The 144,179-nt window shown below is 36.1% G+C and overlaps 1 pseudogene; it reads left to right on the forward strand.

Moving 5' to 3' along the window:
* Window positions 1-37,789: 37,789 nt before the first annotated feature.
* LOC102133061 (YTH domain-containing family protein 1 pseudogene) lies at window positions 37,790-70,309 on the forward strand (annotated as a pseudogene).
* The last annotated feature ends 73,870 nt before the right edge of the window (window positions 70,310-144,179 follow it).

Here is a 144,179-nt window from a genome sequence, read left to right on the forward strand (position 1 = left end):
ATAGCAACAAAAGCAAAAATTGACAAATGGGATGTGATTAAACCAAAAAGCTTCAGCACAGCAAAATAAGCTATCATTAGAGTGAACAGACAGCCAACAGCATGAGAGAAAATTTTTGCAGTCTAGCCATCTGACATAGGTCTAATATCCAGAGTCTACAAGGAACTTAAACAGGTTTACGAGAAAAAAAAAAAAAAAACCCAAACAACTCCCATTAAAAAGTGGGCAAAGGATATGAACAGACACCTTTCAAAATAAGACATACACGGGGCCAAAAGCATATGAAAAAATGCTCAACATCACTGATAATTAGAGAAACGCAAATCAAAACTATGATAGATGTCATTTGACACCAGTCAGAATGACTGTTATTAAAATGTCAAAAAGCAACAAATGCTGGCAAGATTGAGAAGAAAAAAAACATTTCTACACTGTTGGTGGGAGTGTAAATTAGTTCAACCATTGTGGAAGAAAGTATGGTGGTTCCTAAAGGACCTAGAGGCAGAAATACCACTTGACCCAGCAATCCCATTACTGAGTATGTACCATATGTTTCTCATATTTCATTACCTGACAGTCTTTTAAAAGAGTAGTCTGTACTCCATTACTTTTTTTTTTTTTTTTTTTTTTTTTTACTTTTTATTCCTTACCCATTACAATCTTCCTTTTGTCCTCATAATTTTACTGAAATTATTTACTCAGCATATGCATTACATCCTTTTTGCTATATTCAGTGCCTTTGTCTTTTGTATTTGTCTTCTTTCCTTTTGCTTATTCTACTACCATCTTATACTTAGCATGTCTGAAACTAAATATTCTAATATTTTCTTCTCAACAATTTTCCACCCATGAACATCTTTCTGCCAATTGTAAAACTAATCACAGAATCTAAAATCCTCAAAGTTATTTTCTGTCTTCTTATATGTTGAACTATTAAGTTTCTTCTTTTGTAACATATTTTTCTATTTTGCTTTGTTTGTACAGTTACAATGCTAGTTCACAATTTTTTCATTTCACTCATTCAACTTTGCAATAAACTTCTAACTGTTTATTAGAAATGTAATGTAAACAACATATATTACTTTAAATTGTCTAGTAGACATTTAAAAACAAAAAGGAAAACTTAATTTTAATTATTTATTTATACCAATTTATCAAAAGTATTAGCATTTAAAAATACTTTAAAAAATGAAAGTATTAAGATATTTTACTTTTTTTGGTTCTAATGTTTGAAATCTAGTTTGTATTTAACACTTAACAGCACATCTCAAGTGAGAATAACTGCATTTCCAGTCCTCAGTAGCTATATGTGATTAGAGGCTAGTCTATAGGACAGCATAGAGCATAGTTGACTTCTTCAACTCCAACTTTTTACTTTTTCCAATGGCATCTGCATTCCATCATCAGAGCAATTGTTTTTCAACGCTAATTTCATCACAAACATGATCTGAAAATATGAGGTTATTTTGAAAGAGAGAGAGAGGGAGAGATCATATTCACATGACTTATTACAGCATATTGTTAAAATTGTTCTATTTTATTATTTTTGTTAATCTCTTACTGTGCCTAATTTATAAGTTACAGTTATTTATGTATAGGGAAAAACATAGTATATGTAGGGTGTGGTATTATCTGTGGTTTCAGGCATCCACTGAGGGGCTTGAAATGTATCCCCTGCAGATAAGTGGGTACTACTGTACTTACCCAACATTATGTAGCCCCCTTCTCATTGACAACTTAGATACGAATGCAGATGCTTTGCTTAAGATATTGTGCATGTATTATGATACCTAACCTCAACTAGAATCTCCTTCTAAACTTTTTCTGAGATTGGTACAAAAAAGGTATACATTTCCAAAACTTGACCTTTTATTACTTTTACAACATTTATTAATACATTTGTTAAGCAATTTAGAAATATAAATACATATTTCATAAGTCAATATGCTTGTACCATAGAAAACTTAAAAAACTGAGTGAAAAAAATTAAATGACTTGATCTAATATATTTTTTTGTTCCCCTTTTAACTCTTCTCTCTCTTTGTGACCAAACTCAGCCTATGAGTTAAGTATAAATTACGATGTATATGGGTGCAATTATTTGAGTAAATTGCATCCAATTTATGAAATATGTGGAGAAGAAAGAAATTTATTTTAGTGTGAGATAAATGGTCTGATATATTTTGTACCTGAATGTAACACTCTCATAAATAAATATTTGAAAATTGGATATTATTTATCACCTATACCATTTATGTCATAAAAATTTGTAAAATGTTCTTACTTGTAAATGGGTTGTAGTCTTCAAATTGATGACACAGAAAACTTCTGTACTCTTTACAAGTGGGAATTTATTACTAAACTTTTTCATCCTCCCACTATTTCTCATAAATGCATCCACTGTATTTATGTAGCTTCATGCATGGCAAGTTTTCTAAACAAGTCTTAGTCCTGGTCACCTTATTCATCTAAAGTGTTTGTTGAAGATAATCACTGAGATTTGTTGAATATAATCGCTGAGATTTATTCCTCACTAAACTTAAACCATTTGAGGTTTCAGTTTTTAGGTCTTGAGCCATTTGGTCTTCCTTATCTCATGCATCAGATCATTCTCCAAGTAAACACTAGAAGTGGCATTCTAATTAATACTGGACTGATTGGAATAATGACCTTACTTTATGCAGAGTACTCCCTTTAATTGTTAATAGCTTCATGTTGTTTTTACATATCTCATTTATTACCATAACAACCAAATTCTTGCCATAATATTGACCACAATTCATTTATCTTTTGCAAACTTTAGTTTTTATTACATTTCAGATAAAGTTTAATTTGTTCTTTGGTGTTATTATAATTTTTTTATTTATTAAAAGGGGTATTTATATGTTTGAAAATTCTTTGTTTTAAAATATGTATAGATTCTGTATCTTAAATCATCTTTGACTTTAACTAGGACTGCATTAAAATGGTAAATTTAGAAGAGGTTAAGATCTTTTATTCTTCACATTGCTTTAATTTCCTCCAATTTTTGTATCCTTTAAGATGTTTGCTATTTCTACACTAATGGAAGTAAAATATATACGTCAAATCATTGGAGAATCTGGCATTAACTGTGTGTGCAGAGTGGATTAACTGCAATATTAGCTTAAATCTTAATTAAAATCTCACACAAAAGTCCTTAATAATATAGATGACTATTTTGTAACTTGTTTGAGATTGCTTTATTTAAAAAAAGAGATAGAAATTTTGGAAAAAGTGATCTCATTTTGTAAATTAAGAGAATGCCTCTGTCTGGTTATTACACAATGTTTCTAAAATTATTTAAACTCTAAAGAAATTCGGCAGTGAAATGAAATGGGTTTATTATTAATATTGTAGAAAGAAGCCTGCATATAAGCCTTATGACTGTTTATGAGGAAACTTTTTTAACAAAAGGATGTTAAAAAATAGATGAGGAGAGGAGAAACATGAGAATTTGGGCAGCCTTTTCTCCTAACTTTAGGATTACATTATCATCAATGATATCTTAGTTTTTAAAGTATTTCAATTATCCCACTTTTTAGTGCAGAATTGTAGCGATAATTATACCTGAAGTGGAGGTAAAATCCAATCTAATTTGCCCAGCTCCAGCTGGACCCCATTTTTCTGAGAAATGTATAGTTCTGAGAAGTTTTTTTTTTTTTTTTTTTTTTTTTTAAGATAGTTTTTTACAGTGAAGCTTCGTATACATGCTTGTTAAAAATGTAAGGCTTTTTTTAAATTTTTATTTTCATTTTTTTTTTTAATTTTTTGAGATGGAGTCTCACACTGTCACCCAGGCTGGAGTGCAGTGGTGCAATCTTGGCTCACTATAATCTCCACCTCCTGGGTTCAAGCAATTCTCCTGCCTCAGCCTCCGAGTAGCTGGGACTACAGATGCGTCCCACTATGCCCGACTGATTTTTGTATTTTGTATTTTTAGTAGAGATGGCATTTCACCATATTGGTCAAGTTGGTCTTGAATGCCTGACTTTGCGATCCGCCCACCCCGGCCTCCCAAAGTGCTGGGATTACAGGAGTGTGCCAGTGCGCCCGGCCAAAAATGTAAGTTTTATATGTCTAACTTAATGGAGATAATTATTTATCAAGTCCCCCTAAGCTCCTATTTCTAAAACATATTACATTGTGGTTACATAGTTTTAAAAATTTGTATAAATTTATGGGGTGCCAGTGCAATGTTGTTACATGCATAGATTATGCAGTGGTCAAGTCAGAGCTTTCAGGTATCTATTCACCAAATTTCATTAATTATACTCATTAAGTAATTTCTCATCATTCACCCCTCCCAAACCCCCGCGCCCATCTGAGTCTTCTCCATTATCTATCATTATCCATCATTCTACCCTCTATGTCTATGTGCTCATGGTTTTTTAGTACCCACTTATGAGTGACAATATGTGATATTTAACTTTCTGTGTCTGACTTGTTTCGCTTAAGATAATGACCTTCAGTGTTATCCATGTTGCTGCTAAAAATACGATTTCATTTTTTTCTATGACTGACTAATATTCCATTGTGTATATATACTACATTTTCTTTACCCAGTTTTCCATTGATGGACACTTAGGTTAATTCTATAACTTTGCTATTGTGAATAATGCTGTGACAACATATGAGTGCAGGCATCTTTTTAATAAATTGATATCAAGCAGTGGGATTGCTGGATCAAACGATGATTCTACTTTTAGTTCTTTGAGAAATGTCCATACTGTTTTCCATAGAGGTTGTAATAATTTACATTTCCACCAACAGTGTATAAGACTTCCTTTTTCTCTACAACCTTGCCAACATCTGCTATTTTCTCTTTTTAATAATAGCCATCTTTACTGGGGTAAGATGATATCTTGTAGTTTTAATTTGCATTTCTCTGATGATTAGTGATGTTGAGCATTTTTTCTTATACCTGTTAGCCATTTGTATGTCTTGTTTTGAGAAATGTCTATTCATGTCCTTTGTTCACTTTTTAAAAATATATACTTCTAACTTTTAGGTTCAGGGGTACATGCGAAGGTTTGCTGTGTAGGTAAATTCCTTTCCTGGGGGTTTGTTGTACAGATTATTTCATCACACAGGTATTAAGCACAGTAGCCAATAGTTATCTATTCTGCTCCTCTTCCTCCTCCCAACCTCCACCCTCCACCCTCACGTAGACTCTAGTGTCTGTTGTTTCCTTCTTTTTGTTCATAAGTTCTTATCATTTAGCTCCCACTTATAAGTAAGAACATGTGGTATTTGGTTTTGTGTTCCTGCATTAGTTTGCTAAGGACAATAGCCTCCAGCTCTATCTGTGTTCTTGCAAAAGACAAAATCTCATTTCTTTTTATGACTGCATAGTATTCCAGGGTTTATGTGTACCACATTGTCTTTATCCAATCTCACTGATAGGTGTTTAGGTTGATTCCATGTCTTTGCTATTGTGAATAGCACTGCAATGAACATCCATGTGCATGTGTCTTTATGGTAGAATAATTTATATTCCTCTGGATATACACCCAGTAATGGGATTGCTGGGTTGAATGATAGTTCTGCTATCAGCTCTTTGAGGAATTGCCATACCTCAAAGTTCAATCATACAATGATTGAACTGGTTTACACTCCAACAAACAGTGTAGAAGTGTTCCCTTCTCTCCACAACCTTGCCAGCATCTGCTATTTTTGGACTTCTTAATAGCCATTCTTACTGGTGTGAGATGGTATCTTATTGTGTATTTGATTTGCATTTCTCTAATGGTCAGTGATATTGAGCCTTTTTTCATATGCTTGTTGGCTGCATGTATGTCTTCTTTTGCATAGTGTCTGTTCATGTCCTTTGCCCACTTTCTAATGGTGTCATTTGTTTTTGTAAATTTGTTTAAGTTTCTTACATATGCTGGTTATTAGACCTTTGTCAGATGCATAGTTTGAAATATTTTTCCCAATCTATAGATTGTCTGTTTATTCTGTTGATAGTTTCTGTTATGCAGAAGCTCATATGTTTAATTAACTCCCACTTTTCAATTTTACTATTGCTTTTGGTCTCTTTGTCGTGAAATCTTTGCCTCTTCCTATGTCCAGGATAGAATTGCCTAGGTTGTCTTCCAGAGTTTTTATGGTTTTAGATTTTACATTTAAGTCTTTAATCCATCTCGAGTTGATTTATTTATTTGATGTAAGGAAGGAGTCCAGCTTCAATCTTCTGCATATGGCTAGCCAGTTATCCCAGCATCACTTATTGAATAGGAAGTCTTTTCCCCATTGCATTTTTTTGTCAACTTTGTTGAAGATCAGATGTTCATACATGTGTGGCCTTTGGCCTTATTTCTGGGCTCTCTATTCTGTTCCATTGACCTGCATGCCTTTTTTGTACCAGTACCATGCTGTTTTGATTACTGTAGCCCTGTAGTATGATTTGAAGTCAGGTAATGTGATGCCTCCAGCTTTGTTCTTTTTCCTTACTATTGCCTTGGCTATTCAGGCTCTTTTTTAGTTCCATATGAATTTTAAATAGTTTTTTTCTAGTTCTATGAAGAATGTCAATGGCAGTTTGAAAAGAATAGCATTGAATCTGTAAATTGATTTGAGCAGTATAGCTATTTTAATGATATTGATTCTTCCTATCCATGAGCATGGAGTGTTTTTCCATTTCTTTGTGTCTTCCCTGATTTCTTTGAGCAGTGTTTTGTAATTCTCATTGTAGAGTTCTTTCACCTGCCTGGATAGCTGTATGCCTAGGTATTTTATCTTATTTTTAATGACAATTGTGAATAGGATTGCCTTTCTGATTTGGCTCCTAGTTTGATTGTTGGTGGTGTAAAGGGAATATTTTATACATTGATTTTTGCATCCTGAAATTTTTACTGAGGTTGTTTATCAGCTGAAGGAGTTTTGGAGGTTATGATACTATGGGATTTCCTAGATATAGAATTATGTTATCTGCAAACAGGGATAGTTTGAATTCCTCTTTTCCTATTTGGATGCCTTTTATTTCTTTCTCTTGCCTGATTGCTCTGGCTAGTACTTCCAATACTATGTTGGATAGAAGTGGTGAGAGAGGGCATCCTTGTTTGTACTGGTTTTCAAGGTAAATGTTTCCAGCTCTTGCCCATTCAATGTAATGTTGGCTGTGGGTTTGTTATAGATGGCTCTTATTATTACAGGTGTGCTCCTTCAATATCTAGTTAATTGTGAGTTTAAAACATGAAGTGGTGTTGAATTTCATAGAAAATCATTTCTGTGTCTATTGAGATAATCATGTGGCTTTTGTCTTCAGTTTTGCTATGTGATGAGTCACATTTATTGATTTGTTTATGTTGAACCAACTTTGCATTCTGGGGATGAAGCTTACTTTATTGTCATGAATAAACTTTTCGTTGTGCTGCTGGATTCAGTTTGCCATATTTTGTTGAGGATTTTTACATTGATGTTTATTAAGGATATTGGTCTAAAGTTTTCTTTTTTTGTTGTGTCTCTGCCAGGTTTTGGTATCAAGATGATGCTGGCCTCATAGAATGAGTTGCAGAGGAGTCCCTCCTTCTCCTTTTTTGGGAATAGTTTCAGCAGGAATGGTACCAGCTCTTCTTTGTACGTCTGATAGAATTTGACTGTAAATCCATCAGGTCCAGGGCTTTCTTTGGTTGGTAGACTTTTTATTACTGATTCTATTTCAGAGCCTGTTATTGGCCTGTTCAGGGAATCTATTTCTTCCTGGCTCATTTTTGTAACAGTGTATGTGTCCACGAATTTATTTATCTCTTCTAAGTTTTGTAGTTTGTGTGCATAGAGGTGTTCATAGTAGTTTTTGTTGGTTGTTTTTATTTCTATGAAGTCAGGAGTAGCATTCCCATCATCATTTCTATTTATGTTTGTTTGGATTTTGTCACTTTTCTCCTTTGTTAGTCTAGCTAACAGCCTATCTTATTATTTTTTTCAGAAAACCAACTCCTGGATTTGTTGATCTTTTGAATTTTTTTTTGTGTCTCGATTTCCTTCAGTTCAGCTCTGATTTTTTTTTTTTTTTACTCTTCTAACTTTGGGGTTGATATATATGTTCTTGCTTCTCTAATTCTTTCAGTTGTGATGTTTGGTTGTTAAATTGAGATATTTCTAACTTTTTAATGTGGACATTTATTACTATAAATTTTCTTCTTAACACTGCTTTACCTGTGTCCCAGAGATTCTGGTATGTTGTATCTTTGTTCTCATTACTTTCAAAGAACTTTTTGATATCTGCTTTAATTTTATTTTTTCCCCCAATGTCATTCAAGAGCATCTTGTTTAATCTTTATGTAGTTGTGTGGTTTTTATAGTCTTGAGTTCTATTTTTATTGTGTTGAAAGTGTTAAGTATGATTTTATGATTTTGTTTCTTTTGCACTTGTTGAGGATTATGTCCAATTATGTGGTCAATTTTAGAGTGTGTGCCATGTGGCAATCAGTGAAATGTATATTCTGTTGTTTTTGGGGTTGAGAGTTCTGTAAAGGTCAATCAGATTGATTTGATCCAATGTTGAATTCAGGTCCTGAATATCTTGGTTAATTTTCTCCACTGATGATTTATTACTGTCAGTGTAGTGTTGAAGTCTTCCACTATAATAGTATGGGAGTATATGTGTGTTTTTAGTTCTCTATGAACTTTCTGTGTGAATCTGGGTGGTCCTATGTTGAGTGCATATATATTTAGGATAGTTCTTTTTGTTGAATTGAACCCTTTATGATTATGTAATGCTATTCTCTGTCTTTTGTGATATTTGTTGGTTTGAAATCTGTTTTTTCCTGAAATTAGAATTGAAGCCCATACTTTTTTCTCTTTTCCATTTGCTTAATAGGTTTGCCTCCATTCCTTTATTTTGAGCCTATGAGTGTCATTACATGTGAGATGGGTCTATTAAAGACAGCATACCATTGTTGCCCTCTTTCTTTTTTTTTGTTTTTGAGATGGAGTCTCCCTCTGTCGCCCAGGCTGCAGTGCAGTGGCATGATCTCGGCTCACTGCAAACTCCCCTCCCGGGCTCACGCCATTCTCCTGTCTCAGCCTCCCAAGTAGCTGGGACTACAGGAGCCCACTACCATGTCTGGCTAATTTTGTTGCCCTGTTTTTAATGGGATTATTTGTTAAGTTGTTTGAGTTTTTGTGTATTTTGGTATTAGTCCCCTGCTAAATCAATAGTTTGTAAATATTTTCTCCCATTTTACAAGTTGTCTGTTCACTCTGTTGATTATTTCTTGGGCTGTGCAGCAACTTCTTAGTTTAATTAATTCCCATTTGCCTACTTTTTAAATTGCCTATGCTTTTGATGTTTTAGTGATAAATTCTTTGCCCCAACGAATGCTTATAAGAGTTATCCTTAGATCTTTTCTTAGTGTTTATTTAAACAGTTTTGGGTTGTACATTTAAGCCTTTAATCCATCTTGAGTTAACTTTTGTATATGATGAGAGATGCGGTACAGTTTTATTCTTTCACATCTGGCAATCCAGTTTTTGCAGCACCATTTATTGGTTTTTAACTCAAGTGACTTCATTTAATATAAGCTTTATCAAGTATACATTTTACTTAATAGATTTGTCATAAATGTTTTGTTGTTTTTGGCAATATGCAGAGATGAACTTAAAAGTCTGGTTTTATCTAAAGAAAAATGAAAGCTTACTTGATAATCTTAAAATTTATTCTTTTTCTAATTGAATTGCTTGGAATATATTATTTTGTACTTACCATCTTAACTCCCAAAGTACATATTATGCTCTTAATGGAATCCCTTGATTTTACAGAAAGAAATTCTTACTTGATTAGTGTCTTTGTTTGTGTGGTTATAACAAAATGCCATAGACTGGGTGATTTGTAAAGAACAGAAATTGATTTCTTACAGTTCTAGAGGCTGGGAAGTTCAAGATGAAGATGGCAGCATTTGGTTTGTTGAAGACTTTCTTGCTATATCCTCACATGACAGAAGGCACAATAGGGGTCAAAGTCAGCTCCCTCCGGCCCTTTTTATTCGACACTAATTCATTCATGAGAATGAAGCCCTCATGACTTAGTCACTTTCCAAAAGGCTGTACTGCTTAGCAGCACCATAATGGGGGTTAAGTTTCAACACATACATTTTGGGAATCATTTAGGCCATAACATCTAGAAAAGTCCAACTTATAAACCTTGCCTGATCTGAAGGAATAAAATGTTGACATATACCAGAGCCTACAAAATGAACTGCAGAGAAATTGTCAGGTATGTCTTTATTTGGCACATTTATAATTTGGCATGCTCTATTTTTCATAAGCTTCTACTAGATAACAAAAATAAGTTATGATCCTTCAAAAAATCTGAACATGTTTTAACATATAAGGTTTTTCTGATAATCATATATAAGACTCATATTTCATTTTAATTTGTGTTTGAATTTTAATGTAAATTCATAGTAGACAATATAAAAACAGTTAATCTTAGAGTTACAGTTTTATGAATGTTTGAATAAAAAATGACATATCACAGATTGATAAATAAGATACCATCAAGCATGAAACGTTTTATTTTTGAAATAAGTAAAAATTTGTTTCAAAAGAATAGAGAAATATAATGATGCTTAAAGCTTCTATATTTGATCAAATTTAATTTGCTGTTGATTCTGTGTTTCACTATTGATTTATATACCTCAAAGTAAGACAAAACATTGCCAATAACCACCACACACCATAGATTGAAAGAATCGTCTTAATTTCAAGTTATTAAAATGTCAAAAAGAGCCATTGTAAAATTGATTAAATAGAGTATTTTTGTGTAATTTTCTAATCTATCCATTGAGATTTGTTCCATTAAATGTTTTAACTTTTTGATTAAAGCTTAACAGTAGTGAATAAATGTGAAATAAAAAAATATGTTTAATTTTTTAAACCTAAATTTTGATTTGCCTGATTTTAAAGTAAGAGAAAGATAATGACTGTCTAGATTTGTTAAAATAAATAATTTTGAAAAACAAAACACACTAAGTTTAGGTATCTATTTGCTGTAAACTCTCATGTCAATAATTTACTTATCTCTCTTCCACTAGGAATTGACATAGAGGTTTCAATAAGAAAAAAAAAAAAAAAAAAGGAAGCCAAACCAGTAAGACCTTGTCATGGGGTAGCACATTTTTTTCTTGTAGGATCAATAGAACTTGTATCTTATAGGGAGTGTATAAGTTGTAGATAAAATAAAGTAAAAGAATAAATAAAATAAAAACTTTAAAGTAGAATTTCTTTGCCTTTCTATAGAATTTTAGAATTCCTTTAGTATCTTAATATGACTCACCATGCTAAATTCCTGTAAAGGAGCCTGTGAAGTTGATAACTTTCAGCAATTCACTTAGAATATCTGAACTCAGTTTTCGCATCTCTAAAATGGATAAAATATCTATTTCATAAAATTCTTGTGAAGATTTAATAAAATATGTGTAGGTATTTATGCATGTCTAACCCATAGCATGCACTCAGCAATAGGTATCTATTATACATATCTATTAATGCTTATTGACATATCACTGCAGAAGATGAAAATTTAGAGTGTATTTTATTTGTCTAGGTCATACAGGTTGTTAAGTAATAGAGTTGAGTCTAGCGATTAAAGTCCCTGACCCCTGTTGTTACCTCCCCAGATCTTTCACATGATCATACTCCCTCTGTGATCCATGGACACATTTTTGAAATGCTTCATTTTGAAGAAAAGATATGTTATTTTGAAAAGCATGGGTTTAGCAACCACACAAACCTAACTTTAAATCCAAGTTTTAACATCTACGGGTATGTGACCCTGGAAAAGTTACTTAGTATCTTATTTTTTACATTCATGAAAGAACCTCAAATTTCTCTTTTATTAAAGAAAGAGAAGAATCTACCTTATGGTTGTTGAATATATAAATGTGCATATAAATATAGATAGCTAGATATTGGAGTAAATATTTATACAGAAATGGCCTAGTAGAGTGAATGCCTAACACATATGATTAGACATTTTAAAAAATTGTGGGTGCATAATAGCTGTACAAATTTATGGGGTACATTTGATGCTTTGATACAGGCATACAGTGTGCAATAATCGAGTCCGGGTAGTTAGGGTACCCATAACCTCAGGCATTTATGATTTCTTTGTGTTAGGAACACTCCAGTTTCACTCCTTTAGTTATTTAAAATATATAATACATTATTTTTAACTATATTTTCCCTATTGTACTACTGAACACTAGATCTTGTTCGTTCTATCTAACTGTATTTTTGAATGCATTAACCAACTACTCCTTATTTACCCTCCTGCACTTCTCTTCCCAATATCTGGTAGCCATCATTCTACTCTCTATTTCCATGAGTTCATTTTTTGTTGTTGTTGTTGTTGCTTTTGCATGCAATATTGGTGTTTCTGTAGCTGGCTTATTTCAGCTACAGAATAGCTGGAATGGATATAAGATAATATCTTCCACTTTCATCTATGTTGTTGCAAATGAAATGATTTCATTCTTTTTTATGACTGAATAATATTCCATTGTGTATTTGTACCATATTTTCTTTATCCATTCCTCTATTGATGGACACTTAGGTTGATTCCATATCTTGGCTATTGTGAGTAGTGCTGCAATAAACATGGGAGGGCAGATCTCTGTTATGCTAATTTCTTTCTCTTGAATATACCCAGAAGAGAGATTGTTGGATCATATGGTAGTTCTATTTTTAGGTTTTTGAAGAACCTTCATAGTGTTCTTCATAGTGATTGTACTATGTACACTCTGGCCAACAGTATGTGAGAGTTCCCTTTTCTCCACATCTTCACCAGCATTTCTTATTGTCTGACTTTTGAATATGAGCCATTTTAACTGGAATGAAATGATATTTCATTGTAGTTTTGGTTTGTATTTCTTTGATGATTAGTGATGTTTTGTATGTCTTTTTGTATGTCTTTGATGATTTGTATGTCTTCCTTTGAGAAATGTCTACTCAGACCTTTTGCCCATTTTTAATCAGATCATTATTATTATTATTATTTGCTAGTGAGTGGACTGAGCTTCTTAGCTTTCTGGTTATTAGTCCCCTGTCAGATCGGTGTTTTGCAAATATTTTCTCCCATTCTGTGGGTTGTCTGTTCACTTCGTTGATTGTTTCCTTTGCTGTGCAGAGGTTTTTTAACTTGATGTGATCCCATTTGTCCATTTTTGGTTTGGTTGCCTGTACTTTTGAGGTGTTACTCAGGAAATCTTTGCCCAGACCAATGCCTTGGAGTGTTTCCCCAATGTTTTCTTATAGCAGCTTCATAATTTGAGGTCTTAAATTTAAGTCTTTAATCCATTTGGATTTTAGTTTTGTATATGTTGAGAGATAGGGGTCTAGTTCCATTCTTCTGCATATGGATATACAGTTTTCCCAGCACAATTTATTGAAGATACTTTCTTTTCCCCAATATATGTTCTTGGTACATTCATCAAATATGAGTTGAATTTAGATGCAAGGATTTATTTTTGGGTTCTCTATTCTGTTTCACTAGTTTATGCATCTGTTTTTATGCCAGTACCATGATGATTTGATTACTATAGTTCTGTAGCATAATATAAAGTCAGGTAATGTAATGCTTCCAGCTTTGTTCATTTTGCTCAGAATAGCTTTGGCTGTTTTGGGTCTTTTGTGGTTCCATATAAATTTTAGAATTGTTTTTCTATTTCTTTGAATAATGTATTCATTTCGATAGGGATTAAATGGAATCTGTAGATTACTTTGAGTAGTATAGACATTTTAATAATACTGATTCTTCCAGTTCATGAGCATAAAATATCTTTTCATTTTTTGGTGTGTCCTCTTCAGTTTCTTTCATCAATGCTTTATGATTTTCATTGTAGAGATCTTTCATTTATTTGGTCAAGTTAATTCCTAGGTATATTATTTTAATTGTAGCTACTGTAAATGATATTAGTTTCTTCATTTCTTTTCAGATTGTTTAGTATTGGCATATAGAAATATACTGATTTGTGTATGTTGGTTTTGTATCCTGCAACTTTACTGAATTTGTTTATCAGTTATAATAGTTTTTATTTTTTTGGTGGAATCTTTAGATTGTCCCAAATATAAGATCTTACTACCTGCAGACAAAAATAAGTTGACTTCTTCCTTTCTAATTTGTATGCCCTTTCTTTCTTTCTTTCTTTCTTTCTTTCTTTCTTTCTTTCTTTCTTTCTTTCTTTCTTTCTTTCTTTCTTTCTTTCGTTTAATTGCTCTAGCTAGGACTTTAGTACTATGCTGAATAAAAATGGTGGAAGTAGGCATTCTTATCTTGTTTTAGAACTTAGAGAAGGCTTTTAGATTTTCCGTGTTCTGTATGACACTAGCTGTGGGTTTGTAATATACGGGTTTTATCATGTTGAAGTATGTTCTGTCTACCCAATTTTTTGAAAGTGTCTACCATAAAGTGATATGAATTTTTCTTATGCAAATGGATGCCTTGTGAAAAATGTTTCTCTTATCTTCCTTTCTTTTATAGAGATAGGATTTTGCTATGTTGCCCAGGTTGGTCTCAAACTCCTGGCCTCAAAGGATCCTTCTGCCTCAACCTCCCAAAATGTTGGAATTATAAGCATGAGCTACTACTGTGCCAGGTCTGATGCTGGAGTTTATCAGTTGATTTTTCTTGGCATCTACTAAAATGATCAAGTGGTTTTTGTCCTTCATTCTGTTGATGTGATGTATCACGTTTTAAAATTTGCATATGTTGAACCAATCTCACATTTTTGGGATGAATCCTACTTGGTCATGATAAATGATCTTTTTAATGTGTTGCTGAATTTGGTTTATTAGTATTTGTTGAGAATTTTTGCATTTGTGTTCATCAGGAATATTGGCTTGTAGGGTTTTTTTGTTGTTGTTGTAATTGTAGATTTGTCTGGTTTCAGTATTAGTGTAATGCTGGCCTTGTGAATGAGTTTGGAAGTATTCCCTCCTCCTCAAATTTTTGATGTAGTTTGAGTATGATTGATATGTTTTCTTCTTTAAATGTTTGGTAGAATTTAGCAGTGAAGTCATTGGGTCCTAGGCTTGTCTTTGATGGGAGACATTTTATTACTGTTCTATCTCTTTACTTATTACTGGTCTATTCAGGTTTTGGATTTCTTCATGGTTCAAACTTTGCAAGTTATAATGTGCCTAGGGATTTATCTGTTTCTACTAGTTTTTCTAATTTATTGGCATATAGTTGTTCACCATAGTTTTTAATGATCCTTTGGATTTCTGTGGTATCAGTTGTAATGTCTCCTTTTTCATCTCTGGTTTTATTTATTTAGTATTTTTCTGTTTTTTTTTTTCCTTAGTTAATATGGCTACGGGTTTGTCAATTTTGTCTATCTTTTCACAAAAGATTTTGTTTATCTTTTTGTTTCATTGATCATTTATTGTTTTTAGCCTAAATTTTATTTATTTTGCTCTGATCTTTATTACTTATTTTCTTCTACTAATTTGAGTTTTCATTGCTTTTGTTTTTCTAGTTCTTTAAGACGCATTGTTATATTGCTTATTTGAAGTTTATCTGTTTTTTTGGTATATGTTTGTTGCTTTAAAGTTCCCTCTTATCATTAGTTTTGCTGCATCCCAAGAATTTGGTACGTGTGTTTCCATTTTTACTTGTTTCAAGAAACTTTAAAAATTTCTTTCTCAATTCCTTCACTGACAGAAAGATGACAGAAAGGAAGAAAGAAAAACACTTTTTGTGTAAAAGTAATTTTCTCTGATAGTATGTTTTAATTTCTTGTTTTAAAAATATCTGTGTATTTATTACAGGTTTTTTTATGTTTACCATGAGGTTTGCAAATAACATCTTATAACCAAATATTTTAAACTGATGACAAGTTAACTTTGATACAAGGAAGTGAAATAAAACAAATAAGCAAAGAGACTACTAAAAAACTCTACACTTTAACTCCATCCTCCTGCTTTTTGACTTTTTGTCATCTCAATTTATATATTTTTATATTGTCAATCTCTTAAAAAGCTGTAGTTATTAATTTTTGGTAGGTTTGTCTTTTAGTCTTCCTACTAAAGATCTGAGTATTTTACACACTGCAATTATAGTTTTAAAGTATTCCATATTTGTCTGTGTACTTATTATTATCAGTGATTTAGTTTTATACCTTTAGAGGATTTCTTATTGTTCATTCACATCTTTTTCTTTCAGATTGAAGAATTCCCTTTAGTATTTCTTGTAAGACACATCTGGTATTTGATAAAATCTCTCAGCTTTTGTTTTCTGTGAAAGTATTTATTTCTCCTTCATGTTTGAAGGATAATTTTGCTGGATAAAATATTCTAGGTTGAGTTTGTTTTCCTTCAGCACTTTGAATATGTCATTTCACACTGTCCTAGCTGGTAAGGCTTCTGCTGAGAAGTCTGCTGCCAGACATATCAGAGTTCCTTCATATGTTATTTGCTTCTTTTCTCTTGTGGCTTTTAGGATTATTTTATTCTTGCCCTTTGAGAGTCTGACTATTATATACCTTGAGATCTTCTTTTTGGGGTTGAATCTTATTGATATTCTGTGACCTTCTTGTACCTGGGTATTCATATCTTTCTCTGTGTTTGAAAAGTTCCCTGTTATTATTTCTTTGAATAAACTTCTCTCTCTCTCTCTGTCTCTCTCTCCCCTTCCTCTTTAAGGCCAACAACTCTTAGATTTGACCCTTTGAGGCTGTTTTTTAGATCTTGTAGGTGTGCTTTCTTCTTCTTTATTCTCTTTTCTGTCTTCTCCTCTGACTGTATTTTCATAGAGCCTATCTTCAGGTTTACAAATTCTTTCTTCTGCTTGATCAATTCTGCTTGCTAAAGACTTTGCATTTATTTTTCAAGTTGTCAATTTAATTTTTAGGCTCCCAAATTTCTGCTTGATATTTTAAAAAATTAATTACTCTTTGTTAAATTTCTCTGGTAGAATTCTGAATTCCTTGTCTGTGTTATCTTGGAGTTTGTTTAGCTTCCTCAAGACAGCTATTTTGAAGTCCCTGTCTGAAAATTCATATATCTCTGTCACTCTGACATTGGCTATTGATTTATTGTTTAGTCTGTTTGGTGAGGTCATGTTTTCTTGGATGCTCTTGATGTTTGTGGACATTAATTGATGTCTAGGCATTGAAGAGCTAGGTATTTATTCCAATCTTTACAGTTTGGACTTGTTTGCACCCATCCATATTAGGAAGGCTTTTCAAGTATTCAAAGGGAATTGAGTGTTGTGATCTAAGATTTTGGTCAATGCAGCCATATCTACATTAGGGGGCACCCCAAGCCCAGTAATGCTGTGACTCTACAAGAGTCACAGAGACTCCTAGTGGTACCACTTTGGTGGTGGTTTGGATAAGATCTGAGAGAATTGCCTGGATTACCAGGCAGAGACTCTTGTTCTCTTCCCTTACTTTCCCCCAAATAAATGGAGTCTCTTTGCTGAACTGTCTGGAGTTGGCACACCTATGGCCATCATGACTGGGACCCTGTTGTGTCTGACCTATAACCAGCACAGGACTGGGTCTTGCTCAAGGTCTGTGGTGACTATTGCCTGGCTAAAGCTGATGTTTATCAAGGGCCAAGGGCACTTTGGTCAGGAGGTGGTGAGTCTAGCCAGGCTTTTGTCTTTCCCTTCAGGTAGGCAAGTTCTCTTCTGGCCCAGGGTGGGTCTAGAAATGCTGTTCAGGAGCTAGGGCCTAGAGTCAGGGGCTTTAGGGCTCTTCTTGGTGTTTATTTTACTGTGGCTAAGCTGGTACCCAACTTGTAAGACAAAGTCCACTGTATTCTTCCCTCTCTTTTCCCCAAGCAGAACTCTTCCCCCAAGCTGCACTGCCGAGAGTTCTGGGAGGGGTGACATGAGTAATCTCTTAGCTGCCACGGCTGGTGTTACACTGGGTCACATGCACCCCTAGTCCCATTGCCTCTGAGACTAGTGCAGCACCAGGCCTTGCCCAAGGACTGTAGTCCTTTTGGCCAGACGGCCACTCAGTTTTATTCCAGGCCCTAGGTCACTTTAGTCAGCCAGTGTTGGAAACAGCTGTGATTTGGGTTCCTCCTGCTGGCACTGAGAGTTTCCCTCTGGCCCAGGGCTGGTCTAAATGTTTCCTCTGTGGATACCAGCAGAACTGTCTGCCTTTCATTGTGTTTTGCTATGACAGGTAGCACTGAGTTCCAATGCAAAGTCCAACACTCACTTCATGCTGTGTCCCCAAAGCATACTAATTCTCTGCACTGTGCTGCCACGAAATGACGGAAGGGTGGGATAGGCAATGCAAGACTGTCTTTCCTACCCTCCTTAATGCCTCTTTCCTTGATATTTTGTTAAAAGCAGGTACAATAATCACTCACCTTTTTTTTTTTTTTTTTTTTTTGGTTCTTAAGAGGGTGCTTTCTTATGTGGATAGTTGTTCAATTTGGTGTTCTGCAGGGGGGTGATCACTAGCAAATTCTATTTGGCCATGTTGTTGTGCCTCTTTTGTCTCTCTAATACATAAGCTTTTTATTTTTATTTTTTATTTTTTTAGACAGAGTCTTGCTCTGTCGCCCACGCTGGAGTGCAGTGGCATGATCTCGGTTCACTACAACCTCTGCCTCCTGGGTTCAAGCAATTCTCCTGCCTCAGCCGCCCAAGTAGCTGGGATTACAGGTGCATACCACCACGCTCCGGTTATTTTTGTATTTTTAGTAGAGTGGGGTTTCACTATGTTGGCCAGGGTGGTCTCGAACTCCTGACCTCCTGATCCGCCCTCCTCGGCCTCCCAAAGTGCTGGGATTACAGGCGTGAGCTACCATGCCTGGCTATGGTATTTAATACTGAAGCAAACAGGCAACCAAGCAACCGGGTATACCATAGGGTATATACCTGGGGGTTTTTTGTTGCCTGCTGAGAAAGAATTCAGGACACGGACACATGTGGGTGGGTTAAGGAGTGGAAATAATAGACACAAGAAAGGAGAGAGGAGGGCAGTGGACTGCAGCAAATTTTATAGGCAGGCTGGAGAAGCTGGTGTCTGAGGTATGTAGGGCTCACAGATTGGTTCTATCAGAGATGATGTTTACATAGTGCACAGGGAAGGCTGGTGGCCCCACCCTAATCTTGTAATGCAAACGGACTTTCCAGTTGATTGGTGCCATCTTGTCTGCTCTTTACTGTCCTCTTGGCTGACAAAGAAAAGGGAAGAGGAAGCCGCCATTTTGAACATATCTACTCCCTAGTTCCTGCTGGCATTGACCCATGCAAGCTGCCAACTTGCTTGTCTATGTCTGCAGCCTGATTTTACAGGCTGCTCTTTGTTAGAAAATGATTTAGGGCTGCTTTTCATTAAAAAGAAAAGAAAAAAGAAAAGCCTTACCGAGGGATCCCATGCCCTTGCTATTAGCCTAAGTAATTCCTTCTTAACTCCTATATCGATACTATTAGATTTAAAATTGTATTTTCATTTCAAATTTTAAATTTTAAAAAATAATAAAATTAAGAAAATATTAATTTTAATGAAAATTTAAACAATTATGTTTATATCATAAAGCTGGGCTGGGTATTCAATACTTTGTTTATTTCCAAAATATATAATTATTGAGAAAATGTAAAATTTTTAGGCTTTCGAAATGGAGAGTTTCATATGAATGAATATTTGAGAGTTTTCTCAAACTATTTAGAAATTTCTCCAAACCCAGATTTTTGGCTAGGAAGACTTATGCTTAGATGCTGGTATGTTACCATTGTGTCACTGAAGAACCATAGATATCATTTGAAAAAATTACAGTAACATTCAATAAGGAACCTGTTAATATATATAAAGCACATTTCTTTTCAAGCATTTTCTTCTTAATGTAATTTTTTAAGAAGTGGGTATTTATTTTGGAGAACTTTTGTCTTAGAGTGGATTATCTGAAATTAGATGCCAAGATAGAGGTTGCATGTAGAAGATGTATTGGTGAGTGCTCTTGGGAAAGAGAGCTGTAAAGAAGTGAGGGATGTCAAATTGGACAGGAGAATGTGGTTGCAACTGAGACCTGATTGTATCCAATGAAGCTGAGGCTGGGATATCCTTGAACTGCGTGGCTCTTTAGAGTTATTGTAAACTAGGGCAAGAGACTTAGCGTTTATATCTTAAGATTAGTGGGTGAGGCAGTTCTCTGTGACCAAGGGCTGTATCAGCAGAGGGGCATTCATAGCTGGGCTGGGAATGGCTGGACCTGACCCTGAAGAAAGATCAGGGTGGACTATCACAATATCCACTGTAGTTTGTGTCCAGCTGTTGCTTATTTCTTAGTTGAAACAAAACTTTTATGTCATGTCTTAAAACCTTGCTCCTGAGTTAACAGGCATGGATACAAATAGCCTCACAAAGACAAAAATGTGAATTTGAGGGGTGGGAAAATGGCTGTGGGAATGTATGTGGGGACAACAAAGGCATTATCATACTCACAAGATATGTGTATCTTACAAAATGTGTTTAATATTTAAAATGGAGAGCTGGTCTTGAACTCCTAGGCTCAAGTGAGCCTCCCACCTCAGCCTCCCAAGGTGTTGGGGTTACAGGCGTGACTGTATAAACCGCGCCCAGACTATATGAACAATTTGAATGTACAATGTTAAAATGATTATTCTTATATATGATTCCTTGTGAACCTCGGTAACAGCTTTCCTAGTTTTTATAACTAGAATTAGCATTTATGGGTTGCAGATGGTGGGTATTTATGACTTCTAGATAATACCAACTTTCTCTCCAAAGTGGTTTTAACGATTGACACTCCTTGGAGCAGACTGGAAGTTCCTTTTGCTTCGCATCCTTACCAGCACTTGATATTGAGAGATACTTAAAACAATTTTTTGTTGTTGCTAATCTGATGGTTATTTTATTTCCTATTTCTCTGACTATTAGTGAGTATGAGCATCTTTTCTTTTATTGGTCATTCATGTTTCTTCTGATAATTGCCTGTTTACATCTTTTCCCCATTTTTCCATAGGATTGTTTATTATGTTGATTTGTGGGAGTACTTTAAATATGCTGCATGCCAATGACTTGAATGTTTTGTATACTGTAAATGTTTTCTCTTGGCAGGTGGACTTGTCTTTTTCCCTTTTTGTAATGTCTGTTGTGCACAAGTTTGTAATTTTAAGGAAGTCAAATGTATCAAGCATCTCCCTTTGTTGTCTGCTTGTTTAGCATCTTATGTAAGAAATTCTTTCCTACCTCAAGATAATAAACATTTGACCCTTTCAGATATTTTTCCCCATGTAGATCAGTCTATTTCCCCCAGATCTATTTATTGAATAGTGAATCCTTCCACTGTTGATTTTTATATAACTTCAGTCATTTATTAAATATACACGAGTCTATTTCTGTAGTTTCTATTTTTTTTCAGTTGGCTTAGTTTTGTGTCCCTGATCAAAGCAATATTGTCTTTGCAACAATATTTTTTTCATTAAAGTCTTTGTATTTGTCTGTTCTTGCATTGCTATAAAGAGATACCTAAGACTGGGTAATTTATAAGGAAAAGAGGTTTAATTGGCTCATAGTTCTGCAGGCTGTACAGAAAGCATGATGCTGGCATCTGCTCGGCTTCTGGGGAGGCCTCAAGAAACTTTCAATCATGGTAGAAGGTGAACGGGAAAGATGGGGGAGTTGCCACACTTTTAAACACCAAACGAGAACTCACTATTGTGATGACAACACCAACGGGATTGTGTTAAGTCATGAAAAACTGCTCTCATGATCCAGTCACCTCCTACTGTGTCCCACTCCAACATTGAGGATTAAAATGGAGCATGACATTTGGGTAACGACACAGATCTAAACCATATCAGTCTTGATTTTTTGAACTGGAACCCCTCCTCTTCTTCAAAAATTGTTTTCTTTATTCTCAGCACTTCAAATCTTTCAATGAATTTTAAAGTCTCCTCTCCCCTTCCAAGTTGTTGTATTTTGACTGAAATTGTATTTAATTTATATTTAATGTATAGACCAATCAACATCTTTATGATACCGTTTCAATCTATGAACACGCCATATTTATCCATTATTTTGGTGTTATATTTGTTCAGTTCATTGTTAGGTACTTCATAGTTTTTGTTTCTATGGTGAATTAGATATTTTCTTTTTTCTAATATTACTGCAAATTTTTTTTTTTTTTTTAACTAGAATATAAGCTTAGAGAAGACAGGCATTTTAGTCTGTTTGTTCACTGCTATATCCCTTGTACCTAGAATAGGATCTGATGCATAGTGGGCTCTCAAAATGTGTTGAATAAACTAATATTACATTTTCTGATGCATTATTTCTGCTTTACAGTAAAATCATTATTTCTGCTTTTCTAATGATTGTTGTACCAAACTTAACTTGCATTACAGCTATATCACTTTATCTGCTAATTCTCTTGAATTTTATGTGCATGTAGGAAGTGAAAACATCTGAAGAAAAACAGCCTTAACTCTGTTTTTATAATTCTTGAAATTCATTTCTATTTTTTATATTATTGCATTGGCTAGGAACTCCATGCATGGGTGCTAATATGTATTCCCACTCTAAGGGGAATTCTTCCAAAAGCCTATTAGGTATACTATGAACACTAAGTTTTTGATTAATTCTGTTTTTTATGTTGAAAAATTGCTTTCTATCATTATTTTTAAAAATTTCTATCAAACAACTATTTACTTACCTATTATATAAAAAAATCAGTTGAAATGATCATGTCTTTTTTATTTCAGTTAGTATTCCAAATTATGTAATTGAATTTCTTATTTTGAACATTGCATTCTGGGGATAAATTGGTAGATAAATTACCAATGATATAAATATGAAATTAGATGATTTATAGCTATTTGTGCCTATATCAATGGGCTAAATGAATGTGAACCCCTAACGTTATTTCGCTTTTTATGGTCTTGTCTATAGTTTTCTTCTTTCCCTATTTCGTGTTGTCTGTTGCCTTCTGCTTCTTGGGATTAGTTGTTCAAATAAATCAACTGCATCCAAGTCCTTGACTCAGACTTTGCTTTTGGAGTAACTTATACTAACAAATGTTCTGTGTGTGTGTGGTTTTATTATTTAGAAAAGTTTATTTAATTTTTTATATTATTAAAATTTATTTAAAAGTTACTCATAGCTATAATATATAGCTGTATATACTTATAATGAAACTTAAAATGTTCATATGTAACATAAATTCACTTTCAGAATGAGACAATAATGTATTTTAAACAATTCTTAAATGCTATGAAAGTTTTTGTTTAAACGAAAAATTTAATTTCTAACTTTAAAGCTCTAACCTTATTGAAATGAAATGCCTAAATAAAATGAGCATAGCTAGGGATAATCTATTATAGCACATTAACTCTGTCCTCTTGTGTATCATAAACATTTCAATTGATTTTATAGCAAACCTAGTATAAAATTCCTTTTCCTTGTTATTTTTACCCTACTTTCTGGCCACTCATAGGAACAAAATTTTAAAATTAGCCATTTTCATCTTTTTTGTTTCTTCTAATCTATTTTTTCTTTTGCTTTATGGTACCTCCATTATCTGCTTTTACATACTTTACTTTGATCCTACTGCTTCCAGCCGAACTTAGCCACTGGAAGTCCAGTCCCTACTTTTTGATCTGCCAGACCTTTACTGGACATGGCACATTTCTCCAGGCCACAGGTTCTGTCATGAAGTCTTCTCTGACAGATACACTTTGCTCTGGGTCCCAGGAACTAAATCTATATCTTTATATTTCAGGCCTAGAATTAGGAAAGGCTTTCTACTCTTATTACTCTTACTTAGGATGCTTTTCCATCTTTTATTAATTTAAACCCTTTCCATCATTTTAAATTGTCTCTTCATTAAACTTTCTTCATTGAACTCTTCTTAATGTGCTATCTGTTTCTTGAATGATCTGGACTAATAAAAGGATAGTAAGTATTAAATTCACAGTGTGTTTATCATGGGGCAAATGTGAAATATGTGATTGGTTCTGGATCCACAGGGATTTGATTGTGTCTGTAATGTTGTGATGTTCGGAAAAAAAAAGATTCATGGCAAACATAGCATTACATTAAGATTACTCTTGTTTGTATTTTACTGTATTTTTAAAATATTTCATCATTTTTTTTTTTAAAAATGGAATTCTCCAGAGTAGAAGACAAAAATGACAAATATGGTCTTAAGAGTAGAAGCAGTTGTACACACTGCATCTGAGCAGTGTTCCATCCAGCCTAGAAATGACATCCCAACTATAGTAGGATTCTGTTTGGAAATGACAGAAGTTCTCTGAACTGATCTCAACTTAATGGACTAATCAGATTAATCAGGATTCTACATTCCTTCCGAGAACTTGATGTCCATGGCATGATAAATGCCCATAACTATTAGGCTTTACTACAGTGTGCCTGCTTAACTTCTCCCTTTGGCTGAGTTGTGTGTTTACCAAGAGAGTCTATAATATCTGTTCCTGAACCTCTTTATGCTTGCTACTATAATTATATGCTGTGTAAAACAACTGAATAGGTGTAAAAATATGTGTTTCCATGAAAATTAGGTAAAAACTGTAACAATATACCATTTCACACCCACCAGATTGACACAAACGAAAATGTTTGGCAACATTAAGTCTTGACAATAATATGGAGCCAGAGAACCACCCCTGCATTGCAGGTGGGGTATGAACTGGTAAAAGCACTGGAAAAACAATTTGACACTGTCTGGTAAAGTTGGCGATGTTCACACATACCTTCATAGCCAGCAATTCTAGTTGTAGGCTTCAAACTTCCTGGTAATGTTATTTTTTTGTGCTTGATGGCTTATATTAGGCATTTAAAAATCATTCATCTTTAAATTGAATATATCTCTCATATAATTGGATGTGTAAAACATTACTGATTAAGGAAAATAAAAAATATACATTAAAGCATTGGAAAAATGATTAATGCAAGTCAGTAAAAACTATCATTAAGGTAGGTGTGTATGAAAAACATCAATGACTAAAAAGAACACTGTAAAAGTCTAGGAGTCATTTCTCAGACTATTTTGTAATTTATTGTGTTTTAGCTCCCTTTTAAAGAAAGACTAAGTAGAATTTGAATCTCAAGACTTGTACTCAAAGGTCCAAACCCTGTATTGAATGACCACTTAAGTAAAAATATAAACTTTCAGTGAAAAGTTGAAACTTAAAGTATTTCTGCATCAGTTAGGATGCTTTCATAGTCAAGGAATAGAATTTCCTAATAAAAATTGCTCAAGCAATAAATGTATTTAATTACTTCACATAAGAATTTCATGCTTAGACCATTTCAGGTTTGATGAATTAACATGTAAAGGATGATCGTGTCTCCTGGACTGCTTCTCTGAGATTTTCTGTGTAGCAATGTGGCTCTCATGGAACCAAATTTATATCTTAGGTGGCATCATCCCAGGCAGATGGAAGGTGGCACAGCTTCTCTTCACATCTTACTCTCCAATCATCATGGAGAAGGGCCTTATATAACTCCTTAGCAGATTTCCTCTTGTCTCAGGGTACAGTATTGCATCACTTGCCCATCCTTAAATGATGGTAATATTCAACTGGTTTGCTAAAATGATGCAGACGGATCCAGGTTTATATCTTGAGGCTTCAGGTAAAGCATTGCCACCCAAACAAAATTGTCATGGGTCAGCTGAGGAAGAAGTGACACGTGGCTTTTAGGTCAGGATCAACATTGTGTGCCACAGGATTTAACTTTTTTTTTTTTTTTTAATGATTCCTGTTTTTTATTTTAACCAACTTTCTGATTAAACTGTTATCCTAATTGTGTCAGATATGAGAGCTGTATCTATACTTGATGATATCATATAACAATTAGGATTTTTATTTCAAATTTTGCTAAAATTTCTTAATCCAACTTGTTAGAATTTTAAAATATATTTACCTCTGTCAATCTTGAGCTATTTGTTTTTGTTAGAATTGTCTCTTAAAATAATGGGTGTTAAATGTTTGTTACTGCTTTACTTTTGAGAGTTACTTGATGTTATCCTATTTAAATATGAATTTAGGATTAAGTTTAGATAATAGTTATACTGTACTATTGTCTCTTGTGAAAGTTAAGTTGAAGATTTTAAAGGAGTACATAACGGGGATTTACCGTTGGGGTAGACTTTTTTTTTTTTTTTTTGCGACAGAGTCTCCCTCTGACATCCAGGCTGGAGTGCAATAGCACAGTCTTGACTCACTGCACCTCCGCCTCCCGGATTCAAACAATTCTCCTGCCTCAGCCTCCCGAGTGGCTAGGATTACAGGCATGCGCCACTATGCCCATCTAATTTTTGTATTTTTAGTGGAAACGGAATTTCACCGTGTTCGCCAGGATGGTCTCAAACTCCTGACCTCAAGTGATCCGCCCACCTCGGTCTCCCAAAGTGCTAGGATTACAGGAGTGAGCCACCGCTCCCAGCTGAAAATGATATTTAAGATCAAAAATGTATTACTTTGAATGCCACCGCAATTATTATCCTACATTGAGATATTTTTCTTACTTCCATAATTTATGAGGTCAAATACTACTACAAGGGTGTAATGAAAAGCAGTGTTCCCCTACCTCACTGTCCCCACTCTGGTCTTCTGATCCTAAGTCCCCTGTTTCACAACTCTGGGGACACCACTCCAATCTGAATGATGCCCCTGGAGTTGTGGAACACAGGTCCTGCTTGGTCCTTAGGGATCTTTTGCAGTTTCTTCTGGCCTTCACCTCCTACATTTAAAGCATGTGAGTGTACCTCTGTTTCTTGATTTTTCAGTCTTACATATTATCCGGTCCTCTTATGGAGGATGAAGAATTAATTGTCATATAAAATTCCTCCTGATTTAATTATATCACACATTTAAGTTTATTTAGTATTCAGGGATCATATAGTTATGATTAACACATTTTTATTTATTTAATATTCAGTGATTATATTACTTTCATTAGTAACTATTGTTCAGAGTTGAGTCACATAGAAACTGATTACATTCTTTTTCTTATGCAAATTTTAATTTATCCTGGATGCAACAGTAGCCTCATTATTTTGGGGGAGGAAATTTTCTAGGTGTCTATCTCTAATGTTATTCCAAAATCTTTGGAAAAAAACTGTGAAATTTCCTCTCAATAGATCGAGACACTTGGAAATTTGTTAGCATGCTCTTTCTTTTGCTCCCAGCCAATGTCCATTTCCTGCTTTTTAGGTTGTTGGTTTTCCCCCGGCTTACTGCATAGTTGTCTTCCAGGAAATTCCTTTCAGCATGTTCCTGGGAATTCCCTTTTCCTCCTCTGGATTTTAAATTTTCTGTTTTCAGAATCCTCCATTTTCCTTTTTCATGGTGAACTTCCTTGTTTCAATGAAAGTTCTGTAAAGGAAACAGTGTACTACTCTGGAGGAACTGGGGAAGAGTTCATAGAGGAAATGAAAATTAAGTTGGGATTGGAGAATGTATAGGAATTTTCTAGAAAAGAGTAATCCATTCCGGAAAAATAGCGTGTATAACCACTCATGAGCATTAAACTAATAAGTGAGAAATCCATAGGTTATTAGGTTTGGAGGTTTGGGGAAGTCGAAGTTGATGCTGTAAAGTGTAGTCAAATTTTGAAGAGCAATACATGACATGTTAAAGATTTTTACACTTGGGTGTGTGCAGTGGCTCTTGGGCCTGAGTGAGGCAGGAGGCTGAGGTGGGAGGATCTCTTGAGTGCAGGAGTTGGAGACCAGTCGAGGCAACATAATGAGACCTCTTCTCTACAAAAAAGAAACAAAATTAGCTTGGCATGATTGCATGTGCCTGTAGCCCCAGCTACCCGGGAGGCTGAGGTTGAGCCTGGGAGGTTGAGGCTGCAGTGAGATGAGATTGTGCCACTGTGCTCCAGTCTGGGCAACAGAGCGAGACCTTGTCTCAAAGCAAAAAAAAAAAAAAAAAAAAAAAAAGATTTTGAAACTTTCTTTTAAAGACCATAGTGAGCTGAAAGAAGCCTTTAATAAGAGAAGAGATATTATTATATAATAAGTACTTTTTAATAAATGTAATTCTGGGAGCACTTTAGAGAGTGGACTAAATTGAAAGCAAGTGGGGACAGCAGTTAGGAGACTGTTGCATTAGTCTTGTTGCAAGATGATAAAGCAATTTTAGTAACAAGGAGGCAAGAAGCTCAGTCAGATTTGAGAGAAATTTTAGAGAGAGCACTGAAAGATCATGCTGATTCATAGAGGGTTGAGAAGAAAGGAGTCTCTGAGAAAGACTGAAATTTATAGTTTAGGAGAATGATGTTGGATATGCTATTAATTGTGATAGAGATTATCTGAGAGAAAATAGATTCAAGTTGGGGAAGGAAGATAACAAGTTTAGCTATGGATATGGTAAGATTTGGAGCCTATGACAGGACCCTGAGATGGAAATACCTGGTACCCAAATAAAATAGGAAAACAGTATTATCAATACTGTACTGTGGCTATATAGCATTATGAGATTATTCCAGTCAGGGAAAGTTATCAGCATTACTTGGAAACTAGTTTCAAAATATCCCTTCTTTTTCTTCTTCTGGAGAATTTGATGTATTTTCTATAGATTACATTTAAGTATAAAGAATTCTAATTTTTGTGATTTAATTTTAACTCTTCTTAGTAACAGAGAATAATTTTCTATGTGTGTTTATAATGACATTCAAATTATTATATGATCTTTGTATATTTATCTTTCTCTTGCAAAGGTAAAATGTGGACACGGCGGCAGTGATTCCAAAAAAGAGATATGCTTTTCAAATTCAAAATTGCTATTTTTGGGACCAAAATTATCACCCTCTGATTTGAACTATAGATTATCTATGTGGAATGGATTTGACCTAAAGCAATTAGATACTTTTGAAAAAACAAATAAACTTGATTCTTTTCATTTATCTACACCTAAATAAAATCACCATTTACCTTTTAAATTGAATTCAATTACTTGATAATGTATTCTTGTAGTTATATTATGTATACTTACATTGTCATATTCTGAGATTGCTAAACCTTGATGCCACCTTGATAGAAGCAAATGTTAACCTATCACATATGTAGAAAATGGCAACCTATATTTCAAGTTAATTTTCCAAATGGATAAATGACAGAGTTTGAAGTAAAACATTAAATTTTAACATCTACCTTTTTTCCTGGAAAACATCTTTCTAAGCAAATAGCATTCTCCCCAGATACCTAAAATCTGTCTGTATTTTCCATGGATAACATAGAGATAGTGAATGAAAGCAATCTTTTTCATTAGTCTTTTTATTTTATTTTATTTTTCAGAGTGATGTCTTGTTTGAGAAGCAATTTTCAAGACTAATTATTAAACCATATCACATTTCCTGTAAGAATTTAATGTATATGTATACATCATCAGATAAGGACAAGTTTCCACAATACAAAAAATGTGATATTAAATGACTTGATTTGGTGAGAGAGGGAAGTGAGCCAAGGTGTTCTCATATAGAATTTTGTAAAGCTGTTTTGATGCTTCTGCTTATATCACAAAACATATCAGAGTTAAATACTATTGGACTCTCTAAGATTATTCAGTATTTTGAAGAGTGTATGTTAAGACCCGTTGCTTGACTGATTTTATAACTCTCATGTTTAAGCAGAGTTATTCCATTAAAAAAATAATACGTTTATTGATCATTTGCAAAATGCCATTACATTATTTCTCTGGTTCATTCATTAATTTAACAAATATTTACTGAGCACTTACTCTGTACGAGGCAGTGCTGTAGGTAAATAATTGTTTTGTTAGGATAACATGAAAGTACCTGTTGTGTTGATAACTTAGGATAATCAAGTTACTGATTTGGGGATGTCTGTAAAACTTTACTATTCTGAGGTTAAAGCAATGACAATTTTTGAATGCATAATAATTATTTTGATTTTTAGTTTCTGGGTTGAATAATATGGGAGCCTATCTGGAGCATATCAAACCAAATGTGTGTGTGTGTGTGTGTGTGTGTGTGTGTGTGTGTGTGTATATTGCATATATATGCACTTAATATCTGGTTTCTGGCTTTGGTGAAAGCCTATAATTATTAAATAGTAAAAATTGATTAGTTCTAGCTTAGTCTTACCTGAAGATATGTACATATTTTGTTCTATTATTCCTACCTGTCCCCACCTTCTCCTTCCTTGTTAACAGGAGAACACAATAAAAATAACGTTTCAATAAGTAGCAAACTATTATTTATTCTTTCAACATGCTTGTGGTGTCTTTATCAAGAGTATTTGCTTTACAAATATTCCTTTGCTAGAAATTCATTATAATAACATTAATCATAATAACAACAGTGCTCATTTATTAAATACTTAATATACACTCACATTATGTAGAAACTTTGCATATATTATTTAAAGGAAATAAGCAAATCAACTAAAGCCTAAGGTGGCTTCCTTCTTTTCAGGTATGCTCATCTATGGATCCTTATTTTCTCTTAGCAATCCAATTACTGGTTATTGTTTCAGATTACATTTCAGGGCCTCCTTAGATTTTTTTTCCTTTTGCTCTATGTTAAGTGGGAAATTAAAAAGCAAACTAATAGATACATAAAATAAAATAAAATCCCTTCATATTGTCCTTTATTATCTCTTAGATGACAATTGCATGCAAATTAAGAGAGAATCTTCATGCATGCAAATTAAGTTAGTGTTTTCCACTTTGACAATGTAGGCCAGACCGTGATGATCCCGGTCCTCACCTGGCAGCACAGTGACGGCACTGCTGTGCCTCTCCCGCTTCTCACTTTGCCTTTTAAGAGATCTGGCTGGTTTTAGGAGCACTGTTACTAAATTCAACATTGCATCTAGACTCAAGAGTTCTTTGTTCACATCTGGTTTGAGAAAGATGTTTGAATAGCTTCTGTCTGTCCTGTTTGCGTGGAACGAGAAACAGGACTAATTGTTTTATGGAAACCTCAATGTGCAGTTTGAATGAATTTTATGATAAATGAGTGTGACAAGACTAGTATGGATATTGCCTTCTAGTTTTGGGACCTAATAAAAATTTTAATCCTTCTCAGAAAATATGGAATTGTCATGTCAATAAATCTTGTCTGATACCTAAACAAGAAGTCAATATTTATTAAATAGACATGAGAGTAGGACTTGGTCTTCTATAAGTTTACTATACAAACTAATATGCTGATAGTGCTCAGCCAGCGTAAATGTTATTATTAAATATTCTTAAATAGACATAATAGATTATCCAAGAACAGTATTAACAATTAAATATGAATTGAATCCATTTTGGATTATCATTTAATTCTATATCCTTTAAGAAGATTTGTCTTCTTTCTTCAATTTATTTCTTTCACTTATTTATTTATTTTTACATCAGGGAACTTTCAGTACCAAGGTTGTATAAAAAGTCAACATTTTCCAATAATTTCTCTTAACTCAAACGAATTGTAGTCATCTCTGGATGATATAAACAAAAGATAGTTTCATTCATAGTTATTTTTCTGTGTGTGTGTGTGCGTGTGTGTGTGTCAGAGAGAGAGAGAGAGAGAGAGAGAGAGAGAGAGAGAGAGAGAGCGCAAGCGAGAGAAGATATTTAAATTGAAGGATATTAAAATGAGTTTCAATTAGGTATCCAGATATAGTAGATGTGAAATTAGACAGTGAGATGAAACCATATATAATATTAAAATGTCTCATGATTCTTGAACTACTTCAATGAAAATCACCTGTGAGTGTGTAGAGAAGAAAGAATTGGTAAAGATTTTTTTTTTTTTTTAATTATACTTGAAGTTCTGGGATACATGTGCAGAACGTGCATTTTTGTTACATAGATATACACATGGCATGGTGGTTTGCTGCACCCATCAACCCGTCATCTACATTAGGTATTTGCCTAATCTTATCCCTCCCCTAGCCCCTCACCCTCTGACAGGCCCCAGTGTGTGATGTTCCCCTCCCTGTGTCCATGTGTTCTCATTATTCACCTCCCACCTATGTGTGAGAACATGCGGTGTTTGGTTTTCTCTTCTTGTGATACTTTGCTCAGAACGATGGTTTCCAGTTTCATCCCCATCCCTGCAAACGACATGAACTCATCCATTTTTATGGCTGCATAGTATTCCATGGTATATATGTGCCACATTTTCTTTATCCATCCTATCATTGATGGGCATTTGGGTTGGTTCCGAGACTTTGCTATTGTGAACAGTGCTGCAGTAAACATATGTGTGCGTGTGTCTTTATAGTAGTATGATTTATAATCCTTTGGATATATACCCAGTAATGGGATCTCTGGGTCAAATGGTATTTCTAGTTCTAGATCCCTTGAGGAGTCACCACACTGTCTTCCACAATGGTTGAACTAACTTACACTCCCACCAATAGTGTAAAAGCATTCCTATTTCTCCACATCCTCTCCAGCATCTGTTGTTTCCTGACTTTTTAATGATTGGCATTCTAACTACCATGAGATGGTATCTCATTTTGGTTTTGATTTTCATCTCTGTAATGACCAGTGGTGATGAGCATTTTTTCATAAGCTTGTTGGCCACATAAATGTGTTCTTTTGAGAAGTATCTGTTCATATCCTTTGCCCACTTTTTGATGGGCTTTTTCTTGTAAATTTGTTCAAGTCCTTTGTAGATTCTGAATATTAGCCCTTTGTCAGATGGGTAGATTGCAAAAATTTTCTCCCATTCTTTGGTTGCCTGTTCACTCTGATGATAGTTTCTTTTGCTGTGCAGAAGCCCTTTAGTTTAATTAGATTCCATTTGTCTATTTTGGCTTTTGTTGCCATTGCTTTTGGTGTTTTAGTTATGAAGTCTTTGTCCATTCCTGTGTCCTGAATGATACTGCCTAGGTTTTTTTCTAGGGTTTTTATGGGTTTAGGTTTTACATTGAAGTCTTTAATCCATCTTGAGTTAATTTTTGTATAAAGTTTAAGGAAGGGATCCAGTTTCAGTTTTCTGCACATGGCTAGCCAGTTTTCCCAGCATCATTTATTAAATAGGGGATCCTTTCCCCATTGCTTGTTTTTGTCAGGTTTGTCAAAGATCAGATGGTTGTAGATGTGTGGTGTTACGTCTGAGGCCTCTGTTCTCTTCCCTTGGTCTATGTATCTGTTTTGGTACCAGTACCATGCTATTTTGGTTACTGTAGCCTTGTAGTATACTCTGAAGTCAGGTAGCATGTGGCCTCCAGTTTTGTTCTTTTTGTTTAGGATTGTCTTGGCAATGCGGGCTCTTTTTTGGTTCCATATGAACTTTACAGTAGTTTTTTTCTAATTCTGTGAAGAAAGTCATTGGTAGCTTGATGGGGATAGCATTGAATCTATAAATTACCATGAGCAGTATGGCCATTTTCATGATATTGATTCTTCCTATCCATGAGCGTGGAATGTTCTTCCATTTGTTTGTGTCCTCTCTTATTTCCTTGAGCAGTGGTTTGTAGTTCTCCTTGAAGAGGTCCTTCACATCCCTTGTAAGGTGGATTCCTAGGTATCTTATTCTCTTAGTAGCAATTGTGAATGGGAGTTCACTCACGATTTGACTCTCTGTTTGTCTATTATTGGTGTGTAGGAATGCTTGTGATTTTTGCACATTGATTTTGTATCTTGAGACTTTGCTGAAGTTGCTTACCAGCTTAAGGAGATTTTGGGCTGAGATGATGGGGTTTTCTAAATATATAGTCATGCCATCTGCAAAAGGAGATAACTTGACTTCCTCTTTTCCTAATGAATACCCTTTATTTCTTTCTCTTGCCTGATTGCCCCGGCCAGAACTTCCAATACTATGTTGAATAGGAGTGGTGAGAGAGGGCATCCTTGTCTTGTGGCAGTTTTCACAGGGAATGCTTCCAGTTTTTGCCTATTCAAATTGGCTGTGGGTTTGTCCTTAATAGCTCTTATTAATTTGACATATATTTCATCAATACCTAGTTTATTAAGAATTTTTAGCATGAAGGGCTGTTGAATTTTGTCAAAGGTCTTTTATACATCTATTGAGATGATGTGGTTTTTGTCATGGGTTCTATTTGTGTGATGGATTACATTTATTGATTTGTGTAATGTGTACCAGCCTTCTATCTCAGGGATTAAGCCAACTTGAATGTGGTGGATTAGCTTTTCGATGTGCTGCTGGATTCAGTTTGCCAGGATTTCATTTAGGATTTTCACTTTGATGTTCATCAGGGATATTGGCCTGAAATTTTCTTTTTTTTTGTTGTGTCTGTGTGGTTTTCGTATCAGGATGATGCTGGCCTTATAAGATGTGTTAGGGAGCATTCCCTCTTTTTCTATTGTTTGGAATGGTTCAGACAGAATGGTACCAGCTCCTCTTTGTACTTCTGGTAGAATTCTACTGTGAATCCATCTGGTCCTAGACTTTTCTCGGTTGGTAAGCTATTAATTACTGCCTCAATTTCAGAACTTTTTTTTGGTCTATTCGGGGATTCGACTTCTTCCCGGTTTTGACTTCTAGATTTTCTAGTTTATTTGGGTAGAGGTGTTTATAATATTCTCTGATGGTAGTTTATATTTCTGTGGGACCTATGGTGATATCCACTGTATCATTTGTTATTGCGTCTGTTTGATTCTTCTCTCTCATTAGTCTGGCTAGCAGTCTATCTATTTTGTTGATGTTTTCAAAATACCAGCTCCTGGATTCACTGATTTTTTTGAAGGGTTTTTCTTGTCTCTATATCCTTCAGTTCTGCTCTGATTTTAGTTATTTCTTGTCTTCTGCTAGTTTTTGAATACGTTTGCTCTTGCTTCTCTAGTTCTTTTAATTGTGATGCTACAGTGTCGATTTTAAATCTTTCCTGCTTTCTTTTGTGGGCATTTAATGCCATAAATTTCCTCTAAACACTGATTTAAATGTGTCCCAGAGATTCTGGTACATTTTGTCTTTGTTCTCATTGGTTTCAAAGAACTTATTTATTTCTGCCTTAATTTCATTATTTACACAGTAGTCATTCAGGAGCAGGTTGTTCAGTTTCCATGTAGTTGTGCGGTTTTTAGTGAGTTTCTTAATTCTTGGTTCTAATTCGATTACACTGTGGTCTGAGTGACAGTTTGTTATGATTTTCATTCTTTTGCATTTGTTGAGGAGTGTTTTACTTCCAATTATGTGATCAATTTTAGAATAAGTGCTATGTGGTGCTGAGAAGAATGTATACTCTGTTGATTTGGAGTGTAGAGTTCTGTAGATGTCTATTAGGTCCACTTGGTCTAGAGCTGAGTTTTAAGTCCTGAATATCCTTGTTAATTTTCTGTCTCATTGATCTCTCTAATATTGACAGTGAGGTGTCAAAGTCTCCCACTATTATTGTGTGAGAGTCAAGGTCTCTTTGTAGGTCTCTAAGAACTTGCTTTCTTTTATTGGGTGCATATATATTTAGGATAGTTAGCTCTTCTTGTTGCATTTATCCCTTTACCATTATGTAATGCCCTTCTTTGTCTCTTTTGATCTTTGTTGGTTGAAAGTCTGTTTTATCAGAGACTAGGATTTCAATCTCTGCTTTTTTTGCTTTCCATTTGATTGGCAAATATTCCTCCATCCCAGGCGGAGCTTTCAGTGAGCTGAGATCGCACCACTGTACTCCAGCCTGGGAAACACAGCGAGATTCCATCTCAAAAAAAAATTCCTCCATCCTTTTATTTTGAGCCTATGTGTGTCTTTGCACATAAGATGCGTCTCCTGAATATAGCACACTGATGGGTCTTGACTCTTTATCCAATTTGCCAGTCTCTTGTCTTTTAATTGGAACATTTAGCCTATTTACATTTAAGGTTTATATTGTTATATGTGAATTTGATCCTGTCATTATGATGCTAGCTGGTTATTTTGCCCATTAATTGATGCAGTTTCTTCATAGTGTTGATGGTCTTTACACTTTGGTATGCTTTTGCTGTAGCTGGTACTGTCTTTTCCTTTCCATATTAATGCTCTCTTCAGGAGCTCTTGTAACACAGGCCTGGTAGTGACAAAAGCGCTCAGCATTTGCTTGTGTGTAAAGGGTTTTATTTTTCCTTCACTTACGAAGCTTAGTTTGGCTGGATATGAAATTCTGGGTTGAAAATTCTTCTCTTTAAGAATGTTGAATGTTGGCCCCCACTCTCTTCTGTTTTGTAGGGTTTCTGAAGAGAGATCTGCTGTTAGTCTGATGGGCTTCCCTTTGTGGGTAACTCGACCTTTCTCTCTGGCTGCTCTTAACATTTTTTCCTTCATTTCAACCTTGGTGAATGTAACAACTATGTGTCTTGGGGTTGCACTTCTCAAGCATTATCTTTATGGTGTTCTTTGTATTTTTTGAAATTGAATGTTGGCCTCTCTTGCTAGGTTGGGGAAGTTCTCCTGGATGATATCCTGAAGAGTGTTTTCCAACTTGGTTCCATTCTCCCCGTCACTTTCATGTACACCAGTCAAACGTAGGTGTGGTCTTTTCACATAGTCCCATATTTCTTGGAGGATTTATTCATTCATTTTCATTCTTTTTTCTCTAATCTTGCCTTCATGCTTTATTTCATTAAGTTGATCTTCAGTCTCTGATAACCTTTCTTTGGCTTGGTTGATTCAGGTATTGATATTTGTGTATACTTCACGAAGTTCTTGTACTGTTTTCCAGCTTCATTGGGTCATTTATATTCTTCTCTAAACTGGTTATTCTAGTTAGCAATTCCTCTAACCTTTTTTTTCAAGGTTCTTAGCTTCCTTGCATTGGGTTAGAACATACTCCTTCAGCTTGGAGGAGTTTATTACCCACCTTCTGACGCCTATTTCTGTCAATTTGTCAAACTCATTCTCCATCCCGTTTTGCTCCCTGCTGGTGAGGAGTTGTAATCCTTTGGAGGAGAAGAGGCATTCTGGTTTTTGGAATTTTCGGCCTTTTTGCGCTGTTTATTCCTCATCTTCATGGATTCATCTACCTTTGGTCTTTGATTTATCTACCTTTGGATGGGGTTTCTGAGTGGATGTCCTTTTTGTTGATGTTAATGCTATTCCTTCCTGTTTGTTAGTTTTCATTTTACAGTCAGGCCTCTCTGCTTCAGGTCTGCTGGAGTTTGCTGGAAGTTCACTCCAGACCCTGTTTGACTGGGTATCACCAGCGTTGGCTGCAGAACAGCAAAGATTGCTGTATATTCCTTCCTCTGGAAGTTTTGTCCCAGAGGGGCACCCACCAGATACCAGCAGGAGCACTCCTGTATGTGGTGTCTGTCAACCCCTGCTGGGAGGTGTCTCCCAGTCAGAAGGCACGGGGGTCAGGGACCCACTTGAGGAGGCAATCTGTCCCTCAGCAGAGCTCAAACATCGTGCGGGGCTGCTCTCTTCAAAGCCAGCAGGCAGGGATGTTTAAGTCTGCTGAAGCTGCGCCACAGCCTCCCCTTTCCTCAGGTGCTCTGTCCCAGGGAGATGGGGGTTTTATCTATAAGCCCCTGACTGGGGCTGCTGACTTTTTTTAGAGATACCCTGCCCAAAGAAGAGGAATCTAAAGAGGCAGTCTGGCTCTAGCTGCTTTGTTGAGCTGCGGTGGGCTCTGCCCAGTTCTAACTTCCAGGTAGCTTTGTTTACACTGTGAGGGGAAAACCACCTACTCAAGCCTCAGTAATGGCAAACGCCTTTCCCCTCACCAAGCTCAAGCATCCTAGGTCAACTTCAGACTGCTGGGCTGGCAGTGAGAACTTCAAGCCAGTGGACCTTAGCTTGCTGGGCTCTGTGGGGGTGGGATCTGCTGAGTTAGACCACTTGGCTCCCTGGCATCAGCCCCCTTTCCAGGGGAGTGAATGTTTTTGTCTCACTGGTGTTCCAGGTGCCACTTGGGTATGAAAGAAAAACTTCAGCTAGCTCAGTATCTGCCCAAACGGCTGCCCAGTTTTGGGCTTGGAACCCAGTGCCCTGATGGCATAGGCACCCGAAGGAATCTCCTGGCCTGTGAGTTGTGAAGACTGTGGGAAAAGCATAGTATCTGGGCTAGAGTGCACTGTTCCTCAAGGCACAGTCTTTCACAGCTCCCCTTGGGTAGAGGGGGGAGTTTCTCAACCCCTTGTGTTTCCCAGGTGAGGTGATGCCCCACCCTTCTTCCTCTTACCCTCCATGGGCTGCACCCAGTGTCTAACCAGTCACAATGTGGTGAGCCGGGTACGTCAGTTGGAAATACAGAAATCACCCGCCTTCTGCATTGGTGTGGCTGGGAGCCGCAGACCGGACCTGTTCCTATTCAGCCATCTTGCCAGCCGCTCACCCCAGTTTTCATAAATTGTTCTTGTAGGCCCAATTATCATCCCTGTCCATCTTGTTAAGTGTCATGTCTTCTAGATCCCAGCTAACTGTGCCATCTGCTACTCCTTTCTACCCTTCTTTGAGTTCTTCCAACAGTTGGAAATTGCGAGGGACTTTTACTCCTGAGCGCGTGATGGCTGCCGTCTCAGGTGGCTGTTGCTTGAAGGCTGGCCCCTTCTTTCTGTTTTAAATTTTTAAGAAAATATTTTTAGAAGGTAAAACAGTAATAGGAACAAAAAGGCTGCATTTTGATTTTACCTGTTGTGTTTGTTTGATATGTAGGTTTGATTACATACATTTACATTTTCATAGATAATTAATCTCATTTTAAAGTTAAAGTTGAAATATAATCAAATAAGTTTCTAGCTCTTGACTACGAAATTTTAAAAAAGGAGACATGAGAGTTGCATTTTCATTAGAATCACCAGGCTTTCTCTTATCAAAGTTCTGGTTGGACACAATTTCTTTTACAGCCCATGAACCATTTTTAGTCCACATAATTAATTCATTAAACCACACGCCTTTATTGAGAGTCTATTTTATGAAAAACGCTATTAGTTACTTTTATCACAAATCAAATTATACATATATAATATATATTATATATAACATATAATAATATAATCATATATATTATATATAATAATATATATTTATTATTATATATTATATAATATATTTATAATTATATTATTAATATATAATTGTATTACATATGATATATAATTATATATATTTTATAGGCATATAAAATATATAAATTATATAAAACATATATATAATTTATATATACTATTATATAAAAATATATTTAATATATTTATAATATATTTTATATATATTATAATATATATTTATAATATAATTTATATATAATTATATACTATTATATATATTTATAATATAATTTATACATACTATTATATACTATTATATATTTATAATATAATTTATATATACTATTATATATAAATATATTAAATATATTAAATAAATATATTATATATAATAAATATATATTATATAATATATAATAGTATATAATTTATATATATTATTATATATAGTAATATTATATAGTATATATATTAAATATATAATATTATATAGTAATAATAATATATAAATTATATAAATAATATATAAATTATATTATATATTATATAAATTATATAAATATATTATAAATTATATAAATTATATTATAAATTATATAAATAATATATAAATTATATAAATAATAATATTATATAGTAAATATATTAAATATATTTATATATATACTATATAATATTACTATATATAATAATATATATAAATTATATACTATTATATATTATATAATATATATTTATTATATATAATATATTTATTTAATATATTTAATATATTTATATATAAAAATATATTATATTATATATATAATATAAATATATATTATATATATTTATTTAATATATTTATATATATAAATATATTTATATATTTAATATATTTATATATAATAGTATATATAAATTTATATATAATTTATATATAATAGTATATATAAATTATAAATTTATATATATAATTATAAATAAATATATAAAATATATTTAATATATGTAAAAATATATTTAATATAATTATATATTATATACATAAAATTATATATATTTATATATAATATATGAAAATTATATATTATACATAAATTTTTATATAAATTATATGATATATAAATATATAAACAAATATATAAAACATATATTATATATAAATATATAAATAAATATAAGTTAAAAAAATGGTTTGGTAATTTAGAAGAAGGAAAGACTAATACAGATTGAGCTTCAGAAAGGTGAGCATTGAGTTTGGCTGTGAAAGATGGATAGATTCTCTAAAGGCTTAAATATGCTTAGATGTATGACATTACAGGTTAAATCAACCAGCAAATTATATAAATGAAGCCACTTGCACGATTGGGAGATAAAAATAGGCATGCTTACATTTGGGAAATGATACATTTGGCCTGATTAGAGTTCAGAGATTTAATGACAGTATGGCTGGAAGTCAAGTGTGAATGAATTTGCAACAGATTTCCATGCCTTGGTCTGAAATTTAGATTTTTATTGTAAAGGCACTGAGGAACATAGAAGTTGGTTTGAACACAGTGTTGACATGTTCAATGCAGGGCATTCTAGAACTTTAATTAAAACTCAGTGGTCAAATTTATTAAAAAGGAAAGAAAAAAATAGAAATTCTAATAAAATGAAAAAAAAAAGGAAAGAAATATCATGAAGGGAGTTGAGTGGTTATTACAATATTTCCATTGAGAAGTATTAAATGTAGGTGCTTTAAGAGTTGATGGAAAAGATACGTGAAAGCAAAACAAGAATCACACTACCTTTGCATTTGGTGGGTGGGAGTAATTATTGGAATCGATATTACTTAGTGAGAACTAGCTCATTTTAAAACAGTGCTTTGCTTTTTGGGTGGAATAGTTTCTACTTAGCTTGATTGTTAAAATATATATAATGCTACAATATCATTACAAAAATTAATTCTAAGAGTAACAAATTGAAATTTTCTGTTATACCACATGAACATTTTATATTTTTTACAACATTTTATTTGAACTAACTTTGTGATCTAGAAGGCAGGAAAAATACTCATTAAATTATTTTATTTCATTTAGAAGCATGGATAAAATGAAATTGGTGATCTAGTCTATTTTCTTGAATGAAAATTAGTATTAAAGTAATTAGGAGAGGGGCAGAGCAAGATGGCCAAATAGAAGGCTTCACTGATTATCTCTTCTACAGGAACACCACATTTAACAACTATCTACATATAGAAAACAGTTTCATAAGAACCAAAAATCAGGTGAGCATACACAGTATCTGGTTGTAACTTCATATTACTGAAAGGGGCACTGAATAGGTTCGGAAAGACAGTGCTGAATTGCCAACAGCATCCCTCCCCCGTCCCTTGGCAGCAGCTGCATGGTGCTGAGAGAAAATCTATGCCTTTGGGAGAGGGAGAGAGGAGAGCAGTTTTGAGATATTACATTGAACTCAGTGCTGCCCTGTCACAGCAGAAAACAAAACTGGGCTGAACTCAGCTGATGCCTGCCTACAGAGGGAACATATAAAGTAGCCTTAGCAGAAGGTGAGTTACCCATCCCAGTGGTTGGAGCTTGAGTTCTAGCAAACCTTGCCATTGTGGACTAAAGTACTTGGGGCCCTAAATAAACTTGAAAGACCTTCTAGGCCACAAAGACTGCAACTCCTAGGTGAGTCAGAGTGGTGAGCTGGACTTAGAACCAGTGGACTTGGAAGGTACACGACCTACTGAGACAATAGCCTTGGTGGCTAAACGAGTACTTGCACCACTCTTCCGTCAACCCCAGGCTGCAACACTTATGGCTCCAAAAGAGTTTTCTTCCTTTTGCTTGAAGAGAGGAGAGGGAAGAGTAAAGAGGACTTTGTCTTACATTTTGGATACCAGCTCAGCCACTGCAGACAGCAATGTGAGATCTCCCTTCCAGGTCCTAGTTCCCGGACAATATTTCTAGGCAAACACTGGGCCAGAAAGGAACTTGCTGTCTTGAAGGGAAGGGCCTAGTCCTGGCGGGACCCAACACCTGCTGACTAAAGATCCCTTGGGCCTTGAATAACTAGCAGAAATAATTATGGGCCTTGGGGGAAAAGCTGAGACTTTCTGGCTTTAGATGAGACCCAGCACATTCCTAACTGTGGTGGTTGTGGTAAGAGACTCCATCTGCTTGAGAAAAGCACAGAGAAAAGTAAAAGGGTTTTGTCTTGCATCTCAGGTACCAGCTTGGCCACAGGGGTATAGAGCACTAAGTGGACTCTTGGGGTTCTCATTTCAAGGCATTTGGCTCTTGGATGGCATTTCTGGATGCGCTCTGAACCAGAAGGGAGCCCACTTCCCTGAAGTGTGATTTTTAGGCCTGGCATTCACCACAAGCTAAATTAAGAGACCTTGGGCCTTAAATGAACATTAACAGTAGTCTTCAGTACTCATCATGAGCCTGTGGTGGTGGTGGTTACAGGGTGAAACTCCTCTGCCTGTGGAAAGGGAAGGAAATAGTGGAAGGGGCTACATCTCATGGTTTGAGTTCCAGCTCAGCTGCAGTAGAATAGGATACCAGGTAGATGTCTAAGGTTTTTGACTCTAGTCCCTGGCCCCAAGATGGCATCTCTTGATCCACCCAGGGCCCAGGAGAACTCACTGCCCTGAAGAGAAGGACATAAGCCTGATTAACTTCACCAACTGTTGATTATAGAGCACTGGGGCCTTTAGCACACATAGGTGGTAGCCAGGTAGTAGTAACAGTGGGCTTGGGAAAGACCCTGTGCTGTGCTGGCTTCAGGTCTGACCCAGTGCAGTCCCAGTGATGGTGGCCACAGGAGTGCTTGTGTCACTCCATCCACAGCTCTGGTTGGCTCAGCACTGAGAGAGGGACTCCATTTGTTAGGGAGAAAGCAAGAGGAGAGGACAAGAGTCTCTGCCTGGTAATCCAGGGAATTCTTGCAATTATGTTAAGCATCTTCTTTGACCACAATGGAATGAAACTACTAATTAATAATAAGAGGAATTTTGGAAACATACAAACACATCAAAATTAAAAACAATATGCTCCTGAATGACTAGTGGGCCAATAAAGAAATTATGAAAACAATGGAAAAATTTCTTGAAACAAGTGATAATGGGAACAGAACACATCAAAACCTATGGGATACAGTAAAACAGTAGTAAGAGGAAAATTTATGGCTATAAGTGGCTACATTGGAAAAAGGAAAAAAGAGAAAAACTTCACATAAGCAACCTAATTGATGCATATTAAAGAATTACAAAAGCAAGAACAAAACAAGCCCCCAAATTAGTAGAATAAAAGAAATATTATAGATCAGAGAAGACATAAATGAAATTAAAATGAAGAAAACAAGACAAAAGATCAATGAAACAAAAAGTTTGTTTTTTGAAAAGTTAAACAAAACAGACAAACTTTTAGCCAGACCAAGAAAAAATAGTGGACCCAAATGAATAAAATTAGAGGTGGAAAAGGAGAAATTCAAAGGATCATTAGTAGATACTACTAGCAACTACATGCCAATAAATTGGAAAATTTAGAGGAAATGGATGAATACCTAGACACATACAACCTACCAAGATTGAACAATGAAGAAATCCAAAAACTGATCACACTAATGACAATTAATGTGATTTAAGCTATAGTAAAAAGCCATCTTGCAAGGAAAAGCCCAGGACCCAATTGCTTCACTGCTGAATTCTACCAAATGTTTAAAGAACTAATACCAATTCTACTTAAACTATTTCAAAAATTACAGGAGGAGGGAATACTTCCAGTCTCATTTTATGAGGCCAATATTACTCTGATACCAAAACTAGACAAAGACAAATCAAAAAGAAAACTACACTAATACAAGAACACACTAAAGACATTCAGCATGACTAAGTGCGATTTATCCAGGAATGCAAAGATGGTTTAGCATATACAAATCAATCAATTGGAATACATCTACAGAATAGAGGATAAAACCCATATGATCATTTTATTTGATGCTGAAAAAGCATTTGACAGCATTCAGCATAGCTTAATGATAGAAATCATCAAAACACTGGGTATAGAAGGAACATACCTCAAAGTGATAAAAGCCATATATGACAGACTCATAGTTAATATTGCACTGAATGGGGAAAAACTGAAAGCCTTTCCTCCAAGATCTAGAACACATCAAGGATACTCACTTTTACCACTGGTATTCAACACAGTACTGGAATTCCTAGCTAGAACAATTAGACGAGAGAAAAAAAATAAAGGGCATCCAAATTGGAATGGAAGAAGTCATATTATCCTTGTTTGAAGACAATAAGATTTTATATTGGGAAAAACCTAAGACTCCACCAAAAAACACTTAGAACTGATAAACATTTAGTAATGTTGCAGAATACAAATAAACATACAAACATCAATAGTTTTTGTGTATGACAACTACAATCTTAAAAAGAAATCAAGAAAATAATTTTAACAATAGCTACAAATAAAATTAGATACCTAGGAATTAACCAAAGAAATGAAAGATCTCTACAATGAAAACCATAAAACACTGATGGAAGAAGTTGTAAGGCATGAACAAATGGAAAAATATTCCAAGTCCATGGGTTGGAAGAATCAATATTGTTAAAATGCTCATATTACCCAAAGCAAACTACAGATTCAATGTAATCCCTATCAAAATATCAAGAACATTCTTCACAGAAATTTAAAAAATAATTCTAAAATTTACATGGAACCACAAAATACCCAGAATCGTCTAAGTTATCCTGAGCAAAAATAACAAAACTAGAAGAATCACATTACCTGAGTTCAAATTACCCTGCTGAGCAATGGTAACCAAAACAGCATGGTACTGGCAAAAAACAGACACATGGACCAATAGAACATAAGAGAGAACCCAGAAACAAATTGATACACTTACAGTGGACTCATTTTTGACACAGGTTCCAAGAACATAAGCTGGGGAAGAGATAGTCTCTTCAATAAATGGTGCTGGGAAAACCGAATATCCATATGCAGAAGAATGAAACTAGACCCCTACCTTTTGTCATATGCAAAAATCAAATCAAAATGGATTGCAGACTTAAATCAAAGAAATTCAAACTATGAAACTGCTACAAGAAAACGTTGGAGAAAATCTCCAGGTCATTGCTCTGGGCAAAAACTTCTTGAGTAATAATCCACAGGCACAGACAACCAAACCAAAAATGAACAAATGGGACCACATAAAGTTAAAAAGCATCTGCACAGCAAGGAAAACAATGAAGTGAAAAGACAACTCACACAATGGAAGAAAATATTTGCAAACTGCCCATCTGACAAAGGATTAATAACCAGAAGATATAAAGTGCTCAAACAACTCTATAGGAAAAAAATGTAATAATCTGTTTTAAAAATAGGCAAAAGATTTTAATAGACATTTCTCAAAAGAGGATGTATAAATGCCAGACATATGAAAAACTCCTTAATATCATTCTCATAAGAGAAATGTTAGTCAAAACTACAATGAGATACCAGTCAAATAGAAAATATAATATTTTGAAATAATAACAATGGATACAATTACATGTTTATGCAGTGGCAATTCTATTAAGCTATATTGATATTAATAGAGATTTTTAGGCTATTTTCAGATAAAATATATTTCTTTAGAAAAATCTCATTATAGATCTCAGATGACTCAGTCTTTTAGTTGGAGACAAACCTAGTAAGGATTTATTAATCTGGGAATGCTTGTTATTGATGCTTTGTTTCTGGGGTACAGATCATATATTTTGTGGGATGCATATTAATAGCAATTGATGGCCTAGAAAATACTAATTTAAAAGTTTGCATTTTTGAAACATATATATATATATTAAGATCTTTTAGGGCTTCTTATTTTTTTTATTTCAATAATTTTTTGGGATCAGGTGGTTTTTGGTTACATGGATTAGTTCTTTAGTGGTGATTGCTGAGGTTTTTGGTGCATGCAAAACCTGAGCAGTGTGTGAGTTAATTTTCTGCTAGTCTTATGGCCATGATGATGTGATTCTCATTTCCCCTCATCTTCAGGCATTCCAATTTGAAAGTCATTCAGAAAGAAGTTCAATGAATGTGGAATCAATGCGAACTAAGTTTTAATAAGTTATCCTGAGCAAAAATAACAAAACTGGAAGAATCACATTACCTGAGTTATCCTGAGCAAGATCTTGATTAATATTAGTGAATTGTTTTAGAAAAACAATGAGAAATATGAATTTGGGAGGATAAGGGGTCGAAGTTAAGGAGCTATAATCTCTGATGTGGAAATGTGCTTCCTAAAGTTTCCCATCTTTTGAAAGTGTATATTACTTTTGCCAGAAAAAATGTTGTAAAATGTGTCTGAAAACAAACACACACAAAAAAACAAAACTACAAAAATCAGCACAAGAGAAAGTGCTAAGTTGTTCATAAGATTTTAGATCACCTCCCTTCTAAGTTCTGTAAATTTAAATAGGACCCCCTTATTGTATGAAGAAATTCTAAGTGCATGAATTTAAAAAATACAAAAGAATAACTTGGTTGCTTTCATTTAGCATAAAACTGGCTTAATTTTTAAAATGATATAAGCACCTATATTTGTGTAAATTGTAGCAGAAAATACTTTTCTAGTATGTAAGATTTATATAATGATCATTATTTTTTCATAAAAGACTAATCTTAATCACATGACAATATTCGGAACTCATCTTAAATTGTCTCTATTGAAATTGAGCCTCTTCTGTCATGCTTGTTTTGTTGCAGGCTCTCGTCAGCCATTCCTTTCAGGTGGTTTGCCTGTTCTGCGCAGGTAAATTAGGCATATGTGTATCTGACAGCTAAATAATATAGCTGCACAGGGAATGTTTTATTATTCTCCTTGTGTTTGCAGCTTGAAAGTTACTTGCATATCTAAAGATCATGCAGGGGTTTTATTTTCCAGCTGCCTGTGTCCCTGGGGTTGTTTCTACCTTTGTTTCCTCTTTGTTTCCTCTTGCTGTTGGTTTTGAGTAAAGGTCAGTGAAGTGAATGAGGAAAAATACAGAATAGCATGTGAAGCCCTTCTCCTCCTTCCTTCTCTCCAGAAATCTTTTGATACTGAATCATAAAAGAATTCCTTCTGTACATAGTATTTCCTACTTCTATTTTATAATTAGCAACTATGAAAAAATGATATTGATCACTGTGTTAGAATAATTTAAAATGTTAAAATACATGTTCAAACCTGCAATCTGAGTAAAAAAAGAAGGAACTAAAAAAAGCATTAATTGACTTTTTAATATTTTGTTTTTGTATTTAAAGACTAGTTTTTCCATATTAGAATTTATGTTTTTTGGTGTTTATGACTGACTTCTAAAATAGCTTTAAGGTGAGTGACATATAAACATGCAATATACCTCCAATATGAATATAAGAAAATATTTTGCGTTTCAGAGAGTAACATGTACCCCATTTTTAATGGTATTGGTCTATAGTTTGTTTGCTTTCTGGAGAGAAATATACAGAAGAGGGTGTATTCACATGTTCATTAACCATGAGCAATGACCTAATATAAGTATTAATGTTGTACTATTATAATTATTGCTAAACATGGTTCACAATTTGGCATAATACGAAATACCAATAAAAGCAACTTGTCATATTTGTTGTGCTATGTCTGTTGACAATATATTCTCCAAATGGTTTTTTAGTTTTATGTATGTAATTCTGATGCTGATTTAATAGTGGTTTCTGGGCTTCATCTTCCTGCTCCTGTTTCAGGCTTCTTAGAAATTTTATCTCTATAAATAAATGAGGGCAGTGTTTTTAAAATTTGGATCAGCTCATGTCATTGCCATTACTTCCTTCAATGATTTCCCATCACATATAGAATAAAAACTCAACCTCCTTGTCCTTTTAGTTTGTAGATGGGAATAATGCAGTTAATAAAAAAACCTGATTTTTTGTTGTTGTTGTTGTTGTGTCTCTGCCAGGCTTTGGTATCAGGATGATGCTGGCCTCATAAAATGAGTTAGGGAGGATTCTCTGTTTTTCCATTTATTGGAATACTTTCAGAAGGAATGCTACCAACTCCTCTTTCTACCTCTAGTAGAATTCGGCTGTGAATCCGTCTGGTCCTGGACTTTTTTTGGATGGTAGGCTATTAATTATTGTGTCAATTTCAGAGCCTGTTACTAGTCTATTCAGAGATTCAACTTCTTCCTGGTTTAGTGTTGGGAGGGTGTATGTGTCCAGGAATTCATTCATTTCTTCTAGATTTTCTAGTTTGTTTGCGCAGAGGTGTTTATAGTATTCTCTGATGGTAGTTTGTATTTCTGTGGGATCAGTGGTGATATCCCCTTTATCATTTTTTATTGAATCTATTTGATTCTTATCTCTTTTCTTCTTTATTAGTCTTGCTAGTGGTCTGTCAATTTTGTTGATCTTCTCAAAACACTAGCTCCCGATTCATTGATTTTTTGAAGGGTTTTTTTGTGTCTCTATCTCCTTCAGTGCTGCTCTCATCATAGTTATTTCTTGCCTTCTGTTAGCTTTTGAATTTGTTTGCTGTTGCTTTTCTAGTTCTTTTAATTGTGATGTTAGCATGTTGATTTTAGATCTTTCCTGCTTTCTCCTGTGGGCATTTGGTGTTATAAATTTCCCACTACACACTACCTTAAATGTATTCCAGAGATTCTGGAACATTGTGTCTTTGTTCTCATTGGTTTCAAAGAACATCTTTATTACTGCTTTAATTTTTTTATGTACCCAGTAGTCATTCAGGAGCAGGTTTTTCAGTTTCCATGTAGTTGTGTGGTTTTGAGTGAGTTTCTTAATCCTGAGTTCTAGTTTGATAGCACTGTGGTCTGAGAGACAGTTTGTTGTGGTTTCTGTTCTTTTACATTTGCTGAGGAGTGCTTTCCTTCCAACTATGTGGTCAATTTTGGAATAAGGGCTATGTGGTGCTGAGAAGAAAGTATATTCTGTTGATTTGGGGTGGAGAGTTCTGTAGATGTCTATTAGGTCTGCTTTTAGACCAATATCCCTCATGAACATTGACGCGAAAATCCTCAATAAAATACTGGCAAACCGAATCCAGCAGCACATCAAAAAGCTAATCCACCACGATCAAGTTGGCTTCATCCCTGGGATGCAAGGCTTGTTCAACATATGCAAATCAATAAATGTAATCCATCACATAAACAGAGCCAATGACAAAACCCACATGATTATCTTAATAGATGCAGAAAAGGCCTTTGACAAAATTTAAAAGCCCTTCATGCTAAAAAATCTTAATAAACTAGGTATTGATGGAATATATCTCAAAATAATAAGAACTATCTATGACAAACCCACAGCCAATATCTTACTGACTGGGCCAAAACTGGAAGCATTCCCTTTGAAAATCAGCACAAGACAGGGATGCCCTCTCTCACCACTCCTATTCAACATAGTGTTGGAATCTCTGTCCAGAGCAATCGCGCAAGAGAGATAAATAAAGGATATTCAATTAGGAAAAGAGAAAGTCAAATTGTCCCTGTTTACAGATGACATGATTGTATATTTAGAAAACCCCATTGTCTCAGCCCCAAATCTGCTTAAGCTGATAAGCAACTTCAGCAAAGTCTCAAGATACAAAATCAATGTGCAAAAATCACAAGCATTTCTAAACACCAATAACAGAAAAACAGAGAGCCAAATCATGAGTGAACTCCCATTCACAATTGCTACTAAGGGAATAAAATACCTAGGAATCCAACTTTCAAGGGATGTGAAGGACCTCTTCAAGGAGAACTACAAACCACTGCTCAGTGAAATAAAAGAGGACACAAACAAATGGAAGAATATTCCATGCTCATGGATAGGAAGTATCAATATCATGAAAATGACCATACTGCCCAAGGTAATTTATAGATTCATTGCTATCCCCATCAAGCTACCAATGACTTTCTTTACATAATTGGAAAAAAATACTCTAAAGTTCATATAGAACAAAAAAAGAGCTTACATTGCCAAGACAATCCTAAGCCAAAAGAACAAGTTGCAGGCATCACGCTACCTGACTTCAAACTATACTACAAGGCTACAGTAATCAAAACAGCATAGTACTGGTACCAAAACAGATACATAGACCAATGGAACAGAACAGAGGCCTCAGAAGTAACATCACACATCTACAACCATCTCATCTTTGACAAACCTGACAAAAACAAGCAATGGGGAAAGGATCCCCTATTTAATAAATGGTGTTGGGAAAACTGGCTAGCCATATGTAGAAAGCTGAAACTGGATCCCTTCCTCACACCTTATACAAAAATTAATTCAAGATGGATTAAAGACTTAAGTGTTAGACCTGGAACCATAAAATTCCTAGAAGAAAACCTAGGCAATACCATTCAGGACATAGGCATGGGCAAGGACTTCATGACTAAAACATCAAAAGCAATGGCAACAAAAGCCAAAATTGACAAATGGGATCTAACTAAACTAAAGAGCTTCTGCACAGCAAAAGAAACTACCATCAGTGAACAGGTAACCTACAAAATGGGAAAACATTTTTGCAATCTACCCATCTGACAAAAGGCTAATATCCAGAATCCACAAAGAACCTTAACAAATTTGCAAGAAAAAAAGCAAACAACCCCATCAAAAAGTGGGCAAAGGGTATGAACAGACAGTTCTCAAAAGAACACATTTATGCAGCCAACAGACAATGAAAAAATGTTCATCATCACTGGTCACCAGAGAAATGCAAATCAAAACCACAATGAGATACCATCTAACACCAGTTAGAATGGCGATCATTAAAAAGTCAGGAAACTACAGATGCTGGAGAGGATGTGGAGAAATAGGAACACTTTTACTCTGTTGGTGGGAGTGTAAATTAGTTCAACCATTGTGGAAGACAGTGTGGTCATTCCTCCAAGATCTAGAACTAGAAATACTGTTTGACCTAGCTATCCCATTACTGGATATATACCCAAAGGATTGTAAATCAAGCTACTGTAAAGACACATGTATACATATGTTTATTGCGACACTATTCACAATAGCAAAGACTTGGAATCAACCCAAATGTACATCAATGAGAGACTGGTTTAAGAAAATGTGGTACATATATACCATGGAATACTATGCAGCCTTTAGAAAGGATGAGTTCGTGTCCTTTGCAGGGACATGGATGAAGCTGGAAACCATCATTCTCAGCAAACTATCACAAGAAAACCAAACACCACATTTTCTCACTCATAGGTGGGAATTGCACAATGAGAACACTTGGACACAGGGAGGGGAACATCACACACGGGGGCCTGTCATGGGGTGGGGATAGCATTAGGAGAAATACTCAATGTAAATGATGAGTTAATGGGTGCAGCAAACTAACATGGCACTTGTATACCTATGTAACAAGCCTGCATATTGTGCACATGCACCCTAGAACTTAAAGTTAAAAAAAAAAAAAAAAAAAAAAAGCAACCTGATCTTGTGGGAGAGCAAGGGGATAATTTATTAATGAATGCATTCATTCACCAAATAATTATAGAGTGCCTTTTATGTGTCATGCACTGTTCTAGGTGCTTTGATGAACAAATGACATAAAAATACCTGCCTGCATGGAGCTTAGATTCCAGTAATGTAAGGCAGATGATCAACAAAATCATATATAGTTGATGGTATTGCCTATGTTGTCTTGCAGGGTTTTTATAGTTTTGGGCTTTACACTTAAGTCTTTAATTCATCTTGAGTTAATTTTTGTATATGGTGTAAGGAAGGGGTCTAGTTTCAATCTTCTGCATATAGCTATCCAGTTATTCCAGCACCATTTATTGAATAGGGAGCCCTTTGCCAATTGTTTGTTTTTGTCAGGTTTGTTGAAGATCAGATATTTGTAGGATGTGCAGTCTTACTTCTGGGTTTTCTATTTTCTTCCATTGGTCTATGTGTCTCTTGTACTAGTATAACACTCTTTTTCTTACTGTAGCCCTGTAGTATGGTTTGAAGTTGGGTAGTGGGATGCCTCTGGCTTTGTTCTTTTTGCTTAGGATTGCCTTGGTTATTCAGACTCTTTGTGGTTCCATATGAATTTTAAAATAGTTTTTTTTCTTTTTCTAATTCTGTGAAGAATGTCAGTGGTAGTTTAATGGGGATAGCATTGAATCTGTGAATTGCTTTGGACAGTATGGTCATTTTCACAATATTTATCTTCCTATCTATGAGCATGAAATCATTTTTCATTTGTATATGTCATCTCTGATTTCTTTGAGCAGTGGTTTGCACTTCTTGTAGATAGCTTTCATTTCCCTAGTTAGCTATACTCCTATGTATTTTATTATTTTTGTGGCAATTATGAATGGGAGTTCATTCATGATTTGACTCTTGGCTTCACTGCTGTTGGTGCTTAGGAATGCTAGCAACTTTTGCACATTGATTCTGTATTCTGAAACTTCGCTGGAATTGCTTATCAGCTTAAGAAGCTTTTGGGCTGAGATAATGGGGTTTTCTAGATATAGGATTATGTCATCTGAAACAGGGATAGTTTGACTTCCTGTCTTCCTATTTGATGCCCTTTATTCCTTTCTCTTGCCTAATTGTTCTGGCCAGAACTTCAAATATTATGTTGAAAAGGAGTGGTGAGAGAGGGCATTCTTGTCTTGTGTTGATTTTCAAGGCGAATGCTTCCAGCTTTTGCCCAGTCAGTATAATGGAGGCTGTGGGTTTGTCATAGATGGCTCTTATCACTTTGAGTTATGTTTCTTCCTTCAATATCTACTTTATTGAGAGTTTTTAACCTGAAGTGATGTTGAATTTTATCGAAGGCCTTTTCTGCATCTATTGAGGTAATCATGCATCTTTTTTCTTTAGTTCTGCTTATGTGATGAATCACATTTATTGATTTGTGTAGGTTGAAGCAACCGTGCATCCCGGGGATGAAGCCTACTTGATTGTATGGATATGCTTTTGATGTGTTGCTGGATTCTGTTTGCCAGTACTTTTTGAGGATTTTTGCATCAATGTTCATCAAGAATATTTGCCTAAAGTTTTCTGTTTTTGTTGTATCTCTGCCAGGTTTTGGTACAAGGTTGATGCAGGCCTCATAGAGTGAGATAGAGAAGAGTCCCTCCTTTTCAGTTTTTTGGAACAGTTTCAGCAGAAATGGTACCAGCTCTTTTTTGCACATCTGGTAGAATCCAGCTGTAAATCCATCTTGTTCTGGGCTTTTAAAAAATTTTTGTTGTTGTTATTTTTGGTAAGCTATTTACACTGCTTCAATTTCACAACTCATTATTGGTCCACTCAGGGTTTTAATTTATTCCTGGTTCAGTCTTTGGATGGTGAATGTGTCCAGGAATTTATTCATCTCTTCTAGATTTTCTAGTTTATTTGCATAGTGGTGTTTATAATATTCTCCAATGTTTATTTGTATTTTTGTGTGGTCAATGGTAATATCTGTCTTCTAATTTCTGATTTTTTTTTTGTATTTGAATATTCTCTTCTTTCTTCTTTATTAGTCTAGTTAGCAGTCTGTCAATTTTTTAGTTTTTTTTTTTTTTTTTTTTTTTTTTTACCCCAGCCCCTGGACTTGCTCATTTTTTGAATTTGTGTGTGTGTGTGTGTGTGTGTGTGTGTGTGTGTGTGTGTCTATCTCCTTCATTTCAACCTGATTTTGGTCACTTCTTGTCTTCTGTTAGTTTTTGAATTTGTTTTCTCTTGGTTCTCTAGTTCTTTTAGTTGTGATTTTAGGTTATTAACTTGAGATCTTTCCAACTTTTTGATGTGGGCACTTAGTGCTATAAATTTTCCTCTTAACACTGCTTTAGCTGTGTCACAGAATTTCTTGTATGTTGCATTTTTGTTCTCATTGGTTCCAAAGAACTTCTTAATTTTTGTCTTAATTTTATTATTTACCCAAAAGTCATTGAGGAGCAGATTATTCAAGTTCCATGCAATTGTATGGTTTTGAGTGAATTTCTTAGTCTTGAGTTCTAATTTGATCATACTGTGGTCCGAGGAACTGTTATGATTTCAGTTGTTTTGCATTTGCTGAGGAGTGTTTTACTTCTGATTATGTGATTGATTTTAGAGCAGTACCAAGTGCTGAGGAGAAGAATGTTGTTTTGGGGTAGAGAGTTCATAGGTATCTATCATGTCCATTTGACCCAGAACTGAATTCAGGTTCTGAATATCTTTGTTACTTTTCTGTCTCAATAATCTGTCTAATATTGTCATTGAAGTGTTAAAGTCTCCCACTATTATTGTATGGGAATCTAAGTCTCTTTGAAGTTGTCTAAGAAATTGTTTTATGAATCTGGGTACTCCTGGTTAGGTCTTCTTGTTGAATTGCCATTATGTAATGAATGCCCTTCTTTGTCTCTTTTGATCTTTGTGGTTTAACATCTGTTTTGTCAGAAACTAGGATTGCAACCCCTGCATTTTTTGGTTTTCAATTTTCTTGGTAGATTTTCTTCCGTCCCTTTATTTTGAGCCTACATGTGTTACTGCATGTGAGATGAGTCTCTTGAAGACAGCATACCAATGGGTCTTGGTTCTTTAACCAGCTTGCCACTCCATGTCTTTTAATTGGGGTATTTAGCCTATTTACATTTAAGGTTAGTATTGATATGCATAGATTTGATCCTGGCATGATGTTAGCTTGTTATTTTTCAGACTTGTTTATGTGGTTGCTTTATAGTGTCACTGGTCTGTGTACTTCAGCATGGTTTTGTAGTGGCTGATAATGATCTTTCCTTTCCATATTTAGTTCTTCCTTTAGGAACTCTTGTAAGGCAGGTCTGGTGGTAACGACTTCCCTCAGCATTTGCTTGTTTGAAAAAGCTCTCATATCTTTTTTGTTTATGAAGCTTGGTTTGGCCAGATATGAAATTCTGGATTGGAATTTCTTTTCTTTAAGAAATTTGAATATTGGTCCCCAGTCTCTTCTGGCTTGTAGGGTTTCCACTGAGAGGACTGTTGGCAGTCTGATGGGCCTCCCTTTGTAGGTGTTCTGGCCTCTCACTCTAACTGCCCTTACATTTTTTTTTTGTTTTTCATTTTGACACTGGAGTTTCTGATGATGATGTGTCTTGGAAATGATCTTCTTGTGGAGTAACTTAACTGGGGTTCTGTGCATTTCCTGAATTTGAATGTTGGCCTGCCTGGCTAAGTTGGGGAATTTCTCATGGATGATATCCTGAAATATATTTTCCACCTTTCATTCTCCTAATCTCTTTAAGGTACACTAATCAGTCATAGATTCAGTCTCTTTACATAATCCCATATTTCTCAGAGGTTTTGACCATTTCTGTTCATTCATTTTTCTCTATTCTTGTCTGCCTGTCTTCTTCAGAAAGACAGTCTTCAAGCTCTAAGATTCTTTCCTCCACTTGGTCTATTCTGCTATTAATACTTGTGATTGCATTATTAAATTCTTTTATTGTATTTTTTTAGCCCTACCAGCTCAGTTACATTCTTCTCTATACTGTATTTTGTTTGTCAGCTCATATAATGTCTTATCATGATTTTTAGCTTCATTGCATTGGGTTACAAGGTGCTTCTTAAGGTCAGTGAAGTTTGTTTTTATCCATTTTCTGAGTTCTACTTCTGTCATTTCAGCCATCTCACCCTCAGCCCAGTTTTGAATCCTTGCTGGAGAGATGATGCAGTAATTTGGAGGAAAGAGGGAACTCTGTTTGAGTTTTCAGTGTTTTTGCACTGATTCTTTCTCATCTTTTTGGGCTTATCTACTTTAAATCTCTGAGGCTGCTGACCTTTCGATTTTTTTTTTTCTTTTTCTTTTAATAGTCTGGCTACTTTTCCATAGGGCTGCTATGGTTTGCTGGGGGTCTGCTCCAGTCCCTAGTTGCCTTGTATTTTTTCACCACCTGGAGGTATCACCAGTGAAGCCTGCAAAACAGGAAAGATGGCAGCCTGCTCCTTCCTCTGGGACCTCCAGCCCAGAGAGGTATGGAGGTGCTGCTGGCTGAAAGCACCTGTATGAAGTAGATGGAGACCCCTGCTGGGAAGTCTTATCTAGTCAGGAGAAACAGGATTGGGGACCCATTCAAAGAAGTAGTCTGGCCACATTTTGGTAGAGCAGCTGTGCTGTGTTGGGGGATCTCCTCTGACCCTGGTTTGTTTGTATTCTCCAAAGCCCACAGACTGAAATGGCTCAGTCACACAAACAGCAAAGCTGTCATCCTACCCCTATTCCTGAGAACTCCATCCCTGGGAGAATTCAAATATCTGTCAGACAGAGAACACCAGCAGGGGTGGCTGGAGGACCTGGTTGGGAGATTCTGCCCAGTGAGGAGATACAGAATTGGGAAGGCACTTAAAGAAGCAGTCTGGCCATGCCTTTCATAGAGCAGCTCTGCTGTGCTGGGGTACCGCTTCTGCCCCAGTCAGCTTGAGATTTCCAAAGCCCACAGACTCAAACATCTCAGTCGCCCAACCAGCAAAGATAGTGGCTTACCCTTCCCTTTGGGAACTTCCTCTCAGGGTGTATTCAAATCTCTATGGCCTGAGAACACTGGTGAGGGTGTCTTGGGGCCTTGGTTGGAAAGTCCCACCCAGTGAGGAGGTAAAGATTGAAGACCCACGTGAAGAAGCAGTCTGGCCATGTTTTGGTAGAGTAGCTGTGCTATGCTGTGTGATCCTCCCTTCTGCCCTTGGCCAGTTTGGACTCTCCAAAGCCCTGAGACTGGAACAGCTGAGTTTCCCAAACAGAAAAGATGGCGGCTCATTCTTCCCAATAGGAACTCTGTCCCAGGTAGATGCATTGCTATTTCTGGTGGCTGGCTGGAATTCCAGGCCAGTGGGTCTTATCCTATGTGGTGCTGTGGAAGTGGGGCCCAGGGACAGTCACTGTTTGGCTCCCTGGATTCAGACCCCTTCAAAGGGGTATGTACAGAGGTCCAACCTCCTACCTTGCTGGAGTTGCTGTCACTTTCACTGGGAAGCCTGGAGTCAGTGTATGTAAAATAAAAACTCTACACCTTTACTTTGCCCTCCATCCCCCCAACTTTTAAACTTTGTGTTGATTTTATCTGCATCTTATTATACTTTCTATGTCTTGAAAAGTTGTTGTAGTTATTATTTTTGATTGGTTCATCTTTTAGTCTTTCTATCTAAGAGTAGTTTACACATCACAGTTCAAGTGTTACACTATGCTGCGTTTTTCTGTGTACTTACTTCTACCAGCGAGTTTTGTACATTCAGGTGATTACTTATTACTGATTAACATTCTTATTTTTCTCTGATTGAATTACTCCTTTTACCATTTCTTGTAGGACAGATCTTGTGTTGATGAAATTCCTCAACTTTTGTTTGTCTACTTCACGTTTGTAGGATATTTTCACCAGATATTTATTCTAGGGTAAAGTTTTGCTTTTTTTCCCCCTCAGCACTTTAAATATGTCTTGCCACTCTCTTCTGACTTTCCATTGAAAAGTCTGGTGTCAGACATATTGGAGCTCCATTGTATGTTGTTTCTTCTCTCTTGCTGCTTTTAGAATCCTTTCTTTGATTTTGGGGAGTTTGTTTATTAAATGCCTTGAGGTCATCTTCCTTGGATTAAGTCTGCTTGGTGTTCATATAACCTTCTTATATTCGGATACTGCCATCTTTCAGTAGGATTGGGAAGTTTTCTGTTTGTATTCCTTTGAATAAACTTTCTACTTCTTTTTCTCTCTTTCTTCTTTAAGGTCAGTAACTCAAATTTGCCCCTTTGAGGCTATTTTTATAGAGGCTATTTTCTGTATCTTTTAGGCGTGCTTCTTCTTCTTTTTTTTTTTATTCTTTTTTCTTTTGTCTCTTCTGTGTATTTTCAAATAGCTTGCCTTGAAGCTCACTAATTATTTCTTCTCCTTGATCAACTCTACTAATAAAAGACTCTGGTGCATTCTGCAGTGTGACAATTGCATTTTTCTGCTTCAGAGTTTCTGCTTGATTCTTTTTGATTATTTTCATCTCTGTTAAATTTATCTGATAGAATTTGGAATTCCTTCTCTGTTTAGTCTTGAATTCCTTTGCGTTAAGACAGTCATTTTGAATTCTCTGTCTGAAAGTCCACACATCTCTTTTTCCAGGATTGGTTCCTGGTGCCTTATTTCGTTCATCTGGTCAGGTCATGTTCCCCTGGATGGTGTTAATGCTAGCACATTTTCTTCAGTGTCTTAACATCGAAGAGTTTGGTATTTATTGTAGTCTTCACTATCTGGGCTTGTCTATACCTGTTCTTCTTGGGAATGCTTTCTAGATATTTTCAAAGACTTGGGTTTTGTGATCTAAACTGCATTTGCTTCAGGGAGCACCCCAAGCCCAATAATGCTGTGGTTATTGTAGACTCACTGATGTACCACCTTGATGGTCTTGGGCAAGATCTGGGAGAATTCTCTCATTACCCCTTGCAGACTCTTGTTCTCTTCCCTTACTTTCTTGTAAACAAACAGAGTCTCTCTCTGTTCTTAGCCACCTACAGCTAGGGGTGGAGTGACACAAGTACCACTGTGACTGCCCCGGATCAGACCTGAAGCCATTACAGCACTGGGTTTCATCTAAGGCCTGCTGCAACCACTCCCTGGTTACTGCCTATGTTTGCTCAAGGCCCTGGGGCTCTACAATCAGCAGGTGGCAAAGCCAGCCAAGCCTGTGTCCTTCCCTTCAGGGTGGCAAGTTCTCTCAGGCCCCAGTGAATCCACAGTTTCTGTCTGGGAGTCAGGGACTAGAGTCACAAACTTTAGAAATCTACATGGTGTACTCTTGTACTGTGGCTGAGCTGACACTCAACCACAAGATACAGTCCTTTCCACTCTTTTCTCCCCTTTCTGAAGTCTGAGAAGCTTCACCTCATAGTCACAGCCACCACAGGCCATGAGGAATTCTGCCTGACTACTGCTGACATTCCCATAAGGCCCAATGATTCTTAAATAAGCATGTGATGAATGCTGCCTGACCTGGGGCTCAGCTTTTAGGGCAGTAGGCTCCCTGCTGGGCCAGGGCAAGTCCTGAGATACTTGAAAAGAGCAAAGACCTGGAATCAGGGACCCCAAGAGCCCACTTGGTATTCTCTATCCTTCTGTGGCCATGCTGTTACGTAAAAGTGCAAGGCAAATTCCCCTGTATTTTTTCTTCTGCTTTTCTCAAGTGGAAGGAGGTTGGGGTGCCTGCGGCAATTTCTTAAGACAACAATAAAGTTTGCTGTATCACTTGACCCTTACTTTCATGAGAGATTTCTCTGTAGCCACCACAGCCAGTAACATGCTGGATCTCACCTGAAGCCAATGAATCTCAGAAGCTCACTCAAGGCCCTCGATGTAGTTTCTGGGTATTGCTGCTGGTTGTTCAGGGCCCAAGGGCTCTTCAGTTAGCAGGTGATAAATGGTGCCAAGAATAGTTTATTCTTTTCAAGGTAATAGTTTCCATTCTGGGCCAGGTTGTGTCTAGAAAAGTTGTCTGGGAGCTAGGGCCTAGGAAGGGGGTCCTCATGACTGAGCAGTGCCCTATTCTACTGTGGCAGAGCTGGTATTCAAGATGCAAGACAAGGTCCTCCCCTGTCTTTCCTCTTCTTTCTTCAAGCGTAAGGAAGGGGTCTCTTTGGAGCCAGGTGCTATACAGCCTGTGGTTAGGGGAAAGGTGGCGCCAGTATTTCCTTAGCTGCCCCAAATGTCTCAGTAGGTTGTGTGCTCCACTGTCTCTTAGCCTGGTTCAGCACTAGGACTTGCCTAAGAGTTGCAGTCCTTATGTCCTAGATTGCCTTTCATGTTTACTTAGAGACTCAGAGCACTTTGGCCCTTGGTGGTGAGGTTTGTGGGAATTCAAGTTTGGACCTTTGGAATTGGTAATTCCCCTCTGGCTAGGGCTGGTTTAAATGCTCCCTCTGTAGTTGGGCATCAGCTGAAGTTGGCCTGGTTTTGCTTTCTGCTCTACCAGGACAGCACTGAGTTCAGTGGCTCAGAATTGCTGTGTTCTCCCTCCACCAGCACCCAGAGATGCTCTCTTCAATATGCTGGCAGTGCTGGGGTGATGGGGGTGGGGTGGCACTGGCAAATCAAGCCTTTTTTCTATCTCTTCAGTACCTCTTTCAGTGACGTGTAGTTAAAACCAGGTACTATGAGGGCTCACCTGGTTTTTAGCTCTTATGAAGGTTTTTAAATTTTTTTTCTTTTTAGATAGTGGTTAGGTTGATGTACTTGCGGGGGATATGATCAGTGGAGTTGTCTATCCTGCCATCTTACTCTGCCTCCCAGATAATTACATCACAAAGCATTTATTAATAATTAGATGGGTAGCAACATATTGTACAGATGTACCCAATGAAAAATTGTTTTTTATTAGAGAAGTGAAATATGCTTATTTAAGTGGTTCAGATTGCGCACCAAGTGTACAAATTTGAATCTGTTGTCTACCACTATTAACTGCTTAGATGGTATCCTTTTAGGCTTCATTTATACTGGCTTTGAAGATAGTTCAAGTTTGGTTTCAGACCACCACAATTAAATGAATGTTGCAATAAAGAAAGTCACAGAAATTGTTTTGTTTTCCAGTGTATTTAAAAGTTATGTTTAACCATACTGTAGTATATTAACTGTGCAATAGCATTATATCTAAGAAAACGATATATATACCTTAATTAAAGCACATTGTATTGCTAATAAAAACACTGACAATCATCTGAACATTCAGTAAGTTATGGTCTTGTTGCTTGTGGAGGGTCTTGCCTCAATATTGTTGGCTGTTGGCTGGGTTGGGGTGCCTGTGGCAATTTCTTAAGATAACAATAAAGTTTGCTGTATCACTTGAGTCTTGCTTTCATGACAGATTTCTCTGTAGCTTACTATGTTGTTTGATAGCATTTTACCCACAGTAGAACTTCTTTCAAGATTGGAGTCAGTCCTCTCAAACCCTGCCACTCTTTTATCAGCTAAGTTTACATAGTATTCTAAATCCTTTGTTTTAATTTCTATAATGTTTAGAGCATCTTCACCAGAAGAAGTTTCCATCTCAAGAAACTACTTTTCTTGCTCATCTGTAAGAAGTAACTCTTCATAGATTAGTGTTATCTTAAGCTTGCAGCAATCCAGTCACATCTTCGGGCTCCATTTTAAATTCTAGTTCTCATTCTATCTCCACCACCTGTACAATTACTCTTTCCACTGAAACCTTAAACTCCTCAAAGTCATCCATGAACATTAGAATCAACTTCTTCCAAACTTCTGTTAATGTTGATATTTGACCTCCTCTCAGGAATCACAAATTTATTATTGTTTTCTAGAATGGTGAATCCTTTCCAGAAGGTTTTCAAGTTACATTGCCAAGATCCATCAGAGGACTCACTGTGTATGGCACCCATAGCCTTGCAAGACGTATTTCTTAAATAATAAGATGTGAAAGTCAAAATCACTTCTTGATCCATGGGCTACAAAGTGGAGGTTGTGTTAGTGGACATTAAAACATTAATCTCACAACCTACAGAATGGGAGAAAATTTTTGCAATCTACCCATCTGACAAAGGGCTAATATCCAGAATCTACAAAGAATTTAAACAAATGTACAAGAAAAAGCCCATCAAAAAGTGGGCAAAGGATATGAACAGATACTTCTCAAAAGAACACATTTATGCAGCCAACAAGCTTATGAAAAAATGCTCATCACCACTGGTCATTAGAGAGATGAAAATCAAAACCAAAATGAGATACCATCTCATGGCAGTTAGAATGCCAATCATTAAAAAGTCAGGAAACAACAGATGCTGGAGAGGATGTGGAGAAATAGGAATGCTTTTACACTATTGGTGGGAGTGTAAGTTAGTTCAACCATTGTGGAAGACAGTGTGGTGACTCCTCAAGGATCTAGAACTAGAAATACCATTTGACCCAGAGATCCCATTACTGGGTATAGACCCAAAGGATTATAAATCATGCTACTATAAAAACACATGCACACATATGTTTACTGCAGCACTGTTTACAATAGCGAAGTCTTGGAACCAACCCTAATGCCCATCAATGATAGGATAGATAAAGAAGATGTGGCACATATATACCATGGAATATTATGCAGCCATAAAAATGGATGAGTTCATGTCGTATGCAGGGATGTGGATGAAACTGGAAACTGGAAACGAAATCGTTCTGAGCAAAGTGACACAAGAAGAGAAAACCAAACACTGCATGTTCTCACTCATAGGTGGGAGCTGAACAATGAGAACACATAGACACAGGGAGGGGAACATTACACACTGGGGCCTGTTGAGGGGAGAGGGGTTGGGGGAGGAATAGCATTAGGAGAAATACCCAGTGTAAATGATGAGCTGATGGGTGCAGCAAACAAACATGGCACATGTATACCTATGTAACAAACCTGAATGTTGTGCACATGTACCACAGAACTTAAAGTTTAATAATAAAAAAAATTGAAAAAAATACAAAAAATATTAATCTCCTTCTACATCTCTACCAGCTCTTGTGTGATCATGCATGCTTTGTCGATAAACAGTAACATTTTGAAGAGTTTTTTTTTTTTTTTTTTTTTTTTTTTTTTTTGGTCTGAGCAATAGGTCTTAAAAGTGGGCTTAAAATATTCAGTAAATAATTATGTAAATAGACATACTGTCTCCCAGGCTTTCTTGTTTCATTTATAGAGCAGGCAGAGTAGATTTAGCATAATTCTTAGGGGCCCTAGGATTTTTGAAATGGTAAATGATCGTGGGATTCAACTTCAGGTCACTAGCTACATTAGCCCCTAACAAGAAAGTCAGACTGTTCTTTGAATCTTTGGAGCCAGGCTGACTTCTCCAGCTATAAAAGTCCTAGATGGCATCTTCTTCCAATATAAAGCTGTTTCATCCATATTAATCATCTGTTGTTTAATGTAGTCACCTTTATCAATTATCTTAGCTAGATCTCCTGGATAGCTTGCTGCAGCTTTTACGTGAGCACTTGCTGCCTCACCCTGCACTATTTTGTTGTTGTTTTGAGATGGAGTCTTGCTCTGCTGCCAGGCTGGAGTGCAGTGGCGTGATCTTGGCTCCCTGCAACCTCCGCCTCCTGGGTTCAAGCAATTCTCCTGCCTCAACCTCCTGAGTAGCTGGGATTACAGACACACACCATCACGTCCAGCTACATTTTGGAATTTTAGTAGAGACGGAGTTTCACTATGTTGGCCAGGATGGTCTCAATCTCTTGACCTCGTGATCCACCTGCCTCGGCCTCCCAAAGTGCTGGGATTACAGGCATGAGCCACCGTGCCTAGCCTGTACTTTTGTATTATGGAGACAGTTCCTTTCCTTAAACCTCATGAATAAACCTCTACTAGCTTCAAACTCTTCTTCTGCAGCTTTCTCACCTCTCTCAGCCTTCTTAGAACTGAAGAGAGTTAGGCCCTCACTGTGGATTAGACTTTGGGTTAAGGGAATATTATAGCTGCTTTGATCTTCTATACAGGCTATTCAAACTTTTAAAATATCAGTAATAAGGCTGTTTTGCTTTCTTATTCATGTGTTCACTGGAGTAGCACTTTTAATTTTCTTCAAGAGCTTTTCCTTTTCATTCAAATCTTGGCTATTTTGCAAAAGAGGCCTAGCTTTTGGCTTCTCTCAATAAGCATAATCATTTCTAGCTTTTAATTTAAAGTGACAACTGTTCTTCCTGTTAAAAACTGTCAATAAACTAGGTATTAAAGGAACATACCTCAAAATGATAAGGATCATCTGTGACAAACTCACAGCCAACATTATACTGAATGGACGAAAGCTGGAAATATTCCTCTTGAAAAGTGCCACAAGACAGGGATGCCCTCTCTGACCACTTCTATTCAACATAGTACTGAAATCTTAGCCAGAGAAATCAGGCAAGAGAAGGAAATAAAGGGCATCTAAATAGGAAGAGAAGAAGCCAAACTATTTCTGTTTGTAGATGACAAGATACTGTATCTAGATAACTCCATAGTTTCAACCCAAAAGCCCCTTAAGCTGATGAACAACTGCAGCAAAGTTTCAGGATACAAAATCAATGTACAAAAATTACTAGCATCACTTGCCTTGTTTATTGTTGCACTCCCAATATGTTTCTGGTGAATGGTAGGCAATTACTAGATACTTGTTATTTAAGTGAAAGGTATAGAAAAACTGGAAAATTTTCATATGTCATTCCTAAATATTTAGTACACACTGAAACAAGGATTCTCTAGGCAAGTGAGGTCTAAGCTTTTCTTAGGAAGGCATACAGTGCATTAAAAATTAATAAATACTTGAGAATTTAATCAACAATAATACTGTGCTCTTAATATGCATTACTGCTTAGTAATACTTCCTCTTTAGTGGTTTTGCTTCCAATATGAACTTTGAAACTAGCTAGGATTCACGCCAAATTTAGCCAGTAATCTCACCATATCTTCTGTTCACCTGCACTTTGGGGCTGCTTATTTTGCCCAAGGAGAACAATGCTCATTGAGTTACATATGAATGGACCAGGTAGTGCTTGCGCTCTTTGATTGCTACAATGATTACATTTCTTACATCACCATTCAATGCTGATGGCTATGGTTATCTCAGCCATGACAGCAGGAGCCATAGTTCCTTTATGCACCACTTGTTTAGATGCTTCTGCCGAAAATTGATAGGTGAAAATGTAGCTCATGTACCATCACTTTGTTTCTAAAAGAGAGCAACAAACAAATGAATAACAACTCTCTTATCCTCCAGAAGTATGGAGAAGTTAGAATTCCCTGTGTTTGTTCTCTTTTTACTTCTTCCCATCCAGGCACTCAAAATAGTGTTAAAAATTCTTTTTCATTTATTTAACTTATTCTAAAGCTGTCAGTCATGTTTACTGCTATAGCAATGAATTTAAACTTCTAAAGCAGATGTTAGGTGGATAGAGCATTGCAACACATTTTTAAAACAAATGTAGGTTATTTGTTGCTTTACATCTCTATGGCTATGAAGATTGTGTCTGAAGGCCATTTGAGAAATTTGCTTCAAAATATATTGATCATTTTCGTATAATTTAAAGACATTTTATAAAATTTTGGAATTGGAGTATTCAAATGCAATAATACATTCTCGTACCTTCACCTACATTATTGAACAATACAAAGTACATTAGTTCTGCTGGTTCTTTGATGTTATAAGAATTTTACACTTCTAGATTTTGAGTTGTTATTTGCACCTTGGTAGTATTCAGTAAAGAAAATGAAAAGTAGTTTCATGTACTGATATAAAATAACAGAGCACTCAAGCATAAAATTTTACTGGATGCTAAAATCATTTGTTTTTTGCTCCTGTAAATCATAGGTTAATTTTAGTGTTCAAACCACATATGTCTCCCAAAATATGTTTAAAACCTTTACACAGTCTAGAGTCTCTTCACCAGTTAAGAAGCAGATTGTATATTTGTAGCCTTTAGGGTCTCAGGAAATGATTCAAACTGTTCTTAGAAGTGATGCAGTGAGCAAGAAAATTCCAATAACAATTTTGGCATTAGATTTCTGACAGATTTTGGTTCACAGAATAGAATCACAGATGTGATTAAACAATTCTGAACGTTTTCACAACACATATGGATGCCTTTCAGATCCAGGCATCATGTTCCCAAACATCTTCAGATCAAAGGAGAAAACAAAACTATCTGACATTCTTTAGAGTTTGGGATAGCCACTCATTTTTTCGTTAACAAACATTTCTTGAGCAACTATGATGTGCCAAGCACTATTCCAGAGGCATGGGATACAGCTACAAATAAAATTGATGAAAGATTCTGATTTCATAAAGTATTAACTTTACTTGCCTTTATTTGCATAAAATAAGTAAATTGTATAGTATGTTAGAAGTTAATAAGTGCTATGGGAGGAAAGGGAAAGTGGAGCAGGACAAAGGGGAGTGGCAATTGCTGAAGAGGGCATTGCAATTGGAGCGTGTGATCAGACTTATTAAGAAGGTGACATTTGAGTCAAGACTTGAAGGGAGTGACAGAGGTAGTCATGCAGGTATTAGGCAAGAGCATTCTAATACTAGGACAATTCATGCAAAGGCATAGAAGTGGGAATTTTCCTGGTGTGTTGAAGGAAGAGCAAAAAGGCCTATGTCGCTAGAGTGAAGTGAGTGAGAGGAAAGTAGCTAAAACTATGTTCAGAGTGGGAACAGGGGTCAGATCAACAGACTGCTGTAAGGACTTCAGATTTTTTACTATGAATGGGGAGCCAGCAGGGTTTTGAGTGTCCCTGGGGCTGATATTCTGAGATTAGGTGGTAGGGGGTAGAATGGCAGCAGTTAAGAGCAGATGAAGACAGGGAAAGAGCTGTTGGTGGCCTGGTCCAGGGTGGTAGCAGTGAGAAGTGTGGGAAACAGTTGAATTCTGGATATATTTTGAAAGTAACAGCAGCCAAATTTTTTTGATAGGTGACAAAAGGGGCATGAGATAAAGAGAAGCATGATTGCAAAGTATTTTGCCTGAGCATCCAGAGATTGGAGATGTTATTAAATAAGATTGTGGAGTGGGTGAGAGGAGCCGTCGGGGCAACACAACGATAAACTATAAAACATATTTCTAGTGTAGGACGTATTTCATATTATTGTTATTTTCCAGTGTGTTATTACTTACGTTATTTCAGTGTTTAAATAAGAACCATCTGGAAATTTCCACTGTGGCCTAATTCAAGCTACTGACATGATGTCCCTGAAAGTGGAATTGGGAAGATATGAGTACAATAGGCTGTTGAAAGACAGGGCAAGCTGCTTGGAGCACACTGTGACTGAGCTCTGTGGCTTAGAACTCATCTTTCCAGTATCAACTGGACATTGTTGGGGCCTCCTGAGCCTTAGGGCAGGCTAGTTTGTTACATACACACTAGACTTTATATGTCTATATATGTGTCGACCTTAGACCATAATTCAGCTGTTACATTTTGTAGGGCTAAGACTTTATTTAAAATAAGCATTCTTTTGGGAGAAAATTGGCTATAGGCTATTCTAGGAATCAGAGTCTTTTTTTCCATTTTATTTTCTTGTTTGGATGTTTGGAATTAATTCATAATTTACACATATTTCTTTAAGTTGAGTACTTACAGACTGCTGACAACTATTGATAACTTTGATTTTTGGTTCTAAGACATTTTGGTGTAAACCAATGATACTTGAAAATCTATATATTCTCTTTAAATGTAATTCATTGAAATATTAATTTAGCAAACTCATTTTATAGTCCAATGAACAGTGACTTGTAAAATGAAGTCTATTTGATTGCATGACTTCATGAAAAATGCTGATATGTTTAACTTGGCTAATATAGAAAGTGTTCTATTGTTTGTAGTAGTGGTGGTGTTTTTCACCAAGTGTGCTGTGTTAAAGCCCATCTTGAATATTAAGCATTTGTTCCATGTATTGCTGCAAAATACCCTGGTTCTATAATCCTTTAAAGACAAATTGAGTGAAACAAATCTGACCAGTCCTGGGGGTATTAGTTATATTTTGAAACGAACTCAAGCCCAGATACACATTTCTAAATTGTGATTTTCATGGGAAGTGATTATTCAGGACTGGTAGTAATATGAAATGTTGTAGTTTGGTAGATGTGTTATATTATGAAAATTGACAAAAGTAAGAGTTTTTTGTTTTGTTTTGTTTTTTGTGTTTCATGAGACATAATGCCTTACTGTCATCAAACTTCAAAACCTTATACATAATATAAACTTATTTGTGCTAACTTCTTATTTTTAAAATTTGAGATGAAATTGACACATATGTATTATCTAATATAGTAGCTCTTGCAATATATGGTTTTTGAGCATTTAAAGTGTGGCTGGTCTGACTGAGGAACTACATTTTAAATTTTATTTAATTTTAAATAATTTAAATTTAAATTCATATGGCCATATGTGGCTAGTGGCTACAATATGGAACAGTGCAGCCTCAGACAGTACCTCTCAACTGGGGATCTAGAAGGGAGTTAAATCGTCATGCCCAAAGGCACGCACTGTTTCTAATTAATCAGTTTACCTCTTGTGCATCAAGAATACTATGTATCATTATTAGACTAATTAAGAAAATAGTGTCTCAAATTATTTTCTGTGAGGCCTAATTCTCTCACAGCATCTAATTGAGAACGGCTGTTTTAGAAAGTTCCCTCATTTCCTTTTCCATTCATACCACTCCCAAAGATCCCCCAAATGAAAATCACTATTCTTTTGTTTGTATCCATTGATGATTTTTTGTCTGTTCTTTGACTTCATACAGATAGAAATATACAGTGTGTTTTATGTTGGGGATGACTTCTGTCACTTTACAAAATGTTTTTGAGATCCATATTGTATCTAGTAATAGTTCATTTATTTATATTGCTATGCAGTATTTCATTGTATCAACATATCAAAATTTGTTTACCTATTTCTAAATTTGTCCATTTCATTTAAGTTGACAAATTTATTAACATAAAATTTTTAGAACATCTTCTATTATCTCATCAATTTCTATAGTATCTATAATAATGTCCCCTATCTCATATTTGATGTCAGTAATTTACTTATGCCATCTTGCTAGGAGTTTATCAATTTTATAAAAAATTTTTAAAAATGACTTTGACCTTGTTGATTTTCTCTATGGTTTTATATTTTATTTATCCTTTCATCACCATTAGCCCTTTCTTTCACTTATTTTATAAGGTAAAACTAGTTAAAACTAAATCTAGTTTTTCTCATAGGCTTTTATTTATTATATAAATTTCCAGTTATGTATGAAATACCCATTCTTTCCATTTATTTACTGATTCTGCAGACTTCATTGAGCACCTGTCTACCCCATGGAAGGTGCTGGGATAAGCATTAGTAAACAAGATCACCACAGTTCTTGCCCTTTTGTCTTCACAATTTTGTTCAGTAGGTAGATACTGGGAAAGAAATGGCAAGATAGCCAGGCCTGGTGGCACATGCTTATAATCCCAGCTACTTGGGAGGCTGAGGCAGGAGGATTGCTTGAGCCCAGGAGTTTGAGACCAGCCTGGACAATGTAGTGAGCCCTTAGTCTCACTACAGCTATTACCCACCATCCACTGGAGTTCCTTAATCCCTCAATGAGGCTCTGTGGTCCACTGCAAGGACCCTTTGATTCTATACCTCACCACCTATGAACAGCTCAGTAACAGAGATCATAATTTTATGCACAATTCTGTTTTGGGGTAGCCTTGGAGTCTGGAGAGCAAAATCTATCAGCACAGGTTTAATTTTTACCCCCAAACCCTGTATTCTTGGCAGGGAGGACAAGTGGGTCTCAAGGGTAGCAGATTCAGAGCTCTACATATGGGAGCAGCTACACCTACCCCCAAGCTCCCTGGGCTGCACAGTGGTTGATGGGCAGATGGGCTTTCACAGTGACACCTTTAGCAAGGCTTCTGGGGTGAACAGCCTGTAGCAGGACATGGTCAGCCTGAAGATTGGGATGTCAGCTCCTCTGCAGTCAAGGGCAGTAGGCTCTGTCGTCAGCAGTGTGGCACTGATTGGCATCCTTTCTGGCAATGATGGGACATATGTGAACATGGCGGTTTCAAAGCTGACCTCATGGGCTGCCATTGCCAGCAAGCCTGCAAAACCATGGCCTAAAATGGAAACAAGGAGTGGGCCTGTCATAGGGGGTGCACTGCCTACTCCATCTATAAAGCATAACATGGATATTGACACCAGGGAAAACAAGGGGCCTGTGCCGAAGACCCCAGACCCCCAGGAGACACTATCCTCACAACTCCAGAAGGTGCCTCATCTTCTCCCAATGAAGCTTCCTGCTTTGGCTCAACCACAGTATCAGAACCCTCATCAGTCACTCCAGACCTACTGGATCATTCCTCACATGGAAATATGGCATTTGGGCAGAGAAGAGGGGCCAACAGTGATAGTAACTCTCCTGGAAATACCAAGACTAATTCTGCCCCAAGTGTAAAAAAAACTGAAAGCTGCCCATAATTATAATCCTAAAGAACTTGACTGGAATCTCAAAACTGGACATGTGTGCATTATAAAGAGCTATTCTGAGGATGACATTCACTACTCCATTAAGTACTCCATTTTGTGTAGTACAGAACATGCACTATGTACTTGAACAGTGCATTCAGCTCCATAAGCAGCAAAGGGCCTGCCTACCTGCTCTTCAGCATCAGTGGGAGTGGGTATTTCTGTGGGGTGGCCGAGATGAAGTGCTCTGTGGACAGCAGCACCAGTGCTGGAGTCTGGTCTCAAGACAAATGGAAGGGAAATTTTGATATCGAGTGAATTTTTGTCAGTGATGTGCCCAATAACCAGCTCAGGCACATCAGACTGGAGAATCATGACAGCAAGCCAGTCATAAACCATAAAACACAGGAGGTGCCTTTAGAAAAAGAAAAACAAGTGCTGAAAATTATCAGCTTCCTACAAGCACACAGCGTCCATCTTTGATGACTTTTCTCACTATGCGAAATGCCAGGACGAGGAGGAGGTGATGTGCAAGGAATGACACAATCAAAATAAACAATAAGAACAAACCAGTTTCTTGTGTGTTCTAACAATTGATTTTGAAAAAGCATTTATAAAGCATGTGCTTGGTCAGCTCCAGTGTGTTGTCTTGTGCAGGGGTTGAGTATTCCATCTTTGTCTTTTTGTAGTTTCCCCCCCCCACAGATGGATCCACATTCACTTGTACTTTTTAAAATGATACTGAAGAACTCATTCTCATGCCTGTAATCCCACCACATTGGGAGGTGGGTGGATCATGAGGTTAGGAGTTCGAGACCAGCCTAGCCAAGATGGTGAAACCCCGTCTCTACTAAAAATACAAAAATTAGCCAGGCATGGTGGTGAGTGCCTGTAATCTCAGCTACTTGGGAGGCTGAGGCAGGAGAATTGCTTGAGCCCAGGAGATGGAGGTTGCAGTGAGCCGAGATGGCATCATTGCATTCTAGCCTGGGCAACAGAGTGAGACTCTGTCTCAAAAAAAAAAAAAAAAAAATGTTTTTTTGGATCACCTTATCAATGAGACCAATGTGAAATATAAGTATCCTTTAAAACAAACAAAGCAAAACAAACAAATCTAGTACATCCAAATTAATTTTTTCTATTTTGTCAGAAATTATGGTCTTTTTCTTAAATTCACAGTCTTTTAATATCTCCATTTGAGATTTCATATTTCTCACCCCTTTATTGCTTTATAGCAAAGATAACAAACCATGAGTTTTTTTTTCTCATTTAAAAGTATTCTGTTAAAATCCCCTGAAAATATCTACCAAGTGGCTTCTCTCTTCCTCACTGCCCTGTTGTCTGATCTGGCTGGATAGTAATGGGATGCAATGTGCAGAGGAATTAGAAGATGTTTTAGGTCTGATATAATGTTTAGTTATTCTTAGTTGTTTGCAGATCATTTTTAATTTCCTCCTTTTCCTTCACTGGAGAATCCTCATGGTGTCTTTAAGTTTTATACCAATAATGCTGAGCTTTAAGTGTAGAATCTCATGGTATAGACAGAGTGAAGGATGGTGTCACCGACTGTAAATTTCACCATGTCTAATTTTTTTTTTTCTGTTGAATGGGTAAAAACAAAAAATAAACCCTTTTAAAACATGACGTAGGCCAGGGATGGTGGCTTACGCCTGTAATCCCAGCATTTTGGGAGGCCAAGGCAGGCGGATCACCTGAGGTCGGGAGTTCGAGACCAGACTCACCAACATGGAGAACCCTGTCTCTACTGAAAATACAAAATTAGCCAGGCATGGTGGCACATACCTGTAATCCCAGCTACTCCGGAGGCTGAGGCAGGAGAATCGCTTGAACCCAGGAGGCGGAGATTACAGAGAGCCGAGATCGTGCCATTGCGCTCCAGCCTGGGCAATAAGAGCAAAAATTCCATCTCAAGAAAAAAAAAAAAGATTTAAAAAGAGTTAGCTTTCATGTTTTGTGAAATAAGGGACTCATGAAATAATTGGACTCACCACCACCTGGAATTTTAGTTGAAGATGAACATAGTGACTCCACCAAAGATTCTACTAGCACTCCAGGAATGGTTCCTTAACTGAAATGGAAATTCACAAATGACAGATAAAGAATTCAAAGTAGGAATTGCAAGGAAGCTCAATGAAATCCAAGACAAGGTTGAAAATTAACACAAAGAAACTTTTAAACAATCTAGGAAATGAAGGAAGAGATAAACATCTTAAAAATAAATCAGAGTTTCTGGAATTAAAAATCTTAAGGAATTTCAAAATATAATCGAAAACCTTGTCACTGCACTGGATGAAGCAGGGGATTGAATTTCAGAGCTTGAAGACTGGTCTTTTGAACTAATCTAGGCTGACAAAAATAAAGAAAAAAGAATTTTATAAAATGAGCAAAGTCTTTGAGAAATATGAGATTATGTAAAGTGACCAAACCTATGAATTATTGGCATTCTAAGAGAGTAGAAAAAGTAAACAACCTGGAAAGTATATTGAGGGAGTAATTCAAGAAAAATTCCCTAATATTACTAGAGAGGTAAATATCCAGATACAAGAAATCTGGAGAACACTTGCAAGATACTATACAAAACAAACATCACCAAGGCATATAGTCACCAGAATGTTCAAGGTCAATGCTAAATTAAAAAACAAAAATCTGAAAGGCAGCTAGAGAAAAAGGGTAAATCACTTTCAGGGGGAACCATGTCAGGTTAACAGCAGACTTCTTGGCATAAACCTTACAAACCAGGAGAGAACGAGGACCTTTTTTTTTTTTTTTTTTTTGAGACAGAGTCTTGCTGTCATCCAGGTTGGAGTGCAGTGGCATGATCTTGACTCACTGCAACCTCTGCTTCCCAGGTTCAAGCAATTCTCCTGCCTCAGTCTTCCAAGTATCTGGGATTACAGGCATGTGCCACCATGCCCAACTAATTTTCATACTTTTAGTAGAGACGGGGTTTCACCATGTTGCTCAGGCTGGTCTTGAACTCCTGACCTCAAGTAATCTACCTGCCTTGGCCTCCCAAAGTGCTGAGATTACATGTATGAGCCACCACGCCTGGCCTGAGGACCTATTTTCAGCATTCTCAAAAAAAAAAAAAAAAAAGAAAAAGAAAGAAATTCCAAACAAGAATTTTGAATTCTGTCAAACTAAGCTTCGTAAGTGAAGGAGAAATACAGTCTTTTTTAGACAAGCAAGTGCTAAAGGAATTTGCTACCACTAGACCAACCTTACAAGAGACCTAAGGAAAGTCTAAACATGAAAACAAAAGAGTGATACCTGCTACTACACAAACATACTTAAGTACGTGGCCTGTAGACCCTCTAAAGCAAAAACATAATAGAATTACAAAGCAAACAGCTAACAATTTTACAATAGGTTTGAAACCTCACATATCAATATTAACTTTGAACATAAATGATCTAAATACCCCACTTAAAAGCACGGAATGGCAAATTGGATAAAAAAAAGACTCATTAATCTGCTGTCTTCGAGACCAATCTCACACATAATGACACTCATAGGCTCAAAATAAAGGGTCAGAGAAAGATCTGCCATGCAAATGGAAAAGAAAAAAGAGAAGGAATTACTATTCTTATATCAGAACAAAACAGACTTTAAACCAACAACAGGAAAAAAGAACAAAGAAGGGCAATACATAATGATAAAGTGTTCAATTCAAGAAGACTTAACTATCCTAAATATTTAAGCTCCCAATACTGGAGTATCCAGATTCATAAGACAAGTACTTCTAGACTTGTTATAAGATTTAGACATTCACACAATAGTGGGGACCTTCAACACAACAATGACTGCTTCAGACAGATCATCAAGTCAGAAAACTAACAAAAAAATTCTGGGCTTAAACTTGACACTTGACAAATTGGACCTAGTAGACATCTACAGAATACCCCACCTATCAACCACAGAATATACATTTTTTGTCTGCACATGTAACATAGTCCAAGAGTGACCACATAATCCCCCATAAAGCAAGTCTCAATATATTAAAAAAAAAATCAAAATCCTACCAACTGTACTCTCAGACCACAGTGAAATAAAAATAAATAGCAAGAAAATCTCCCCAAACCATACAATTTCATGGAAATTAAACAATGTCCTCCTGAATGACTTTGGGGTATATGATGAAATCAAGCCAGAAATAAAAAAAAATTTCAACTAAATAAAAAAAGACACAGACTACCCTAATCTATGAGATTTAGCAAAAGCAGTGTTAAGAGGAAAGTTTATAGTGCTAAATGCCTACTTCAAAAAGTTAGGAAGATCTCAAATTAATGATCTAATGTTGCACCTCAAGGAACTAGAAAAACAAGGATGAACTAACCCTAAAGCTAGCAAAATAAAAGAAATAACTAAAATTAGAGTGGAACTGAATGAAATTGACACCCAAAAATTCATATAAGGAATTTATGAAACCAACAGTTGATGTTTGAAAGAATATACAAGACTGATAGACCATTAGCCAGATTTACAAAGAGAAAAGATCGAAATAAGCACTGTCAGAAATGACAAAAGTGACATTACAACTGATCCCACAGAAATAAAAAAAAATGCTCCGGGACTATTATGAACATCTCTATGCAAACAAACTGGGAAATCTAGAGGAAATGGATACATTCTTTCATGAAGAAATTGAAACCCCGAACAGACCAATATTGAGTTCTGAAATTGAATCAGTAATAAAAAAAACCTAACAATCAAAAAAGCCCTGGACCAGAAGGATTCACAGTGAAATCCTATCAGATGTACAAAGAAGACCTGGTACTTGTTCTACTGAAACTATTTCAAAAATTTGAGGAGGAGGATCTCCCTCTTAACTCATTTTTGAAGCTAGCAACACCCTGACAAAGACACAACCACTAAAGAAAACTACTGGCCAATATTCCTGATGAACATAGATACAAAAAACCTCAACGAAATACAAACTGAATTCAGCAGCACATCAATAAGTTAATTGACCATAATCAAGTAGGCTTAATTCCCAGGATGCAAGGTTGGTTCAACATATGCAAATCAGTAAATGTGATTCATCATATAAACAGAATTATGTTACAAAAACTATATGATCATCTCAATAGATGCAAAAAGAGCTTTAGATAAAATCCAACATTCTTTCATGGTAAAAACCCTCAAGAAACTAGGCAACCTACCTCAAAATGATGAAAGCCACTTATGACAAACCCACAGCCAACAACATACTGAACAGGCAAAAACTGGAAGCATTCTCCTAGATAACTGGAATAAGACAAAAATGCCTACTCTTCCCCCTCCTATTCAACATAGCATTGGAAATACTAGTCAGAGCAATCAGGCCAGAGAGAGGCATCCAAATAGGAAAATAAGTCAAACTATCTCTTCTTGCTGATGATATAATTCTATTCCTTGAATACCCTGAAGACTCCATCAAAAGGCTCCAGGAATCAATAAACAACTTCAGCAAATCTTTAGGATACAAAATCAGTGTACAAAAACCAGCTGTATTTCTATATACCAATACTGTTCAAGCTGAGAGCTAAATCAAGAATACAGGGAGTGGGGTAGAGGGAAGGAGAGTATTACCAAAAATAGCTAATGCATGCTGGGCTTAATACCTAGGTGGTGGTTTGATAGGTGCAGCAAACCATCATGGCACATATTTACCTATGTAACCAACCTGTACATCCTGCACATGTACCCCAGAACTTAAAAATTAAAAAATTTCTGCATATCACTAATTATTAGATAAATGCAAATCAAAAACACAATAATGTAACTCCAGCATTTCGGGAGGCCTAGGCAGGCGGAACACTAGAGGTCACGACTTTGAGACCAGTCTGGCCAACATGGTGAAACCCCATCTCTACTAAAATTACAAAAATTAGCAGGGCCTAGTGGCATGTGCCTGCGATTTCAGCTACTCGAGAGCTTGAGGCAAGTGAATAGCTTGAGCTCGGGGCAGGGTGGTGGAGGTTGCATTGAGCTGAGATCAGCCTGGGCCACAGAGTGAGACTCCATCTCAAAAAACAACAGCAACAACAAGCAAAACACCACAGTGAGATGAGATGGCATCTCACACCAGTCACAACAGCTATTACTGAAAAGTCAAGAAACAACAGATATTGGTGAGGCTGCAGAGAAATGGGAACACTTCTACACTCTTAGTAGAAATATAAATTATTTCAGCCACTGTAGAAAGCAGATTGGAGGTTTCTCAAAGAACTTAAAAAACAGAACTACCATTTGACCCAGCATTCCATTACTGGGTATATGCCCAAAAGAGAACAAATTGTTCTACTGAAAGCACATGCATTCTCATGTTTAGTGCAGCACTATTCACAATAACAAAGACACAGAATCAACTAGGCGCCCATCAACAGTGGACTGCATAAAGAAAATGTGGCTCATCTACACCGTGGAATACTATGAAGCCATACAAAAGAATGAAATCATGTGTTTGCAGCAATATAGATGCAGCTGGAGGCCATTATCCTAAGCAAATTAATGTAGAAACAGAAAACCAAATTCTGTGTGTTCTCATTTATAAGTGAAAGTTAACCATTGGGTACTTATGAACATATAGATGGCAACAATAGACACTCGGGACTATTAGAGTGGACAGGGAGGGAGGGGAGCAGATGTGGAAAAACTGTTGGCACTATGCCCAGTACCCGGGTGATGGGATCGTTTATACCCAAGCCTCAGCATCATGCAATGTACCCAGGTAACAAACCTGCACATATACTCCCTGAATTTAAAAGTTGAAAAATTTAAAAAAAAAAAAATTGCAAATTGATAACATTACATAAAAATAAACATTCTGTTTAATAAAGAACTCATTGAATAAAATTAACTGATAATAAGTGGGAAAACATTTTCAAAATCTAACAACAACTAGTGTTTAATAGATAAACTACACAAGTACCTCCTAAAAATCAACTAGAAACAGGCACCTCAGGGAACAGACAAAAATAGATGAACATGAAATTACAGAAGAGTAAATTTAGAAAACTAAGAGGCGTGTGATAAGATGGTCAGAATGGTGAGTAATTTAAGAAATTCAAGTTCAAGCATCATTCAGCTGTAACTGTAAATGATTATAGACTGGCAAGCATTTGAAATTTAGGTAATAGCAACTGAGATATGAAGGCCTAAGAACTCTATTGCACTTCTAGTGGTAGTGGTAGTGGTAGTGGATCTGACATGATTTATTCAGATTAAGTATAAGTGTATCCTACAACCCTACCTTTCTACTTCTGAGTACATATCTCAGGGAGCTTGAGGAGACATGTGAGGATTTAGGATTTTCTTTGCAGAAATGTTTATCAAGGCAAGAGTTGAAGGCAGCCTGGATGTCTGCGACCTGGACAGAGATGGATAAGCTGGGCCTATAGGTAGGTAATCCTAGATTCCCATCACTGGGACAGTGGGAAAGTAAGCCTGGAAATCCATCACTGGGACAATGGGAAAGTAAAACTGGAAATCCATCGCTGGGACACTGGGTAGTTAAAATGTGGAACATGTAGATGTTTGAATACCAACCATCCTAAAAGAGTACTGTGAAATTTAAAATAGTTTGTACTTTTCTGATTTTATATGTGAAGTCACTTGGAGTGCTGACTTAAAATGTTCATTGGCCACTTAACAAAATGAGAGTGCCCTTTATTAATTTTTTTAAGTCTGAAAGCTAATGGATAAGGGCATAGTAAAGGACTACTGGAATCCATTCCTTATCTTCAAATACTTTCTAAATTAAAAAAATACATGCGGAACATTTAATAAAGTCTAATAGTGTTAAAAGGATTACAATTAAAAATTCATTCTCCTGCTTCATGTCTTTTTATTTTCTTTTTTTTTTTTTTTTTTTGAGATGGAGTCTCGCTCTGTGGCCCAGGCTGGAGTGCAGTGGCCAGATCTCAGCTCACTGCAAGCTCCACCTCCCGGGTTCACGCCATTCTCCTGCCTCAGCCTCCCAAGTAGCTGGGACTACAGGCGCCCACCACCTTGCCCGGCTAGTTTTTTGTACTTTTTAGTAGAGACGGGGTTTCACCGTATTAACCAGGATGGTCTCGATCTCCTGACCTCGTGATCCGCCCGTCTCGGCCTCCCAAAGTGCTGGGATTACAGGCTTGAGCCACCGCGCCCGGCCATGTCTTTTTATTTTCAAACCACAGCTTCCTTTGGCAGCCACTTTCACTCTTTTGTAATAGTTACTTTATATTTTTAAGTTATATACTTACACTGCTCTCTCTCAATTCATTAGTTTAAGGCATTTATTTAAGCTTGAATATCATAGATCAGGATTTATGCTGTCTTGCACCTCCCCTGTGATGATTAATGTTATGTGTCACATTGACTGGACCAAGGGGTATCCAGGTTAAACATTTTGAGTGTATCTCTGGGGGTTTCTGGATGAGATTAGTATTTGAATCAGTGGACTGAGTAAAGTAGATGCTCTTTTGCATGTGAGTGGGCATCATTTAATCTGTTCAGGGTTGATGGCCTGAATAGAACAAAAGGTAGAGGAAGGAGGAATTTGCCCTTTTTTTTCTTTTTTTTTTTCCCTGCCTCACTGTATGAGTTGGAACTTCTCATTGCATCTTCTCCTGCCTTGGCCTGGAATATACTTACTTACGTGTAGATGGTAGATCATGGGACTTCTTATCCTCCAAAATCATGTGAACCAATTTCTCACAATCTCTCTCTCCGCATCAATCTACTATGCATGTATGTATGTATGTATGTATCTATCTATCTATCTATCTATCATCTATTATATCTATCTCCTATTGGTTTTGTTTCTCTGGAGAACTCAAATACATCCCCACATTTCCAATACATACTATTTTTGGTAATATAGTTTTTTGTTAATATTTAGAGTTTTTATTTATGATGTTTTAAATATCTTCTGAGTCAAATAGTATACTATAATAATGAAATAGTACTGCATTGGCTAATTATAGAAGACTTGGCTACACTGTGCCTTATAAATAAAGGAGTTCAATGCTGCCCACATAGTTAGAAGTCCAGAGATAGGCAGCTCAGTGATGATGAATAGGCTTTACTATGCCAAGTTCGATACTGACTTTCCAGTTCTTCTCATGTGACTATTTATATCATGCACGTCACTTCTAGGTTGCAAGATTAATGCTTTATTTTCAGCATTCATCTATATTTCAGACAGGAAGAAAGAAAGAAAACAGGCAGAAAACTTGAGCCCTCTGAGTCTTTTTTCTTTTAAAATATTTTCCGAGAAGCTCTACCTAATAATGACTTACATTTACATCTTATTAGCTAGAGCAATGTCACATGGTCTCCCTTTTAGCTGAATATTGGCCTTCCTCAACTGGTCTTTTAATTTTCTTTTCTCTCCTACTCTCTTAACTCTTTTCTTTTTATTCATTTTTTTGGGAAATTTTCTAATTTCTAAATTTATTTTTTGAATATGCTATTAACTTTTTCTAATTCTATCTGTTACATTTTTAATTTAAAAGAACTTGTTTGGGTTTTTTTGTTATCTTCATAGCGGTCTATATCTTGTTTCTTGATATAACTTGTTCTCTTATCTCTCTTAGAAAATTGAGGATGATTACTTTGAAGCTTGCTGTTATATTCTATGCTGGTTGTGTTTCCTTTGAATCTCTTGCTTTAATTGTTCTTTTGAGTTTTCTCAAATAGCTTAAGATCTTTAGGTATGAGATATGAGATAAGAGCCATAGTCTTCTTGGGCCTTCATGACAAAACACAGTAGGCAGTGTGACTTGAACAGCAGAATTTATTTTCTGATAGTTCTTGAGTCAAGTTCAAGATCAAATTGTGGGCAGAGTTGGTTTCTTCTGAAGGCTTTGCCTCTTGGCTTGGAAATCACTATCTTTTTCTGTGTCTTTACGTAATCTTCCCTCTGTATGTTTGTGTCCTTATTTCCTCTTTGAAGCACACCAGTCATATAAGGCCCACCTAGGACTTCATTTGAGCTTAATTACCTATCTCTATAAAGATCTATCTCCAAATACAGTTACATTCTGTGGCACTGGGTTGGGGGGTGGGCATTTAAGACTTTAACATGTGGATTTAGGGGGACAAAGTTCAGTCCTCAAACAATCTTCATGGATATGTGGGGCAAATGGATTTTGTTATTCTCTCCCGAGTGCTTTGAAGTCTAATCAGCCAATATTTTGCTAAATGCATTGGTTTTTATTTTCCTTCTTTCTATATTATACTTTGAGTTCGAATATATCTCTTGGTTTTAATGAATATGGAATTTCTATTTCTTTATCTACTTGTGAGTTCTGGGAAGTATCTTAGAGGACAAAATCAATCAAAAGAGTAGAATGCTTTCTGTTCTTCATCTTAAAAATCAGAAATCTCTATCAATGCTTCTTGTCATAGGTTGGCTTCCCAAAAAAGGACTCTGAGATGGATATTAGTGTGCAGAAAGCTTATTAGGAAGCAGTGTTGGGATCAACTCCTGTGGAGGTCAAGGAAGTAAATGAAAGAGAGTTTGGCAGTAGAAGTTGGGATGTGACGTAGTCTCAACGAAGGCTTCAGCTGAACTGGGAGCTCTGAAGCTGGGATGGCTGTCAGAGTTGCTCTGCATTGCAGTGAGTGCCTTTGTACTTCTGCATCAGTCAATAGTTAAATGTGGGCCGGCCCATGATGGGAGAGTGACCTTGATTCAGCTGGCTTTTTAAATTTTTTTTATTTTTTTTTAATTATACTTTAAGTTCTAGGGTACATGTGCACAACGTTTGTTACATATGTATACTTGTGCCATGTTGGTGTGCTGCACCCATCAACTCGTCAGCACCCATCAACTCATCATTTACATCAGGTATAACTCCCAATGCAATCCCTCCCTCTTCCCCCCTCCCCATAATAGGACCCAGTGTGTGATGTTCCCCTTCCCGAGTCCAAGTGATCTCATTGTTCTTGTTCAGTTCCCACCTATGAGTGAGAACATGTGGTGTTTGGTTTTCTGTCCTTGCGATAGTTTGCTGAGAATGATGGTTTCCAGCTGCATCCATGTCCCTACAAAGGACACAAACTCATTCTTTTTTATGGCTGCATAGTATTCCATGGTGTCATGTGCCACATTTTCTTAATCCAGTCTGTCACAGATGGACTTTTGGGTTGATTCCAAGTCTTTGCTATGGTGAATAGTGCCACAATGAACATACGTGTGCATGTGTCTTTATAGCAGCATGATTTATAATCCTTTGGGTATATACTTAGTAATGGCTTTTTTTAGGCATAGTATATTTCTGGAGAGGGCTGACATCTAAGGACTGTAAGTTGGTAGAATTTCCAGAGGCTGGAATGTAGGTCCTTCATTCCTGAGGGCGATCCGGGTAGCTCATTACAGCATCATCCGCCCTTCTGCACATATACCTTATGATGTATTCAAACTGGTTGACTGTGAATCTTCATCTCTCCTTTCCTCATCTTATTTATCTTCTTAGGTCATGAATCTCTACTTCTAATTTTGACCTGTCAGAGTTTTATTGTTTTTCAAGAACCAGTTAAAGAGTCACGCTTCTTATGAAGTCTTCACCAATCATCATAGTAAAAAATAAAAGGTATCTTTATTCTCTGAAACCCTTTTGACCCTGGATTTTATCTCTAGAATGGCACATAGCATATTCTGCCTTAATTGTGGTTCATTATATAATTAGAACTCCTACAGGATTGTTAATTTCTTACATGTGAGAAACTACAATATTGTTGAAATGTCTGCATACTAGAAATTCAGTAAATTTTCTTCAAATTTAGTATTCATTGAAATACATCCACTGCAGATCTAGACAACCAGAGATGGCCAAATGCCTTGTCTTGTAAAATGTCAAAGTAATGCACAAACAACTGACAGTAACAGCTAAGTCCCTTATCTCTTCTTAACCTAGAGCAGTATTTTCAATGTTTTAAAATAGCTTGTGCTTGATGCAGTATTTGAACGGAAAGGATAATAAACATCAATAAATCAAGGTACAGTTTTTGGAAGAATAGCATAACTTTTGCCTTGTCAAAGGCTTTTGGTATGAATGGAACTGGATCTTAATCCTTTTAAGGACACTTTCTGCATGTCTATATGACTAGTGATTTATTTTTTGTTTGTTAGGGGTCATATTTTCATAAATTATAGATTTTCTCAATAGTTTACAGGTCTTAAATATTTGAATTATTATTAACTGAAACTAATTAAGAAAAGAAAAGCCTATCAAAGACATGAAAGTAATTCAAAATATTTGGTCATCTTTACACATGATTGAGCTATATTAGTTTATTAAGTTAATAGCCTATGAATAAAAAATAATAAACATATGATATTTCTTAGTAGTCTAGTGTCTGCTCTTTTCTGATTGACCCTACTTCATGTAAGTCCCAGAATTTTCTCTAAGTAATCGTTGTGTTTAGTTCTTTTGTAATTGGTATGTGATATCTTCTCCTTAAAATTCTCTCATTTTTCTGATTTCACTGCTTTATTTCATTCTTTATTTGCATAGAAGTTTTTAACTACATGTGACCCAATGCACACATCTATAGTACGTATTTCTGAAATAAAAGTTTCATGAAACAATACTTAGGGAGTAGGTACACTCAGGTGTTTTATTTTCTTTTTCTTCGAATGCAGTAAGATATTGGTTGTGATCCATTAAACCCATTTGACAAACCCTAATGTACCAAAATCTGCAGTTTAAAGATCCTTCATTCTTAGTCTCAATTATCACTCTTTTAATCATGTGACACCCAGAACTGATTTCTCATCTAATCTTTTCTTTGTTTTCTACCTTAATCCTGACTGTCTCCAGGCCCTCATCATTTTATACCTCGATTCACATGGTATCTTGCTATCTGGTCTCCCTACCTATATTCTCTTTCCTCCAACTTACTGCCTTTTAATTTGCTTTCAGGATACCAATTCTTTACTTCTCTTACACAAAGTATCTAGCATATTGCTTAGAAGATCAGTTTTCAATGAATGCTTTTTGAATTGATTGAACACTTAAATTTTCCAGGGATTTTATCAACAAGATAGCTATCTAAGATAGTACTCAGAGTTTCTCAACTTTGGTGCTAGTCTACTTCACCAGACTTCTCACCTGCTAAAGGAGATAATGCCTGATGAATACTATGTGTTTGGTATGTAATAGCCATCATATCTGGCATCACCATCAATATTATTATCTTTACGAACTCTCCATTTAAACTGTGTTTACTCTGCCCATGTAAGTCTGCCTTTCTTTCTGTTTGTCTAAGTTTTTATCTCTGCATCAAGTTTCTTTTGTAAGGCCTCTTAGGTCATGCTGTTTCTCATGTATCTCTTCCACATTTGAACTTTTATATTACTGATTGTTTAACTCTCTCATGCTTGCTATGAATGCCAGCTAACTGTGTTATAAAGTGCTTCCTAGAAAAAATATTATGTGGAATAATTTTCTTTGGCTATAGGGGCTTAAATACTGCATAAAAATGAACAAAGAAAGAAAGGAAGAAAAAGGAATAAAAGACAGTAAAAGCAATGAAAGGGAAAAGAGTAAAATAATATTCTATGTAAAAATAAATTTGAAAAATTATGGGTTAAGTGAAGTTAAAGCTACATTTTAAAATATTTGACTACAAGATGTATCAGAGTCTTAACACTATAAATCTCCAAAGGGTAAAAATTATATATAGTCATTCCCAAGAGCCAATCTGTAAAACTATAGATTCATTTGTGGTCACAACAATCTTCCAGGACTTGAATTCCTCAGAACATACTTCGAGTAAATGCTAGCATAGGGTGTAATTATTTCATACATACTCTTTAGTTTGCCTTCACAACATCTGGGTTTATCAAATACTGTTATATTCCCAGTTTAACAGATGAAGCAATTGAGACTTAAAGAGGCTTAAGCATTTGCCTAAGATCACAAAGCCTTTAGAGGCAGCACTAGCATTTGAACTTCTAGCTCCCGAGTCCGGGCTTAGCCTCACCTGTTGGGAAGATGACGTCTTGATAACCTCTCTGATCTGTAAAAATGGAGCTGCTGGGCAGATTCAGTGAGACGTGGGATGTAAACTACATGACTTTCTTTTTTTTTTTTTTTTTTTTTTTTTTTTTTGAGACGGAGTCTCGTTCTGTTGCCCAGGCTGGAGTGCAGTGGCCGGATCTCAGCTCACTGCAAGCTCCGCCTCCCGGGTTTACGCCATTCTCCTGCCTCAGCCTCCCGAGTAGCTGGGACTACAGGCGCCCGCCACCTCGCCCAGCTATTTTTTTGTATTTTTTAGTAGAGACGGGGTTTCACCATGTTAGCCACGATGGTCTCGATCTCCTGACCTCGTGATCCGCCCGTCTCGGCCTCCCAAAGTGCTGGGATTACAGGCTTGAGCCACTGCGCCCGGCCAACTACATGACTTTCAAAAAAGGTTAGCTCCCTTTATTTTTTACTTTATTGTTGCCATTTAACATGTTATTTTATTTTATTATTTTAAAAAATGATGTATCTGGATTCTTTATGTAGATAACCTTGATTGAAGAGAAGCTTATATGCCTGTTTTCAAGTCTTTATAAAGCCAAGTCCAGTGCTACTTAGATAAATACAAATTTCAGAGGTTCATAATTCCTTGTAATAAGAAAAGAATATCTGAAGATTATCTTTCGATTTTGAACATGTCACTTTTAATGTGGATTATTATCTGGGTATTATATATATGTTTTAAAACAGCAGTTATGTGTACTTCTTTTATATGGTATATTTTCATTGATTATCATTTGAGAGGGTAACGAACAGTTTAGAGTAAACATTGTGCAAATTCTGAGATTAACTAAATTTTGCAAAACTTTAATTTAGAAATATTAACAAAAATAATATTTACTATAATTCAAAGTAAAAGAATAAAAAAGCACACTTGACTGGCCTTTGACTTTGGGTGTGGGGAGTCGTCATTGTCCCATAAAAATATCCTGTTATGATTTATTACTATAAACAGACTTCCAGCTCTGTATTACATGCTGAGTTTCTAACTTCATTTTATTCAATTTCAAACTTTCAGCACAGCATCTTGACCCATTAGCATATGGTTCAGCCTAACTTTCAAATTATATTTTCACATTTTTCCTTACTTATTCTTAATTTCTGACTCATTAGTCTCCAAACATGTCCTCTGCTTTCTTTCCCAGCTTGCTCATGTTGACCCTTCTGTCTGTTGAAATCATAGGCACCATCTCATGCCTTTCTCAAAATTTCATCTTCTCGATGAAGACCTTCTTAGCCCTTTCACCTGAACTTGAATTCTGATACCAGTTGAATTGATACAACAGTTTTTTTTTTATCAATATACCAATATTATTCTATCTCTCATATTATTCTGTTAGATGTATTCTGTTTTTTCTCCCACTTCCCCATTCTCCACCTCCCCTCCCACCCTATGCTCCCAGACTCTTGAAAGAGGATTTGAGAATATTAAATTAGTCATATTGATCTTTGTATTACAATGACAACAATAACAATAATAAAAACAATAGCTTCTAAATCTTGTTGAGTGTTCACTAGTTGAAGACGGTGTAGTACTGTTGCATTATAATATATCATGAGTTTATACAACTTCACAATGACACAGCTAATATTTTTACTTCATATTATAGATGGGAAAACTCAGGCTTAGAGAAGTCACCAAGGTCAGTTAGGGAGTGAGAGGGCCATGATTTGACCCCTGGCACTAGGATTCCAGAGCTCATATTTTGGACTACTGCATAGGAGTGTAATCTCCAAAGGTGCATCACCTATAGTAGAAGTTCAAAATAGGTGAAAATTGAATTTGCATTTTCAAAGAAACATGCTTTTATATATTAAATTTTGGTGCATTATGGTTAGTCTATGTTACATTTGTGTTTCCTTCACAAACATGCATTGCTTCCTTCAAAAACATGCTCATAGCAGTACCTTACTTTTTATAAAATATTATTTTTATGAGAATTAACATAAGCACTCTATGGAGTATAAAAGATTAGGTTGACTATGACTTGAAAAACAAGGGATTTAAATCATTGACTACTTATCACACCAGTCAAGGAAACATGATTTTTCAAACTCAAGTTAATAATTTTTCCATTATGAAGCATCATTCGTTGGAAATTTTAATGATACTTGTTTCAACTGCTTATTACCAGGTATTTTTAGCTTATCTATTTTCAAATAATTCAAGGTTATCCTTCTACCTATTTACTGCAGGCCAGGGAGGGCAAATAGACACAGTCTCAAGGATCATCCGTGTTTGTTCCATTAGTAGTAGCTGCCTGGATCCCTGAGTTGAGATTCTGAATCTTTGCCCATGTCCTCAGGAAAGAGTTCTATCATTAGTTAAGAGAATCTGACATATTTGGTGCAAATAACACAGTGTCTGCCACACATCTGTCATTTCTACTGTAGGCTGCTGTCTTTCAGTATTGTGTAGACATATGTTAATGTATAAGTGAATTTTGGTATTAAGACATAACTTACCAACCAAATGCCTAGACTACAAAGAGTGAATCATTCCAACCTGGAGATTTTGGAATAGATCCTTCTTTATATTACTTTATAATGTGTGAATGTGCAGATATTTTAGCATTATTTCAATTAGTATCTCTGTTATGACATGATTTACACATTCCTATCCTATGTTATGTATCTCAACACTCTTTTCTTATTGTTTCTGTTATTGAAGAACTTTCAACAACTCTGGGTAATGCCAAGAATACATTGGCTATAACATTAATTTTATTTTTGGACCATTGCCTGGTTAGATGGAAAACATATACAATATGTGGTAAGTTTATTATATTATTATCTAGCCATTTCCTCTGTATTTCCTTTTGTACCTACTGAATAAGGGTAGTCAATAAAAGTATTGCATTAGAATGATGACATTCCATTTGTCAATGCCTTACTTGCTATTTTCTAGCTAGCTTTAAGGAATACTTATGCATCTTCATTAATCTTTACTACATTAAATCTAGTAGTAATTACACTTAAAGTCACTTCACACTTGCAGACTTTGCCTTTTGCTAAGGGTATTGTCTATGTTTGAATCTTTCGTCTTTTTCCTTAAGTTATATGATCGTTTCAGTGAAGTAAAAGGACAGGTGATTACCATTATTTCTTGGTGGTATCATGTACATTGTTTATGCTCATTAAAGGTGAAATCATATTTGCTTTTCAAATTCTAAAGCTAATTTGGGTTTTACTGGAAATATTACAAACCTAAATTTTGCCACATTTTTTTTTCATCTCTGCATAGAGATTTTCACCTATATCATCACATATTCTTACCTACTATAATCTCATTGATAGAGATCTGCATATGGATCTCTAATTCAAGATAAACACTTTTAGAAAAAGTTGTCTTAGTGTCTACATGACATGAATAAACTAAGCTGCAACATTACTTCTAATAATGTGGATTTATTTATTTTTATTTATTTATTTTTTGAGATGGAGTCTCACTCTGTTGCCCAGGCTGGAGGGCAGTGGCGCAATCTTGGCTCACTGCAACCTCCGCCTCCTGGGTTCACACTATTCTCCTGCCTCAGCCTCCCGAGTAGCCAGGATTACAGGCGCCCACCACCACGCCTGGCTAATTTTTTGTATTTTTAGTACAGATGGGGTTTCACTGTGTTAGCCAGGATGGTCTCAAACTCGTGACCTCATGATCCACCCACCTTGGCCTCCCAAAGTGCTGGGATTATAGGCATGAGCCACCGCACCCAGCCATATTTATTTCTAAATAAAATTTCAATAAAAATTTTCTTACAGATAACTTTCATCCTCATCTTATATTCTACTATACATGTATTTTTTAGCTATGGGCATTTGTAACCACTCTGACTAGTTTAAACAGAAAAGGATTTATTCAAGATTATTAGCAATTTACACAATAATTAAGAGAACTGAAGGAACAGACTTGAAATCATTAAACTGCTACAGGAACCTGCTGGGATATTCTATAGTTCAAATGCACTGAGTTATTTAAAAGATATATTATAAGAAGAAAGGGGTGAGGGAGGAACCTATAAATTAAAAGAGACTTAAAAGACACATCAGATTCTTAAAGAGGGTGCAAGATTAAATTATAGTGTCTAAGGATGCATACTTAGGTGATAATATGATAATGAAACAGAAGGAAGTGAATGTTACAAATGTCAGAACAGTGATTAAATTTAGGAGAATAAGGGACTTATTACTGTGATGAGTTACATGGAGGAGTTTCTGGGTAGCTTGCAAAATTCTACTTTATGATCTGCGTGGTAGTTAGAGTTCATCTTAAAGTAACTCATCAAGTTATTCATTTTTCAGTTTTTTTATCATTTTATTTTCAAAGAAAATAGTTGAAAACAATTTAAAACAATGCATCAACAACACTTCAGTAGTATTACCTTCTTACAGGAGCTAGATTACTTTTATAAATGTGTTGTGTTTGCATATACCATGCTTTTTATTGGAAGAGTTATATTAGAGAACTTTTACAGTTGAGTCATATCTAAAAACTATTTAAACATCTACTACAACAGCAGTGAACTCAGACTAAGATAAGGTAAATCTTTACTCAGATTAAAAAGCAAATGCATATAATTCTTCTTCTAGTGATGGTGTGTAGCATTAAATACCAACAAATTGAAAGTTTAAATACATAATAGATACGAATGACTTTGAAGATTATTAGTTTTTGAAAGCAGAGAAATCTTGGCCGAGGTAAACTTGCTTGAACTGAAATGTTGGTATCTTCGTACATTTTAGATGTAGCTGGATAACTCACATAATAATTGATTTCGATTTACTATTAAGACAGCATAACAAAACTGTTTTAACCTGTCCAGCTTTTTCTTTCCTCCTCTGGTAAGATCCCCTCCCCACCTGCTCTACCCTATTCCTTGCCTTTCCTTAGGGGACTGGCCCTCTTCTACTCCAGTTCTGGTGTGTTTGTGATGACAGTACCCTTCTTCTTAATTAAAAAATCAGCCCAACGAACATGTGATCCAGGCTGGACCAATCAGAGGCCTTCTCTGAAATTTTTATATACTAACTCAAAAAAGGAGATCTTCCTGTGTGTTCTGTGGTCATTTGATATGTGCCTAAAGAGGAGAATTTTCTGACACTCTCATAAAAGTGGTTCTGAGAGCTGGAGAGAAAGGGAAGCAGAAACGCTTGACAATATCGTTTGAGGTCTCATTTGCGTCTGACTCCAGCTCTGCCTTACATTTCTCAGTTTCATGAACAAGTAAATTCCTTATTCCATTTTTGCTTATACTAGTTTAAAGTGTGCTTCTGTCATTTGTGAATGAAAGTTTCAACTATTTTAGGGAGCATAATACATTTTCTCTTTTTTACTTCTTTGATATCAGTTGACAAATGTCACAAATGTCATTTTGACACACTAAAATAGGACAGGGAAGAATTAGGATTAATCAAGTATCTGAGTCTTGATCTGCCACCTAACTTCAGAAATTGTTGTCAGTCTTCTAGATTCTCATTAACATTTAATAAAGACGTTTGTCAAGATTAATCAATATACCTGGCAATTGTTAATTAAGCTCTCCTAAAATATCTCCTCTTTAGCACTTAAATATTTGCTTTGGAATATCTATGATGGATCGTGTACAATTTGCTAATGACAAGAAGGATGCATTTACCTTGAAGTTAATAATATTTTTAAATTTTAGATTTGGAAATTAAGCATCTTTAATTTTTAAGAAGGAAAATAAATAGTTACTATACCCGAGGAGCCCCGTCTGTATACAATCTGATTTGGAGGGTGTCATATTCTAGCCTTTGAGCTGATGGTGTGATGGGATGAGAATTGTGGGGACTCTGGGAGGGGATAAGTGTGATTTGTATGTGGAAGGATGTGAGTCAGTGCGGAGTCACAAGGCAAACTGTGGTAGGCAGATTCTAAATGGCTCTCAGTGATCCCTGCCTCCTGGTATTCATGCTAGACGTAATCCCCTCCTCTTGAGTGTAAACTAGGACCAATGACTCTCTTATAAGGAATAGAATATGGCAAAAGTGATGGGATGTCACTTTCTAAACTAGGTTATAAAAGACTGTTTTCTGTCTTGCTCACTCTCTCCTTTCAAAATTATTTTCAACTTTCCCTTATTGTACTAGTTTATTGAATATCAGTATCTTGCTGATATTTAGCCAAAGATGAAGTTTACCACTCGCTTTGGGCTACATTCTCAAGCAGCTTGACTCTAGGAAGACTGGTCTCTCTTGTCCACTGTGCTGGCAGCCACTACAGGTCTCATACTGCATGCGCCTTCGATTATCTTTTTCACCCAGCCTAACTGAAAACACACAGGAAAGGGAATTCTCAAGTACATAATTCATCTCAGCCACATTGCCATATTACAAAGCTACCAAAATTACTCAGGGTCCAATTTATTTAGGAATGACAGGATAAATGCATGATTATTTTCCTTAATTTACTAGTTTTCAAGAAGACGAATTGTTTCTTTATCATCCCCAGAAGTTGGCAAATTGTTTTCTTAAAATTAACTTTTAATGTTAGAATGGGTTTAGATTCAGAAAAGGCCTATGGAGATATTACATAGATTCCCCATATACTGCACACCATTTCCCTCATTATTATTTTACATTAATATAGTATGATTTTTATAATTAATGAATCAATATTGATACATTATTAGTAAATAAAATTCACACTTCATTCATATTTTCTTATGTCCTTTTTTTTCTATTCATGGTATCATTACATTTAATGGATACCATACTACATTTAGTGTCATGTTTGTTTAGGTTCCTCTTGGCCGTGACAGTTTCTAATACTTTCCTTGTTTTGGATAACCTTGGCAGTTTTGAAAGGCACTGCTCAGGCATTTTCTGGAATGTCCCTAAATTGGAATTTGTGGGATGTATTTCTTATGATTAGACTTGGGTTAAATGTTTTTGGGAGGAGAACCATAGAGGCAATGCTCCATTTTCATTCTATCATATTCAGGGTGCATGCTTTCAATGTGACTTATCACTGTTGATGTGGACTTTCATCTGCTGGCTGGGTTTCTTCATCTTTACCTAAATATCATCAGCTTGTCAGGTTTCTCCACTGTATAGTTACTCTTTCCATGCTTCCCTTACATACTATACTCTTTGGAAGGTCACTATGTACAGCCTACACTTAAGAGAGTGGGGAGCTATGCTTTACCTCCTTGGGGACAGAATAGCAACATAAATTATTTGGAATTCTTCTGCATGGGCAATTTGTCCATTTTTCCCCACTTTTTTTTTTTTTTTGAGATGCAGTCTCGCCCTGTCACCCATTGCACTCACATGGAGTGCAATGATGTGATCTCTGCTCACTGCAACCTTTGCCTCCCAGTTCAAGCGATTCTCCTTCGTTAGCCTCCTGAGTAGCTGGGATTACAGGTGCCTGCCACCATGCCCCGCTAATTTTTTGTATTCTTAGTAGAGATGGGGTTTCAGCATGTTGGCTGGGCTGGTCTCGAAACCCTGACCCCATGATCCGCCTGCCTTGGCCTCCCAAAGTGCTGGGATTACAGGCGTGAGCTACCGCACAACTGCTTAATGTCTTATATTCAACATGACAATGTCATATAGCATAATTTCACCTATTCAACTCTCCTCACCCACCTGACCTGCTAGCAACCACTGATATGTTTATTATCCCTATCATGTTGTCTTTTCCATGATGTCATGTAAATGGAGCCACATATTACATGGCCTTTTCGAATTGGCTTCTTTCACATAGAATATACACTTAAGATTTATTTATGCCATTTTGTGGCTTAATAACTCATTTCTTTTTATCACTCAGTGACATTGCACTGTGTGTATTAACATATACTAGAGTGTATTTATGAATTCAGATATAGAAAACATCTTGGTTGTTTCTAGTTTTTGATAGCTATGAATTAAACTGTTATAAACATTTATATGCATATTTTCTTGGGACTTGTTTTCAAATTAGCTTCGTAAATATCTAGGAGTGCAGTTGCTGGATTTTCTAGTAATGTTACATAATGTTTAGCTTTGTAAGAAACTGCCAAACTGAGGTAGGAGGTGGGACTCAACTCTGGACCAGATTGAAGACTGGTTGAAACAGGAAGAGGCACTGAAAGCACTTTTCCATAAGACACACCTACTGGCACCATGACAGTTTACCATTGCTATGGCAATACCCAAAACTTACTGCCCCTTCCTTCCTTTCCAAGGAAGTTACTACCCCTTTTCTAGAAATTTCTGAATAACTCTTCCCTTAATTTGCATGTAATTAAAAGTGGGTATAAATATGACTGTAGAACTGCCCCTGAGTTGCTGCTCTCAACACACTGCCTATGGAGTAGTGCTGCTTTGCAGGAGAAGTCACAGAGCTGTAACTCTGCTGCCTCAATATAGCTGTTTTCTTCTACTACCAGCTTGGTCTTGAATTCTTCACTGAGCAAAGCCAAGAAACTTCCAAGGCTAAGCCCCAATTTTAGGGCTTGCTCACCCTACATCAAGTGGTACCCGAAGTGGGGCTGAAGAGAGAAGATGACGATGAGAGAAGCAGTGGTTAGTAGTTGGCAAGGTTGTGGCAAGAGACAGCCACCAGTGAGATGATGAGCAAAGAGAAGAAGAGAGATGATAAAGGGGTCAGTGACTGAGGTTGCAAGAGTTGTAACACTGAGGCTGTAACACTGAAGAGCTGCTGACCCTGCAAGAGTTACAGCACGAAGCAAAGGCTCTTTTCAGAGCCCTCATTTTTCCAGACAGGCGGTGGAGGTGAGTGGACAGGCAAGCGATCATAGTACTGCTGTCTTGTACAATACCTGCCACTCTGACCAGTAACCAGCAGGCTAGCGGGTTACTGGTCCCTGTACTGGCCACTCCCACTGTAACAGCTGAGCCCACCCAACCTGGGGAACCTGAAGAAAGCTCACTGGGTCCCACGTGGGAGATTCATCAGCGCCATTTTGGCTCCTGTGGATTGATGAGTGTCCTCACTTCCCCACTTCCCATAGTATTGGGTGAGCTAGGGAATAAAAGCCTCTGGCTAAATGGTCAGTTTAAAGTCCCCTGTCCTTTGAATGCCCTGAAACACACCCTCGTTACCCCTTCCCCGGTCCTTTTTCTTTTGGCTCCGTTTTATTGCCCCACCAGTCATTTTATTTTCAGTCCTAAAATTAATGTTTTGTTTGCAGGACTCTGAAATGCCAGAGTCACATTGTTCTGTGACCCCAACCAGGCCTTTGGGGTTCTGTTGGCTGCTCCCAGGATGCTCTGGGGTTTTCAGCATTGGTTGTCTCCCAGATACTCTGGGTCTTCTGGCATTAGTTGTAGAGACCCTCACTGGCCAATATTCAAGTACTGCGGGTTTTAGACATTTGGTGTTTTTAGTAGCTTCCTGGATTCTCGAGGGTTTTTGGCACTGACATTTCTTTTAGGATTGTAGGTTGGAGGCCCACCCTGGGGGAATCTTGGTCTTGCCTTCTCTTGTTTTGGGCTCTAAAGTTATCATTTTTCAAAACGACATTTTTTTTTTCTTGTCACTTTATTTACACTTTTCCTTCTACACTTAGTTAAAAAAATACTTCCTTTGTCGTATTTTGTTCACTGGAAAACACTTATAATCCACTCTCATAACTTGCTAACTATACTTATACCTTCTTTGCAGGAAGTGAAAAACTAAAAGGGGAAAAATAGCAAGGGCCTAGTTGCTTTCTCTCTTACTAGATTTAGAAAGTCTTCTGTGTCGTGTAGAAATCCTTGTTAGACGTGGGGACAATGATGAGCATCCCAGAGGACTCTCCACTAGGGTGTCTTTTAGGCTACTAGAGCAAATTCAAATTTGACTTAAAGGAAAAGAAACTCATTTTCGATTCCAACACTTTTTGGGTCCATTACACAGTAGAAAACCAACACATCTGGCCTAGGCATGGTTCTTTATGTTGTAATGTTATTTTACAAATAGATTCATGCTGTAAATAAGGACAATGTGAGGAGATACCTTATGTACAGGCTTTTATGGTCCTTTACTGGTTTATGTTACTTCCACCACCAGGAAGCTACCCCTAAGCTATCCTTAAGGGATCTCCAAGCTTCTCTCCCTAGAAGCCCTAATGCTCCCTGGATCTTCCTCAGTCCCTCAATTCTGGTCAGGGGGAATCCTACTCATTCTCTAATGAAGGATTCCACCCCAAGGCCATCAGGTACCCCTTCCCCTTATCCACTAGCCCTAGCTTATAGCTCTTACTGCCTGAGAAATTAAGCTCAAACAGTACCACCAGGAGTGGGGTCCCACATCAGTCTCTAAAGTCGAACCTGTGTCAATTGCAGGATGTAGCTGGTGGAAATAAAGTAACACTTGGAGTATATGTCCAATTTTCTAAGTGTGATTTGGCTTTTTCCAGTCAAAATATGAGCAATTTTCAGAGGATCGAAAAAAGTTCATAGAGATATTTGTTAAGGTGACCATGTTCTTTAATTTGTCAAGACTTGCAAGTATTGTCATGTGCTTACTGTGTTGTGGGAAAAAAAGTTAAGCCAGTTAATTATGCCAAGGTTGGAGAAATCAGTCAGGGATAAAACAAAAATCCTGCTCTGTTTTAGGGTCATTTGGTTGAGGCACTCAGGAAATATACTAATACAGACCCAGACTACCCCTAAGGGAAAACTCTCCTTAGTATGTAGTTTATTATTCACTCTACCCCAGTATTAGAAGGAAGCTTTAGAAAGCAGCAATGGAACCCCAAACCTCTATTAGTCAACTCTTAATCATCACCTCTAAAGTTTACAATAGGGATAGGGCAAAAGAGGTTAAAAAAAAGAAAGAAAATAGCCAAAAAATGCTATTATTAACAGTTTCATTAAGCTCCCTACCCACTCAGGGTTACCTGTCCCAAGAAAGTGTCACAAGATTGGCATCTGAAATGCCCAAAGAAGAGTTCCTGACTCGCCGGCCCCTGGGCTAGAATCAGGGTGTATACTATAAGCAAAAGGGCCATTGACAATGAGAATGTCTTAACCACACCCTGTGAGAGAGAAAAAAACTCCCCATCAATACTAGAGCCAACCTTCTTCCACTAGCCCCAGCAAGCTACCTTGCTCAAGTAAGTTTACTAGGGGTCTTAGACACTTGACTCTATGAATGGCTTTGTGCAGTGGCAGACAGGTGGCCACTCAAACGTTTTTCTTCAGTGTTTCCACTGCCTGGCAAGCCCTCCAGTGGTTGAGGGACTCCAGGATCTCCCTTTGAGTAATACACTTTCCCCCCTCCCTTCCTTACTTAATGCTATGGGATCCCCTTCCCTGACTCTTCCTGTTTTCTATACCTATTGAGGCAAACTAAATTTGGCCAGGTAGACAGGTCCCAATTTTGAAATAACTTGGATCCAGTTGTATTGTATAGGTCGCTTTGTTTGATATGCTTGTATATGTGTACATACAGGTATTGTGATGGGTGTTATGTCTAGGATGCTATCAAATTGGTTTATAAACCAAATTTGACAAATTGGTTTATAAACTCACTCATAAATTAAACAAATAAGGCCAGTTTAAATGTTTTAGTTTGAAAATAATGTTGTGGCTTCTAAACTGTAACTTTACAATAAACTGATGTCCATAGGCTTTAGAATGGTTAAAATGACTTTAAATAGTGAGCTTTGTGTAGTTAAAATCTTAAATTGTAAAATGATTCTCATCTATAAAATGTCAATGTCTGGTGGGCAAGTCAGGATTTCTTGCTTTCTAGGTTCATAGAAAACATAGAAAATATACCAAAAATTGTACTCCTTATTGGGAAAAGAAATATATATATATATAATATGTATTTTATGTATATATTATATATATATGTCAGCTTGCAAATTATTAAAAGAGAGTTTCAAAATATGAGAAAACCAATTAGTAGAAAAGAGAGGTGAAGAATGTTATGGATAGAAAGTGCATTTTTTTTTTTTTTGGCTAGGAAGAATGTAAAGAAAGGGTAATTTTATATGAGAAAGGATTTTGAATAATAAATCCTTTTCCTAGGTAAAATGGTTGGTTATTTAAGAAAAAGGTAGAAAAGGTAGGACAAGTCAGAAAGTCCAAGCATAATGTAGCTAGTCTGCATAAGTGAGGATAAGGCTTGTGAAGGGGAATTTATAAAAGTAATTTTGTTTAGGATTAAGCTTGCTATGATTAAAGAAATACTATTTGTGGTAGACTTTTTAGAAAATGGTCTCCATATTAGAACCAGGCTTTCTTAAGGTATTGATTTCCTAAATTAGAGGAACTTTTGTTCTTGGTACTATAACCAATTTCTTTTAAAACTTCTCAGATTAATATCTAACATATTCAACTATTGTTTTACTTCCAAGTTTATCTCCCTTTAAGAAGGCCTGGAATAATGGCTGTCTCCTTTTTCATCATCTCCAGTGAGTTTTTCTCTTCTGATTCTGACTAAAATTGTGGCTTGATGCTAAAGTGTTTTGTCTCAGAGGTCTTTGGGAGCAATGTTTTTCCCCAATATAGCTTGATTCTGTAATCTTGTTTTTTACTGATATATAATCTTATTTTTGTCTTTTAGTTTTTGACTCTCAAAAATATTTTAAGAGATAATGAGTGCCTCCTCACCTCCATTGACCTAGAATGTTTAATTGGCTATAAATCTTTAGGTTCTAAGTACCTTGGCCAGCGGGAATCTATAAGACACACCTACCAGCACCATGACAGTTTACCATTGCCATGGCAACACCCAGACCTTAACACCCTTTTTCATGGCAACACCTGGAAGTTACTGCCCCTTTTCTAGAAATTTCTGAATGATCTGGCCCTTAATTTACATGTAATTATAAGTGGGTATAAATGCCCCTGAACTGCTAATCTCAACATACTGTTTATGGGGTAGCCCTTCTCTGCAAGAGCAGTCACAGAGCAGTAACACTGCTACCTCAATAAAAAGCTGTTTTCTTTTACTACCTAAGCACCCTTGAATTCTTTCCTGAGTGAAGTCAGAAACCTTCCTGGGCTTAACCCCAATTTTGGGCATTTCCTGCCCTGAATCAAAACTATCTTCCAAAGTATATCATTTTGCATTCCCACCAGCAATGAATGAAAGCTCCTGTTGCTCTTCATCCTTGACAGTAATTGGTATTGTCAATTTTTGGATTTAACTTCTAAAAATTATGTAGCGGTATTTCATTTGTGTGAAAAATAATTTGCTCTCCACACTTGATAGTTCTTAACTGGAACTCATTGTAGCAAAACAGAGATTAACAGGATAAAAACAGCATTTTATTAACATATATACTGCCTGTATACACAGGGGAGAAAACCCAGAGAGATGAGTAAATTTCCAGAGTAAACTCAAAAGTACATTTAAACTTTAGGCTTTAATATCACTTCCTGTGAAACAAAAAAGTTTGTGAGGAAAGGCTCAGTTAAGAGGAGATTGCCAGGAAAAGCACCATAAAACAAAGGTAAGATTTATTGTACAGATGTAAGCGTATGCCGTCTCTACTGGTTAAGTCTCTAGTGATTTACTTATTATTCTCTTCCTGCTGCAGAGAGGAAGACACCTTTATAAATGGAGATTTTCTTTCTAGAGATAAGTTTCTCTTACAAAAGAGCAATTTTTCATAACTACTCCCATGTCTGCAGTTTCTCAACATAACCAGTCCAAAATAATCAGTATGCCAAAGGGACATATTCTGGTTACCTACAGTCATATTTTGGAGTAATATGTTCTGAACTCTATCACATGTTGTTTTAATTTGCAATTCCCTAATGACAAATAGTGTTGAGAATCTTCTCATATGCTTGTTTGCCATCTATATATTGTAGGGGCAAAGAGAGTTTTCCTCTCTCTCTGAAGATTAGAATTTGATGAAATAAATGGACAAGGATAGATTAACATGAGGAAGGGCACACAAATTTATTAATATGCACAAGACCACCAAAATATGAGACACCAAGAAGGACCAAATGGCTGAGGCTTAAATAGAACCTTCTTCATAGAGGAGAGTGACATGGGGGAATGTAGGCAATTTTGAGGGGTATTAAATGATTTTTAGGAGAGTTTAATAGACTCAAAGAGCAGACAATAGTTTATAAATGATTCTCTTTAGAAATTGAATGGTACTGGAGAACAGACAATAGCTTGTGACAAAGTCTGCTTAGGTATAGTGACGTTCCTCAGTCATCCTTCCTGCAACATGAGTTTAATCTTCCCTGGTTAGTAAGAGTTTAGGGAGGGGATCAAAGACAATTCTCTTCCTTCTGGAGGAGCCTCAGATAAGTGGACTTTGGAGACAGTTCTACTGCTTGCTTGGGGGTGAATATCAGGAGAAGGTCAAAAAGTCCTTGGCTCTGAGGATGCTTTTAAGGCCTTTTAATTCTCTTTAATTCAAAGTGCTCAGCATTTAAAAATGCCATACTTTGGAGTATCTTTTATGAACTCCAACAACATCCTCTTTGATACAGTGTCTAGTCAGATTCTTCCTCTGTTTTTTCTTTGTTTTCTCATTCAGTTTTAGAGTTGTTTGTATATTTTAGATAGAAATCCTTTAACAGATATATGTTTTGAAAATATTTCCTACCAGTCTGTGTTTCTTCTTTTCATTCTTATAATAGTTTTTATCATAGAGTAGATGTTTTAAATTTTGACAAAGACCAACTTGTTAATTTTTTTAATGGATCATGCTTTTGGTGTAGTATATAAAGTCTCTTCATCAAGCCCAGCGTCACCTAGATTTCTATATATCCTATGTTTTCTTCTTGACATTTTGTAGTTTGCATTTTACATTTAGATCCATTATTCACTTGGAGTTTATTTTTGTGAAAGGTCTAAAGTCTGTGTCTGGATTCTTTCTCCTTTTTGTTTGCATATAAATGTCTCATTGTTGTCAGCACCATTTGTTGAATAGACTCTCCTTTCTTCCTTGAATTACCCTTGTTCTTTTGTCAAAGATCAGTTGATTGTACCTGCATAGGTCTATTCTTGGGCTTTCTATTCTATTCCATTCAGTGTACTCTCCCTCCAGCGCCATGCTGTCTTTCTTACTGTGGCTTTAGAGTAGGTCTTGAAATGGGTAGTGTGAGTCTTCCAACTTGGTTTTTCTTCAGCATTGCATTGTATTCTGGGTCTTTTCCCTCTTCATTTAAAGTTTAGAGTAAGTGTATCTACAACTACAAAATAGCTTATTGAGATTATACTTGGGATTGCATTTAATCTATAGATCAAATTGGGAAGAACTAACATTTTAACAATATTGAGTCTTTCAATCCATGAACATGGAATAGTTGTCCATTAGAGCTTCCTTTGATTTCTTTCGTCAGATTTTCTTTCCAGCACATATATTCTGTACATTTCCATTAGATATACCTGATTATTTTACCTGTTATTGGGTGCCATTATAAATGGTATTTTTTAAAAATTAAAATTCCCATTGTTCATTGCTGGTATATAGAATAGCAATAGACTTTTGTACATTAACCTTCTATTCTGATACTTTGTTATACTCATTTAATAGATCCAGGAATTTTTTGGTTGATTCTTTGGAATTTTCTTCATAATCAATCATTTCATATAGGAATTAAAACAATTTTATTTCTTCGTTTCCAACCTGTTTTTCTTTTACTTCCCTTTCTTGTTGTTTTACTTCCCTTTCTTATTGTACTAACTAGTACTTATAGTATAATGTTAGATCAGAATGATGAAGGCAGAAATCCTTGCTTTATTTTTGACAATATGGGTAAAGGGTCTATTTTATCATTATTAAGTATAATGTTAGTTATAGTGAAACTGCCTTTACAAAATTCTGACAATAAGTGAATCTGACATAGTAGACTCCATCTTGCTTCTGACCTCCAAGCTGCCCTTGGTCATTCCTAGGTGTAGACAAAGCTAGCTTTGGGAAGAATTTATAGTTTGACTTTAAAACAAAGATGATACTAACTCTTCCCAAAATTAAACACCTTTGTAAAACTAATGAAAAATCACAAGGTTAGGATTATGAGAAGGTCTTGAACTCTGCATAGTTTCTCTAACTCATTACTACTCAGGAGTCGTGTGGCCAGAGGACACAATATTTGTGACTTTCCTCAAATGCTCCTATAGATAACATCACTATTATAGAACCTGATTGGGTTTATTGAGATGTTTTCAGACTGACTCCACCCAGACTTGTGGCTCATGACTCAGCTGATCCTGTGGCCCCATACAGAGGAGACTTAGTACATGAGGACCATTTTCCACACCCCTATGATTTCATCCCAAATCAATTTGCAACATCCATTTCCTACCCACCAAATTGTCCCTAAAACCCCCTAACTTCTGAGCCTTTAGGGAGACTGATTTGAGTGATAACTCTAGTTTTCCCAGGTGGGCCAGCCTCATGTCTATGAAATCCTTTATTCCAATGCCGTAGTCTCAGTAAATTGATTTTGTTTGTGCAGCAGCCAGGAAGAACCTGTTGGACAATTACAATAGGCTTTTTGTTGACGTTCTTTATTAAGTTTAGGAAGTTTTTTTATATTCCTAATTTGCTGAGAGTTTTATTTTTAAGTTTATTGTGAACGGGTGTTGAATTTTATCAAATGCTTTTTTTGCATTAATTAATATGATAACACAAGTTTTCTTCTTTAGTGTATTGATGTGGTGGATTACACTGATTAATCTTTGTTATGTTAAACCAGCTCTACCTGAAATGTGTACATTCTTTTTTTATATTGTTGGATTCAATATCCTAATATTTTGTTGAGGATTTTTGCATCTATGTTTATGAGAGATATTGGTGTATAGTTCTTGTTTCTTATGTTATCTAATTTTGGTAGGCGGTAACACTGGTCTTAAAAATAAATTAGAATGCGTTCGTTCTCTTTGTTTCTATTTGTGGAAGGGATTGTGAAATTGCCTTCCTTCAATGTTTGGTAGAAGTCATTTATGAAATCATTTGGGGCTGATGGAATCAAGTTTTAAAATAAATATAGGCCTACTAAGATTTTCTCTTCTCCTGGTATAAGTTTTGGTATTTTGTGTCTTTCAAGGAGTTTGTTCGTTTTATTTATGTTATTATTAGGAGTACCATAGTTTGGTGCTTTGACATGCTGAGCAGCTTGAATGAAAAGAAATTGGAAGACAGTTGAAGCTGCCTCACAATCAATGTCTCTCTGACCTTCCCTTGTTTCTTTCCCCAAGTGCAGACAGGGCCTCTGTCTGAAATTCCCTTTATTTGACTAAGGAAAGTTCTTTCAAAACAAACACAATGGCAATCAATCCCCTGTGTGAAATCTCATTAACCAGGGAAGATGAATCACAAAAGGTGAAACTAAAGGTTATTGTCATGTCCACCTAAGCAGATGTTTTATCTTTTCTTCTGAAGGCTGTTACCTGAGAGACTTTATCTGCATAATTTGGCAATCTTTGTTTGTAGTGCAGTTCTACCCCTCACTTTCTCATAACTGTCACCACCTCCCACACAGTCTGGAGGAACTTTGTCCCAGGCTGTTGTCTGTGCTGCAGGACCGTTCCTCTCCCCTAAAAATCATTTACTCTTCCTTTAAAATTGCCTGCATTCCACACTTTCTTCCCCACTAAGAAAAGGATTTTTAAGCTTCACCTATCTAGATCTTCCTTGAGTTTCATCTTTTGTGTGACTCCCATGTACTTGCACATTAATAAATTTATTTGCCATTTCCTCTGTTAATTTGCCTTTTGTTAGCATATCTTAGCAGACTCAGTTATCAAAACTTCAGAAAGAAAATTTAAACTTCCCCGCATTACCAAATTTGTAGACATAAAATTGTATGTATTATTTCTTTATTATTTTAATGTCCATGACATGAGTAGGAATGAACTGTCTTTCCTTACTGGTATTTGTATTTTGTGCCTTTTTTCTCCCAAGTTACTCTGGCTAAAGGTTTATATCAACTTTATTAATCTTTTCAAAAATCAGCTTTTGTTTTGGTTAATTTTTTCTCATTTTCTTCTTTTTCATTTAATAGATTTCTGTTCTAATTTTTATTATTTCTTTTCTTCTGCTTGCTTCAGACATAAATTGCTCTTCTTTAGTTTTCTGAGGTGGAGGCTTAGGTTACTGGTCATAGATATTTCTTCTTTTCTAATATATGCTGCATTCAACAATATAAATTTCCCTATAAGCACTGCTTTTACTTCTTCCCACACATTTTTATAAATTGTATTTTAATTTTCATTTTGTTCCAAATATTTAAAAATTTCGCTAAGACTTCATCTTTGACACATGTGTTGTCTAGAAGTGTTTCATTTAATTTGTAATATTCAGGAACTTTCTGGCTATCTTTTGGTTATATTTCCAATTTAATTCCACTGTGGTCTGAGAATATAGTTTGTATAATTTGTATTCTTTGAGATTTGTTAAGGTGTGTTTTATGATCTACAATATAGCCTATCTTGGTAAATGTTCCACCCTTAATTTCTTTGTCAAGGCACTCATTACACATTGTTTTAATCATTTTATTAATAGTCTATATTTTCAGCTAGACTCTAAGCTTTATGTAAGGAAGGGGTTATTCCCATTTTCTGTCCTATTCATCATTCTGTCACCATTGCTTGGCACAGTTTCTGGCATATAGTGTTTGTCCAGTGAAGGTTAACAATACTTCATATCTGTACCCTCTTGCTTAGTCTTTCTTGTTCTTGGTACATTTATTTATAAGACTAATTGAGATTTTGGTACTTTGTGGATCTCCTTTAAGGAGTTCAAAATTATGGCCTTAGTGCCTTCTTAGCACTCTAGTCTAGAACTCAGATTGTGCCCTTAGAATAGCTTTTCAGACTATTGACACTAAGTTTCAGAAATATTGACAAGAAAGTACTACCAGAGTCAGCTGATAATGGTGGCATATGGTTAGGCAGTGTTATGGCTTGCATTTGGCATATCTGTTCCCATTGAGGCTCATGTTGAATATTGAGATGTAAGCCCTAGTGAAAGGTATTTGGGTTACGGGGTCAAATCTCTCATGAATGGCTTGGTGCTACTCTCACAGTAATGAATGAGTTTTCGCTTTCTTGACTGTATTAGTTTTCACGGGAATGGATAAGTTCCCAAAAGCGCATGGTTATTAAGCCAGGATACCTCTCAAATTTGCTCCTCTTTACATGTGACTGCTTCCTCTTTGATCTCTGCCATGTTGTGATGCATGTGTGTTTCAAGCTTGTTTATGGTACTTCTGATGGTGACCTACCAGTGGAAGAGGGAAACTGGGGGTTACTGTTAGAAAAGTATCCTCTCTTTCTGAGGCTGTAGGAAATGTGAATGATGAAGAAAAGTAATTCAATGGAGGACCTGCAGTTGAAGGAAAGGAGAAAATGCTTTCTGGAGCAGATAGATGGCTACTATCATTTGAAGTTGCTGATAACGGAAAACTAATTTGGAACGGAGAATTAATGGAACTGAGTTCAATTCCTGCTGCTTCCACTTGTGTCAGCATCAGTAGCCACCACAGCCTCCCAATCCCTAGAAGAACAGAGCTTCTAAAAACATTTCCAAGTCATCAGGATTTCATATACCCTTGTTTTCATAAAGCCAATTAAGTAAGGTTATAATGAACATTATGATATGAACCTGTTTTGCCATATTACTTGATATTCCATTTTTTTTTCTTCTGATGAAAACAAAGGTCAGTTTTTCCTCTTTTTGATATCTTGGAAAGGATTCCTTAACTTTTTTGGTCTCTGACCTATGCTGATATGCTTCGCAGAAAACCATTAGGGCACAGATTACTTTTTGTGTTATTATTAAGTAATAGCTGAGATAAAAAGTATTGATACAAAAGTGTTTTTGGAGAAAATTTCTCTTACATGAGGAATATAGTCTAATATTATTAAATAAAGAATATAATCTATCCAAATTTTATATTTTAGGAGTAAACAATTCAGAATACATGTATTCAGAATGTCTTACATTTTCATTTATTTTCTCTCTTAAAATTAAATTTGGAAATAATATATCCTTATTGCATTTGGCCTATAGCATGGACTCTATTACCTACAATTCAAAAGTGCTCTGTATTAAATGAAAATCTCATAGGAATAGTAATTCTGGTGTCCTGGGCAATCGTAGCACTTGATAAGAGTTTTGTATTCATGGTTCTTGACCTCACCACTTAGTTTTGTGACTCTGAGTGTGTTGTCTCAGGATTTTTGATGTTGTCAATTTCCTCATCTTAAAAAATGACATTATTACCTGCTCTGCCTTATACAGTAATCTTGGATATGAAAAGGTATAATATATGTAAAAGCTTCTATGGGAAGTTATTATCTTTCCAAGAAAAAAAAAAGGGAAACATTCTTAATGATAGTCTATACAGGCTATGATTTGAATCATGGAACTTCCTGGTCCATGATAGTGTAAGATGGCATTTTAATATAAATTCTAGACGTTTTACAGCAAAAGACCCTGAGATGATTTCCACATTTTTTTATTATTCTATTGAAACTGATTTTTGAAGGAAGTTCTATAAATTTTTTTCTGTGGTAGTATACATTTTTATTAGATCTCACAAAATTCTTTTCTCTTTAGGCTTCAAAAATATTTTAGATGGAAAATATGGAGCATAGCATGTTGATTTCAAAAAAAGAAACGAGCATTTTTCATTTTCATTGTGTCAAGTGGGTGACCTTTTGAATCTGAACTAAAACAAATTGGCAATGACAGCTTCGAATTGTCACCGATTTCTCTTGAAAAACGTTATTGCACTTTGTATCTTAGCAGAAGTACCTTTTTAAAAAAAAATAAAAATGAATTATTCATGAAAAATCACTTCATCTCATAGTGCACCTGCTGAGAAGGTTTTACATTGCCTATTAAAGTGTATGCAAAAGCTGTGCAGTTAAACCTTCAATATCAATTTTATTTAGCTTTGTTAATGTCTTATAATGCATCATAGGAAGGGCAATGACAAACATGTATTTGTATTCATAGAACATTTAAAAAATAATTAGTACTTGAAAAGGTCATAGAAAAGATCAGAGAAGACTTGCTGTGGCATTTAGCCAGAGATAGAAAGCGAGACACATCCTTTTCTTCTGATTGATGCTCTTCTCTATTGCATTTGTGTTCTCTTAGTATTACTTAGGATTAATTCATACCTTCTACACCAAAGTTTTATAGCACTTGCACTGATGATAGCCTACAGCAACAGTCCCAGAAGGTAGGATACAACATTTTCTATTCATGAGATATCTGGTTCTAATGGATATCTTATTAGTTGATCAAAAGGGTAGAAGTAGAATCTCATGGTCAGGAGTTTAAAAAGTGAGCATTTAATGTTGAGGACTTCAGCACTCTTAAAAGGCTTTTTAGTTTAAAGATCAAAACACTTTAAATGCAGGTGAAGTTTACTACAAAACATATTCCCACAAAAATAATTTTTGTTTATAATATATTTCTATTTTCAGTGGGTATAACATAAACTCAAACTTTACATATTTCTTTTACCTATGGAGACTGTGTAACAAATTAACTTATCTGATGGCAGTCTACTTAACAATTGTATTTGTATATATAGGTTTCTGTTTTATTTGCTTTATAGATTCTTTTATTCTTTCTTCATTTAGTCATCTTAAATTATTTCTTCATCTATTTAGCAAATAAATTGTAATTATTGTGCTAGGTTCCAGTAATGTGGAGATGAAAGTAGGTCCCTACTTTTTAGAAGCTCAAGATTAATGGAAGAGATAGACATGTAAATTTACAGTTATATTACAGTTGAGTAAGTGCCATGATTGATTAGTGCCCAAGGTGCTTTGGGAACTTAGAAGTGAAGCATCTAACACCTTCAAATGTTGGAGGAATGCCAGTACAGACTCTCCAGAGAAAGTTTCACTTGAGGGTATCTTGAAATTTGAGAATGAGTTAGCTATGTGATAAGGAGGAATGTATTCTAAGGAGAGCTAACAAAGGAGGTAAGAGATAGCATATCACGTTCAGGAAATTGTACTCATGGGACAAGGAGGTGATGATGGGGGATATGATCAGGGCCAGATTGTGTCATATCTGGTACTCTTGGACTTGTCCTTAAGGCAACGGTCAGCCATTGTATGACTTTAAAATGGCAGATAGTGATCAGAATTATAGTCTTAAAAGCTCATTCTAGAACAAGTGTGGGATTAGGTTGAAGGAGGAGGAAAACTGTGTATAAGGATATTGAAATGTCACAAGATCATTTGGGTGTCGCTTCGCCAGCCAGAAACCTCTGTGGCCAGCAGCACCTCTGCTTGGGCTTTGCTCACACCCACTGGGCTCATTTCGCCCACTTAGACTGGCAGGCTGTACTTGGCTTGCGCTTGACCCAGATAACACACCTGCCAAAGAGGAGCCAGGTGCGGAGCAGTGAGGGGTGTGTGAGCAAGAAAGCCCAGGGTCTGGCCACTGTGCGCAATCAGGCACACCATTTGCTGCAGTGGGACAAGCAGCTCCAGGTGCTCCCATAGGCGCCAGCTCTGTGGGAGGCTGCAGCTGGAACAGACGTACCAAAAACGGCTTCTGCTGTGGGCAACAGCGTCTGGACAAGGGGAAAGTGGTGGTGCTTGAAAGCTCAGAGATGCCAGGAACTGCAGAGCCCCCAAACAGGTGTTACAGCATGTCACAGCCCTGGCCCTAGGTCTGGGCTCCCAGGAGGGCCGCAACTCTTCTCTCCTTCTTGTTGCCTGCAGCGTGGCGGCCTGGGGGATGTGTTTCGTGCGTGCGTGGTCTAGCCCATTTGTTTTACAGCTCTTTCGGTCCCGCTGCCCTGCTTCAGCCCATGGCTCCTGGGTTGGCCCAGCCCCAGAATTGTTTCCTGTTGTGTGGGACTGCTGCTGGGCTCCGGCAGAGGGTAGGAAGGCTATAGGGTTACAGCAGCTCTGCTTGGGGAATCCTAAGGTCTGGGACCCTAGAAGGATCACCACTCCACTCTCACAGTCCAGGAGCGTGTCACTGCCCACAGCTTGGTGAGCCAGCCACGAACATGTTACAGCCCCTTTAGCTCCCACCAATCGGCAGGTCCTGAGTTCTTGTTTTCCTGCATCCAGGAAAAATGAAGTTATGTGGACAACTGGAGGGTAAACAAGGCAGAGACGAGCTTTATTGAGCAATAGAATAGCTCTCAGTGGAGAGGAGACCTGAAATGGCTAGCTCCTATTCACAAGCAGGTCATCCTAAGAGTATCTGAGTCTGGCTGAGTCCTGGGTTTCTATGGGCTCAGAGTGGGAGAAGTACATGCTTATTAGTCTCTGTGCAGGAGAAAGTGTGTGCTGATTGGTCCATGGGCACCCATGGGTGGGCCTAGAAAAACCACTTGATTGGCCAAAAGGCATCAAGGAAGTTCTCACTCCCGGTTGTGGACTCCACCCTAACGGGCAGCCTGGCACCCAGGCGTCAGGTAATCCCTGGCTCGAAAGTGGCGTTTCACCAAGGACCCTCCCCTTTCCACCTGGGAACTTGTCTGCATTCGCTTGCCATTAACGTGTCATTCACAGCACCTACACTGTCCCTTCTGAGGGGCGCCCGCAGACCCGCACCAAGCCACCCTCAGCCACGCTGGCCTCCCTCCTGCACTTGTCGGTGTTCAGAGTCCCCAGGGGGCTGAAGTGGCAGCGTGTTGGTGTGTCAGCACCACCCCAAGCGCACACACGTCTGGCCGGGTCGCGATAGTACCCAGGTTCAGCCACAACTTTGCTCCACACTGAAGTGGGCGCTGGGAACAGGGAGAGGCCAGGGAGTGGACCAGGCACTTCTAAGCGTGGGGAGTAGGGGGCTTCTCGGACCCCCAAGAGCACAAAGATGCCCAGGTCCAGAGCCACGGGTGGGTGGCTGCAGTTGCACCCGGGAGCTTTGGCTGCCACCCCACTAACTTGGTAAGGCACGGGGCTCCTGCTGGGGTCACCTGTTCCTGCCCCCACTGGCTCCACGGAGCATGCAGCCCCAGCTGTGCCTCCCCCGCTGCAGCTGGTGTTCTCACAGCGGCCTCTCCAGAGGGGCTGCGGCCATCATCAATAATAGTAATCAAAGTAGGATATGGTAGCTGCCTAAATTATATCAGCATCATTTAGGGTAATGAGGAAGTAGCAGCTTCAAAATTTTATTTGAAAACAGAATTAACAGAGCATAGTAGCCAGTTAGTTTTGTGAAATAAAAAAGTGCTGGCAATGTAGACAATAGTTTCATTCAAGATGAGAGCTACAGAAGGAGGAATAGACAATTGCTGAGCCATGCCAAATTTTGGTCAAACAGTTGTGTGATACTGTAAAGTAGAACCCATTAGCAAATTGCAAAACTAAAAAAAAGAAACCACTATACTTTGAGACCTGAGTTTGATTCCTAGTTCATGAAAAAACTGAATGCATAAACTTGTAGGCCATTTAAATACTCTGAGCCTCAATTTACCTTCAGCTGCAAAAAAAATGGGATGTTATGCTACATGATCTCTAGAAATATTTCAACACTGCAATTTTGATTACAAAAATTTCCATATTAGCATTCTCAAATACTTCTTTGCATTTGTTAAATGATGCAAAATTACAGCTAGATTGAAGGAATAAGTTCTAGTGTTCCATACTATTGTAAGATGACTATAGGAGACAATACTATTAATATATAGCTTCAAATAGCTAGACAGAAGATATTGAATACTCCCAATACAAATAAATGATAAATGTTTGAAATGATAGATATGATAATTAGCCTAATCTGATTCCTATATATTATTGTATCAAAACATCACTATGCACCCCAAGAATATGTACAATTATTACTTGTCAATTAAAAATACAATTAAAAAAAGAAAAACCATTTAGATGCAATAGTAAGGAAGACAAACTCTTCAGCAATATTCTCTGGAGACAGAAATTAAACCTTTTCCACTGAATATGATGAGTCACTTAAACACACACATTTGGACTTTATTTAATGTAGCGTTAAATATCAACCAATATGTTTGAAGCAATTTACTACTAAGAAAAGAAAGTCTAGAGAGTTCTAAAAACAAAAACGAGTATCTTTTCTCCCAAATAACCATGCAGAAAATGACTGATGATAAATTTTTGGGATCAAGGGGAAAGAGCAAAGGAGTAGTTGGCACTCTGTATGGTGGCTTTTTCTTTTACTGGGTTAAAGCAAGTAACCAAACTACCAATACACTGTAGAAAAGGATGATGTTTTCATCTTTATTCCTTAAGTATGCAATGTTTTAATAATGATGACTTTTGTCAAATTTTAATTAAGCAATAAATTTAGATATGTCATATAACTAGATAAATTTCTTACTATTACATTAAGAAGTTAATATTTCTTAGCTACATACCTATTTTAAATTCTTAGAGAAATCAACTTACAGTATTAGCATAAGAAGCATAAAGTCCTACTATTTAAATATGAGGATATTTTATTGTTCTTTAATAAAACTTGAAAATTTTTGGAATGTGGAGATTCCCTTTGGAAATTTTGGTATGATACATATATTACTGAAGTTGAGCTGAATTTGGGGAGTGTAAATTTTGATTCTTTTTTTTAATGCAGAGCTGCTAATATTTTATCACCCCTCATTTAAAGCCCTTTATTAACTCCTCCTTTAATGAGGTTCTAATCCTATACTATGCCATATGTAAAAGCCCTCACATTTACAACTCCTTCCTATCTTAGTAGCTTTATTTTCCTTTCTACTGTCTCTATATTAATCACATTTAGCTCTTTCTAGTCCTCTGTTCTGAATGACTAGGTATTTTAATTGTCAGTAACTTTCTCAGTTAAGAGAGAGAAGTCAATTTTATTAAAGTTATATGTTTTAAAAACAGGTAAGATTACTGATCTATTACATAATTGTATCCACAATGGCAGGTTTTTATTTTATTTCTGAGGCTCACAATAAATGGATCATAAACATATATTATCAAATTACTTTTTTTGATTGCTCTTATCTTCCAGTTCATTGTAACTGGAAGTTGTAATTTAATATCAAGATTTGAATACACACTAAACATTTAAATGAGGCATGTCAATAAAACAATTGTGTTGCTGTAGAAATTTAATAATGGCCTGTGTCTTGACTTCTTTTTATTCCTACTGGTACCTTGCTTGTCCATGTCCTTATTGACTCTCACCTCAACCACCACAATAGCTTCTCCACTGACTTCACCACCTCTTCCATTCAAAATCTGTCATTACCAACTGCCAGAGTGATCTGGGAACACAGACAAGACCCAGCATGTAGTACCCCTGTGCAAAAGTAATCCTTCTCCTGGTGCTTATAAAATCAAGTCCATGCTCCTTAGGTTGGTATATTAAGAAAACCAGGTCTGGACTGGGATTCAAACCAACTCACCTTGAAAGACTCTTCTCTGTTATATATTGTAAAATCAGTCAAAAAAGAATCCCTGAATTATTTAAGTATTTGTGGCACTTGACTGATGGCATTCTTTTTATTTTAGCTTGGTATTTTCTTATCTTCCACTCTGTTACAACTCAAATCCCAGTTCAGTGCCACAGTGCTTGAAAAATATTTTTTGGATGACTAACTGGTTTCTTTATTGAGCTTCTCTTACTTTAGTAAAATGTAACCCCCTTCTTGTCAGTGTTTGCAAGTTGCTTGAATATCATGATAGCCCAATCATTCTATCTTATAACACAGTTAATGATACACATTTAACTCTTCTTCTAGGCTTCGAGCTTCCTGGAGCTGACCTCTGTCTTGATGGCTTTAGATTTCACGGCGGTGTTAAGAGATGATATGTATACACAGCTCCTGGGGTGGAGGCGGCACTTTTAGAGCTACCTTTCATAAGATAAGATTTTAAGTTCAGAAAACTGTAGTTTGTTTCCCCATGGTCATTGTTGGATCATTCAGTGCATATTACCTGAACCTATCAGAGAAGGTTTTATAAGTTGCAGGGCTAACTTATCTGTTATGGGGATATCCTTATGTCCTATGTATAGGGTATTACCTTCAAGATGTGGAGGAAATTGGAAAACAAAATTTAACCTGAAGGATCCTCTATGAAATAGGAGCAAAGAGTTTGCAGTGGTTTTGGGAAATATTTCACTCAGTCTAGGGAAAAGCTTGAAGAAGTGATTTATCATCATATCAAATATCTGGCATTTGAACAGTTTTTCTGCTGGAAGCAAAGTCTGTATCTTTTGGAAATACAGAACATACAACTCTTCCCTTTTGCCTGTGTCTCTCTCTAGATTTGGAGCTCATCTGTTTTAACAAGACAATAATTGTCTCAGACATATTATAGTAAAATTGTTAGCTGCTTAATTCTCCCTTTTAATTTGTCAATTGACTTAAATTGGAGTTGAAAGGCATATTTATATTTGTTATCATGGGCTAAACGCCAGAGACACTGTGGGCTTTTCACTGGAAATCTGGGGTTATTGTGGTCTTATCTGTAAACATGTTTACATGGAATCTTTAAAGGTTGCTACTTCTGGAGTGACTGTGTTCATCTATTTCATATTGGGTTTTTGTTTTTGTTTTTTTTAATTTTTGAGGGTAACCCTTAACTCTTGGGTATACCCTATGGGAGGCTTTTAGACCACTCTTATCTTTTCACACCCCCATGGCCCATGGCCCATGAGTTTTGCATTATGCACCATAGATACCTGAGAGTCTGATAAATAAAATCTACTATTTAGTTTATACTATGAAACAATGAAATAATTATATATATAAATAATAAATATAAAAACAAAATATGCACTGGTATTTAAGTCAATGTAATGTGATTTTTCTTAAAGGCAAAATAATTCTAGGGTAGACCCAGGAATAACTTTTAGCACATTCCTTTCTGCCAATATGTGCCGCTGAGTCCTTTTGTAATTTAGTACAAAACACACGACTGTTGGAAAAGTATCCTTAATCTTTCCTTACTGAATCAACACAAATTTGTTTACCCTTATTTGTAACACCGTCATTGTATGTGTACTTGATTCATATTATTTTGAACTTTCTAAGACTCAAAGGATATGTGAAGTTGTGGTAGAAGACAGACATCTTCTCTTTGAACTTTGAAAGAACGGGAGTACTGATTGCCTAAACTTGTTAAAACATAATACATATATATTTTTGTTTTTACTTATACTTTGTTTTTACTTATGGTTTGATCAGGAATATCAGCAGCAATTCATACATTGAGAAAACAGTTTAAGTGTTAAAATAACACATCCATATTGTAAGGCACAGCTTAATGAAATAAAAAATTTAAACAAGCGAACAAAACTTACCTTCCCATCTGCTAGAGCATCAGGTAATATTCACATAAAATGAAACAAGAACATTCTGTCTTGCTTGACACATGTCACAAATATATTCTGATGCATATGTAATGGACAGCATTTCTGAGGCTTAGGTTCATGATAGAGAGTACTCTTATTCTCCCCTTAATGAGAAACCACAGAGTGCAGTTCTGAAGCCCTCAGAATTGTCGTGATAGGGCATAGAACAACAGATGGTCCCTCAGGCAAACTAATCCTATGTTATTTCATACCAAAAGCAAAACTGTCAACTGTTTCAGGGAAAACATAAAGCCCAGAACCAAAGAATTGATGAGTAAACATGAAAGAAATTGATTTTGAAATACTTGGTTTGAAATGTATTTTAATTTTTCAGTCTAAACACATATTGTTGCTGATTTGGAATCCTAAACCACTGTTTGGATTTTAAAAATAAATGCTTTGGAAATTGCTATGAAGAAAACTCTTTCAAGAAGTCTTTCACTGACAATTTTTAAATGACTCCGGATAAAATGAATTATAATAAATTAGTTCGAAGTTATTGTTTGAGTGTTGGTGTGTGTGAGCAGCAGGTGAAAAGAAGCAACTCCTTCAGAAATTTAATAAATACATTTGAAACCTATGGCATTTTCTTAGAATTTTACATATAGTAGGTTCATCTTGGACCCTCTTTAAGAAAGTTTAATTGCTTATTTAGGAGGAGAATCTCGTTAGATTCATAATGTTATGGTGAAATTCCACTTTGCAATACTTTTGTTCTTTACAAACAGAAGTTCTGCTTTTTATTAAGATTTCTTTTAAAAAATTATAAGAAGTACTCACAAGATTTAAAATAAAAGTAATTCATGTTCCTTGTAGAAAATACAAATAGTGTAAATATTTGTAATGTAAGAAATAAACTTCTTCCAATACTACTCCCTAGAAATCATCACTATTACCAATTAGGTGAGTAACTGTGCTTCCTTTTTTATCTTTATATGTGATATATGTGTTTACATACTCATAATTTTTTTACTAAAATATAGTATTTTTGGAAATATTCTTTTGAAATTCAGCTTATCAAAAAATTTAAATTAGTTAAACTAAAAGCTAGATTTTAATCTATGATCAAAAACAAATAGACTTTCATTTTCTAAGGGGTTGTTTAAAGGAGGACAAAGAAAAAGCTATTTTGGTGGTATTTCATATTACAATAAGAAAATCTTTTATAGAAGTGGGTGAAATAAATGAGAAGAAATATTAAATATTTTGAAATAAATTTACTGAACTAAAATTAAATGCCTATTATCTGTGAAGTGTTGTGCCAGTTGTTGTGTCTTCACAGACAAAAAGATAGGATCTGGGTCTTAAGTAACTAATTAGCAAGAGAGATAAAAAGAAGTAAAAACAATTACAGAATAGTATTAAGTAGGGAGACATGGAAACACAGAAAGCCTGCAACCCTCTTGGATAAGTAAGAAAGGGCTCCTAGGGTTTAAGTTTCTTCAGTTTTGGGTAGTTTTTTAAAGTGATTAAAGTGGTAAGTGGTAAGGACTTTGCATTACAGAAATTAGATGCATTCATAAATATCTAAAATAATCTCAGGGAAGTGAGAGAGGTATCTGACCCAGGGACATTTAAAAGTTTGTTATTCTTGGTTGATGACCCACATGACTCTGGAGACCTTGTCTTAGTAATGAAACAAATCAACAGGTTGTGTAGTTTGTCCTGCAGAATCCAGGAGACCTACTGGCTAAAGGAGCACAAAGCTCTGAATTTATTCAGGGTTAATGTGAAATGAAAGCTAGCAATGAGAAATGATGGATCACGAACTACCGGTTGCTCAGTGAAGGAAATGAGAAAAAGCAGATTGATAGTGTCAAAAAAAAAAAAAAAAAAAAAGAGATTAAGGGACTGGAAGATTTTAATGATGTAGAATGACACTTATAATGAAAGTAAGGTAGTGAAATAATGGAATGTTTGGGTCAGAAAAAGATAATTAAATATGATTCCAGGGTGGAAGTGTTCTGGGTTGTGGCAATATGGGTGTGGATGGCTGAAATGGAATAAGGTCAAAGTTCTATAAATTTGCACGAGTTTTAGTTTCTAATATGACAAAATTCTAAAGTTAAAAGAGGATTTATATCTAATACTTTGTGCCATACATTAAGTCTTTTCAGATTAGATTGGGCACCTCCTTTAAAGGAAAAGAGGATAAATTCCCCAGCTGGCAGTTTCTTAAACACAGGTGCTACTTAGGATTGTATCTTGTATTATCAGGGCTCAGCCTAAAGGCTGCCAATAGAAGAAAACTAGTAAACATTTATTGACTAAATGAACAAGTTAATAAGTTAATGAACAATAAATTAACAAAATCAAAGCTGGGACTAAAACCAATTAATGTTAATTCATGAACTTTTAAGAATTCTCCTTCTTAAAAGATTGAATTATATTGTGAAACGTTTCTTTTGAATTTGTTATCACAGTTGGGAATATAGCGAATTCAGAAGTCATTTGGAATTGTAAAGTACTATTTTTCATTTAAGCTGAGATTTTGTAAAATATTAGACTCACTGAAGCTGATAATCATTTTGTGTTAATCTGATATAAAAGTAAAATTACCTGTAATCCTGTGTATACGTGATTGAGTTATATAAAGCAGTCTTCTAAAATACACAAATGTGCCATATAAGTGTCGCATCCCACTCCAAAGCAATAAACACTCTCATAAATGTTTGACATCACTGTCTTGAATCCAAACAGAAGGATTTAGGAGTGTAGAGTAATTATAACAGTATTTATAAAAGTTTGCAAATGTTGCACCGAATTGCTTATTTTACTTGAGACAGAATTTACAAATGTAGAATACAAATGAGATAGAAAGAATTTTATGGATGTTTTAGAATTTGCCACAGCGTATATGGCTGTAAAAATGGGAATGTCTTTAAAATACAATTTAGTGACACATTTATCATTAACTCTTTTCTTTTTCCTCCCTCTCTCCCTCCCCCTCCTTCCTTCTCCTTCCCTCCCCCCGCACTTCCTCCCTTCCTTCCTTGTTTCTCTCTCTCTCTCTTCTTATTCTTATCAAGATAAATTATTAACTATGTCAGAACTCTGGTTGATAAATCCCATGCTTGGAATACATCATAAATAATTATTTTTTTTCTTTTATTGAAAGATAGCACAAATTGACCTTTTCTAGGTATTTCTAAACACCTAGAACTTTTACTTTAATATTCTGTGTCGGTGATCTTTCCTTGGTCAGCAGGTCAGGTTTGGTTTGGTTTGGTTTGTTTCTTCCTTTTTATAAGGGAAAAAAAAAAAAAACCTTAAGATTTTTTATTAAATTTGTTGAGGAAAGAATGACTCAATATGAATTTTATACACACACACACACACACACACACACACACACACACCCTTATGAGTAAATGTTGAACTAAGATAATTGCTGATTACATCTTAAGTTTTTCTTTAAAAAATTAAAAAAACTTTTTTTTTTTTTTTTGTTTTTGAGACAGAGTCTCACTCTGTTGCCCAGGCTGGAGTGCAGTGGCACCACCTCAGCTCACTGCAACCTCCACCTCCTGGGTTCAAGTGCCTCAGCCTCCAGAATAGCTGGGATTACAGGTGCCCGCCACCACACCTGGCTAATTTTTTTTTGTATTTTTAGTAGAGATGGGGTTTCACCATGTTGGTCAGGCTGAACAAGACTTATTTAAGTTAACCTTTTGCCCAGGAATCATCAATAACCAAAATATTCACTTCTTTACTTTATTTTAAATCCAAATGGAATCAACACTATTTTCTACTGAGCTTTTTAGCAAAATAGTTAATTTTTTAAATATCATTGGATGGTTTCCCACTTAACACATATTAGGGTCTTGATAATATTTATAGAATAATTTGTTTGTTGGGACAAATCATATCCAAATACTTTGAAGAATTTATTCCGTATTTTGGGGGATTGAACAGCTAGGCTGGCCCAGTGATTACTTATGGTGGTATGATATGGAGGTACTAGCTGTACTTGTATTGTAGATGCTTCCAAAAAGGTTGAAAGTAAATTATAAAATTTGGAGAAATAAAAAATATCACTTAAATATATAGTGACTAGGATTTTTATGACAAGTAAAAAACAATCTATTTCAAATTTCAAACAGCTTTCACAGACTCCACATATATTAATAGCTATTTATTTATGTTTATAATGTTTTCTTTAGCAACACTAAGCACAAATTGAGGTACTACTTTTACAGTTAAAGATCTATTAATATTTCTAATCTTAATAATAACATATATTACACGTTTATAACATGTTTCTAGTATAGTATTTTATAATAAAATTTAATGTATGTCCCTACTAGTTTGGCACTATGATTTTTTAATCTTTGATTTTTGAAAACAATAAGCAAAGCATTGTTTTTTTTTTTTTTTTTACAGGTTCTTATTATAGCTTATAATTTCAAGTAACTAAACATTTTAAAATGGATTGAATATGAAGTTTTTTAAAAATTAGGCACAGAAATGACAAAACATGTCCAGTTTAATTAACATTTTGACTCTAAAATAGCCAGATTAGTTCTTCTAAAATCTTTTTGTTAAGTATTTGAATTTTTTTAGAGTACCTGGGTTCAAATGCTTTTCCTGAGTCTTCTTAACTCTGTGGTCTAAATTCTTTGACTTAAATTCTATGAATTAAATTCTCTGAACATCATTTTCTTCCATAAAGTGATGGTAATAATAGCTACTTCTGAGTGCTATGAGGATTAAATAAAGTAGAACTTTCACAGTGGTTGATGAATCCTTGCTCTTTCATCAGTTAATGCAGCTAGAGATTAAGGGACAAATTGGTAGTTAATAGAGGAACCATAAATTGTCGGTCCCTGCTTTTTGCTTACCATGCCATAGAATCATTAGGATTCTAGATTTGGGCTTCTGAGCACCTGATAAGGACCTCAATACAGTGCTCCCTGTAACTTTCAACTATTTGCATTTCTATGCTCAAGAGTTTTTCTTTAAAAGGGGGAAGGCCACTCTCTGTGTAAAGCTAGGGAGAAGTACAGGAGTACTGCTGGAGTTAGCGAACCTCAGCCACCTTGTCCTTTGGGAGGGTGTGTGTCCTAAGCTCTAGTTGCTCTCAGTATTATTTGGATTGATGATGTAAACCTTACTGGCTGGCTTCCTTTCCTTGTCTCACTTCCCTGCTGTATAGCAGTGATTCCTGCACTACTTCTTTTTTTTTTTTTCAAGCCCTTCAATTTATTTATTTATTTATTTATTTTTATTATTATACTTTAAGTTCTAGGGTACATGTGCACAATGTGCAGGTTTGTTACATATGTACACTTGTGCCGTCTTGGTGTATGAATTATTTGCACACAAATCCTTGCGTCTGGGTATGCTTCTGGAGAATTCCAAACTAAGAGAAAATTAATGTAAATTCAACAGTCACTTCTGTCATTCAGCTAAGATTAATATGAATTATGCTATTGATACACGCTGTAAGAAAGTTAGGGACAATGAATTTTATACATAGTGTGAGAAAGTTAGGCATAAAATTCAATCAGGAAACAGATGAGGGAAGAAGTAATTATTAAATTTGTCTAGGGCTCAAATCGGCCTGTTGGGAGGTGGGGATATTTGAGCTGACTTTGGAGGATGAGAAAGAGTTCACATGCATCAGAAGTGGAGAAAGGCATTCAATTCAGTTGAAACTGCATGAGCAAAGAATAGGAAGTGAAAAGGCATAAAATATTCTGAGAATGATGAGTAGACTAGTGTGGCCAAAGGAAAAGGCAGGATGGGTTCAGGTAGAAATGGCTGCTCATTGGCTGAGGCCACATTGAAAAAGGCTGTCTATGCTGAACGCATGCTAGTTTCGTTCTTTGGTGGTGGGCAAGCATGAAAGCTTTTTAAAGATAATAGTGACTTGATTACAAACGTCCTTTTAAAAGAGCAGGGAATGAATTTAGCTAGAACATGACATGTGCCAGAAAACCATTTAAAAGCCTATTGCTATAGCCTAGAAAAATAATGAAGGCTTTAGTTAGTATAATGGCAATTTGAATGGAAAAGAGTTTACTGATGCTTCAGCTAAAAAAATCAAGAAATTGGAGATAAATAGTGGGGGAAGAGTCTAGGACTCTAAAGTTCTAAGACTCTAGCATTTCTAGGTTAAACAAATATTTGAATTGTAATGCTTTTATTACCATGTTAGGAAATTCAGGAGAAGGTGAATATGTAATTACAAACTGATAATTAATGTAATTTTGGACATAACATTTACATGTAGAATGAATTTAAGATGGTAGAGCAGGCAGGAAAATTCAATATCAACAATGGATCAGAATAAAGAAGGCGCTTGTCCTAGGACCTGTGCTTATGAGGGCTGCCTTTGGGTTGTCCTCCAGCTGTGAGTCCTCTAAGGGGCAAGAGGTTGTGTCCATCTAGGGCCTACACTCTGGCCCTTGGGTATTTAGGACCCCAGAATTCTCTGCTGAGATGACTCCAAGCACATTTTCAGGGTATGTATAGGCCTTTAACTAAGGTCTTTCCTCCCAAGGGTGGACCATGTTAGCCTGTTACACATACCTGTGCCCTAAGAGGAGCCAGTGGATAGCCATCTGCTGTGGGAATGAAAGGGCTGAACTTGGACATGCAGGCTGAAGCGCCCATGCAGGACACTTTGGTGTGTGTTGGAGTTGATGTTGGGAGGAGAAAGAGGGTAGGCCATAGGATGAAACTTAGGAACAAGCTCTTCCTGTAGTATAGAGTTCCTCTAGTTCCTGTAGTATCTACAGAACTTTGAGGAATCAAAAAACTCTGAATTCAAACTTGGCGTGTCTGATTATTATGAATCATCTATTTCAAAGTAGAAAGAGAGCATAAGTTTTATTTAGTAGTTTGTTAGCTTGATTTAATGACTTTCGAATATTTAGACAAATAGTAAATGGATGTCTTTGTACTCTTGGTTCAGATCCCACAAATATTAGGAACAGATCTAGTGAAATAAGCAGATTTGTGTGATGATATATAAACCTAGGTGAGATAGCAGTTGAGATGAAAAGGAAGAGAAACTGAAAGATATTGCTAAAAGTGCACTTGGAGTTAAAGATGAAATTGAGCTTCAAAAGTATCTTTTGTTCATGGCTAGCAACAAAAAACAATTATAGAGTTTAAAAACAATATATTAAATTTGATTGACATTTCTGTCTTTAAGTCACATGTTGGATGTTTTCTATTTCAGTTTTCTTTGAATTAATCAATATGAAACTGTATTGAGCATTATGGTTAATGTGATACAGATACTCTGTTACTCACTTTGGACTTATTTCTGTGGATATACTTTAAAAGCCTCTATTATAGAACTGATGGAAAAATGTTTTATTGAGCCAGATGTATAAATTTTAGCTAACAATATAGTTTAAAAATGTTACCTTTTTATCATTAGAGGATAATATAGAAAAACTGGAAAATGAGACATTTTCATGTCTGGCGAAGCGAAGATACTACTTTCCTATTCAGAAAAAAGTTATGTATGTTACCTCTGGTGCACATTTAATTTATAGAAGAATAAGCCCAGCAACGTTATAAAAGTGTCTTTACAAAGAATGAAATTTCTCTCTTCAAAGACTGAAAGTCTTTTATCAGCATTAGGATCTAAATTGCTTAGAATTTTTTGTGTATGTTTTATGGAATTCATTTTCATCATATTGTATATCTAGTTTTTATAGATTTACATATTTATACATGTGAGTTAATTTTCTTGGATTTGACTTCATAAAAAGTAAAACTGGAACTTCAAAATAATCTCTCATTCTGAGTAAATTAAAGCAGGCTGCCCCGCTGACTTTGTGTCCAGCTGGCTAACGGCTTAAACAGGAAAGGGACTCAAGGAGATTCAGTGGTAGGTATAAGATAAACATGCTCTTGTTTATGTTTTGCTGATACTCTGGTTGTTTAGAAGTTGGGAAATTTTTTTCCTTGCTTTGGGCTGTTCTTTTAAAAAACCAAACAATCACCCAGTATGCCTTGTGGCTTTGATCTTTGTTTTCATATTTTGTTATACAAGGCTCAAAGTCTTACAGCTTGTTGTGTTTCATACTTTGTCAGATCATCCTTTCTCTACACATATTACTCACAGATGGCTGAAAGTAAAAAAAATAAAGGAAAGGTAAAGTGTCTTAAAAATTGACATCTCCCACGAATCCCAGGAGATTGTTGTATAAATATTGGCATACTTTTGCAGGTGCTAAAAGAGAATTCTGTGGCCTTTCACCTGGCATAATTAACTTCCTTTGCTTTTCCACTGTTTACCATATCTTTTCCTAACCTTTGTTTCTCACAGGAGTGCCCTTGGGACCAAATTGAGTAAGATGTACAGGCACCTGCATGCCACAAGGCAAACACCAAACTTCATTCAAGCCCCAGGATAAAGACCCTATAAGCCTACGCTGCAGATTCCCCAAACACCCTTCATGCTAGGGCGATAAATCATATGAGGATATGTAATTGGTCTCCTGAGGAATGCTGCAGTGATTTGCTAATTTTGACACTCACAGAAACATTAGTACCTTGGGTGACTTAAAAATGCAAGAATATATTTTTAAATTTGGTTATGAAACACGATGTACATATGTTTCTTTTTAAATTTTAATTTAATTTTATTTCAATTTTGGAAACAGCATGTTGCTCTGTTGCTCGGGCTGGAGTGCAGTGGTGTGATCATAGCTTAGTGCAGCCTTAAGCTCTTGGGCTCAAATGATCCTACTGCCTCAGCCTCTCAAGTAGCTGGGGTTACATGTGCACCACCATAGCTGGCTAGTTTTTCTTTTTTCCTATTTTGTAGAGATGAGGTTTCAGTATGTTGCCCAGGCTGTTCTGAAACTCTTGGCCTCAAGCGATCTTCCTGCTCAGCCTCCTAAAGCATTGAGGTTATAGGTGTGAGCCACTGCACCCAGCCTTTGTATGTATTTCTGTGTGTCTTATTTTAGTAGTCTATGGGAGATTGTAACTCCTCAGTGGAAAGTGGGCTGAACTGAATTATTAATATTATAAATTTTTTGAAGTTTTATATTGGGAAGACAAATAATATTTACATATAAAGTATGCAGATCCAACAATATTGGTTATTTCTTGAGCACATGCATGCTCAGTACAACAGCACAATATATCTAGATTTGACATATTTAATTTTCAGTTTAATTTTAATTCAATATCTTCTCACTATAAAATATTATAAATTATCTTCCAGTGTATACTCTTGGGGCCAATGACAAGAGTGAAGTTTGTGAACCCACACTTCAAATTAAAGGTGTGTTTTTCTATGCTGAATGAGATCATGTAAATGTATGAATTTCTGACTAACAATTTCCTTCTATATCCTCTATTGAGATAAATGGGAAGTTTGCTGGCAAAGGAGTTGAGGATGTTGATTGCAATGTCATACCCAAAGTATCTTAGAGCAGAGTAAGAGACGGCAAGACTCTTTTCTCTTCAAAAAGGGGAGCTACAGATTCCTAATGGTCACATTTTCCATCTCTGGATAACAGTCTCAAAAGAGAAGGAATCATGCATAGAAGAAGATATGTCTTTGCTGTAAATATCTCGGTGTCTGTACTACAATTCTTTTGTTCACACTTGTCAGACTCTCTATACAGCATCTTTATTTACCACAATTACCATTAAATCTGTAGGTTCCTATGGCCCAAGTGGCAGAGCAGCTTACAGAGGCAGCCCAGCCTTTCTGCAGAGCCTTCCTTTTCCCTAAGCCCCCACTGAAATAGAGCCGTCTTATGTGTTACTTGGTATATGGATTGGAGTAGGACATTCTAATATATTATATGTTATTTCTAAAATCAAATAAAAACTTTAGATCCCGATGACTCTTTTGTAGCAACAATTAGTTCAAGGTGCAACAATTGGTCTGTTACTTTTCAAATATTTTTCAGGTATGCCCTAGACCATGGGACCCTCAGAAACTTCATAGTAACAAGATTGAATTTTCATGGGTTTATGTGCTGTCTTACGGCATTCACGTGTCTTACAACAATACCAGTCACTTTTTGTTTGTCTGGTTCGACCAGCATGATGTCATCAATGAAATGGACCAGATATTCTGTGGGATGCCAAGATGATTATGATCTCTGCAGACTAAATTGGGTTAGAGAGCAGAAGAGTTGACATAACTCACTGAGGTGACAGTGCAGGTATAGTTTTGCCCATTCTAGGTGAGAATGAACTATCTAATTATACTTTCAAATTGGTATAAAGCAAGAAAGCATTCGTCAAATCAATAGCTCTGTTTAAGGTGCCAGGAGTTGCCTTGGTTTGCTCCAATAAGATACTCCAAGAGGAGAAACAGTGGCAACTGCAGTCATTACCTGGTTAAGTTTTGCTCTCCAAGGTCATCTAGCATCTGCATAGGCCAAATAGGTAAGTTAAATGAGGATGTAATAAAACCCACTAAATTGCATTTTCAAGACTTTGATAGTGGCATTAATGTGTTTAGCTTCCTTGCAGATAGAGCATTGTATTTTGTTTTCTACCCAAATGGGGAGAAGATGTTCCAGGAGCTTCCGCTTGGCTCTTTCTACCACAACATATCTCATTCTAGTATCTGTGAATGCAGTGATTTAAGCCAATTGATGAGCATGTTTATTTCAATTATATATCCAGAAACTGAGGAAATTACTAATGAATCTATCTGAGAAGATATATAAGCAAAGCTCCATCTATTACAATTACCGTAAGTTCCTGCGCTGGTGAATACAATGACATTTGGGGTATTTCAGGTTATCCCTCAGAAACAGAATAGAGCTCCCACTAAAAATTTGTTGTTTTATATTGAGACTGATGGCACCACACACATATCAAGAGAGTATGGAAAGGTTTATTACTCACATAATGAAGTTTTCTGGGGAAAACAATATACGCCTCCCAACCTGGGCTGAAAATGGCTCAAGAGAACAAGATAAAGAGACTGGCTCCCTCCACCAACACAGTTAGCATTTATTTGTGGTGAGAAAACTTAAAATCTACTCTCTTAGCAATTTTCTAGTATATAACATATCTTTATTAACTATAGCCACCATATTGTACAATGGATCTCTTGAACTTGCTCCTCCTATCTAACTGAAATTTATGTCTTTTGACCAACATCTCCCTATCCCCCAACACAAGCAGCCCCTGGCAACCACCTTTTTACTCTCTGCTTCTATGAGTTAAACATGTTTAGGTTCCACATGTAAGTGAGATTGTGTAGTATTTTTCTTTCTGTACTTGGCTTATTTCACTTAGCATAATGGCCTCCATGTTGTCACAAATGGCAGAATTTCCTTATTATTTAAAGCCAAATAGTATTCCATTGTGATATATATATTTCACATTTTCTTTTTTTCTTTTTGTTTTAATTTATTTTTAAAAATTATACTTTAAGTTCTAGGGTTCATGTGCACAACGTGCAGGTTTGTTACATAGGTATACATGTGCCATGTTGGTTTGCTGCACCCATCAACTCATGATTTACATTAGGTATTTCTCTTAATGCTATCCCTCTCCCAGCCTCCCACCCCCCGACAGGCCCCGGTGTGTGATGTTTCCTGCCCTGTGTCCATGTGTTCTCGTTATTCACCTCCCACCTATGAGTGAGAGCATGTGGTATTTTGTTTTCTATTCTTGTGATAGTTTGCTTAGAATGATGGCTTCCAGCTTCATCCATGTTGCTACAAAGGACATGAACTCATCCTTTTTATGGCTGCATAGTATTCCATGGTGTATATGTGCCACATTTTCTTAATCCAGTCTATCATTGATGGATATTTGAGTTGGTTCCAAGTCTTTGCTATTGTGAATAGTGCTGCAATAAACATACGTGTGCATGTGTCTTTATAGCAGCATGATTTATAATCCTTTGGGTATATACCCAGTAATGGGATGGCTAGGTCAAATGGTATTTCTAGTTCTAGGTCCTTGAGGAGTTGCCACACTGTCCTCCACAATGGTTAATATATCTCACATTTTCTTTACCCATTCTCTTGATGGAGTCTTAGATTGCTTCCATATCTTGGCTATTGTTAATATTGCTGCTATGAACCTGGGAGTGCAGATCTATCTTCAACATACTAATTTCATTTCCTACAGCTATATTCTTAGCAGTGGGATTGCTGAATCATACGATAGTTCTATTTTTATTTTTTTGAGGAACCTCCATACTCTTTTCCATAATGGCCGTACTAGCTTGGAGTTTTTATGGTCATCAGAGGGTGGGGTAAGAGTGAGGGCTCCTGCATGTAGTTTGAACTTTCTGCTGGTACCAAAGAAGAGCATGAACACCTTGTATCAGTTTGCATAGATGCAAGGAAGAAGAGGAAAATAGAGAGATGAGGCTTAAACTGTCAGCAAACATTAACAATTGAAGTCAGATTATTACATTGGGTCTTTGGGAATTAGAATCAGTCAACTTTGAAATGTCTAAGTGTTGCTTATCCCCTAGTGTACACTTCTTTTGGAAGAAGGTTTGAAAAAAAATTCAGCACATTTTTTTTTTGTTTATGTTGCAAGGTCCATTCTCAAGAGGACCATGTCTTCTCTTTGACCAAGGAGCTCTGTGTGTGGCTTAGGTCTGAGAACTGGGTAAGTCAGTTTTCTCACCTTTATTTAGCTTTTCACCCATCCATTCTTAAGCTATTTTGTGTTATGTATGCTGAAATATTATATAAATAATATTTTAGCAGGAAACCTATTTTATTTGCGAGGGCATCATGGCCGGTTAACCATAGCAAAGATCTTTGCAGACTAGGTCACTCTAATTACTACTTTTTCCTGCTGTTCATTGTAGTGATTTTACTCATTTTTTCTCCAGTGGGTCAGTGCTGCTAAGTAGCCCTTTCACCTTGGGGTCTCACCATCACAGCTTTTGTCAGGAGCCAGTCTCAACAGTGATGTCTCCCACTATCATCCCCAGCCTGCGGAGGGCAACCTCCACCACAGAACTCTTTAAGGATGCTGCTGCTCCCTTTTCTGATTTATTTCTTGACATCACAGTGAGGGAAAGCCTTCTAAGCTTTAAGGTACGGGGATGGGTGTGTAGTCTGAATGTGATAAATCCATTTCTTAGTTTTTTGGATTCTTCCAATGATGCTAGAGAGTTCTGTCTTCTTGACTTAATTAACTGTAAGTCATGATAATTTTTTAGTCAACTAAACCAGAAAATGATTAGAGCCACTTCTCAGTTGCTTGAACTAAAAAAAATAAGTTCAGAATTTCCAGAAAGTGTACTCATATCAGTAAATTCAATGCAATCCATTAAAAATCAACATATTAAATTATAATTTAAAAACAATAAAACTCATACACTTTAAGTATATGGGTCAAGGACTTTTGAAATTTATATATAATTTTTCTTGTGTTCACTTATAGTTAATCTCCCTAACTCCCTACCTCCAGGCAAACTATTGATCTAACTTTCATCATGATAGGTTAGTTTTGCCTGTTCTAGAATTTTATTTAAATGAAATCATACAGTATGATTATTATTATTTGCTAAGTAAAAGGTTTCTTTTACTTAGCATAATGTTGTCTTTTTCAACAGTTGTTTCCTTTTTATTATTGAGTAGTGTTACATTGCACAGATCTACTACAGCTTGTATATCCATTCACTAGTTGATGGACATTTGGGTTTTTCCCAGCTTTTGTATATTTTGAATAACGCTGCTGTGAACATTCATTTTCACTTTTCACGGACATATGTTTTCATTTCTCTGGACCAAATACTAGAATATAACTGCTGAGTTATATGGTCAGTATATATCTAAATGTTTAAGAAACTCAAACTTTAGGGATGGAGCAAGATGGTCAAATAGGAACAGCTCCAGTCTCCAGCTCCCAGCGCGAGCGACACAGAAGACGGGTGATTTCTGCATTTTCAGCTGAGGTATCAGGTTCATTTCACTAGGGAGCGCAGGACAATCGGTGCTGGTCAGCTGCTGCCGCCCGACCAGCGAGAGCTGAAGCAGGGCGAGGCATTGCCTCACCTGGGAAGCGCAAGGGGGAAGGGAATCCCTTTTCCTAGCCAGGGGAACTGAGACACACAACACCTGGAAAATCGGATAACTCCCACCCCAATACTATGCTTTACCAAGGGTCTTAGCAAACAGCACTCCAGGAGATTATATCCCACACCTGGCTGGGAGGGTCCCATGCCCACAGAGCCTCCCTCATTGCTAGCACAGCAGTTTGCAATCTAGCTGCAGGGCGACAGCGAGGCTGGGGGAGGGGCGCCCACCATTGCTGAGGCTTAAGTAGGTAAACAAAGCCCCTGGGAAGCTCGAACTGGGTGGAGCCCACAGCAGCTCAAAAAGTCCTGCCTGTCTCTGTGGACTCCACCTCTGGGGAGAGGGCACAGCTAAACAAACAAACAAAAAAGCAACAGAAACCTCTGCAGATGCAAACAACCCTGTCTGACAGCTTTGAAGAGAGCAGTGGATCTCCCAACATGGAGGCTGAGATCTGAGAATCGACAGACTGCCTGCTCAAGTGGGTCTCTGACCCCTGAGTAGCCTAACTGGGAGACATGCCCACTAGGGGCAGACCGACACTCCATGCCTCACATGTCAGGGTAGACCCCTGAGATGAAGCTTCCAAAGCAAGAATCAGACAGGTACACTTGCTGTTCAGCAATATTCTATCATCTGCAGCCTCTGCTGCTGATACTCAGGCAAACAGGGTCTGGAGCAGACCTCAAGCAATCTCCAGCAGACCTACAGCTGAGGGTCCTGACTGTTAGAAGGGAAACTAACAAACAAGAAGGCCACCCACACCAAAACCACATCAGTACGTCACCATCGTCAAAGACCAAAGGCAGATAAAACCACAAAGATGGGGAAAAAGCAGGGCAGAAAAGCTGGAAATTCAAAAAATACGAGCACATCACCCCCTCCAAAGGAACGCAGCTCATCACCAGCAATGGATCAAAGCTGGACGGAGAATGACTTTGACGAGTTGAGAGAAGAAGACTTCAGTACATCAAACTTCTCAGAGCTACAGGAGGAATTACGTACCCAGCGCAAAGAAACTAAAAATCTAAAAAAAAGAATGGAAGAATGGATAACTAGAATAATCAATGCAGAGAAGGCCATAAACGAATTGACAGAGATAAAAACTATGCACGAGAAATACATGACAAATGCACAAGCTTCAGTAACCAACTCGATCAACTGGAAGAAAGAGTATCAGTGATTGAGGATCAAATGAATGAAATGAAGTGAGAAGAGAAGTCTAAAGAAAAAAGAGGAAAAAGAAATGAACAAAGCCTTCAAGAAGTATGGGATTATGTGAAAAGACCAAATCTACATCTGACTGGGGTGCCTGAAGTGAGGGGGAAAATGGAAACAAGTTGGAAAACACTCTTCAGGATATCATCCAGGAGAACTTCCCCAACATAGTAAGGCAGGCCAATATTCAAATTCAGGAAATACAGAGAACGCCACAAAGATACTCCTCGAGAAGAGCAACTCCAAGGCACATAATTGTCAGATTCACCAAAGTTGAAATGAAGGAAAAAATCTTAAGGGCAGCCAGAGAGAAAGGTCGAGTTACCCACAAAGGGAAGCTCAACAGACTAACAGCAGATCTGTCAGCAGAAACTCTACAAGCCAGAAGAGAGTGGGGGCCAATATTCAACATTCTTAAAGAAAAGAATTTCAACCCAGAATTTCATATGCAGCCAAACTAAGTTTCATAAGTGAAGGAGAAATAAAATCCTTTACAGATAAGCAAACACTTAGAGATTTTGTCACCACCAGGCCTGCCCTACAAGAGATCCTGCAGGAAGCACTAAACATGTAAAGGAACAACCGGTACCAGCCATTGCAAAAACATGCCAAAATGTAAAGACCATCGATGCTAGGAAGAAACTGCATCAACTAACGAGCAAAATAACCAGCTAATGTCATAATGACAGGATCAAGTTCACACATAACAATATTAACCTTAAATGTAAATGGACTAAATGGTCCAATTAAAAGACACAGTTTGGCAAACTGGATAAAGAGTCAAGCTGGAAAGATCTAAAATTGACACTCTAACATCACAATTAAAAGAACTAGAGAAGCAAGAGCAAACACATTCAAAAACTAGCAGAAGGCAAGAAATAACTAAGATCAGAGCAGAACTGAAGGAGACAGAGACACAAAAAACACTCCAAAAAATCAATGAATCCAGGAGTTGGTTTTTTGAAAAGATCAACAAAATTGATAGACCACTAGCAAGACTAGTAAAGAAGAAAAGAGAGAAGAATTCAAATAGATGTAATAAAAAATGATAAAGGGGATATCACCACCGACCCCACAGAAATACAAACTACCATCAGAGAATACTATAAACACCTCTACGCAAATAAACTAGAAAATCTAGAAGAAATGGATAATTTCCTGGAAACTTACATTCTCCCAAGACTAAACCAGGAAGAAGCTGAATCCCTGAATAGACCAATAGCAGGCTCTGAAATTGAGGCAATAATTAATAGCTTACCAACCAAAAAAAGTCCAGGAACAGATGGATTCACATCTGAATTCTGCCAGAGGTACAAGGAGGAGTTGGTACCATTCCTTCTGAAACTATTCCAATCAATAGAAAAAGAGGGAATCCTCCCTAACTCATTTTATGAGGCCAACATCATCCTGATACCAAAGCCTGCCAGAGACACAGCAAAAAAAAGAGAATTTTAGACCAATATCCCTGATGAACATCAATGCAAAAATCCTCAATAAAATACTAGCAAACCAAATCCAGCAGCACATCAAAAAACTTATCCACCATGATCAAGTGGGCTTCATCCCTGGGATGCAAGACTGGTTCAACATACAGAAATCAATAAACGTAATCCAGTATATAAACAGAACCAAAGACAAAAACCACATGATTATCTCAATAGATGCAGAAAAGGCCTTTGACAAAAATTCAACAGCCCTTCATGCTAAAAACTCTCAATAAATTCGGTTTTAATGGAACGTATCTCAAAATAATAAGAGCTATGTATGACAAACCCACAGCCAGTATCATACTGAATGGACAAAAACTGGAAGCATTCCCTTTGAAAACTGGCACAAGACAGGGATGCCTTCTCTCACCATTCCTATTCAACATAGTGTTGGAAGTTCTGGCTAGGGCAATCAGGCAAGAGAAAGAAATCAAGGGTATTCAGTTAGGAAAAGAAGAAGTCAAATTGTCCCTGTTTGCAGATGACATGACTGTATATTTAGAAAACCCCATCATCTCAGCCCAAAATCTCCTTAAGCTGATAAGCAACTTCAGCAAAGCCTCAGGATACAAAATTAATGTGCAAAAATCACAAGCATTCTTATACACCAGTAACAGACAAACAGACAGCCAAATCATGAATGAACTTCCATTCACAATTGCTTCAAAGAGAATAAAATACCTAGGAATCCAACTGACAAGGGATGTAAAGGACCTCTTCAAGGAGAACTACAAACCACTGCTCAGTGAAATAAAAGAGGACATAAACAAATGGAAGAACATACCATGCTCATGGATAGGAAGAATCAATATCGTGAAAATGGCCATACTGCCCAAGGTAATTTATAGATTCAGTGCCATCCCCATCAAGCTACCAATGAGTTTCTTCACAGAATTGGAAAAAACTGCTTTAAAGTTCATATGGAACCAAAAAAGAGCCCGCATCTCCAAGACAATCCTAAGTCAAAAGAACAAAGCTGGAGGCATCACGCTACCTGACTTCAAACTCTACTACAAGGCTACAGTAACCAAAACAGCATGGTACTGGTACCAAAACAGACATATAGACCAATGGAACAGAACAGAGTCCTCAGAAATAATACCACACGTCTACAGCCATCTGATCTTTGACAAACCTGAGAAAAACAAGAAATGGGGAAATGATTCCCTATTTAATAAATGGTGCTGGGAAAATTGGCTAGCCATAAGTAGAAAGCTGAAACTGGATCATTTCCTTACTCCTTATATGAAAATTAATTCAACATTGATTAGAGACTTAAATGTTAGACCTAATACCATAAAAACCCTAGAAGAAAACCTAGGTAATACCATTCAGGACATAGGCATGGGCAAGGACTTCATGTCTAAAACACCAAAAGCAACGGCAACAAAAGCCAAAATTGACAAATGGGATCTCATTAAACTAAAGAGCTTCTGCACAGCAAAAGAAACTACCATCAGAGTGAACAGGCAACCTACAGAATGGGAGAAAATTTTTGCAATCTACTCATCTGACAAAGGGCTAATATCCAGAACCTACAAAGAACTCAAACAAATTTACAAGAAAAAAACAACCCCATCAAAAATTGGGCAAAGGATATGAACAGACATTTCTCAAAAGAAGACATGCATACAGCCAACAGACACATGAAAAAATACTCATCATCACTGGCCATCAGAGAAATGCAAATCAAAACCACAATGAGATACCATCTCACACCGGTTAGAATGACAATCATTAAAAAGTCAGGAAACAACAGGTGCTGGAGAGGATGTGGAGAAATAGGAGCACTTTTACACTGTTTTGGGATTGTAAACTAGTTCAACCATTATGGAAGACAGTATGGCGATTCCTCAAGGATCTAGAACTAGAAGTACCATATGACCCAGCCATCCCATTACTGGGTATATACCCAAAAGATTATAAATCATGCTGCTATAAAGACACATGCACACATATGTTAATTGCGGCACTATTCACCATAGCAAAGACTTGGAATCAACCCAAATGTCCATCTGTGACAGACTGGATTAAGAAAATGTGGCACATGACACCGTGGAATACTATGCAGCCATAAAAAAGGATGAGTTTGTGTCCTTTGCAGGGACATGGATGCAGCTGGAAACCATCATTCTCAGCAAACTATCGCAAGAACAGAAAACCAAACACCGCATGTTCTCACTCATAGGTGGGGACTGAACAATGAGATCACTTGGACTCGGGAAGGGGAACATCACACACCAGGGCCTATTATGGGGAGGGGGGAGGGGGAAGGGATTGCATTGGGAGTTATACCTGATGTAAATGACGAGTTGATGGGTGCTGACGAGTTGATGGGTGCAGCATACCAACATAGCACAAGTATACATATGTAACAAACCTGCACGTTATGCACATGTACCCTAGAACTTAAAGTATAATAATAATAATAATAATAATAAAGAAACTCAAACTTTAATATTATCTTCTATTCTCCTTGGTCTAAGACATTTAGAATTCGTTTTCAAACATATTCCTCTGGTTTCTGGAAAAATATATTAGCAAAATCTTGCAATTTTGGGGGAATATATGTGATCTCCTGGGTCATACCTTCCCTGAAGTTTGCTGGGATCTGTCTCTAACTATAGGTGTAGAAGTACTAAGACGTGTTGGGGTGGAGAATTGATAACTTCCTACGATGAGTTGAATGAATATTACCCTAGGCCAAGGAGAACAGCAAAAATGGAGTGAAAACTAAGGGCAGAAAGCATAGACTGCTGAATGCTACTATAGATGGATGCACCCCACCACCTCTACTCTCAAAGATGACCTGGTCTCCTACTTCTATGAGGAATGATCTCATATAAACAATCTCCTCCTTGGTTTTCATCTTAATTTCTTTGTGGAATGTAAGCACCCTTGATGCCTTTTCTCCTAAACTTTTCTCCATTTTTGCCTTTCATGGATTAATGTCTCCTGCCCCTTTGACTAGCTTTTCTTGTCATTTTACCCTTAGATATTGAATTTATCCTAGAGTTTCACACTGGAACTTCTTTACTTTATATGCATGTACACCCAGACTTAATAAGCACTTAAACATGAAATAATATGTAAAAATAGAATTCTTCCTGTTTCAGCTGTTTACTGAGGCTCCAGATTTCAAGAGCAAAACAAAAGCTGCCAAATAGAAGTGCTGGACAACCCATTCTGGGTATGTTAAAAAATTATGAAGTTTTTTTTTTTTTTTTTTTCTCCCACTTTTAGTGATATCTTTCCCCAGCCTTCAAGAGAATGGAGTTTGAGGTGTTGGAGCAGAATTTCCTTGGAGACAGTAGAGGGAGTGCTCGCAAATTTCCCACCCCATTGTGGTGCTAGAGGATCAAACTTTCTCCCCTTTTTGCCTCAGACCAAATGGGGTGGTTTGCCATGTGACCATTCCATATAATGGAATGTTAAGAATACAAAATTTTCTTAAAGTAATGTAGTATTCAAAGTAGGAAGGTATTATAAATGCAGAAGGTTGCTATGTCTAGTAGCGAGTGAAATGTTTTTGTTGTGTCATAGATGCCCTTTTTGTTTATAGGTCACTACAAAAGCTAAAATAGCTTGCCCTTTTTTTAAAAAAAAAATGTAAGATCACAACCTTTCCCTTGGTGGTATGTGAAATGATTGGTAAAGTTCATTAGATTGGCATACAAGTTGATGGAACACTGTGCCATTTTCAGTAAGTCATTTACAAATGTTTTGCTCTGTGGTTTTTATTTAGTATACAGAATAATATAAAAGTGAAATGAGTGGTTTTTCTGTTTTCCTCTTCACCGCTTCTTTTGGAGAAGATCTGTAGCTTCATTTCACCACTGTAAGTGGGGCTATTAACATTTACTACCTTGAAATACTTTCTAAAACAATTAAGGTTTTTAAAAAAACGTGTAGCTGTGTAGACACAGAGCATTAGACATCTATAGCAAGCCTTGAATTCTCATTCCCTCTATGAATCTACGAAAATCTTTTGAGCTGCCAAATATAAAGAGGGACATAGAGGCTTTTTTTCCTTTTTGTGATAAATCTTGGAATTGATTTTAATCATCTGTAGCACATAGTGTTTTAGATTGATGTGGAATCACATTCACTTAAAATCATACAGTGATTTGTGGAAGGTAACATTTGTTGTTTAAGGATTACATTCCATGATCAGAGAAACTTTGGAGTGAAAGATTTGTCCTGCACATTATTCAGTTAAAAAAAATTGATTGTCAACATTTCATAAACTATTCTAAGTTTTCTTCTTTTCTTAAAGATGACCCACCAACATTGAGTCAACTTTACTATGTGTTGAGTTGGTAGAAACTGCCCCTTTTAGTCAAGGCTTGTTTTCTCTGAGTTGCCATAGTCTTCACATGGATTCACCCCTCCACCCTTTTACTGTCAGCCTGGAACCTATAGGCATTTGAGATTTTGGTCGTAGAGTGCCTAGTTCTGAACAAGACATATCTGTGTCTTGAACACAAGACAGAACTAGTAGGCATTTTTAAGTTCTGTTTTTTAGAGCCATTATTTTCCCTTATATTTGTTTGCTCCTACTGAAAAGTTCTTTCAAACTTTAATTGAAAGTTTAGCCGGGTGCGGTGGCTCAAACCTGTAATCCCAGCACTTTGGGGGGCCGAGACGGGCGGATCACGAGGTCAGGAGATCAAGACCATCCTGGCTAACACGGTGAAACCCCGTCTCTAGTAAAAAATACAAAAAACTAGCCGGGCGAGGTGGTGGGCGCCTGTAGTCTCAGCTACTCGGGAGGCTGAGGCAGGAGAATGGCGTAAACCCCGGAGGCGGAGCTTGCAGTGAGCTGAGATCCGGCCACTCCACTCCAGCCTGGGTGACAGAGCGAGACTCCATCTCAAAAAAAAAAAAAAAAGTTTAGTGTAATTTTTCTTAAATTGTAATTTGTTTGTGGTTTTAAAATGTTCAGTTCTGAAAAAAATATATGACATTCAAGTGATGATTAATTTTACTGTTTAAGTACTTTCAGTATAAAGAATGAGAAAGACATTTCTAGTGTATTTTTTAATTAGTGCAAAATGAATGCAAATAAAAATGGCAAGAATTGTAGAGTGTATATATTCATGATACATACTATTTGCAATGATGCCTGTACCAGGGTTGCTACTTAGAATTCTAGACATTTGAGAGAGAAATAATTGGAATGAACCTGATTCTTACCCAAAATATTTGTATATGTAAACATTGTAAATATATATTGAATTAGTAATGTTATAACTGGATTGGAATATGTTATATATATAGTATTTATTTCAAGTATTTAAATCTGAAATCAATAGATTGATTTTGGTAATCTTCCTAAAAATGTGGATGGTCTCTATTTGAACTCAGACCTAAATAAATTTGCCCCTGATTTTAAAAAAATAACTTTGTTCTTTTAATATTTATGACCTTTAAACTATTCTTTTCCTTTCCAAAAGCAAAGATAATTTGTTTAAGCATGTATCTATGCCAGATTTTAAACAACTATGCTATATCATAAAATTATTTTTAAGCATATATAATTTCTTTCAGAGGAAATTATATCTGTAAATCATACAAATTACTTCATTGAATATTGTTGTCAAACATAGAGCATTAAATCATGTTTGATTTCTTTCTGTCAGAGTTTAATACAAGGACATGTCTTGTAGTCAGGGTGAATGGAGAAGAGAGGGTAAAACAACACAAAGGCCCTGCAATCCCTTACTTGCAAACCCAAAGGGGAAAACCCATTGAATAGACTATTATTTGGTCAGATCTTCTCTTATGGAAAATTCCTACTCCTCTCTTGCTCCTTTCTAGAATAAAGGCAACATGACAATATATAACAAAGTGCTCAAATACCCAATGCTCTTTTGAAAAGACTGCAAAGTGAGCATCTAACTGTATGATGTGCTCAATGTTGCCAAATGAAAACCCAGGGAAATGTAATTTTTGTCTTTGGCACTCTCTTTTTCTTTGTTTCTTTCTTTATTCTAGTCCCAGTTCTGTCTGACTCTTAGGCATTTTTCTCCTTGCTTTTACAGGCATGCATCTTGGGCTCTACATCGGCTTCACACTGACTATTCACTGACTATGAAATGACACCATGATTGACTATCATAGAAAGTCATTGGGAGGTGTAGATTCAAAGAAATCTCAGTGAATTCCTTGACTACTTACACCAGAATGTCAGTGTTGTAAGGAAAATCATAATAACCCAGTACATTGAAAGTATTTGATCCCTCATGCCACAATTCTTCATTTGCACTCCAAGCATTTATTTCCCCACTGGCTTAATTTTATTTAATTTAATACATGTGCTTCCATATTTTGGAATATTTTGTCCCAAGTTTTCTTGGGACAGGAACTATGTCTTCAGAGGCAACATAGCATAACAATTAGGAGCTAGTAATTAAGATCAGATTATAGAGACAGACTGCTTAGATCTGAATCCTTGTCTACCATTAACTAGCTGAGTGACTTTGGGCAAGTTACTTCACCACTCTGTGTTTCAATCTCAAAAAGTGGTTGTGAAAACTAGATAGATAAATATGCGCAAGATGTTCATATGGGCTCCTGGCTAATAGTAAACGTGTGTGCCTCTTTGCAATTCTACCATTGATCTTTGTGGCCTCTGCACCTAGTGTGGTACCTAGCATTGAGTAGGTTACAAAAAAATGTTAATGAAATAAATTGAGGAATTGAATGCAGATCTGTGTAAAAAGCAAGAATTTTACCATTAAGAGACTCTAAAAGTTAGACCATTTCATTTTCCTCATTTCCTTTCCTGGCTCTCTTTTTTGCTCTTGTTTTATAGAGAGGCACTTTTGCAAATTCCAGGTTCTGGTGCTTCATAAACTTTCATTGTACAGCCTCTCCCCAGAAAATGTTATCTTACTGTAATATTAACTGTCATCTTCTAAGCATGTAATGCTGAAGTTGGAGCCAATTGTATTGGATTGAATTATCTGTCCTTCACATCAGTTTCAAATGCTAAAATAAAGGTGGGGGAAGAGTAGTAGCTGATTTCTAACTCCAAAAATTCTGTGATTTTAAAATATCTTTTCATATCCATACCCATATTCCCAACAGCCAGTTAAGACTTTTATACTTTATATTTAAATTGAATTTATCATTTTCCCATTCAAGTGACCATCTTTGGTGTTTCCTTCTGTTGTTGTCTTATCATCCTCACTTGGAAAATTGTAATGGTCTACTAACTGATTTACTTGCCACATTCTCTCTTCTGCAGTTTGTCTTCCACATCAGACATTGCCTTAGTGTAAAACACATATCTGATTATGTTGAGTTTCTTTCTTCTTTTTTTTTTTGCTTTCCTTTTTTTTTTTTTTTTTTTTTTTTTTTTTAAAGATAGAGTGTTACTTTATTGCCCAGGCTGGAGTGTGGTGGTGTGATTATAGCTCACTGCAGCCTCAACCTCCTGGGCTCAAGAGATCTTCCTATCTCAGTCTCCAGAATGGTTAAGACCACCATGCCAGGTTAATTTCATTTGTTATTTTGTAGAGACAGGGTCTTTCTATGTTGCCTAGGCTGGTCTTGAACTCCTGGTCCCAAGGGATCTCCCTGACGTCAGCCTCCCAAAGTGCTGGGATTACAGGTGTGAGAGCCATCACTGTGTTGAGTTTTTAAATCATTTGCCATTGCTGAGAAATACTGACTTTTCAACTTGAAATCTCAACCCCCTTCATCTCATTCTGACCTAATATATTGTACTATTATTCATTCATTTACTTATTACATCAGAAAGTATATACTAAGTACCTAGAAGAATGTATCATGAATTATGGTAGGCATATAAATGAATGAGAGACATAACTTATTAGACGTAAGTTCTAATCCTTGAAGAACATACAATCCAGTGACACAGCCTATAATCCAATAGGTAGAATATTGTGATGGGTGCTGTGCAACAAGAAGGAAGAAGGAAGCTGGGTGTGCAGCAAAGACACCTGCATGGGCACATAGAACCAGGCATTTGCTGAAGGTCACCTGGATTGCACAACCAGGGGCTAACTTGCATGAAAAAAACATTCTAGGTAAGTTCTATAAAGGATTCAGATAGGGGTGCCAAGAAATGTTAAGTACCTAGACAGGGGTATAGATCTGCTTGGGGACTGAGTTTTGCCAGCCCAAGTATAAAAAGAGTGGACATCTAGGTGGACTAAAATCAGAGCTTAGAAGGGCAGGTAGAATAGAAAACTGAGTATGAGGTTCTTTGAAGACGGAGATTGAAGTGATATCATGATGTCTGGGCTGGCATGGAAGGAAGTGAAACCGTAGAAACTGGCATGATGTGCTGGAGAGAAGGATGTGGTCAAGGGATCTAGAATGTCCTTATCTTACTCTGTACTTGTCCTTGGGTCTCTCCATTTCTCATGCTGTAGCCAGATATTTCCCAAATATAATATCTGCCTTCTCCACGGTTTTGGTCAAAATGCTTCCTTTTCCTGGAATATTCTTTCCTCCTAGAATCTCTGAAAGCCAAGTCATATCCTTGCTAAAAAATGGCTACCTCTTCTAAGAAACTTCTGGCTTTAGAGTTATGTACTTTATACCTTTCGTCATAAGATATATGTCTTCTATTTTATTTTTATTAAATTCTGTCTTTGGTAGATTTATTTCCTCAAGTAGTTGCTTTCCCCTTTAGATCACAGGTTCCTGGTGGGTAGAAACTTGACTCATTTGTCTTTACTGGTGCCATAGGTTTTAGTAATGCTAGGTACAAGTGATATTCAATGAGCAGCTACTGTGTTCCAGACCCTATACCACACAATGTGTAAAGAAAATAATTAATAATTAATATGGGGTTGTCTATTTATATTTTTAAGCCTCCCAAATCATTTTTTCCCTGACAGATCAGACTGTGGATATCTCTTAGTTTTACCACTGCACTGACAAAATTCTACCACTGCCTTACTTCTAATGATAAAAGCCTCATATATAGATAAATAGTCTCAGGACAAGTAATATCTATTCAGTTTCTTCTCACAGATTAACGATTAATTTAAATTCCACCACAGATTGAATTTGGACTTTCTTTCGCCTAGAAAATAGTTACCTCACCCAGCCAGTGCTTTAGCTGTTATTTATGCTAAAGCAGAAGAAATGACAATGTATATTGTATGAAAATTATTTATGAGCTATGAATACAAATTGATTTTATTTTTAGACATAAAGAGAAACACTCTGGAGTAAAAATGATGAAATAGAATTTTTGTACTGTTATGATTTATAAGACTGTTGATTTGATGACTAAAAAGATGAGAAATAAAATAATTTTCTTTAAAATAATTTTAATTTTCATGCTGAGCCTAACACTCCAGACTATAAATTATCATATTAATTGTAGAATCTCCAGCTTTCATTTGCGCATTATTTACATGCAAACCAGTTAACTATGGCATAACAAGAGGGTACCTTGAATAAAGTTCAATTTTAAGGAAGGTATTTTGCAGGAGGGGACTTTTTTCTTCTATTTGCACACACTTTTACAAGAAGTGAAGATATTGAAACATTTTAATCTATTTTTCAATAAATAAGACTTCTCCATTACCATTTTATCTCAGGATAAAGTAATTTCAAATTATAGTAAATTATTTTTATGGTTAATATTAAATTTTATGGACTAGTGGTTTACAAGATTTAAAATTTTGACTATTGCTATTCTAATACTTTAGTTATTCAGCATGTGGGGTATTTTATTAACTGATGTTTTTGGCTTCTTGAATTTTTAAATTCAGCAATGAAACACCCCAATTGTTAGAACTTCTTTTGACTTTTGTCTCAACTAGTTATTTTCAGATAGAGATGTTATTAATTGTAAATCTACCATTAGCACTAACCAACCAAGAGTGCGGTCAGTCTACTCTGAGTAAGACTTCATAGACAGACTAGCTGAAAGCTATCATTGATGTTAGCTAAACAGAAAAAAAATCAATAATTTCATTCCTCAAACACATAAACCTTAAAACATTAGTATCTTATGAAAAATAGTGTTTAAAAATTGAAAAGCTAAAATATACTTATTTGACAAAAATTACTAATACAATTTTCTGCTCTTGTAACAAAAAACTATAAAACTGTATGAGACGATAGGTACGTTAATGTGCTTCTTATTTTACTATCTATTTTACTATCTATATGTGTCCTATAAAACCATGTTGTAAACCTCAAATATATACAATAAAATTTACCTAAAAATTTAAAAGCAAACATAATTCTTAAAATCAACAAAATAGAAATTACTTAATATTGGAGAGTTCTCTATATTGCTTAATGCACTCTGAAAAAAAAAAAGCTGACTGGCCACTAATTAAATAAAATGTGGTTATCTTAATCAGAACAATCCTATAATATGATTTTAGTAGACTTGTCTTTCACAAAGTTAACCACCTTTGCCTTTTCCTTTTATGACTCTTTAACACAAGCAACCTTTGTCAAAAGTGGCACATAAAAGGCCATATGGGGTTGTCTATTTATATTTTTAAGCCTCTTAAGTAGGCTTGTAGTCTGGAGTGTTAGGCTCAGCATGGAAATTAAAATTATTTTAAAGAAAAGCAACTTTAGAGGGTAAAACTATTCTCTCAGTATCTAGATTGAACTTCTTGGTTGAACAGCAATGGTTGCCTTGGGACAGCATTTCATTAGCATGTCCTGAAACTTGTAATCTAATACAAAAGTCAAACGTGGTACTACTGGGTCATGTACCCATTGTTAATTGAGGTTGATATTGGTGAAGAATGTTCCTATATATCAAAGAAAAGTTTGTTTAATGATATGATTTTCCAGATTGTCATAGTAAGAATCTAATGAATTTAGAAATTTGGCTCTTCTGAACGCCAAGATCCCATCCTCTGTATCTATTCTATTATTGTTTCTAATCAATTGCTTCAACTCTATAAGATTAGAGAGGTCTCTTCCCCTCCCTGCTCCCTTAAAAACAAACAAAGTTTAAAAGGGATGTAGTTCATTTCTACCTAGTCTTGCTAAAAATGAAATATGAGGATTTTATATATGTAAGAAGTTTTATCTATTTTACATGTAGAATTGGTTTTATTTTTTAAAGAAATATTTTGAAAGGACACTGAGGTACACAAATGAAACACACACACTTCAGGAATGGAAGGTCAAGGCAGCTCCAGGATCTTTAGCAAAGGAAATCTATGGACTTTTTTTAGCCCTTCCATTTACACAACTGTGCCTCTCAACTGTGCTCCTCAGTTTCTATGTCCTGCAGTTCAAGTTCTCTAGGGAAAATATGATTGCCTTGCTTGGATCAGTAATCTACCTACTACTGGTCCAATTAGCTCTGATGGAGAGAACAGGCTAGAAAAAATGGCTGAAGGAAGAGGAGGGGCTGTTCTCAAAGAAGGATATGAGCTGGAGGCAATAAAAGGTGCCTACTATCAGTCACATGAGCATTTTAAAGACCTTTTTCCTTATTCCTCATGTTTGGTTGATGTATGAGCTTGAAATAGAACTTTTAACTACATTACTAGTAGTCATTAGTATCACTACTACTTATTTCAAAAAAAATACAATTTACATTTATTGTGTAGAAGGAAAATATACAAATTATTCAAAAGAATGTGTATATCAATACTTACATTGGCTCTTAGAAAATATAAACCCTTTAGTTTTTATTTTTTATGTAAAGGCAACTAAAATAACATTCTTAAATTTCAGATTAAATGTATTATATTATTGGTACTGATTTTATTTTTATTTCATACATAACTATTTTTTTGGCATCTAAGATAAGAGATTTGAGGCTGAATTGATGTTAACTTGTAAGCCTGAAGGCATAGCCTGGTATTTAAGCTATAATTTACCTACTTCTGAAACTTATCTTTTATTCCTCTGCCTCAAACTGAATTAAACACTGCCTTACTTGAGTTCTAGCCCTCTAGAGTGAGGCAGTGTCTAATTCAGTTCAAGGCAGAGGAGTAAAAGTGAGTACTAGAACTCAAGTAAGGCCTTGGACAAGGTACTTACCGTCTGTGGGTCTCAGTCTTTTCATCAGAATCATGAATTAATATCTGCCCTTCCTCTCTCACAAGACTATTACGACAATAATAAGAGATCCTGTATGAGAAGGCAGTTTGTGAACCATGAAATGCTATGTGATTTGTATGTCTGTGTCCCTAAATTATAAACTCTTTGAGAGTAAGCACTATATTTTGTGCTTCCTTGTAATCCAATAATTATTATAGCCTCATCTATGGCAAATGTTTAATCATTTTAGGTATCGATGATGAAGGATGAAAATAAAAATATGGAGGTTCTCCTAATGGTTCGCTCCTGCTGATAGTCATTTATTCATTCAATCACTTATTCATTCTATGGTGCCTCCAAGGTACCGGACCTTATGCTAAGCATTGCAGATAACTAACATTTAAGCCTCATTTAGTGCTCTCAAGGAGTTTACAGTCAAGGAAGGGAGATAGACTTATGAGCAGAAAACTATAAAGCAGTATGGGAGAATAAGGATGGAGATAGTTATGGTGCTTTTAAAAGGGATACCTGACCCAGCTTTGATTATGCTGTTCATGTGAATTGTAAATTTCTCAAAGATAATCAAATAGTTTGCAATTAAAAATTTGAATGGAAATTAACTCTCTAATTAAGGCCAACATTAAATATGTAATTTTGGGCTCCTTGAATATTTTAAGAACATGAATTTGGTACATAGCAGATTTATGACTTGACAATAAGAATTTCTTATGGCATTTAAAATTTGAATTTACAACATTTATTCCCAGTTGGCAATTACATATTTATTTGCATGTGGTTTTGCTTAATGTTGGTCTCTCCAGCTGTGCTACAAGCTCCATGAGGTCAAGGATCAAGTTAATTGTGTCTTCCATGGTATGTCCCACTCCTGCCACTTTAGGCATTTTAAATATTTGCTGAATATTTTTTGAATAAATAATTTGTGGAGAATTGGAAGAGATTTGTGAGATAAATATTTTTATATGGCATGTGGTTGAACCTGCATATGCTAGTCTATTTTAACAATATTGTCATTGGGATTGTAGAATTTGACTCATAAACATCATTTTGCTTTTCTTGGAATTCTAATTCATATTTAGAGTTTCAAATGTCACCTTTAAGTTCTACATCAACATATTTGCCTAATCCTTAGATGTCCTGCCATTTGAACTTGAAATGTCTAAAATCTAATTTGTCATTTCTTAAAACTGACTCTAATAATAATGTCACGTGTTTCCTATGTTCTAGATCAGAAAATTGTGCACAACTTAAATTTTTCTTTTCACTTCCTATGTCTGTTCATAACTTTATCTAATTAGCCATAAAGTTGTGTTTTTTTCTGTTCCTTTTTGTATCTTTTGCATATTCATTTCTTTTTCATCCCTGTCCTGGAAGCCCTGACTACTTGACAACCGCTACACCCTGGTTGCCTCGGCTTTACTTTCTCTCCTTTCCAGAGTTTCAGACATTGTTTCCCCCCCTCCCCCACAAATTAAACTCACTGAAGTACCACAGTCAATCTGATTTCTTATTCCTCCTCTTACCTTTTAGTGAACAATTACAGGCCTTACTCAGTGAATTTTTAAATTCAACTCATTCCCAAAACAAATAAAAAAACACAGTTGGGACTGAACCATCTTTCTAGCATCATCTTTCAAATGCTTCTTGAAATTTTTTTAAACTTGATTTTTTCCTGAAATTATTTTCCTGTGCTCAAATATTTCATTGCACTTTGCTGCCTGCAGAATGAAATTAGGATTTAGCCTGATATTCAAGTCTGCCTGCTGGTTCAATCATTAAAAATAGACCATAGTACATAGTAGACATTCAGTGAATATTTTTAAATTTTGTTTGGCATGTAGAAGCTAATGTATGTCAGCTTGGGATATTGTTGTAGCACACATTTCCATTTTCAGTTGGTTAGGAAAGAGATTTCTAATTTGTGTGTTCAAGAATTCTTTATGGATAGACTGAGAGATATTTGTCCCCTTAGCCCTGGGGCAGCCTATGGTGGTTGGAGTTGTGGAGTCAGTTATCATATCTCTTTATCTCTCTGTGCTATTCTAATAACGTCGTTTTGTGTGTGTGCCATGCTGTGACAAAGATTGAGAAGCACTGGGTAACAAATGTTCTGATGTGCTAAGTTATAAATGATTTAACTGTTAATTGATATTTCCTACTGATACGATTATTGAGATAAAGCAGAATAGAATTGGTTTAATAATGGTTGTCACCTTGCTAGCAAATATGCCAATTCTGGTCCTTTTCCACTGCCCTCTACTGCATAATTTTGGCTGCTTATCCTCTTGGGGACTGTTGCTGTCACTAGATTAGCATTTTCTCATTTTCCCTGCAAAACATTTTGCATGACTTGATGATCAGTGAGAGGATCTTGTGAAAAATATATTTGTGGTTTTTATAAGTGAAATAGTATCAGAAGCTATGTTATATATTTTTATAAAACTATATCTTATTTGCGAATTTTAGCAGTTCCATCTGTATACTCCTGAAATTATTTTGAGACCAGTTAAAAGAGGAAAGTATACCCAGTGCATGTCAAAATAATCTTAGTCTACTTATACTGTATCATTTTTCAATATCTTCTGATTTAAATCCATTACTCTATAAATTACTATTTCAACCCCAACACTATTTCGAACACAGATTGACAAAAAGAATTGTCAGAATTCATACTTCTGGTAAAGCCCTGGAAACTACTACTGTTTACTAATTTAAACAGACTGTGATATAAAAGCGAAAAGTTTCTTTGATTTTTATGGATTCAATGTTCCTTGACCTGATTGCTACAGTTTTAAAATGCATAGGTTGAAATGTATTCATCTTAGAAATATACATATACATTTGTTACAAAAAAAACTGAGAAGTATTTTAATCTTGTTCTTAGTTTTCATATATATATATATATATATATATATATATATATATCTTCACATGTATCAGGCAAGAATATAGTTTCTGTACAGTTTGAAGAAGAGTCCACAAATACTCCTTAGTAATGTTTCCAATTTCAGCCAAATAAATTTCAGTATAAAACAAAAAATCACTTTAAAATAAAGAAGAATTTGGCAAAACCATGTTTTTTTAAAGGTCAAAGTTGTGAAGTTCTGACATATACAAACCCTTTGGAAAATTTCCTGTCTTCTTTGTTGACATGTATATTTCTTATTCTTTGTCTATTTTAAAAACTGTGGTGAGTGGTCTTTGTAAAGACCATAATCCAAATGGATGCACATTAGTTATATGGCCACAGCACTCTGCATAAATTCTTCATGAGCTGTAGGTATTATGCAATCCATTTATAGAATAGAATTCTGCTCTTCATTAAAATGTAGTTAATAAACCAGATGGGTCCCTGTTAGGGGGGATGAGTATTTGCATCTGAAGCTCTCAAAGTCCCAGGATTTAGTCCTGAGTGAGTCTACACCTTACAGAGGTGCATAT

Source organism: Macaca fascicularis, chromosome 6 (assembly GCF_037993035.2).
Source record: "Macaca fascicularis isolate 582-1 chromosome 6, T2T-MFA8v1.1".
In the NCBI taxonomy this organism is placed as follows: Eukaryota; Metazoa; Chordata; class Mammalia; order Primates; family Cercopithecidae; genus Macaca; species Macaca fascicularis.